Raw genomic sequence first — 118908 nt, 5'->3', positions numbered from 1 at the left:
TGATTTCCGCGGAGCGAAACAGTACGATTTAGAGATGTAGTAGCACGCCTCATGGTCTGTAAGTGTAAGGTATTTGCACTGACTTATACTGTTCCATGCCGATTGTTGGGCCAATCTTGGTGCACTGGTTTTAGCTGCGGATGGCTCCGCTTGCCTGGTCGGGATACAGGACTCACGGCGGGTGTGACCGGTCGACAGGGAATGCTTACGCTTCCTAGGCACTTGAACCCACCTCTGGTATATCCAGGGGTCCGTGTTTGCCCAACTCTCTATTTTGTGTTGCTTATTGGAGTTACGAGATTGATCACTGTTCGTTATCTTAGCCTTTCATAGTTTAGATTCGTACCTGGTTAATTCCAGGGTTTGGGGTGAACTAAAGAAATGTAGATAAAAACTATATATATAAATGATTTCCTATTGATTGTACTAATGATTCTAGTGACCTGCCAAGTTTACAGACACTGCCTAAATAATCACTACAATATTCAATTTATTGGAAGGTCTTATTTTTCAAATGAAATGTTGCGCCCTGTCGCCCTCTGATTACCACATATAGGCCTACTGTGTTCTACCTTGTTCAGGACGGACCGAAATTTACCGAAACGAAACCTGCCGAAACGAAGCAAAAGGAAACTAACAAAACAGAAGGAAACGAAACTGTATAACCGAACTCGTTAATTGTAATAAAAATGGTATGGACAGGCATCTCGAGGTCCCTGTCAAAGTTATCACATCTATTTGTCATGTGATCTTTCGGGGTTGACTGATACATTTTTAAGCGGTCCATTGGTTAGCATCAATAATTGTTTGAAGAAACTGGTGTCTGAGAAAGTTGAAAAGCTCGGAGACGTGTAGCATCTTCTTTTTATCTTTAACTGCTTATATAGTACCATATTATCGGGGCGGATTCAGCAATTGAGGTTAGGGAGCGCGATTTCATAAAGCAGAGGGTCGGGGGCGCCTTAAAGCCCCCAGTGGGTCCAGGCACAGGCAATATATATATCGTTTGGGTTCAAATTTACTATTAAAGAGTGCACATGTAATTTGAACCCATGCGTCACGATTGCCCGTGGGTCATGGGGCGAAGGCCCCGGAAGCTCCTGGATTTTACAGCAGTACATATGAATGTTCGGTTATTGAATCACATCAACCTGTAGAAAATGAAGAATACCAAAATTCTTCTGCCATTGTTTTGAAAGAAAAACCATAGGTCTGCCAATGCTATAATCATTTATACCAGGAACGGACAGGTCAAAATCTATATGCCCCTAATCTCCGATTTCCGGCGACATATAAAGGCCCAATAGATTTCTGAAGGGGTAGAAAATATTCCAAAGCTCATGGAAGTTTAGGGAAGGACAGACTGTGATAGATAAAAACACTAAGTTCATTTCATACATGTTTCGTAATAGCATTTTATTCCATGTCATAAAAAAACAGATATTTAAAATATAAGAAATAAAAAGCTTTTAATACACAAAGTAGAATATTGCCAGTATAGTGGATGAAGACTGAGTCTGCATTAATCATAATGATACGATAAGAGTAGTGTATGGAGGATGGTGAATATGCTTTCCAGAAATCTAGAAGCCAAAAGAGAAACCCCCAGAATATCAAGCATAATGACATATGGTATTAGAAATCAGAATGAAATAGATATGCATGTATATCTGTTGAATTTCTCTCTTTCTAAAATCGGATGGAAATATTAAAAGCACCTTCAAAAGTTTACATGCATGATTCTTCAACTGTCGAGTAATGGCATATACAAAGTTTACTTTAAAAGCCTGTCATAAAACATCCACCACACACACAGATAAAATACACTGATAACGGTGATTTAAACAGTTTCTCCGTTACAATTAAAAGCTTGGTTTTCCTTCTGTACCACACATACCATTAAAACACAGAAATGATTATGACTAGGGAAATCTCTCATAACAGCCACAGACACGGAATGTTAACTCACATGTGAAACAGTAAAATATAACAATGACTAAAACTTACGTCCACTGTGGGAAACGCCCCAGTCATACTAAAGTAGCATTCCAGGAAACGATGGCTAGTGAGCAAATCTAAATCTCTCATCACAATACTGAGTATACAATGACAATAATACAAATCTTCGGTATGAAACAACTTACAAATAAAAACAAGTTCTGCCCATATTATCACATAATTTGGTTAAAGGTGCATACATTTACAGTTTATATACGACACAACATACACACAATGGGGTCTTTCAGACCAGGTAACATATTAGCTATGGAAATGTCCGTATTCCTTGAAGTGGAAAGTGATACACGATATATGTGGCACTATTTAGCCTGCCATCCATATGAAAATCTTTGGCAGACATGTCTTTGGCCTCTTTGTTGCAGACACAGTTTAAAAAAAGAAGTTTCCCAGGGTGCATACCTGATCGCTTGATATCCATAATCCATGTTATCAAAAATAACACAATGCAATTCTCCTCAAGTTGATATTTTCATGCTTGTGACGTAATAGTAAATACAAATTATAAGCACCATAGGTTCCAGAATCACAGAGAATATTGAAATCAGCAGGCTCTCGTCTAATATCCCACACAATGTCTTGTCGTCTAACCCGGCAGTTGTAGGATTAAACACAGAAATATCAGTCATGTTGTAGTAACCAGGGGTAAGTGTTATAAGTATTCTACCCATTCAGTCTGTCGTGGCGGTACACCCACATACAGGTCTATTTCATCATCATCCACACGAAAAAGTTCAGTATCTCAGGTTTTGATCATTCCGCCCTGAACATTGGCATTGCTGTATTCCTGTGAAGCTAGCATGAGTCGGTATCTCAGTCTGAGATTTCTCGATCTCACGTGCGAGTTCATAATCTCCTCGGTGTGTTCTGAGGGAAACCATCCCTTCTCTCCATCACGAATCCTTTCTCCCTCGTACCAACCTAGTAAAATGAAATAACGATAAAATACAAAGTGCTTATAACATGTATAACAAACCTATTTCTGAGGGACACACATGAGACAATATATTATATATACAATGTATATATATACATGTACATTCACTGAATCTTTTCTCTTATATTTCTTTTGAAATTGACATTGCTTTCATCCTCGACAATGAATACATGTTTGTTGTAAACTAGTTTGATCTGGTTAATTACCAGTTAGTACCACCTGTCTGTTTAATCATTACCAGATGTGGAGCATTGTCAGGGTCAGGCTATTCCATTTAACGTAACAAATGGGTCAACGATATGATATTTAAGGCCAAAAATAATTAATCAATAAATTCTCAGGCCCCACCACATCCCATGAAAAGGTACCTTCTCAATTTATATTAGTATTAATTCTTTACCTAACATAACTCTTCTATTATAAATATTTTATGTAAAACTTTCAGAGATGTTAATAAAATTTTAACTATATCTTTTTGATCAAATAATTATTGAATGCATACTCATTTATGTGCAAGTATACATTTAATAATAAGTAATGTGAAACTAACTCTTATAGAAATAAAAATTCTATTGCTTATTCTATATAAACATATTCATGAGAAAGAAAAGGTAATCATTCTACAGTCAACATAAAAAGGAAAGATAACTCATGCTAAAGCCAAGTTGAAAAAAAATGCCTGCCTCATCAAAATCTGAAATGTTTGTCCTGAGAAACTAATTATCAATTTTTTTTGCCTAGTACTTAAATCTAGTTTATATTTTAAAAAAAAATATTAAAATACAAATATATACCATAAGATGTCTCCCTATGTTGTTTTATTGAGTGATGAAAGTAGCAATGCATGATTGCAGAAAAAATTTGCATGACTCGCTAAAACAGGTTATGGATTTTTTCTGCAATACTTGCTACCTTCATCACCCAATAAAACAACAAAGAAAGCATTTTATTGTTTAAATCAATTCCCCATCAAAACAATGAAGAATTGTGAACAATTTACAGGTGTAACAAAACCAATTGATTGTCCTCTGAATTTTACCACGACAGAAATCCAAATATAGTTGTTGTTTAAAAACCCAATACTATTACATTTCCTATACTTCTGCTTCCTTTCCTGCTTTCAATTTCATTTGAGCAAGAAAATAATAGACAAAAATAGGGTGTGAAATTAATGGTAGACTGATGGACAAAAAGCATAAAAAAATTTGTTCAGTCTTTAGCGAGATGAATATTGTAAGACTGATTTGTCTATAGAGTGAACTAAGGCAGTCTTTCATGCAGTTACATATTTTTTGACATTCTGTAGCTCAAATCTTAATTACCTTCACTATTTATACAAATTAGGCTTTAGAAAAAAATCACAGAAAAAACAAGTGTTGTAATCTATACATATTCAAGATTAAGTGATCAACCTGACTCAAGTTATGAAAAATTGAAATATAAATAATGAGTACAATAAAAATTAAGGGTAAAAATAAATCAATGAAGGCTAAAGAATTTAAAATTGTGGTTGACCAGTTGTCTATAGTACAAAAAAGTAAGTTTTGCACATTGCAAAATTCATGAAAAGAAGGTAATATCAGGATTGACAATTTTCCAAATTTCAAGTATGTTCAAATGCCCTGTACGAATGATTTTGCTCATGATGAGCAAATTACAAGGTGGTAGTAGTACAGTACTGTCTTCTTACATAAACTGTTGAGTAGAATGTCATTATAGTGCTAAATTCACACTTCTCACATGAATTAAGTGTTGAGTTGGTAGAATGTCATTATAGTGCTAAATTCACACTTCTAACTTTCACGAGATTTTATCAACATACCATCTGCCATTTTCTTGAAGACATTGACCACATCGGATTCTTCTAAACCTAATTCATCTGGTTCCGTGGCGTTAAATCGCTTGATACACTGCACTTGTGGACAATCTACGAATAACAATAGCCAATAAAATTTCGTCTTACATCAATCAGCGTAAACGGTAAACATTTCACAGGATGACACGTGTCTAATTGTTAACAAAACACAGCAGACTGCTTAGAACATGTTCATGATGTACAGGGTAACATAACAGGAATGAGGTGTCTATATGCTTCAAATGTATTTGTGTTGGAAATGTCGCATAATAAAAAACAAGCTTGCAGATTCTAAAAGAGTTATAAAGTGATTCATGTCGCATACACAACAGGACCACATGAATAAGGATCTATTTCACCGATACAAGCGGTTTCCATACAGCCATAAAACCTAAAAACCAAGACCAAGCACTCATTGTCAACAAATGACACAAAAACTTAAAAACTCTGTTAAAAGAAAAGGCATGCATTCCATGGGACTATTCTAAGCCAGTATAACCATTTAGTAGGGCTATCAATCATCAAATGTCATTTAATGGCTCTATATATCTCTTATAATGAACTCTGGGTCATTTTTGGGACAAGGGTGTGTTCAGTGTGGTTGATGCAAGCTGGGTCAAAGGTCAGATAAGCATCAATCAAAGCATTACATACCATCTGACAAGGTCTTAACAGGAAGACCTATCGACTACAATCACAAAGCAATATATCATACATTGACAAGTTTTATCATAAAAAATTTATGACTGGCTACAATATCAATATGTTCAACCACTGCGTACATTCCTCAAAATGCTGAATCAGCATGGTGGGTAAATCTATCATCGAAATTTTTTAGCATCGGATTCTAAAAATATGTTTTCCTTCACGCCCCGACTTCACTGGTGTCAGTGATAATTAACTGTGACCATGATTGTACGTACCCCATTCTTCATAAATCTTCTCACTGTCCGATTCTTTAGCTGTGGGTGAGAGGGCATCGATCCATCGCGTTCTGTCACTCCTAAAACACAGTGGGACATGCATGACGCTCAATGTTTTAAAAGTCTCGTGTAACAAACTTTAGAAACAGGGACATCTCTGCTTTCTTAATACATAGAAACAGGGACATCTCTGCTTCCTTAATACATTTAATCTCCAACACATTAAGTCTACTATTTTACAAATGAAAAAATATCATTTGATCTCCATTTCACACACATAACATTCAGATATAGTTTTTATGCTTCAATTTAAAACATTTTTCATCTTGTGTTGCTTTGTGTTCTAAAAGTAAATTTGACACTTGTACTTCAAACTTTTTTATCAAATAAATATTCAGTTTTCCACCCCCCTGTCGATGTGATGAATATTCAACAAGTTTTCGTTGTCCCCCCCCCCCCCCCCCCCCCCCACCTTTGATGCGGAAATATCTTGCTGTTTGATAGGTTCTAGAGACATCAATTAACTTGAAGTTGCTTCAACTGTACATCCAGACTCCAACCCATAATGTTCACAATGGTTTGGTTTGCAAAATTTTTGAAAAAAATTATTGCAAAATTAAATACATGTATCATTTGCAAAGGTATTGGGACACTAGCCATTAAACTATTGGACCACCCTCTCCCTAAACACTGCAAATTGTATCAGACCACCCTCTCCCTGAACACTGTAAATTGTATCAGACCACCCTCTCCCTAAACACTGCAAATTGTATCAGACCACCCTCTCCCTAAACACTGTAAATTGAATCATACCACCCTCTCACTAAACACTGCAAATTGTATCAGACCACCCTCTCCCTAAACACTGCAAATTGTATCAGACCACCCTCTCCCTAAACACTGCAAATTGTATCAGACCACCCTCTCCCTAAACACTGCAAATTGTATCATACCACCCTCTCCCTAAACACTGCAAAATATATCATACCACCCTCTCCCTAAACACTGCAAAATGTATCATACCACCCTCTCCCTAAACACTGCAAATTGTATCAGACTACACTCTCCCTAAACACTGCAAAATATATCATACCACCCTCTCCCTAAACACTGCAAAATGTATCATACCACCCTCTCCCTAAACACTGCAAATTGTATCAGACCACCCTCTCCCTGAACACTGCATAATGTATCATACCACCCTCTCCCTAAACACCGCAAATTGTATCATACCACCCTCTCCCTAAACACTGCAAATTGAATCATACCACCCTCTCCCTAAACACTGCAAATTGTATCAGACCACCCTCTCCCTAAACACTGCAAAATGTATCATACCACCCTCTCCCTAAACACTGCAAATTGTATCATTTGAAATTTATAGAATTTATACAAGCAAGGCAATCAATCTACAAAGTACTTAAAAACCAGGAAGGGTGGGGGTCATATACTTATTTTGAGAACCCTATGCTACAACATAGCAAAAAGGGTCCTTAAATAATTTAGTTTTAAAGTATGAACTATAGATAGAGAATAATCCCTCAAAATATCAGAGAAATATTGATTGTCATTAAGATGTTATAGCCAATCAAAGATCAATATTGATTGTCATTAAGATGTTACAGCCAATCAAAGATGACAATTGGTGATTCGTAACATTGATGTCTTTCTTTACAAATACACAAAGAACATGACGTTGCATTTTTTCATTATGACGTTTTAAATCATTGTTGGATAAGATAAGGGTCTTTTTTGCTAGGAATGGATTTTGATATCATAATTTACGTACGGACATTTGCAGCTGAGTACCATTTCCACCTGACGCTGTTCGTGGTTCTCCAGCAGTGCTACTATAAATAGATTTTTGATACCGCTGGGGACCCCATTGGGCAAAAGCTTGGTTTTCTCCGGGGTGTCGATATTCTCCACGTGGAGGGCATTTCTCTTGGCGTAGTCTGTCACCACGTACGTGCTGTTACTGTAACATAACAACACAGATATAGCCCCTAAAAACTTGTAGTTTTACACAAAATCTACCAGCAAATAAAAATATTCAGTATCATATTTGTGATAAATGTACTTATTACAGTATATGTATAGAAATATTAGTTTTCATTTCAGAAAAGACAGAAGTTAATGAAGTATACAGGAGAATGATGGATAACATTAGACTTGCATTCCTACAGTCACAGTGAAGAAGATATGACAGAATTACTCATAAGTTTAACATTCAAATTAATAAGAATGACCTAGGAATGATTTCCTAATTATTGCAATTACATATATGCTGCATTACGTAACATCTGATAAAGTTTCGATATTACAAATATCTTAAATACAGGCACAGGAACATTCTTTTTCTTTATCAATCAGTCAACTTACTTCCTGATATTTAACATGCTTGAAAAGAAACATTATCATCCTATAACTTAAGAGCTAAAAACTTGTCAGCATGTGTTGTCAAAGTTTGATCCGTTCCTAAGAAGATTCCCTCAGACAAGAAATGATGAAACTAATTATACAACATGCGCTGAAGCTGTATTCCCTGTGTTCCACAGTACCGTAAGCATGTCCGAAAGGACGTACCCATCTTTATGTCTTATCAACTAAGATGTAAGACTTCTAGAGACTCAACCAGAGTAGAAATGTTTAAATGTAGAAGCTGCCTCACTGCATTCAACCTTCTGTAGGTCTGACGTTATTAGCAAAGCATTTCAATCATTATCAGTACAGAGATGATAGACAAGTTTCTATCAGAGGCATTCAAAGTTTCCCCCGATTTGTTTTCAGGGACCAGTTCATGCCCGGGGACCAGTTTCTACTTACAACAATAGGGATATATTCTGGGGAGTAAACGAGTAAGAACTCCTACATCTGTAATAGGAAGCAGAATCTCCAGCAATGACCATTACATTTATATTACAGTATTTTAATACCCCCCCCCCCCCTCCAAGATATTCACCAATTACACACACAATCCAAAAAGTTGATGAAAATGATCAACAATTAAATTTTTCATTTGTCTAAACTAGGATAATTTGTATGTGTCATTTTGTTTTTCTAAACATTGTATTTTTATAAAACATTATCAATATTTTTCACTGCTTTGGAAATCTCACTTTGTACGTAAAGAAATCAATTCGATGCAAATTCTAAGTAATGTTAGCTACATGTACAGTGCATGTCCATAAACAAATGACTTACTTTTTTCGCTTGGAGACAATCAGTAAGTCATTAAACAAGTAGATGTAGATTGGCTGTTTGCTAGAAGCTCTCTTCCCAAAAGGAATCCGACTTGTAGAATCTGTCACAATACGAGTTAGCTCCCCTTGTTTGACCAGAAACCGAGACGCTGATATGAGTGGGATTTCCTGATGAAATATGTTTTTTTATACATTCGATTGCTTAATTCTCAAGACATGAACACTTGGTTGTGAATCAAAGAAAGAAATACTGAGAGATATTTGAATCTGAATTTCAGTCTGAGCTGTCTTACTTTCACCCTGAACTCTAGGTTGCGGGCTAAATGACACATTTGTTCAGTTTGCTGCATTCGCTTGGCTCCATCATTACATTTCTTGACAACCTACAACAAAAATCTATCAGGTTAGAAGCTATAAAGTTATCTTTTGGAATTTGTAAGAGTTTAAACAGAGTTCTATCAAACATGATTATGATTTTGTCAGAGTTTAAACAGAGGTCTATCAAACATGATTATGATTTTGTCAGAGTTTAAACAGAGGTCTTCCAAACATGATTATGATTTTGTCAGAGTTTAAACAGAGGTATATCAAACATGATTATGATTATCACAATTACGTAATTATCTATAGAAATATGATATAGGACACAAATGCCCCCACATACATACTCAAATAAGAAATGAAGATAGTGGGGCATGAATTATTGTCAAATGAAAATGGTAAGGCATAAAAATATTGTCAAATGAGAAAATGGGGCAAAAAATATTGTCAAACAAGATGGTGGGGCATAAAAATATTGTCGAACAAGATGGTGGGACATGAAAATATTTTCAAATGAGATGGTGGTACAAGCAAATATTGTCCAATGAGATGGTGGGGCATGAAAATATTGTCCAATGAGATGGTGGGGCAGGAAAAATATTGTCAAATGAGATGATGCGGTATTAAAATATTTTCAAATGAAGCAAGATATTGCTTTGTCTGACCTTGTTTAATGCATCCAAAGCTTTACAGGCTGACTTGTGTTTTGGTGTGTCTGGATCCAGTCGATGACAGATTGCATCTACCAGTAGAGGGAGCCGTGTGATTCTCTGCATCGGTAGCAGAAGGAAGGAGATCATCGGGAGACCCTGGCATGCAGGAATCCTCTCTAAACGTCTGATTACCTCCGCCGTCTCAGGCCGCTTCCTGCAGTAACAAACATTATGTACCATCAATATTTTCAAAAGAATTCACATGACAGCACCCTATGCTCTTCAAACCACAATTCAATACTAGTTAATCTTATAATCTAAGATAATGTAAATTTCTATGGACACATGATTTATTTTCATCCCGATATTGTGAATGCTTAGCTGGTTTCTATTTTTGAAAATGATAAGATCTTACTGCAGTTCTTGAGTGGCTCTCTCCTGGAATGTTTGATTGGTACAGTACCGAATGTAGCAGTCAAACTTGTTGGCAGCATGTTTATAAATAATATCACAGATATCTTCCAGGAAGACCGACTTTTGCCAGCTGGCCTCCAGGTCATAAAGAAAACTAGAAAAGAAACAGCATTATCAAGGAAACTACAAAGAAGAAAATGTTGTTACAGATGTAATACAGATTGTTTGAGAACTGCATTTTACTCATCAATTCTTTTTCCTCACTCTAGGTTTTCCAGATAAATGTTATAAAGTTTATCACTCCAGAATAAAAATACCACTCAGATTAGAAGATGAATAACTGCTTGTACAAATAAATTTTTTATACTGCAATCTTTCGCTACATAACACATCACACTCACTTTTCACTGCTGTCCCTCACTGATCCAATGTTTGAGAACAGCACATGTCGTTCGTTTCGCGTGATCACACAACGGTCCGAGTGCTCGGATGAGAATTCTTGAGACATCAGAAATACATCTATCAGGACATTCAAACTTTTCAAGTAGGAAGCCTCCGATGTGATAATCTCAAACATAGCCTGGAAAATCATTTACATATCAACAATCATCATTTACATATCAACAATCATTAAGTACATATCAACATTATTAATACAATATTATCAAAAGACCTTAATATAGGTTTATAATGTCAAATCCTGAAAGATGCACAAAATTGAACAATCCTCATTGTAATACAAATCAGCATTTTCTGTACAATTTTAACACAGAGTTATTGTAATACAAATTTGCAAAAAAATTTCCGTACAATTTTAACACAGAGTTATTGTAATACAAATTTGCATTTTCCGTACAATTTTACCACGGGGTTATTTCATTACAAATCAGCATTTTCTGTACAATTTTAACACAGTTATTGTATTACAAATCAGCATTTTCTGTACAATTTTAACACAGAGTTATTGTATTACAAATCAGCATTTTCTGTACAATTTTACCACGGGGTTATTTCATTACAAATCAGTATTTTCTGTACAATTTTAACACAGTTATTGTATTACAAATCAGCATTTTCTGTACAATTTTAACACAGAGTTATTGTATTACAAATCAGCATTTTCTGTACAATTTTAACACAGTTATTGTATTACAGTGGAACCCCGTTATTACGTTCCCCCTTTATTATGTTAGTCCGCATATTACGTTGGAATTTCAAAGCACAAAACCATTTCTTAACAAACCTACTGTATATAAAATAGACCTCGTTATTACGTTGTCCTAAAATGCCGGGACTCGGTATTACGTTGTAAATATTCCGACAAAAACGTAATAAACCCCTAATTATTCAATAGTGATTCTCAAAATAATAAGCCATTCACACCTTGACTGCCTGAGGCGGTCACCACGTAAATTTCCTGGTCTGTTTGGGGATTAGAGACGCTTGACTGATCACGCTTCGATATATCTAGCGACATCAATACAGGTGAATACCCCGTATAGAAGCCAGTGATAAACAATTAAATAATGTTTATTTAGAAATTGTACTCTATGAAATTTACTTCATTTTTCATATTTTGATAATCAAAGAAATAATTTCTCAACCACCTGCGTGTTCAGCATAGTGTGATTACCTTCGCTATTAAAACTCTATTCACGGACAGCTTTGGTACCAAACAAGAAAGACAAAATTTATCGCAGCAATGTTACAACCGCTTGGGTAACTGCTTGGACATAGGTGACTAAAGGTGTTCAATTAAAAAAATTGTTCGTTGTTTGGACATGCTGCTTGGGTGTTCGTAAATCTCGTCCATACATACACCAATCTATTGGCCGATTTGTGCACGGCATTTGCCTCAGTGAATATTTTAAAATCCCTTGATGCGCACGTGATTTTAGTGCCATCATTTAGCGTTATAAATGAAATCTTCGTGCATCATTATATTTTTTTTATGTGGATTGCGCTTAAATTGTTCTCCGTGCATGTTTATCGTTGGTGAGAAGTGTGCAAGTGTTGGGTATCGTGTGCGTTTTGTGTCTATAGTTTTGTTGTTTTTTGGGTGGGATTTTTTTTATTGTGTTGTGTATTGTGTAATTAGAGAACTTAATAAAAACGATGTTTTGTTATTTTTTAATACGAATGTTGAATACAAACCGGAACGAGTTATTGAGAGAAATTTACATGAACGCATTGTTTTAAAGTTGAACAAAATGGTGGTCCAAACGAATGCAGAAAAAGCAACGTTTATCAAAACATCCTTATGTATCCTACACCGAAATAAAGAAAAGGGATAAGAACATGAAGAATTACGGACATTAAAGATAAGATGTAAATAAAACAAAGTATCATAGTCTTTTAAACAAAGAAACAGTAAAGATATATTCACACACCCCTTCACGGAGTACCAACGGACGATATACAATTTCCAAATGATATTTTTAATGGATTTAACTGGGAACGTTTATTACGTTGCCCCCGGTATTACGTTATTTTATCGTGACAAAATGGAAAACGTAATAACGGGGTTCCACTGTACAAATCAGCATTTTCTGTACAATTTTAACACAGTTATTGTATTACAAATCAGCATTTTCTGTACAATTTTAACACAGAGTTATTGTATTACAAATCAGCATTTTCTGTACAATTTTAACACAGTTATTGTATTACAAATCAGCATTTTCTGTACAATTTTAACACAGAGTTATTGTATTACAAATCAGTATTTTCTGTACAATTTTAACATGGAGTTATTGTATTACAAATCAGCATTTTCTGTACAATTTTAACACAGTTATTGTATTACAAATCAGCATTTTCTGTACAATTTTAACATGGAGTTATTGTATTACAAATCAGCATTTTCTGTACAATTTTAACACAGAGTTATTGTATTACAAATCAGTATTTTCTGTACAATTTTAACACGGAGTTATTGTATTACAAATCAGCATTTTCTGTACAATTTTAACATGGATTTAAGTAATGTCCTATCTATACTTACCTCCTGGATCTTTCTTTCGTGTGGCGACACTTTCTCCAGAGCTCCACTTTCTTTCACCTGATCAAAACAAGCACATACATCGTTGAGCATTTTCACAGGTACAGAATCCATGTCATGCACTTCATGTCTTAACAGAGTTAGGAAAGGGACTGGTAAATTGATAGAATTTGTTCCTAATCCTTTGATTTATTCCATAAAATATGCTACTACAACACTTGAAATTACAGAATGTCATTTTTAAATTTCTTCCACTTCAATTATAGGTTTGCATTTCCTTACTTCACCATTGTGCTATTCCTCTATACAGGGTGACTCAAAATAAAGGGACATTGACCTAGCACCCCTACATGTACATTGTTCTTTATCTAGTGCAGGATATTCACCTTTTTATCCTGTAATATGTTTATAATGACCCACTTCCTTTAAATCACATAAGTTTTGTACAAGGCAGTGTACTTTTATCACCTGTCACTATTACCAAGGTTACCATTGATAACGTACCTCTGGCATTTCCGCCCACAAAGCCCGTAACACAGACCCAGTTTTCCCGAACATCTCCAAGGTAGACAACTTCTTGGTTTTTGGAGTCTCGTCAATATCCTCTACTGCCTCATAGATCCGCTCCCCGCGATCTGGCTCTGTTAACACAATGTCCAAATTGATATCAAAGACCATCAGAAAGAATTACTTTAGCAGACTACTTGGGAGTGAATATCTTACTAGTCCTTTGTTCCTCAGTCTAAGTATTTTAACAGAAAGAATACTTTGAGGGGAGTATTAGTACTGCTCCCTAAAAGCAGAAATCTCACTAAAGACCATTTAATCTATCAAAATTTTATGCAATACTGCTTTTAACATTGAATTAAATCACTAGATTTATTGTCTTAGTCTGTTGTTACCCTTTAACCTCTAAATTGATACGCACTGGTCATTTGAACTGGTTCCTCATCTTCATCTTCACTGACTGTTGTCATCTCTGTGTGTCTCCGACTTGACCTTGAAACCATGTCTCTATGGTAACACTGGTAGAGTGGTTCTGACTCAAATTTCGATGTAAATCTTCTATCCAGGGTCCCATAGAGCTGATCATCACTCTAGAAGCAAAATTAAAGTAATGAAAGTACTGTTACTAAACAGGATTCATACAGCCAATCATCATTCTAAAAGCAAAGAAAAAACATATAATAAAAAAATGACTTCCATGCGCTGAAAACAGAGATTGATTTAGGTTTCATTAAAAACAAGATTTGTCTGTGAAACACTGATGCCCCTGAATGACTAAACTGTAAGGTCAAGGTATCAAAACTTTTGGTACAAAAAGATAGGTCTTGTCAAAAGGAATACACTTATATGCCCCATCACCATCTATTCAAAAGTTAAGGCCAAGTTAAAAAATTTTGTGGACAAACCAAAAATTATTTTATATCAGTATCTCTGATTACATAGCCATAAAAATAAACAGAGGATCCATTCTGCTAGACATTTTCTCTAGAAACAAAACACAAAAGTTCTGTATATACTGGAGGTTTACTTTATACAGAGACCCCCCCCCCCCCATTTTATTTCACTTGATTTGTCCTTATCCAAAACAGGGAAAATGAAAACTGAGTGAATTGAACTCTTCTCATTACTATAAATGGCAGAAAATGAGATAGGGCAAACTTTAAGATAGGAAAAACTGATTTTCGATGCATTCTGGCCAAAATTAATGTGCAGTAAAATTTTTCTGTATACAAAACAAGAACAAGGATTAAATTCCAAAAAATTGGAAAATTTGCCTCTCTTGGACTAATAAAAAACAAAACAAATAAAGGTCTAGGGTGCAGCATATCCTTGGTGAATACAGGAGCGCTATGATTGAGAGTGAGGGGAGGTATGGGGGTCCAAGGGGAAAACCTGACTTCAATATATTTCAAGGAATTTTAGTGCCTTAAATTATAATTGAAACTTTAGAAACAAATAGCAAATATTTTCAAAAGCTTGCATTTTTCTACCTTTTTTTTAAATTTACAAATCAAACAGAAAAGATTTTTAAAATTAAATGAATTAATGAGGAGTTTTGAATCAAGTTGCTCTTGTAAAACACTACATGTATCAACTATCAGTTTATAAATTTTGCCAACATTAATCCCTGGAATAGCAAAACAAGAATCTAAAATCTTTAATCTAGATCCATGGGCTATTCACTGACCCAAGTCACTGTAAACTATCTTATTCTCAACGACCTTATTCTCAATAATAATCATCTTGATATCATTCCAAAATTAGGAATTGTGATACACCAATGAACATTTAAAACACTTCATTCTGCTAGCAGCCATTCTAGAAAAGTGACTTTTGTCTCTCTAAATCAGATACTATTCAATCAACACAAAGTACAATTCATCAGGAAACGGTAAACGTTAAATCATATCACACTAGTCTGTTGGTTTGGTGGACTAGGTACTGAAAACTGAAATTCATTACATATACATACCAAATCTAACGAAAAAAGAATCCTATAAAATGAGACTTTTTAAGTCACTCCAAAGGAAAACTGAAATTCATTACATATACATACCTAATCTAACCAAAAAAGAATCCTATAAAATGAGATTTTTTAAGTCACTCCAAAGGAAGTCATATTGATTCTTCAGTGCAAAGTTAAACAACAACAGTTTCAACAGCATTGATGACAACATTGTAATTGTGATGTCATAATTATGACATCAAATACTTGCCGCATTTACTGTTTAACATCTGGGCCCAATATATATACATGTTTTGTGTGTATACATATTCAGATCTATAGTCCCCCCAAAAAAGAAACATCACATCTATATACACTATGTCATATATATATATACCATATCTATAATATATACTGTGTCATATTTAACGTGTCATATCTATATGTACATACACTATTTCACGAACATATATCTGTATACACTGTTTCATGAACATGTCATATCTGTATATGCACAATGTCATGAAAATACCTTATACCGGTCTAAAATTTGGCAATTTGCTGGCTCAAAGGTACGCTAATACCTTTAGCGGAATAAATTTTGGCAGACAGGGAAGAGTTGTCTCTCTTTCAAATACTGAAGTTGCAATTGGGTGCATATTTGGCGAGTGAAATTTTGGCGGAAAGCTATCTAATTGCTAAAATAAGCCAAATTTATAACCCCATGGAAAAAAACCCTTATACAGTATCATATCTGTTTACACTTAAACAATAAAATGCTTTCCTTGTTGTTTCATCCGGTGATGAAGGTAGCAAGTATTGCAGAAATATTTCTTTGAAAATATAAACCATATGCTTGACCCATTTGTTACTTTGAACAGAACAGCCAATGCATCCTTTGACCCTGATGACGCTCCATATTTGGTAATGATTACTTAGAGAGGTGGTACTAAAAAAACCAGATCGAACAAGTTTGCAACAAACATGCATTCATTATTGCAGAAGAAAGCAATGTCAATTTCCAAAAAATTTTTTTAAAGAAAAGATTCAGTGAAAGTAAATATTAAGTTCTAAGCACACCATAACTTTATATGCTGTATCATATACATACCATGTCTATATATACTATATCGTCTTCAATTTCTTTGATATCCAGGTGTCGTTTGTAGATAATCAGGTCATCAAAAGGGGCAGTAACTGAGTTCTGTGGGGTCTCCTTAAATCCTGCATACCCCGATGAAGGTCTCTTGTCGAGGGGTTCCTTCCTACAACATAGAGATCAGTTCTTGGTTCTGTTCACAGAATCTAAGTACAGTCAAGCATGCTTATAGCAAAGTCCTGGAGATGAAGAATTTTGATTCATTATATTCAATGAGTTCATTATGTGTTTTAAATTTATTGGGAATGATATTCACTTCACTGTAAGCATGAATTCATTATAAGCGAGTTCACTGTAACTGTGTTTTACTGTTTTTCATAGACTTCTAGAAAAATTGTTGAATTAATAAATCCCCTGAACAGATATAATGGAAAGTATTTGATTTTTGTTAGGAACTAACAACATACTCTCTGTTTCGCATGACAGGAGGCGGTGGAATGGGTGGAGCTGGTTCCTGTGGGACGGAATCTTGTCTTATCACCGTGCCACGACCTTTGACTGGGGGGTCAGGTTCAATGTAGTCCCAGTCTGAATAGAAGAGTAAACATTCTCAATATTCACATCTCAAATATAACTCCAGATATAAAAATGCAATGAAAAGAAGAAAATCTTTCAATAAGAGCAACGCTCACCCTGCAAACTACACCCATTCATTATATTCAGAAATGCAGCTGTAGTCCAAGAAAAGGGCAGAATCCAAATAATGCATTTATTAATTAAAAAATGTCTCTGACAGTGTTCTTTCAACACTTTCCGTAATTATAAAAGTGTATCGATAACATGTCAGTTTTATTAAGAAAGTTTAAAAAAAAAATCAAATCAAAAGAAAGAGTTCACTGTAATAAAGAAAAACTTGAGAGGCAACAAATACACTTGGCACCAACATCATGGATGAGGAATATGTACAACCAGTTTGACGATCCTAGCTTTATTAGTACTGTTTGTCTTTCATGATTACCCACGGAAATATAACTTTTGACCTTGAAAAATAATAGACACCTTCTTTCACAATGGGGAACATATGCACTAGGTTTGAGTATCCTTAATTATATACAAGCCTTTTCAGTACTCTTTTTATCCTTCCCACAAAGTTCTGATGGATGAACAGACGGAGAGACAGACACCATACCATTATCTGGTTTACAATGATTAAATATGGATATTAAATGTGATTATCCTAGCTGTTTCTATCTTGTTCTATGCCTATCAAATTACCCCTGCCTTGTATGTTTGACCTTGAGAAACAATAGGATTCTTCCTCTAATCATATTATCTACCATGTTTGATGATCCTAGCCTTGTAAGTACTATTTTTATTTGAGCTACAGAGCACTGACAGATGGACAAACATGTAGAGATACTGATAGACAGATATGCACATCTATCAGGTTTGAATATGTGGATCAGGTTTGATTATCCTAGCCTTATTAGTTCTGTTTCTATCTTGTTTTATGCTTATTAAACATTTGTAAGTTTGACCTTGAAAAACAATAGTCATCTGCTAATCATGGGGAACATGTGTGTCAAGTTTGATGATCCTAGCCTTTTATCTAATCCACTAGGTGCTGAGAGAAGGACAGATGCACCTCTAACATACCATAATATAACCTCTCTGGGAAGGGCATATAAAAATACTCTGATGAAAAATGTTTCTTGAACATGAGATGCACTTAATATTTCTTGAACATACATCATTGGTAGTTTTTTATATCTTCAAATTCCACAAAGGAGCTTTCATAAAATTGTTACAGTGCGTGGGAAAGTTGATCATTTTCAAAAAACAAAAAAGTTGCTGACATCTCTGATTTCTAAATTGACTTACCAGGTTTCTTGATCATGCCACCCTGTGCTTCATCTGAAGAACTGCTGGATCCACCACCATCAACATGATCATTGAAATTTGACCCCTTCACATTGTGCCCATGTAAGTAGCTTTCTGCGGGTGGGTGCCATGATGGTCCCGAGCGCCTGCAAAATTTATTGAACAGTATAAAATACTTTTTAGAATATACTTATCCTGTTTGATAATAATAATAAAATTTATATATATATCGCGTCTTATATAAAACAAATTACTCTAAGGCACTTTACAAAGGTAAGAAGAGGAATGCAACAATAAAACACAAATAAATGAAATTCAATGACAGTATGACATAAGATCTTATATCAGCAAAAAATGATCAAAATAAACACAATAATTTAATACAATCGATAAAGTTCTCGAAGTATTTCACATTTAACACTGAGGTAATAACAAAGAAATGTAGGAGTTGTGCAATAAGCTTGTAACGCCAGGAAAAATTTTGGCATGGTGATTTCGTAAATGAAAATTACAACTTTTTGCCACTTTATCATAACAGCAGTAGGCATATATATGGAAATTAATTCCCGACTATGTTGCTCTCTCTCTGGGCAGATGATAAAATGTAAAATTAATTCCTTACTTTGTTGCTAATCTTGAGATGATACTTTGTTGCTAATCTTGAGATGATAACTAAATTTTGAAATTAATTCCTGACTATGTTGCTTTCTCTGGGCAGATGATAAAAAGTAAAATTAATTCCTTACTTTGTTGCTAATCTTGAGATGATAACTAAATTTTGAAATTAATTCCTGACTATGTTGCTTTCTCTGGGCAGATGATAAAATGTAAAATTAATTCCTTACTTTGTTGCTAATCTTGAGATGATAACTAAATTTTGAAATTAATTCCTGACTATGTTGCTTTCTCTGGGCAGATGATAAAATGTAAAATTAATTCCTTACTTTGTTGCTATTAAATGTTGAGATGATAACTAAATTTTGAAATTAATTCATGACCATGTCTTAGCTTACCCTGGGCTGATGGGAACCACCATGTCCAGATTGATGTTCCCCGATATCCTGTTCCTAGGAGGGAGAGCAGGAGTATCCTCCCCTGGTGAAATTACTTTCCCTGTGGATGGGAGGCGTGGCGGTGGCACATTTTGTTTGTCTGGCACAGGGGGAAGGGATAACCTGGGGGGTACAGGAGGAACTGGTGGGGCCACTGGGGGTAGGGGTGGGGGTCGAGGGGGAATTCGTTCTATGCTGTCAAGTTCACCATGTTGTTCATAAATGTCTGAGCCAGAATTATCTTCACCACCAGATGAACCAATGTGAGCACGTAACTGAACAGGTTCATCCTCGTATATATCCTCGTTAATATCACTGGAGTCATTCTCACTGTTACACACCCGCACTTCCTCGGGATCATAATCATTTTTCTGCTGGCTTCCATTCACTTTCGATTTCTTCATGATTTTGCCTACTTTCTTTAACAATCCTGAAGATGAGCTATTTGATGTGATGGAAGATGTCGATGACACTTTGGGAAGACTCCCTTCATTCTGTTTAGTGGTATTTGAACCAAGTTTTTCTTTGAATTTTTTCAATTTTTTACCAATGGTCTTGCCGTCTTTCTTCTTGTGGCGCCCTCTACCTGGTGGCAAATTGGGAGGTTCTTCCTGTCCTGCAGAATCTAAGATAGGTTTGTGGGATTCCCAGTCGGGATCTATTGGCTCGTAAATCCCGGAACTTCCACTTCCATCAGAATCATACTCTTCCACATCTGCCTCTATACCAGTACCCTGAGAAGGAATCATAGAGCTCAATTCTAAATTCAATTCTAGATCAAATATTACTGTGTGCACCAAAAATACACCCCTCCTTATCTAGATCATTATATAACTAAATTCTATAAATATTCATATCCATCAAGGAGAATCAGTCATTGATAAACAAACCTCTAAAATCAAAAACTCATGAACTGCACTTAGTCTTTACACCTCCCCCTAAACATCCATCAAAGCAAAATACAAATTGTATTCACATTCTTAAAGAGAAGCAATAAAAATCATGCTCATAACCCTGGGATAGGCACAAAAACTAGGTCCTTAAGGGGGTCTTATCACTCCAACAGGAGCAGCCGGGCTTCCCACACATCTGTTTCACTTCAGTCTGTCCTCATGATGAAAGATAAGTTACTTACTGCATAAAACACAACATGACAGCAGGCTTGGGAAACTCAATCAAAACACTTCCCAACATGGCCACCATAAATTGGATATTCTGCTTCAGTGACATTTAATGAAGAACTGTTTCTTTGAGAAATATACTTTAAGTGATCTTCATTTGAACTTGACCTATATTTATCTACAAGGCGCTACACAAGCAGTTTACCTGTACACTGGAAATACCTCACATGCTTCAGTCATCACACATATATATAGCTATTAGCGTCCTACAACACGTCCATATGTGTTGACAGCTGGTAATTTTAACAGTCATTCATTAGTTCTTACATTCTACTGTGCTACAGTACTAAGTATTGCGGTCAGAATTAAATGCATCTCTTGAAATCAAAAGTACATCAAGCACGGATAATACACAATACAACACAATATAATAATGCTATACAAATTAGACAACAGAAATGTTGAAATTTTAACAAAAAAACTACAGATGTACACACATGTTAATTTATAACTTCCAATACAACAACAAATTTTTAGAAAAAAAACCAAAATCTATAATAACCACAGGACGAAAAATTCACTCCGAAGAGAAACTGAAAGTTTTAGACGCGTACTACACCATGAACTGAAAAGGACACAAACTTTGTTACCTGTCGAATGAGGCCACATATCCACAGATAGTACTGATAAAAAAACAAACAGAAAATACACAGGTAGGGATTTACACCTGAAACAGGTCCTAAAAATAGACTGTCACACCTGAAAACACGGATCCAGTACAGGATTTCATTTTGACCTGTTCATTGATAGTATTCTGATAACTAAATGCAGGAAATATTTCAAGCATGTGGTAAAGCCTGAGGCTAGTGTACTGTAAACACTTAGGCTGGTGGCCTGATAAATCAGAGGCCTTATCTAAATTTATATCTGGTGTTGTCTTCACAATGCATTCCATACACAGTACCTTTATCCATGCAGCCACAAGCCAGTATTAATGTGCATCTGTAATGCTCGAAATATGCAAATAAATATTTCATTATTGACACAACATACATACTGCACGATAATCAGGGCAAAGTTTTGTGATTTATATGTTAGCGATACTGAATTAGTATACAGAACATTCCCTTACATGAACTTTTGAACTACAAAGACTATAAAAATTTGGTTTTTAATATAGTCGTGTTTTGAAAAGTTGATGGAGCTGAATGGATTTTTTTTCTAGGACACATAACTTAAATACTGACAGTCTCCATGCATAGCTTATGGCAAATCCCACATCTAACTCCGAAATAAACTAAAAATTCCATTATCAACAGACACATCCTATAATCCCACATCTAACTCCGAAATAAACTAAAAAAACCCATTATCAACAGACACATCCTATAATCCCACATCTAACTCAGAAATAAACTAAAAAACCCATTATCAACAGACACATCCTATAATTTCCCCCTCCTTTTAGAGCATTTTGTGATATTCCATACTCAAAACTTTTTACCTAATGACAGCATTAAGTAACTTAATATCAAAAACTTGCTGTCTGAATAATAAATGCACCCTAACTCTTGTTAAAAGAAGGCAAGTTTGTCAAATATACATGTACAATGGTCTACTTAGGGGCAAGGCTCTATATGACTTGATCTTTAATGGCCTTGAACTTCACTCCAATGGTTTTATAAGTGGATTATGCATGGCAAATATGAAATCTTGGATATCATGCTTGATTCAAATTTTATTGCAATTGGGACAAGTTAAGGACTACAAAGGCAGACTAGTAAACAAAAAGCAATACCCTGTAGTGTCACACCTTCATCCAAGCCAAGAGCATCAACCATTCAAAGAGGGATTTTGTAATTGCATATTTTATCTCTCCACTCCTAATAATAGATAAACACTTAGATCCCTCCCCATACTTACATCCTCTGTGCTTTCCAGTGTTCCCTCCTTGCTGCTGCCCTCAGTGGTGACCTCAGATGAACTGTCCACACTGGACAATGGGACAAAACTCGGCCGATTGTTTCCCTTCCTGGACAAAAAAAATTCAGAAAATACTGGACCACTGCTAACATTCCTTCAAATGCTATTTCATTTTTCTTGTTTCTAATCTTGTATATTATGTACAATGTATATGTAAATAATTCAATTATTGCAGTCTGAATGACTTGTGATAACTAAACCTATAACAGAAAAAAGATCTTTCAATGATAAAAAAAAAAGCAACCTTTAAAACATGCTGACATGCTTTGTAGATTTGTTATCTTTCTGAACCTCAGCTATGTTGAATTAAAATGTTGATGTCCATACACACAAATATCATGCAACAACAAAGACATACTTCAATCAAAATACTCCAAGGCACCCAGCACCTCACAAAATTTAATCAAAATACTCCAAGGCACCCAGTCCCTCACATATACTCCAAGGCACCCAGCCCCTCACATAATTAAATCAAAATACTCCAAGGCACCCATCTCCTCACATAATGAAATCATATGACTTCATGTATATACTAGATACATTGTCATTAATCTTGTGTTACTTTGGTAGACATTAGTCAAACACCTGTTACAAAAAACATGACTAACTTAATTTATTTTTAAACGTATCTTTTTTTTAAAAATATATTTAAATTTAGCTAGTCTTCATATTTTTTCCATTTACTCAGATCAGAAATGAAGATAATATTGATCTTATATCAGTAAAAACTTGCTCTAATTTAAAATTGTAATTTATGTTTGATGGTACATATATACATTACATATATACATATACAATATACACAGATATACAATGTGTATCTTTGAGATCTGATAGCTTGATAAAAAAAAAAATCAGGCAGAAATATGAAAGAAAAAAGAGTTTAAAATACATAAAGTGGAAATACACATTTGAAATACTTGCAAAATGAACATATATATAATTATATACATGTATATATATATATCTGTGAGTGTGTACTATGAGATGCTTTATGAAAGATTTTGAATATGAATGGCAGTGAAATACATAACAGTACAAAATGCAACAGTTCACTTACTAGGACTTACACAAACTTCTCTGCTGATATATATACACGTACTTCGCAGTTTTCACTTGCAGTTTTATATAAGTCACAAGAACACGTAACAGCCACACAGAGAAATAAAAGTTCGCGGCAAAGCCTGCTGAAAATACGCGCGATCACGAATTATTCTCCAGACTCCGATTTCTCTGTGTGCATGTCTACTACAACTCATACACAACAGGGATACAGGGCGGCATGCAGAGGTCTTACCTAATGCTAGAAGGGCTGAAGGAATCAAAAGGAATCATGTATTATTACACTGTAAATAGACATATTGCCTGATAATCTGCCATTTCCTGGTCAACATCAAACTCCACTCAATCTACCAAAACAACACACTATTGTCGCCCCGTCCACAGTAATTTGTGACTAGGAGATTTCAATCTAAAGCATGTAATACACTATTGTCACCCTGTTCATGGTAATTCATGACTAGGAAATTTCAAACTTACACATGTAAATACACTATTGTCACCCTGTGCATGGTAATTTGTGACTAGGAAATTTCAAAATCTTAATCATGTAATACACTATTGTCGCTCTGTTCATGGTAATTCATGACTAGGAAATAAAAAAATAATCTTAATTATGTAACACAGTGTCTAAAAATATCCTTTTCATTTTTTATTTCAACATTTGCCAGACTAAAATCTGGGTCAATATCAAGTGCAAGGACGCCCTCAAACTTTGAATGTATAGGCTTACTTAAGGCTTCAAGAAATTATGACCATATAAAATTTGTTATTCTACTAAAAAATGGATAATAGTTTGAAGAACTCGAAGCTCACATTTTAGCCAAAATATTAGCCATTACCGGAAGAAAAATATCAGAGCCAGCTTTTAGGAAAAGAAAATTAAGAATGATGTATAAATTAAATTTTACCAAAAGTTTTTTTAAACCCCATCTCTTGTCCACTATACAACTGCACAGATAGTGACAAATCATTCAAAATTTACTTCAGGTGGACAGAAATAGCAAGAGGAAAACATAATTATTTGTTTTCAGTGTATTAAACAGCTGTGCTATAGGGATTTCATCACCTCTTCACAGAAAAGTTTCAGCCTTCCTCAATACCATCAGGAGGAACTATTCTCAGAATCAACACAGAGTTCATATTCTAGATAAATATAGAACATAAAAGCTCTAAGCTACAAAACCAGTTCATCCACCAACAGATAATCACATAATACATAAGTATAAATGAAACACTGTCTCTACAGATACCCCATCATTCTTTGCAACTCACCTTTTTTGTCCCGGTTTTCGGGTGAGACGAGATTCTGGTAATTCCTCTGTTTGTTTGACAGGATCTAGAAAATAAACATTATCAAGGCTCCATTTCATTCATTGAATTTATTCTTAATTATTCACTGTACCAACTCCCTGATTAGTCAGATTTTGTACAGTAAATAATTTTGAAAATCACTTAACATCAATTCATCATGATAAATCATTCAATAGATGATCTCTCTAATTCTAGCCTCACTCTTCATTATCACGAGGATAAATATTAATCTGAAGGTAAAGACAGGTTATTTTTATCATTGATTTATGATGTGTGTTTTTTTTATATGTAGACCATGTACAGAAATAAATGGTGGTGGAGTTGTGGGGAGGAAGTGATGCGTCATGCAGTGTGGCCTGTACTCACCAGTGGCTGGAATGTACTCATACATGTTCTCATTACTGCTGTCACTGTCTGAAGGCCAGTCATTTGGGGCAGCGGTCGGATTCACTGCCACATCATGATATTCCTGGTCCGACTCTCTGGATGTTTCTGAAGATTTTCTTGTATGTTTGAACCTTTCGTCCACCACCTCTCCCTTCCCTTGGTTCAGAGCGCTGATTCTATCCTTTACACCCAAGATTTTCCCCTCATTCTTCAGGTTCTTTAGAGTTTTACACTTGCTAACCTCAGTTGGTTTAGGTTTTTCAAACGAATTTCTTCTTTCTAAAAACTGACTCGAGTTTGGCACTTCAATTTTGGGTTTTAGATTCAAAGATTTAGAAGCATCGTCTGAATGTTCAAAGCCTACTTTAAGTTTCTGAAATTGTTCTGAACTAGTTTTACGGGACAATAATTGTTTTTCTGACCCTTCTTTTGAATCTTTGCTCTTTGCGAACTTCTCCAGAAACTCTTTACTGCTACTTGCATCCTTGTTAAACATGGGCTCTTTCAATCCCAAGGAATCACTCTTTCTACCTGAACTAGTTCTCGAGACAGTAGCTTTGGTATAGGTGGAAGAAGTGTTTGTAACAGTGTCAGTTTTCTGTGGAGATGTGGATTTTGGAGTCCACGTGGATGAGGATGATGTGGAAGATTTATTAGTATCTCCAGTGACACTACTAGCAGTCACCGAAAACTCGGAAATCACAGGTTTCTTTAATTTGGTGTGGAACTTGTTAACAAGTTCTTTGCTCTTCTCCATCCACTCCGGTTTCTCGTCTGTTTTTCCATCTGGACTGAGAGACTTCATCCTGGGACTCACGCTTCCGGACGATCCAGTGTCTGATCCTAATGACTGGTCCAGTTTTAATTTATTCTTACCTCTCAGTGAGGACCTCGGACTTGATTTCTCGGAGGTGGAGGAGTCGGTGCTAGACTGACGACTTAGCAATGGTACAGACGACACAGCAACCTCTGGTTTCTTAGTAGAAGCCAATCCAAATTCATGCTGGCCTCTCTTGTCACATGCTTTGGGACTCAAAGAAGCCCTGAATTCCTTAGTTTTACTTTCCTTATCTAACTTACTTGCATCAGAAGATTTACTGGTAAATTTGGTAACAGAGAATTCCTTTGCCTTTGACACACTTGTCACTGGGCCCACGTCTTTACTCAAACTCACGTTATCATTGGATGATGTTTTCTTTTCTTTCACTAGACTAGACTTTTCGTTGGAGATTCCATTTGCTTTGGACATGTCACTCTGAACAGATGGAGTAGGTGTTTCCAATTTTTTCCCACCTCCTGGAAGAGTTCGCAAGATTGCCAAATTTCCTATCAGGGCAGAAGTAGCCATCTTTTTATCCACAGGTGTGACAGTGGCTTCCTCATTGGAATTAAGTCTGTGGACTTTGCTATCAACAGAGGCCTGGAAGGTTTTAGAGGACATGAGCTTAGACTTCACCATCTGTGGTTCAGCAGTGGCGGCATCCTCAGTGTGTAGTTTCCTGGGGCCCCGGGGACTCCCTACACTGTGACAACTGTCAGAACTGTTAGTTCTCTCCAAAGTTGTGTTTTTATTTGCATCTATACTAAATTTGAATTGAGAAAACAAGGCAAGCTCATCCTCATCTTTTGCACTTTTCGAACTGGTGTGTTTTTTGACTGACGTTTTTTGTGTTGTGAACGTCCTACTTTTAAAGTCTGTTCCCATGGAAAGTGGAGCACTCAATGAATCTTTACTTCCATCGGAGTTGCCCTCAAACATATTCTTTATATCTTTCAAATTTGAAGGTTGATTTTTTCGAACAGTAGTCTGCTTTGTTCTCTCTTTCTCTCGAGAACTTGGTAATCCGGTGGATTTCAACTGCACTCCAAATTTATCCATGTTGATGCACTTGCTACAATAATTTTCAGCTAAAAATGATCACATGATCACGATGACACAAAAAAACACATTCAAAAACAAAATCTTTGTCATCCAGAAGTATCTAAACTGTAAGTACACACAAATCACATCTGAATCGATTTATAATACTTTGCAACCTGTCACATCCAGGTCCGTTTTGACGGCAGTGAACATTTTAATCCACTTATAATTCTTCAAATCTCCATCAAAAACAGCTCACATTTCTACTTGCTATATGTCCTACATTCAGGGAGTCATAACCACATTACTGTGCATCGTACTGAACCACTTCCTGTTCATCGTAAACCTTCCTGTCTCTGGATCGGCCGGATTTACACCCTACAAAGATAAGTGGATATTTCAGAACAAGCCTTTCTTTTTTATAACAACATCTACTGAACTCATAATGCAGTGCTATAGTCCCCTATAGATATTGATTACGCCCATCTACCAATGGTTTACGTAAATATGTATACATAAAGAACAATTAAATGGACCTATTTCCAAAAGGAAAAAAAAATACTCCATGTAAAAATCCTTTCTGAATTCCTCGTTTTATTCTCTTTTTCGCTTAGTAATATACACTGTACCTAATTCACATATTATAAAAAATTTCAAAACAAGTACAGGTACCAAAAATATGATGTCACCAAATCTATGACCAATCTTTCACCGACCAATAAATTTGAATTCTGTTCAGTAAATCCATGATGAGAACTATGGACCCCAGCCTGATTATCATTGAGATGAGTAACTACGACAATGGTCAATGTGTTCAACCGACTACAGAGTCATGAATCACCCAGGACCTATAAATAAAGGACCTGTCAGCAATTATAGTGTGTTAGAGGTAAACGGACATATGACAAACTGCAGTGATCATCAAACAGAAATAATGCATAGGCATTTATGTAGATCAGACATCAGGAATATATGTATATACATACATGTATATATATAGTCCTGCCAAAACAGAACCAGCGCTGACTAACCTCTCTCCCTCTTATTCTCTTTTCTCCTCTCCCATTTTCTCTCTCTCCCTTTCACCTCTCTTTCCCTCTCCTTCTCTTTCTTTCTCCTCTTTTTCTCTCTCCCTTTCTTTATCTCCCTCTTTCTTTTTTTCTCTCTGTCTCACTCCCTTTCATTATTTCTCCCCTTCTTTTTTTTCTCTCTCTCCCTTTTTTCTTGCTTCCTCTCTTGTCTCTCTATCCCTTGCTTTCTCTTTCTCCCTGTATTTTTTCTCTGTCTCTCTCCCTCTTTTTAATTCTTTCTTCCTCTCTTTCTTTCATATGATATACCTCTCTCTCTCTTTCTCTTACACTCTCCCTATCTTTCTCTCCCCTCTTTCTCACTTGCTCTTTTTCATTCTTTCCTTCTTTTCTCTCTCTCTCTCCCTTTTTCTCTCTCCCCCTCCCTATCTATTTTTCTCTCCCCCCCTCTCTCTCTTTCATATGATACTTACCTGTCACTTGCACTGAATTCTGTTGTCCTGTATAACCGTGTGATTTTGACTCTGAAAGCATACAGAGCATAAAAGCTTAGAACTGATTCTCAATTTAATCCTGAGATACAGGACTGCATGACTCCATAAGAAACCATCAACAGCAAAATATACACACATCATCTGACAATGACAACAGAACACCGTGCTGGACTATCTACCTGTTCATAGTACATCTATATCAGGTTTTTACATCGTATTGTGATAAAGTGATGAACGTCAAACTAAAGGAATAAAGAAAACCAAAATACGACCCTATAAAACAAACTTGACTAAATGGATGCCATGTTAAGATGGTATAGCACAAGAGTCAATCAATAAAGATGAGTCAGCTTCTCTGTACTGTCAAGAGTCCAACAAATTAAATCAAGGATTTAACGGCAATCGGCCGTATAAAGCCACACCAATCTCAGCTCCTCGTCTAACATCGATATACTCATCAGATTAGGATGATATTATTATGACAGAAACAGCAAGAACTAGCTCTCAATACACATAAGAAATCCCGAGTTTCTTATGCTGGTAATACTACTATGGTACATATATAACACAACACTTATTCTAATTTGGCTAACATTCACCTACCCCCATGTTTTACTTCCCCTAATTCAAACATGTAGTACCGGACCTGAAACACGCCTAATCACTTTCCCCTTGTCACCTGTCTCCTCCCACAGTTAACACATGACTTATGTACAAATATATACTGTATGAGATTGTGCCCAGTATAACACATAACTTATGTACAAATATATACTGTATAAGATTGTGCCCAGTATAACACATGACTTATGTACAAATATATACTGTATAAGATTGTGCCCAGTATAACACATGACTTATGTACAAATATATTCTGTATAAGATTGTGCCCAGTATAACACATGACTTATGTACAAATATATACTGTATGAGATTGTGCCCAGTATAACACATGACTTATGTACTGTATAAGATTGTGCCCAGTATAACACATGACTTATGTACAAATATATACTGTATAAGATTGTGCCCAGTATAACACATGACTTATGTACAAATATATACTGTATAAGATTGTGCCCAGTATAACACATGACTTATGTACTGTACGAGATTGTGCCCAGTATAACACATGAATTATGTACTGTATAAGATTGTGCCCAGTATAACACATGACTTATGTACTGTATGAGATTGTGCCCAGTATAATACATGACTTATGTACTGTATAAGATTGTGCCCAGTATAACACATGACTTATGTACTGTATAAGATTGTGCCCAGTATAACACATGACTTATGTACTGTATGAGGTTATGTTGAGTAGTCAGACTCCTGCCAGGCTTTGTGAGTTCATCACATCACCAGGCTTTTCTGAATTGTGTGAGCTTTGTTCACTGTGATAGTGTCCCCTGACTCATCATACTGGAGAAAGTGAACCAGCTCCATTCTATGTCCTAAAAAATATTCCCTATACAGATGATATAATTAAAAACCTGTTTTTGAAAAGATTTACATGCTGGTAAGGGGAAACATGGACAGAAATAGAGAATATGGCTTTTATATGTCATGTCATCATCGTATTTGATAATTTGTAAATGAGGATTTACTCTCACATTGATATCTAATTCAGATCTCAATATAATAGCCATATCAGGTATCTGTATTCTGTACATATAGAGACTGATTACACACATGTGCCACAACCTTAATTATTAACTTTGTTAGGGACCTTTAATTAGTTTCTACTTGTAAGAAAATGAAGAGAAAACAGAACATTCATTTTAAATATATGTAAGACCCGCCTTAAAAACATGTTGTTTCCATCACACGAGAACAGATAACAGTTTCACACCTAATGGCAGTCTATGACTTGTATCTGTGGACAGGACTTAGCACAGCTGGCGTTTTGTCACCTCTCTGTGGACAAACACAGTCATCATTTCCAAAGACCTGTCACTAAGAACATCAAACACTGATAACACCATCTCCTCGACAATATCCTGACAATATCCTACCCGTTATGCCATTTTTAACCCCACCTATACACAGCCAGGCAACATCCAAAATGATAATACTTCCTATCCAGTTCAATAAAAAACATTAGAGAGACTTTGATTCATATATCATAACTAAAGATCCCTGATCGAAACTTCATGTAAAACAAATCCTATTAAATATCCAGCTCTTTTTCTACAAAATTACCACCTGGTTTTACCTGTCCTCTTGTGCAATTGACAGTGCAAAATTTTATGACAATTACGACATTCATCTTCCAAAACAGGAAGTAATGAAGTAATAATAAAAACACATTGTGTTATACATGTATTTGATGAAAAGTAGGGCGTGTCAAAGAGTGCTTGTGATTCCCCCTATCTTAATGTGATAATTAGTTCAAGATTTATAAAAAAAAAATTGGGAAAATGAAAAAATAATTCAGAATAAATCAAAACAAGTACAGTTATCTTCCATTTTATAAACTATAACCTATACAAATTTATATGAGATGAAATCAAATACTATTTTAAGATATGTCTCTTAGTCGTACTGCAATATGTTTATCAACATATAAAAAAGATCAGAACAAACACTCACCGATCATGAAGAGATTCCGGAGATGAGAATTCGTGGAATGTCAAAAACTTCTCTTCTACAAAAACATTTCTCTAAAATTTCACTTCAAGAAATTGCACAGCAATTTTGTCACAGCACTTTTATAAAACAGCTGATAGAGAAATTACATTAATATGTAAAGGGGATGAATATTATCAGTTTATTTATGAACACGATGGCTGCAGCATTAAAATCCAGATGTCTCCTATCTAAAGTCAAGGCATATGCACTAGGCCTATTCTGTCACGAAATGTAGGCAAATACACAAAACACTACACTGTGTCACATGTTTGTTATATAATACACTGAAATGAACTTCATAATAAAGGAGTGTATTCAAAAGTAAATCATATTACCTCAAATCAATTTCTTATGATTTGATTGATCACTTGATAAATATATATATATATATCTGTGTGTGTATCCATATGATTATGATTTAATTGATCATTTGAAAGATGACTTTAACACAAAAACATCAGGCATTAATGATGTCACAATGCTTTACTTTACAAGTACTGCTATGTATTGAAAAATGATGTATATTTCTCAGCCAATTACAATTTGTGTTACAAACAAACTTGTGGATCTCTTAATTTTAGAAGCCAATCAAAATCTTGATATTAAACACTAGAAGTGCAGTTACATGTACCAGTCATATACAGCATTGTAATAAAGGGATTTAGAGACTGTGTAGAGATTTATAATCTGTATACAGCATTGTAATAAAGAGATCTAGAGACTCATGTGTAGAGATCTAGAGACTGTGTAGAGATTTAGAGACTGTGTATAGATCAAGAGACTGTGTAAAGATCTATAATCTGTATACAGTATTGTAATAAAGAGATCTAGGGACTGTGTAGAGATCTAGAGACTCATGTGTAGAGATCTAGAGACTGTGTAGAGATCTATAATCTGTATACAGTATTGTAATAAAGAGATCTAGAGACTGTGTAGAGATCTAGAGACTCATGTGTAGAGATATAGAGACTGTGTAGAGATTTAGAGACTGTGTATAGATCAAGAGACTCATGTGTAGAGATCTAGAGACTGTATAGAGATTTAGAGACTCATGTGTATAGATCAAGAGACTGTGTAAAGATCTATAATCTGTATACAGTATTGTAATAGAGATCTAGAGACTCATGTGTATAGATCTAGAGACTCATGTGTAGAGATCTAAAGACTCATGTGTAGAGATCTAGAGACTGTGTAGAGATCTAGAGACTGTATAGAAATTTAGAGACTCATGTGTATAGATCAAGAGACTGTAAAGATTTAGAGACTGTGTATAGATCAAGAGACTGTGTAAAGATATATAATCTGTATAGAGTATTGTAATAAAGAGATCTAGAGACTGTGTAGAGATCTAGAGACTGTGTAAAGATATATAATCTGTATACAATATTGTAATAAAGAAATTTAGAGACTGTGTAGAGATCTAGAGACTGTGTAAAGATATATAATCTGTATACAGTATTGTAATAAAGAGATCTAGAGACTGTGTAGAGATCAAGAGACTGTGTAAAGATATATAATCTGTATACAGTATTGTAATAAAGAGATCTAGAGACTGTAGAGATCTAGAGACTCCTGTGTAGAGATGTAGAGACTGTGTAAAGATGTATACAGTATTGTAATAAAGAGATTTAGAGACTGTAAAGATCTATAATCTGTATACAGTATTGTAATAAAGAGATCTAAAGATGGTGTAGAGATCTAGAGACTGTGTAGAGATCTATAATCTGTATACAGTATTGTAATAAAGAGATCTAGAGACTGTGTAAAGATCCATAATCTGTATACAATATTGAAATAAAGATATCTAAAGACTGTGTAGTTTTATAATCTGGAGGAGCTTACAGCCACCATGAGGGCTACAAAACAAGTCCTTCACAAAGCTTTGTAAATCTGGAAACTCTAACAAAACAAAAGTACATACTGTATAACAGAATCTGAAATGACTTACCTTCTACAATCTGTGTAGTAGGCTATTGCCGGTGTTTACCAGTCATCATTTATTGAATCCTTGTAACCTGAAACAGAGAGTATAGTTTATCATACATAAATATATCATACAACATACTGAGCATATACCGAATCAAAAGTATTCTGTAAACCCTCTTACGAAATTTTCACTGATGTATTACGGTGCATCACCAAAATGTGAAGAAATTGTATACCGGATCGACTCTCATATAACATACATAAATCTACAATGTATATATATTATGATATTCAATAAATGTTTAATAATTTCAGTAATCAATCATTAAAACAATTAAGATATATACATGATATTGTACATATACCCCCTTGTTTTTTGCATCTCCAGCAAATGAATTATATTTACAATTAAATCCTGGAAAATAGAACGTGGAAGTCCTACTCCATTAGCTGAAACTGCATGGGCACCTTGAACCCCATCTTGTGATGTGTTTTACATTGTTTTAATTACATGGAATCCTACCTCGTTTAATTTGCACCCAACGATAACAGAGAGAGATCTGTTCTATTTATCAGGGGATCCCCACGTAACTTCGACGTAACTTATCGTATGTGAACTTAAGACAACAAAGAAAAGCCAGTAATTTGTCTGCAGTACATGTGCATTTTCAGAAGTTGGTATAATACACATGGCTCTGGCACACTGAGCAATTTGTCAATCAGTCCACCGAACAAGATGTCATGTGTTACAGCAGTGGTAGGGGTCAAATTTATAGGTATCAGTGAGGCAGAGTAGTATATAGCTCAATATATAATTATTCAGTGCTGTAATTGAGTTCTCTTATATTTCATTTCTTGTTTGTCTATATCCATCAATAGTTTACTTCTGCACTTGATGACAAAAGATTGTGTTTGTTCAGAGATCTGACACATAACACCATCCTCACTTAAACAGAGGAAGAGTACTTCCTCAAAACAATCTGAAACTAGGAAATATCTTAATAATAATATAATAATAAAGCATCTAGTGGTGCTCTCAAGGGGTAAAAAGGTTAATTTCTATTAAAAAATAACCATAATATTAAAGATAACATGATGTCCATTTAACACTTCTCTCAAGATGTTGATGAGGTCTCTGACTTAGATGTCACAAACTGGACAGTATTAAGTCACTTGTCATCAATTCATTAGAGGTCATCTTTTGTAGTATTAAGGTCAGCAAATCTGTCTATCCAGCATCCAATCAGAGATACATTTTATATATATAGCAGTGCAATAACACTTTTACAATTCTGACATGCACAATATTCAAAAGACTTGCTGAATGACCTGAAAACATGTGAAATATGAACCGCCTGCACATGTTAGCTGGGTGCTTCATTATAACAATGGATCTGAAAGTATAGCTTTTGTTTGCTATTACTAAGGATTTCTAAAAACATATCTGTCTGTGAAACAAAATATTTCCTAGTAAGTACAACTAGCAATATCAAACATACAAAATACTTTTCAGCTTAGCTTCCTGTTAGAGGCCTAGCTGCATGACCAGACGAGGGCTGTGAATCTCAATCTAAAGAGGAAATATCATGTTGTGATATCTCAAGTAAAAAAACTGCTGTGATATCTCAAAAGATAAGACCCCCCCCCCCCCCCCCCCCCCCCCCGGTCTGTGATATATCAGTCAGAAAAAAAAAAAGACACTAGACTGCTGTGATATCTCAGAAGATAAGACACCCCCCCCCCCCCCGGTCTGTGATATATCAGTCAGAAAAAAAAAAGACACTAGACTGCTGTGATATCTCAGAAGACTAGACTGCTGTGAATATCTCAGTCAGAAGACTACACTGCTGTGATATCTCAGTCAGAAGACTAGACTGCTGTGATATCTCAGTCAGAAGACTAGACTGTTGTGATATCTCAATTAGAAGACTAGACTGCTGTGATATCTCAGTCAGAAAACTAGACTGCTGTGATATCTCAGTCAGAAGACTAGACTGCTGTGATATCTCAGTTAGAAGACTAGACTGCTGTGATATCTCAGTCAGAAGACTAGACTGCTGTGATATCTCAGTTAGAAGACTAGACTGCTGTGATATCTCAGTCAGAAGACTTGACTGCTGTGATATCTCAGTCAGAATTCAGCCCCAAGATCTTTACGGATTGTTGCTGTTCCTTCACCACATGCTCAGCCAGCATCATGAGTGAAAGTCTCGGGTTAAAACTGAGGTTCTGTATCACAGTGGTCACTGGCATGAGAGAGCGCATCTGTAGTATTAATATATATAGGGCTCACTATACCTATGTGTAAAATATCACTACACTATCAGGGTCTATACAGTAATTCCCAGCCCCTGCCAAGACAGCAGAAGATGGATGTACATGGGCCTAAAATCTCAAGTTGACAATAAAAAAAAAAACCCTTAATTTTCTATAACTGAAATTTCTTATGCATACACATGTTTCTGATCAAAATTCCAGCAGACCTTGAGTTAAAAACTTGTATTCCAAGTTACATGTCACAACATTGTGGCATTGTACAGCAATAAATGTGCATTAAACACAATTAAATGTCAGTCTCAGAATTCTACTGGGCTATACAAAAAGACGGTCTCCCTACATCTGCATGGAACTACCTTCTAGTGACCCTGCATATGAAACTGTAGACCACAAACACAATAGGGATTACACTATATGATGGGTACTGAATATCAACTTATACAAAATCCACACATCATTGCATGAATTCTGGACCAGTGTGATGAGATTGACATGCATTCGAGGAAATGAAAATTGCAAACAAAAGCCGGCATTTCCCACCTCAATAACTAAAGCTCCTTGTATTTTATGCTTGACTACTAATTGCTCTGAGCCATGTCTTTTGCTGCAGTTTGATACTCCCCATCAAATCAATATTTAATCCCCTATTTTTTTCTCAGTGATCTGACTGTATGTCGTGGATCAACAGCCATGCATCTACATTCAAAGAACCAGACAGATTAAACAGATAACAACAGATATATATTGGACACAGATTAAACATAACGTAGATAATTAGAACTAGACAAATTAAACAAATACATACAATACCAGATAACTGGCTCGTAGTACCTTTCATTGCATGTCCATGATTTAAAACAAACTCTGCAGGTTGCAAATCAGTCAACAAAACATTGATGCTCAACTTCAATTGATGTCACATAAATACAGCAAACCTTTTCTCATTATACAAACTGCTTACCACATTGCCCAAGGTTTATATCAATAAAACACAGGTTATGCTTCCCATTCATTGTCTTGCATTACTCCGTAACACTTCATAAAATTTCACACCAGAGAAAAAAAATCAATTGGAATTGTGTGTACCACCATATGCTGTAAACAAAATCCATCCGACTGTTCTGGGAAAGTCATTGCTTATTTCTATATACAAGTGAGCAACAACTGCATAAATGGGTTTTAATTGTTGTACAATGCACTGAAAACAAATAATCCAGCTGATCACATGGGCTGAGCCTTCACTGCAACAAAGACACCACCCTTTATCATATCGTCAATAAATTTACACTGACTCAATCAATACAGAGGCAGGTCTCATTTATAATTCCAACAGAATTGCATATTTTCTGAATAAAAGTGTTTGATCAGCCAACACATTGATTAACAGTTCCATCTGACAGCCTCAACTCTCCATGAAAGCAAAAGTGTAATTCATCCATTTTAATTTAAGGGAAAGAATGGCTTGATTAAAAACAAAACCCCATACCAATTTATTCAGAAATGTCACTCTCCATGTATTCCATATAATGATGACCTTGACCACCATCTGATCATGAGTTTGTCCATCACAGGGACAGAATAGTTCTGGCCGACTGATTCACTACTAAACATACTATCATGGGATATGTTTGTGGCCCGGCACAGTTCAAAAGGTATACACAAAGACTCTGACCTAGCTATCATCTTTGAAAACTAATTCAGATCAATAAAATCTCTTGCATTCCTTGTCTGCAGCCAACCATACTGTATGCTTTTTATGTGTGTTTTTAAAAACCTGTATACTGCCATGTGTTTTTAGCCAACTGAATGACAAGAATGTCTTTTCCCTTGAATACACAATTATTGATAAACCCAATACTAACCTACAAAAGCAGCTGTTTAAACCTGAGAAGTATGACCACTGATACTATTGATGATGTCCTCCAGCATGCTGCAGGTCCTTTACTTTATCTCATAACCCTGTTTTCAAAAATTTCCCCAATCACCTCGTCCCCACTGTCAGCAGACACATTTGTCCCCATACATCTGTGTATGTTCACATGGACGGGTCACAGGGGTGACTGGGGGCCACAAAGACAAACTATGCCTCTCGTTTCCTCTGCTAGTGGGATGCAAGGGTTAAGAACTTGTAGGGTCATCCATCATGTACTTAATTTGTTGACTGTTTATGGGTTTCACTTTAATGGACTTCCGGCATCTCTCGAACTTATAAAACAATTGAATTACACTAATGAACAGGCACAAAAACAATAAATTTTATCTTAAACTACATACATCATAACTTTATAAAGTCAATATATCGATACAATCTAAATGTACTTACATGTTACAGTCCCTTAATGTTAAACTCTGTTAAAACGACAGATAACATATTCCTCAGGAACACCTTAAGAGTTTGTGAACTCAATACCTTCTGTGAATGAACTATTTACAAATTTTACGATCCCTGTTTACACCCAGCTATCGTTTGAACTTTAATTTATGACTAAACTCTCAAAAGAATTTCAAGTGTCCTTCTAGAATTTCTTTGACCAACCAATACAATAAACTAATTAGCTCTCTCTCTCTCTCTCTCTCTCTCTCTCTCTCTCTCTCTCTCTCTCTCTCTCTCTGTCTGTCTTTTTTGGGTTAGAATACTTATTAGCAAATAGGTGTGGCAAGCCAACCTTTTGTTTGAATCAATTTACTTTACATACCTCTGTGTTAAATCAAACATCTGTCCTCACAGTTCACAAAATATTCACTAGTTCTAGTCAAATATTTATCATGTTCTCACTAAAAAGAATTAATACAAATCCAAAAGAATTCCAGTATGCAAGTATATTTCCTCCTGTCAAAGAATATGACCCACTTTAGCTAATGAAATATAGTGTTTCTTCACCTTGGTCCTCCAGAACTTTAATGCATGAATGCACACCAGCAGGTATAAATAAGATACTCTGGTGCAGATCTTCACTTTATACCCACAGAATGGAACACAGATTGATCTACTCATTAAACAATTGCATGCTTCGTTAAAAATCCATTTTACATTCAAATTTGAGTAACACCCACACAGCGTACAAACGAATGACATCCACTCCTTACCTGTTCACTGAATATTAAAAACAGCTAGACTGGTTCTCTCTTGAATGTCAATATCTTCTGGTGACAGAAACCTTCTGTTGTGCTGCAATGGTATATCATAATCTGTTAGGTAAACATTTGACATTCCACATGGGGGACTTATCACAACTCTGTATTGTCCAGGTAAATGTTACCTGTGGTATCACTAGATATTAACAGATCTAATGTCCTTGTCAATTATGGGACTGGTATGCCACACCATCATAAAATTGGAGCTGCAGGAAGATGTTGTATCTGGATCTCCAGACAAGCTGACCACAGGGACGGTACAAACACAGCTATAGCTGTAAACCTTAGTCAGGTGTTACAATAAAACCGTTATTCTCTTCACTTTGTCTTGTTTAATAAGAAGTCCATCATCTGTCAGCTTTCACAACTTCCAAGTCAAAAAATAAAACATCAAATTTCCCCAAAAACTTTTAAAATTATATACATAATCGTGCCTGGTATGGTACATCCAGTCTATCACATGAAATTAGTCGTACAGTGATTAAACCAATACACACCTGAAAAGATCTGAATTTTTGATAAAAAAAAACCCACCCAAACACATATTACATTAAATGAATAATGATAAAATAATAATAAATAGAAATCAACCTTGTGGATGAAAAGCTATAATCTTTTTTCTTTTAAGAGATTTTTGTGAGTGCTACATATCATACACAGGTAGATGGGGAGCATGAACACTGAGAGCACACTTCGTATTGAACAAAACGTTCAGGAGAGTTAATTACTGTAAATCACATACAACTGCCAGCAATCAAAATTCTTCACATTCATAAACAAATTATGATAATTCACTTCAGTTTTACCGCTGGGCCCTCATCCATTTTGAAATAAAAAATGGAAACAAATGATGATTTTCTGCCGGTCTGAGATGGTAGTACATGTTAAAACAAAAGTGCCTTTTCCAAATGTTCATTACCACAGGGGAATCTTCACCAAGTCTTGAATTTCTGCCCAAATTCAATATCTTGAAGTTTTTTGGAATAATACTACTACTAAAAACTTTACATCTATATCAGATTCCATGGATCTGTATAATGCACAATGTCACTTTTTGTGCAAATTTGCTTTTTGCAATTGATTTCCAACACTGACTTCAATATTTATAACAATAACTTCAACTTCGTAGTCAAGAGAAACTGTGCATTAATTTTTTTCCTGGCTTACTTGAATGGAACTTGACTGAGCTATGTGTAATTTGCTGCAAATTAACACTTCAACAATATATCATGCACTTTTAAGAAGTGTTTAGCTCCTGGGCAAGTAAATGAGTCAAGGAACACAATCTAAATGCACTCTGTGAAGGAAGTAATTCATTATATATAGGAAAGAATTTCTGAACATAGGATGCATACTGCTCACATTACACTCAATTTCTGAAAGTCTTTGACACCACATACACAGTGTTCAACAAAGCCGCGGGGGTGTGTTACCACATACACAGTGTTCAACAAAGCCGCGGGGGCGTTACCACATACACAGTGTTCAACAAAGCCGCGGGGGTGTGTGTGTGTGTGTTACCACATACACAGTGTTCAACAAAGCCGCGGGGTGTGTTACCACATACACAGTGTTCAACAAAGCCGCGGGGTGTGTTACCACATACACAGTGTTCAACAAAGCCGCGGGGGGTGTTACCACATACACAGTGTTCAACAAAGCCGCGGGGGGTGTTACCACATACACAGTGTTCAACAAAGCCGCGGGGGCGTTACCACATACACAGTGTTCAACAAAGCCGTGGGGTGTGTTACCACATACACAGTGTTCAACAAAGCCGCGGGGTGTGTTACCACATACACAGTGTTCAACAAAGCCGCGGGGGTGTTACCACATTCACAGTATTCAACAAAGCCGCGGGGTGTGTTACCACATACTCAGTGTTCAACAAAGCCGCGGGGTGTGTTACCACATACACAGTGTTCAACAAAGCCGCGGGGTGTGTTACCACATACACAGTGTTCAACAAAGCCGTGGGGTGTGTTACCACATACACAGTGTTCAACAAAGCCGCGGGGTGTGTTACCACATACTCAGTGTTCAACAAAGCCGCGGGGGGCGTTACCACATACACAGTGTTCAACAAAGCCGCGGGGGCGTTACCACATACACAGTGTTCAACAAAGCCGCGGGGTGTGTTACCACATACACAGTATTCAACAAAGCCGCGGGGGGTGTTACCACATACAAAGTATTCAACAAAGCCGCAGGGGGTGTTACCATGCACATACACAGTGTTCAACAAAGCCGCGGGGGGTGTTACCACATTCACAGTATTCAGCAAAGCCGCGGGGGTGTTACCACATACACGGTATTCAACAAAGCCATGGGGGTGTTACCACTTACAAAGTATTCAACAAAGCTGTGAGGGGTGGGGGTGGGGGGTGGGGGGTAGGGGTGAATCAAAATATCGATATATCGAAATGTACCGATATACGCCTGTCGAGCGATATACGATACAGTGTTTCGACGATACGATACGATATAATGTCGGGTTTAAAAATAGCCCTTTTAATAGTCGGGATTGAAGTTCATAATTTAAAACTGGCTTCTAACAGGAACACGATTCCTCAGACTTTAATACCCGCTTTTACATTGTGACATCAGAGATTCCTCAGATTTTAATCCCCGCTTTTACATTGTGACATTGGTGTTTCCTCAGACTTTAATTGTTATTGTTTGTTTTGTTATGAAATAAAAGATATTAAATCACTTCATTCTTTTTATTTTGATATTTTACTTCAGAAAATGCTTAACTACATTGTAAATTCAATACATCGGATATCGAATCAGAAAATATTGTATCGTATTGGAAAATCTTGAGCAATACACACCCCTAGTGGGTGCATGTGTGTGTGTGTTACCACATACATGGTATTCAACAAAGCCGCGGGGGTGTTACCACATAAAAAGTATTCAACAAAGCCGTGGGGGGTGTTACCATGCACATACAAAATATTCAACAAAGCTGTGAGGGGTGGGGGGATGTTACCACATACACAGTATTCAACAAAGCTGTGGGGGGTGGGGTGGGGGGATGTTACCACATACACAGTATTCAACAAAGCCCCACAAACAAATTTACAGATTTATTTAAACATTGCATTCATTTAAGATGAATTTATACCGAAGCAAATCTGCTTAAAATAACATCAGGGGGAAAACATTAAAAAATAAAAAAAAATCAAAGTTTATAAGGACAATATCTGGTAAAAATAGGTCAATTGACACAAAACTCAAACTTGATTTAAGAAATGAAACTTATAATTCTTTGTTTGATGCATGTATCAAACGAAACATTGGACGGAAAACTTCATCAATGCGCGTAGCATCAAACAAAGAATTATAAGTTTTATTTCTTATCATTTAATTATGTTTTCAAGATCCAAAAACAAGTAGTTTCTACCATCAAAAAGCTTGAATTAACGTTTTTGAAATGATGTGTAGGAATACATATATGTAAGAATGAAAACAACAACAAAACAGCATGGCTGTGCGTTCAGGTCTGGTACAATTAGTGCAAACTCCCCGTCGAGGCCTCATTACGTCACCTACAAATAGACCTCTCCTATGTGACGCAGCACAATATACAGATTTGTATATTGTGAGTCCGCGGTAGTTCGCAGTTAAAAGTTTGAAGATACATGTATTGATATTAAGAGCATAAATATAAAAGTATGGATTTTATTTTAAACATAAAATGATCAAAAGATCATTAAAAAGTAGGGAGACTCTGGTCAAATTATAGTGTAAAGTAATGAACTTGATGTTTACGTTCTTGTTTTGAAAATTGTTTACTTTTGACGTTATGTTTTTTCGTCATTCTACAGTGACGTCACAGTATACGTGGCCTAAGAAATCGCTATCCCATAATGCCTAAGTGGAAGAGTTTGGTTTGTGAGCAAACGAACTCTGGTGGAAGTTTGCAGTTAGTGTGCAGATTTAAATGGATTATACGCCAAATTAAAGGTGCAATGGTTAAAAGCCAGTCCATGGAATTACCGGAAACACCGGGTAATTCCTGACAACACCAAAAAAAGTTGTTGGAACGGTGGAATGCAACTCGGCTCCATTTCAATATCGAGTAAAAAGTTCAACACCTCTCCATCTGACTGAGCCCAATATAATGCAGTTCAATTTCATTGATATTTACCAGATCAGAAGTCACCACTTGCTCTGTCATGTTATCGATCTCGTAAAGCAGACGATTCATACCGGGAACTCGTGTAATCTGTCTACTTCTACCAGTAAGTGGTCTATGTCATTAAGGTGACTATTCTGCCACGTCATCGCCTATATATGACAGACTATTATTGAAATCTGGAATTATTTTAATTCTTGGAATTTATGAGTGTTGTTTCTTTAAATTGATTTGTATTTCATTCATATCTTTAGTTGTGCTTATTTTTGATAGCAATGAAAAACAAAAATCAAACGAATGCATTTCGTTACATATAATGCTTGTGTGGAAAATCCCGCAATCTATAAATAGCGCTAAAATTAGAACAGGGAAGACACATTCCAGAGAAAGTAGTCCCGCGTGCTTAGTGCAGATGAACTTCGAACGAAATTTTGACACAGAAATCAAACAAATTTTTCAACCAATCAGCATCATTGTTAAGTCATCACTTTAAAAGTTATTAAATGATATGCAAGTCATCAACATACCATTTCTGACATGCCAAAACTCAGCTCATTATCTCCAAATAGAAATTTTCAGTCTAAGGGCAATAACTTTGGTGAAAACACAGGCAATTGCATCGCTTGGGGTCGAATTTACTATATAAAGAGTACTTTGGTGAAAACACAGGCAATTGCATTGCTTGGGGTCGAATTTACTATATAAAGGGGTAAGAAATTCATTTTAGAAATGATATTCTATGCTGCACATTCTATTTGATAGCTTGTTGCAATGCTCAAACACTCTGTGTAGTCGTATAGTGTCAGGGGCCCAGCTAAAAGTCAACCAAAAAATAATAGGCATTTTTCCGAGTTCATTTCTGCATATCTTGGGAAGTATACGGAATTTTGGGATGAACTTTGGTAGTAATGTAGATTGATTATGTATGAATAAATTAAAATACAAAGTAGAATTTTATATCAATCAATTTATTGTTTTTACATCGGCTAACTTGGGTACCCTATATTTAGAGTTCTATACCTTTACTCTTTATATAGTAAATTCGACCCCAAGCGATGCAATTGCCTGTGGGTGAAAATAGATCAAGCAACATGAACCTAGGCCTTGGTCTGTATTTCATAATACACAGATATCTAATAGCTCATTATCCATAAACACAGCGAAGAAAGGCAGGAAAATACCGACAGATGGAAAGGGGTGACAATGTATGCTCCAATCACTTCATGAGGAGAGGGGGAGATATATAAAAAAAAAATGGCAACATTTTAAACAGTACCTGATAGGTGGGAAAGTGCACATGAATTCAGATCTGACTATAATGGTTTCCTTATTTTATTAACTGCAATAGTTTTGCTTGTCATCCTCTGACTTTAATAAGAGATTCTACAAATACAAAAAAATGCTCATCTAAGCAAATGACATGTAGTAATTCATTCAACTTTAATTATTTTTTTTACAAACTAAAGGTTAGCCATAACAAAACATTTATTGACTGTCCAGGTCTTGGACGTGTTTTGATGGATCCTCTGACCAAAATAATGGCTTTGGGTAACATTTTGGTCCTCAGGTCCAACAAAACACATGTTGCCCTTGGTCTCAGTCATTAAATGTATAATAATGATTAACAATAGTGCTCAATAAACTTTTGGAGCTTAAGAGTTTTTGGGAGGGTCACTTGATAAAGGAAAACAAAATTTTACATCAAAGTCAATTTTTACCATAATTATGTTGTCAAAAAATAACCTTAGACCAGCAGTGGGCACATAACATATCGATTAACAGACACCCAATATATACACGGGTTCTGCCCAATATATACATGGGTTCTGGTGAGCTAAATTACACCCAATACATACACAGGTTCTGGTGAGCTAAATTACACCCAATATATACACGGATTCCAGTGAGCTAAATTACACCCAATATATACACGGGTTCTGGTGAGCTAAATTACACCCAATATATACACGGGTTCTGGTGAGCTAAATTTGTGCAGTACTTTTTGAACAATACTTGATTAGCCACTGAAACAGTAGAACACACGGTAAACTTATATTCATCGGTCATTGATTCCATGGTCGTGATTTTAATTTAGTATTTAAATAAATCTTGTAAGACTGGAACAGCGGGTCATCTTGACCACATTTCTGACTTCAACCGACGTCAAACGCGTCATGTCAAGCAGATCCTAAAATCCCTATATTAAACTATATATAGCATCATTGTCTCACCTGAGGGCATTAAAGTCGTGAGCCTAATTAATTGTGCAAGCCTGGCATCACACAGCGATGTGTAGTGTAAACAAAACACTAACCCCGTGTTAAACTTCACGTGTTACAGGCCTAGCGTAAACTTGGTTGTCTAATGGTGCTCTTGCTGTTGTTGACAATCTATAAATCCGTGTCATACGAAAGTTTTAAATCGATCGTAGAGATTGGCTTGTTGAAGCTTCTGAATGAGGTTGAATTTCACAAGTCTGCAGAGCTAACCTGAATATGTTTTGTTTGTTTTTTTAGCTATAAGAATACGCATGTTGAAAAATGTACACAATACCAGAAGTAAAATCATGGGGGTTGGGGGGGGGGGGGGGTTACCAGACATGTTAGCATACAATCTTGTTACAAAATATGAGATATGTAATGATAATATATACATTTCTTTTGTACTTCCACTAAATAATAAAAAAAAAAAAACCCACCAATAACAAAACAATATTTTATTTTTTGCTTTTGTGTTCATTGTATAGCAGAAAGTCACTCCAATACAAGTTTCAACATCAAATACACAAACAGTTTAGAAAACTTCTGAAGTTTTCAATCTGACAAGCAGCTTGACATACTGACTCACCAGCCTAACATTTTCTGACTCGATAAGCATTGGCGTTTCCACAAAAGAAATTAATTTTATTCTAATTCACCTAGTTCAACCGAAATAAATTATATTTCTTTTGGGAATTTCATGAAATATTAGGAACTTATAAACCTAATTTTAGTGAAACTATTATCAAGCATATTTTGATATAGCGGGCTCCGACCTCCATCGCCCATGTCTCTTAAATAATCTGTCTGAAACACCAGAATTAGCACAAACTGTGGCGCCCCCCGCTCTTAAACTGTGTAATCCAAATTCTGATATATCTGGAAATAGTGATTGTAAAGCTTCAACAAACAATTCCCTCATTCTTGAATACGTAAAAGATTTATTTACCTTTTTTAGCTGATAACCAGACTTTGTTATACTCAAATGTCGAAAAATGAATTCTGAACTCTCATTGGAAAATCCACACCATGCAAAGTACTTTCCAAATTTCTGACAGGACATAAGTCACTATTCGTTCTAGCTATAACAACATACTGACCACCCCTATAAATATCAGTCTTACTTTTCTCAATGAATATAGCCATGAGTCTGTTCAAAACAAACATTTGAACATATGATGTTCAGTAACTCACTACTACGTAAAAAACCTGCATATGTTTTTCCCTGTCTCAAAAACATTTTTTACTAGCTCCGAATCTGTCGGAGAAGAATTTCCAATTACAGAATGCACACACCGAATTCCATATAAAGCTGAGCATAACACACGCACAGACACTCCTTCCTGAATAAAACTTGCGAGATAAACGCAAATCACCATGGGTTTCCTGTCCCCGGACGACTGTCTGTCTTGCACTTCTTAAGAGCTCGGTTTTCAGCTTTGTAAATCTTGCTTTCGTCATCTGAATCGGTCGCTACCGGATTTGCCACGTACTGGTTAACTGTCTCCCACCCTCCAGATGAAGAATCGGCTATTCTGATGTGTTTGTTACGCTCCTTCATTTTTTTTTATTTGCAAATTTTAGTATTTGATAACATTCATACATACATTCACATACATAGTTTAGTTTTAATAACACAATAAGGTTGACAGTACCAAGTGAAGAGAGGAAAGGTATTAATCAAAAATATTTTTCCATACAGCCCAGATTGTACTGAATTTTTTAAAATTACAGTTTTTTGAAAATATACAATGGTCAATTTCATATTTCATCCTAATATATTGTAGTACTGGTTAACTGTCTCCCACCCTCCAGATGAAGAATCGGCTATTCTGATGTGTTTGTTACGCTCCTTCATTTTTTGACCTGCTTCCTTGATAACTTCTTTAGCATACTCTAATTTCCCGTTATCAATGGCCCGGTTTATCCAAAGACTCCTGAATATCCGAGTTAAAATTGTACTGAATTTTATGTCCTTTCGATTTCCAGATAATTTCGTTCTGTCCTTTGAATTTTTTCAACTCTGAAGTCGCAGAAGCACTTGCACCTTGAATTTCGTATTTTAAACTAGAAACTTTGTATAATTTACAAATTCCTTAATTTCTTTTTGCGACTTTAACTCAACCAGTAAATCAGATATCGAGGGTTCCTCCATGCCTAAGTCAGCACAATAGATTGGAGCAACTTTCCCGTTCAAAGTTTGAACGCCAGAATGCATACCATTCGAACCTAACTTCCCTTCAAAACCTTCAAGCCCCGCCCCTAAATCTCATTGGCGTTTCCACATAAGAAATTAATTTTATTCTAATTCACCTAGTTCAACCGAAATAAACTATACTTATTGCATGATCTAGTGAGGGAGATATGAAGATTTATTCACCCAAGAAAAATCATATTCCCGGAGGTCGTAGGTGACGTAATGAGACCTCGACGGGGAGTTTGCTTATGAACTATGAAAATACAATGACACGGACTCATTGTGACGTCACAATAAACTACGTCTACCTTGCCGTAAAATATATGGAAAATGAACGAGGTTGCCCAAGAGGTAAATATGTAAGGGTTAATGCAGACTCCCCGTCAAGGCCTCAATGTTACGTCACCTACGAATAGACCTCTCCTATGTGACGCAGCACAACATACATATTTGTATATTGTGAGTCCGCTATTATCCTTCCTTCCTTCCTGGATACTGTTAGTGATTGTTATCACATCAGTGCCGCTATGGTATCCCTCCATGTCACACGGTCTTTGGCTATATTTTCGGCCTCCTGATATGTTAGGTCCGCAGTTGTAAAGTTTCCTGCCAGCGTGTCTCGCCATCTCTGTCGTTGTCGTCCTTGCGATTATCACACAAGCAAATAACACTAAAGAAGTAGTTCGCAGTTAAAAGTTTAAAGATATTGATATTAAGAGCATTAATATAAAAGTATGGATTTTATTTTAAACATAAAATGATCAAAAGATCATTAAAAAGTAGGGAGACTCTGTTCAAATTATTGTGTAAAGTAATGAACTTGATGTTTACGTTCTTGTTTTGAAAGTTGTTTACGTTTGACGTAATGTTTTTTCGTCATTCTACAATGACGTCACAGTATACGCGGCCTAAGGAATCGCTATCCCATAATGCCTAAGTGGAAGGGTTTGGTTTGTGAGCAAACGAACTCTGGTGGAAGTTTGAGGGTTAATGTACGAGTATCGCTCCATTCCTTAAAAGTAATGGACCAAGGCCCCGAAGGGGCCGATGTCCTTTGCTTTTAAGGAATGGAGTGATACGAGTACATTGACCCACTTAAAATCCACCTTTGCTGGGACACGTGCTACAACTAAACTTTGTGCATTTTAATCATGTCTTACGTTTTTCATTCTTTTGTTGCATGCATTTATATCTACTTGTTTAAAGGTTGACCTACTTTCAGAACACTCCATTCCTGAAAAATAATGGAGTTTTCGAACAAAAGAATGACGTCATAGGTGGATTTTAATTATAGGTTATAGACTTTGTATGGGAAAATATGACGACCGAGTATTTTGGCGCGTAGGAGCTTGCGAGGTCCGTCCGCGACAAAAAATGAGGTCGTCATATTTTCCCAAACAAAGTCTATAACCTTTTTATTATATACTTTCAATTTCATTTAGAAACTAACAATAATTTTAATTTTAACAATTTCTTTATTGGTTTAACTGAGTGAAAGATGAAAAACACGAAAAATTTGAAAATTAACGGCGTAGAAATTTGATTGTGACGTAATGTTTGCGGGCCGGAATGTTTCCGGGCATACATGTATATCGTGTGATATATGCCCGCAAACTTTTAAAGCAAAAAGAAGAGATGAAATTGAAAGTATATAATAAGATGGGGAGATATGATGTTTGAAAGGGAGATATCAAGTTTTGTCATCCCTGGCACGTGACTGTCTAGACCAATCAGAATAAGCTTGCATAGAATTTTCATACTGAGGTATAATAATAAACTATGTACTAGCAGTTCTTATTATACCTCAGTATGAGAATTCTATGCAACGCGCAATCTGATTGGTCTAGACAGTCACGTGTCAGGGAAGACAAAACTTCATATCTCCCTCTCAAACATCATATCTCCCTATCATATTTCCCCTTGGGCAGCTTCGTGCATTTTCCATAAATTTAACGTCAACGAGTAGACGAAGTGTATTGTGACGTCACAATAAGTCCGAGTCATTCTACTTTCATAGTTCGTAAGGCACAAAATATGCGGGTGTCTGATATACAGTTTTAAAATCGACTGATTTTGGTTGATATAAAAACATGCAAGTAAATCAGCATTCAAGGAGAATGGAAATACATACAAAAACTGGTTATCATATCACTGTGTTTCGCTGTTTGTACCTTCTATACATTGTATATACGTTGACGGCGCGATGTTACTGTTAGGGCGATCTCAGCTACATACATGTAGGCTAGGATGTATAGATGAGTAAACTCCAATCTCAAATACAATTTTGTAGTCTTGCTTTGTTTCGGTATAATAAACAATTTATTGCATGAATGTTCGGGAGATATGAAGATTTATTCACCCAAGAAAAATCATATTCCCCTCGGGCGTTGCCCTCGGGGAATATGATTTTTCTTGGGTGAATAAATCTTCATATCTCCCTCACTATCATGCAATAAATGTATAATATGTACATAGATCTATGTGAAATCAAACTGTATGTATTATACACTGTATATATGCAATTTAGTGTTGCATATCTAGTATGATAAGTATGTATAATCATAGCACTTTACTCTTATTGCACAATTCAAAATATTCATTTTTAAAACTCACATGAACTACATTGACAGGGTTGCACAGTTTTTTACAACGATTTAAAATTCCTTTGATATATCATCATCTGAATTGTAGATGTCCAAAGGGTAATATATCCTTCTTATATCTTATACAACTGTAGCCTAAAACAGTCATTTAAAAATGCAACTCGTCTTCAACAATAATTTTACAAAACTGACCATTTTTAAGGCATTTTTTAAATACATGGTTATGAATATCACCGAAGTCAGTACCAGTTTCAATTTCTAAAGGGTGGGCAGATATTCTTACATGTAGCTTTGTTAAGTTATAGCGTACTATTTATACTTTCTTGATTGCAAATTTCTAATAATCTAAGAGACTTATACTGCATAGTTCGCCCTAATTTTACTGTAAAATATGAATTTTTCATGTTTAGAGTATTTTTATGTTGACATTTTCAATACAGTAATTCTTGAAGAATTAATAGATTTAGTTTATTTCTTAACTTATCTATTTGTTCCTGCCAATTTCCCTGTATGTCAGTATTATAAAGGTTGCCATCTTGCAATTTAGCAGCCATAAGATTTGAATTTTTAATTCCATTTTCATCATCATAGCTTTTTTAGTCTTTTGTAATATTTAAACATAGAGAGGAGAGCTTTAAAGCAGATAGTGAATGGTCTTAACTGTGATGTTAGCTTGAATGTTAAGAAGGATGAGCCACCCCCCCCCTCCCTCCCCTGTAATTATTGATACCATTATTGAAAATATGATATGCAACTTTAAATTGCACGTATACAGTTTGAATTCATATGTAAATATTTATATTCGTATTAAACTATTAGTATTTAGTGTATTATCATTTTATATCTTATATTGTGTAACATGATTGTATGCCAACATGCTAAGTTAATCAATGCATTGAAATGAATTGATTTATGGATCTAAAAATTATGTAACCTGTTCGCAATCAGTGCTACTTTTCTCAGTTATTGATTATAATAAGTTGATGTTACTAGTATACTAAATGTGCACTCTTCTGTCGCCAAGAAACGCAGAGTAATTTTTATTTTGTTATTTGGTTTAGAATTAATAGCCTAATTACTCCTTGTTACACCTAACGCTAAGTTCTTTACCAGATATTTGGGGACAATAAATCGTATGGCACGCCGGTTGTTTTTTTAAAAAACATCTATTCCTTTTTAAAGATATCTCTTCTAAAGTTTATGAGATATTTCATATCCTTTATAAGGTATTTTATAAAAGATATGCGATATCTTATATTTTTTTCCTTTATAAGATATTTCATTAAATATATGAGATATCTTATATAGTATTCAAGATATCTCATAAACTTTATAAAATCTCTTATTAACGTTTTTGATATATCTCATAAACTTTATAAGATATCTTATAACTTTGATAAGATATATGTTATAAACGAAAAATTAAGATATCTTATAAAGCATATAAGATATTTCATATATAAGATGTTTTATAATATATCTCATAAGTGATTTTTATAAGATATCTTATAAACTTTATAAAGTATCACATGAATTGACTTTTACAGGATATCTTATAAAACATATTAGACACGTTGTATGTATTATAAGATATCTCATAAAGTTTATATGATACAACCTTCCATATTTCTTGATCAATGGTAGTGGTGCGCGTCCTAAATATAATAACGATACTCTTAACACAGAAACGATATATTCTTCGTAACACATAAAAGTGTAATATTCCGGAAATTTATCCATCGACCATCTAGGTTCTACATTGTAGTTTTCAATGTAAACATCCGTAATTTAGTCACATGACCGAACACTATAAATATAGCGCGAAACAGTTGTCGTCAGTCAGTTATTGTCGAAGCCCAGAGCGAGAAGACGTGGTGGATAAGATTAAGAGTAAGTTGCAAGCAATAAAGTGATTTACTGAGAAAGCCAGTGTTTGATTCCGTACGTTGTAACGGTGTCAGAGTGGAGGCATTGAGGCTGTCCTTTTAATAGGCTGACCTTATTAGTAAGAGGCCTGCCACTGTCGAGGTCGACCAGATAAAGGCTAGCCACATAATTCGTCTGTCCTGTGTACTGGACTTGACTGACGACCAGGCTGTTGTTCACAGTGTCTGCCTGAATAAGGCTCTACAGTGTGTGCAGCGGTTGAAGGGCTGTCACTTGTACTGTGTGTCCTGAATAAGGCTGCAGTACAAGCGTTAGTCCGAGGTCAGCCAGTCGTTGGCTGAAGGTGGTCATACCCATTGTTAAATTGTTTTGATATTATAAATCATTTGGTGAACCCCTGATCTTTGTATGTTGATTGACTTTCCTTGATTTCATAGTAATTATTAACCTGGGTAGGGTTAGGCCATATTTGTATATATCTGCAGGCCCAATTTCTAATAACATTCCCAATCTTATTTTATCAATGAAAGTTGCTATTCTAATTGCACCTCGAACCCTTGAATTGACAAGGCACGGACTTTGATAGCCTTCTTGCGTATAAGGAAATACGTTACAAAAATTGGTGGCAGCGTCGGGATTCGAGGGTAGTTAAGTTAGAAGTGTAGTGTTGTATAAAATAGGATAAAGGGCTATTATGGAGAATTTAGATTCTGATCTAACTAAAGTAGAGAGGGAATTAAGTAAGCTACAGGGTAGTGTTGATCAGAGCATAAGGAACGCCAGAGATTCAGGTATTCCTGAAAGTAGGCGAGAGACCTTAAATGAAGAATGGGGTGCGAGACCTAAATCAGTTAGGACGACCCCCCAAAGATATGAAATGCCTGTGTTAGGTAGCTTAGATCATGATGCGAGAGATTCAAATAGATTCTCCTCAACAAGTACGCCTTTAGATAGTGCTAGGCAGTATTTTCCTTTGCATTCAGAGGAAAATATAACAAGACGTCGTCCAAATGTTAGGACAAGTTTTGACCAGAAAAAGAGTAGTAATGTCAAACCAGACAAGTTTGATGGTAGTACCTCGTGGTTAGACTTCAAGTCTCATTTTGATATATGTGCGGAATTAAATGGTTGGACAACCTCGGAGAAAGGCATGTATTTGGCAGTAGCACTGAGAGGTCGAGCACAAGGTGTCTTAGGAAGTTTACCAGAGGGAGAGAAATGCAATTATCGACTCCTGTGCAGGGCGTTAGAAGAACGGTTTCTACCTTCCAACCAAACAGAGCTGTACAGAGCACAACTACGAGAGAGAAGGCAGCGAGCTTCAGAGACGTTACCAGAACTTGGACAAGATGTACGCAGGTTGACCAACCTTGCTTACCCAACAGCTCCAACAGAGGTCAGAGAAATTCTTGCGAAAGAACAATTTATTGATGCTCTTAAAAATAGTGATATGAGATTACGAGTGAAACAAGCAAGGCCGACAGACCTTAATGATGCGATTCGCCATGCAGTAGAGCTTGATGCATTTAATTTGGCTGAAAGACGTCGAACAGAAGACCAAGGATATCTGAGGGGAGCTATCACCCAAGAAGATGCCATTGCCAAACTGTTGAAGGCAGTTCACGACTTGCAAGAGGACATGAAGTCGATAAAACGAGAAACGGGGAAATCAAAGAGTTCTAAACAACAGTCTACTGATATTGTTTGCAATTATTGCAAGAAGAAGGGCCATATACAGAGGAACTGTTTTGCCTATAAAAGGAAATCAGAAACAAGGAAAAACAAGACAGACTCTTGTCCTAAACAAAAACAGGAGAAAGTCAATGAGAATGACACAAGCCGTACTGGGGTCAGTCGGAGAGCTGGTGAAGCAGGTATATTTGTTGATGCAGCCATCAACGGCAACAGAGTCAAATTGCTCATAGATACAGGAGCCACAGTCAGTATCATCTCACCTGACATATTACATTCTGTGATAAGTAATCCAAAGCCAATCCTTAGTAAGGTTAACCAGGAGGTGCTCACAGCAGATGGAAGTGCTATGAAAGTTGAGGGTGCCATCTCAATTTCTTTCTCACTGTCGAACTTGGAGTTCAGTCAGTTATTTACAGTGATTGATGTTGGTATTGATGGTATTTTAGGGCTTGACTTTTTGTCATCAAACAATTGTTTACTTGATTTACCCCATTCTGCTATTGTCATTCGTGGGAAGCAGATGAAATTTTCCTTTGAAGGAAAGATTGGTTATGACAAAGTGGTTATTGCTGACAATGTCACCATACCTTCTTGTAGTGAAGTTATTACCATGTGTAATATTATAGCTCCTGAATACGAGAAAATACCAAAGTTGGGTGTCATGGAATCCTCAAATCGTTTCACGGAGTCGGCTCGTGGTTTAGTCGCTAAAGCTCTGATAAATGGTAATAAGGTCACTCAGGCTTTTGACCGTTTACAACGATCAGGGGCAGAAGAAAAATACAAGGAACACATCCTGGAATGTGCTCTGAGAATGTTTGAGTGCCCAATCTGTGGTTTTACCAACATAAGGGAAATTAATTTTAAGAGACATATCAAAAGATGCCATCCTGGTCTAAAGCCTAATGATGAACTCATTAAACTGGACACAAAAGAGAAAAGTGAGGGGAAAGCAGGTGGTTCACTGCATGAAGAAAAGAAAGACGAGGAAAGCGGAAATGAAGATTGGATGGACCAGGACCCTGGTAATGTTATAGGTGAGGTGTCCTCTACAGACTCGTCAAGTGGTAGTTCAAGTGATGAGAATGAGGAACCTGATATTGATGAGAAAAAGGAGAGACAGAATCCAGGGAAGGAGGACAACCTGTTAGAAGGAAGACTCTTCCGGAAAAAGACCCAACCGTCTTTACCATTTACAAGAAAGAGATTAAGTGTAGAGGAAATCCCTGTTCCAGAGAAGATTGCTCTTGTGGACAGATCCACCCAAGTTGATATGGGGCCAGCAATTCCATCTGTGGAATGCAGTAGAGTCGACGCTGGCACACAGACCTCCCCAAAGAAAAGGGTAGTTGTGACAACAACGGTCAGAAAGTGTAGAGAAGGTGATGCCGATGTAAAGATCATCAGGAAGGAGAAGATCATTTTTAAATGACTTGTTGATATATTTTTTTTGTATTGTATTGTTATAAACACTGGTAGTGTACAGTACATATTCGTTGACAGTTGTAAACATTTTTAGGATTTGATCATTTTAGTGGATTTTAAGCATAAATCACATTATATATCATTCAACACTTATCATTGGTTAATTACTTTGTTTTCATGCGGGACGCATGACATCGGAGGCGTGGGTAATGTAATATTCCGGAAATTTATCCATCGACCATCTAGGTTCTACATTGTAGTTTTCAATGTAAACATCCGTAATTTAGTCACATGACCTAACACTATAAATATAGCGCGAAACAGTTGTCGTCAGTCAGTTATTGTCGAAGCCCAGAGCGAGAAGACGTGGTGGATAAGATTAAGAGTAAGTTGCAAGCAATAAAGTGATTTACTGAGAAAGCCAGTGTTTGATTCCGTACGTTGTAACGGTGTCAGAGTGGAGGCATTGAGGCTGTCCTTTTAATAGGCTGACCTTATTAGTAAGAGGCCTGCCACTGTCGAGGTCAACCAGATAAAGGCTAGCCACATAATTCGTCTGTCCTGTGTACTGGACTTGACTGACGACCAGGCTGTTGTTCACAGTGTCTGCCTGAATAAGGCTCTACAGTGTGTGCAGCGGTTGAAGGGCTGTCACTTGTACTGTGTGTCCTGAATAAGGCTGCAGTACAAGCGGTAGTCCGAGGTCAGCCAGTCGTTGGCTGAAGGTGGTCATACCCATTGTTAAATTGTTTTGATATTATAAATCATTTGGTGAACCCCTGATCTTTGTATGTTGATTGACTTTCCTTGATTTCATAGTAATTATTAACCTGGGTAGGGTTAGGCCATATTTGTATATATCTGCAGGCCCAATTTCTAATAACATTCCCAATCTTATTTTATCAATGAAAATTGCTATTCTAATTGCACCTCGAACCCTTGAATTGACAAGGCACGGACTTTGATAGCCTTCTTGCGTATAAGGAAATACGTTACAATTTTTTTTTAGAAAAATCCCAAATGAACGTTCGCTAACTCGTTTGTTGGATGAAATCCTCAGAGTTTACTACACTTCCTATATACGCAAGAAACAAGGCAGGCGCGTAAAGATGTACAGATTATACACTTAAGGCATTCATTTGGGGTATGAGTTTTATGATTTCCTGTTTTAAAATTATTAGATGGAAGTTTTTCTATGTAATTACATTGTTGATATCAATATATATAGGTTATAGATTTTGTATGGGAAAATATGACGACCGAGTTTTTTGGCGCGTAAGCGAGGTCCGTCCGCGAAACGAAGTCGTCATATTTTCCCATACAAAGTCCATAACTTTTTTATTATATACTTTCAATTTCATTTAGAAACTAACAATGATTTTATTTTTAACTTAACTGAGAATATGTTGAAAAACACGAAAAAATTGAAAATTAACGGCGTAGAAATTTGATTGTGATGTAATGTTTGCGGGCCGGAATGTTTCCGGGCATATATCGTGTGATATATGCCCGCAAACTTTTACAGAAAAAAGAAGAGATGAAATTGAAAGTATATATATATATATATATATATATATATATAGTGTGTGTGTAAAAAAGAATTCAGCATTTGATACAGTAAATACATGTACATCCAATAATAAAAGTCAAGAAACACAAAACTCGAATAACATGAAATGTTATTGGAGTTTTGCGTTTCTTGACTTTTATTTTATTATATATATATAGTGAAACTTCTCTAAACAGGCCAGCTGTCGGACCAAAAAAAAAAAAACGGCCGGTTTAGAAGGGTGACCGGTATACCGAGAATTTAGCATTTAGAGACATTTCAGCTCAATTTTTATTAGATATTTCATTGACATACCACAAACCATATAGTATGGTGTTCAAGCTAAAACAAAATAATTTACTAACATGTTTATTTTCAATTTATAGCACTAAAACTAATTAAACATGAATAAACATTTTTACATTGACATGCATAAATAATGAAAAACACTCCGTTTAAATAAAACTGCATTTGATGTAGGTATAGAAATCTGTAGACTAGCAGCATTTATGTAGAATTTCGGCTTATGTTTTAATAAACAAAACAAACACATAGCCATTTGAATGCTGCAATTAATACACAGAGTAGGTACTGCTCACTTTGATATGGGGATCTATGATCAATTATCGGTGGAGATCAAACTAGACCGCTTGTACCTACAGGTAATTATTACTAGAAATAGTCATCTAATTTCAACTTAAAATTTATAACAGGATACATAAAGAAAACACAGAGGCCTATTATTGGAATTCCTCTTACCTTTAAAAACTTTGTTTACGTCCATTGCTTATATCGTTAACAAATTTGTTTTGACGTTTTTGAAAAGTAGAGTAGTAAAAATATAATTTTAATTGTGATGTTTCTTCGGAATTTTAAGTCTATAGAAACCTCCAAAAAATTATTTATCTATTGAAAATTATCATTAACAGTCATGGGTTTGTTGTTTATTAACTACCGCTTATATCCATGGTGCAACAATATGGCGTATTGATTGTCATTCAATATGTGCATATCTGTTTATAACATTTCGTACCGAAATTTGAAAGGGTCACTTGGATTAGATAAGCACCAATTAGCACCTTGGACAGCACAGGTAAACTAAAGAACTTGTAGAGGCCATTTGTGTTTTTCACACCTCCGGTTGATAATGTCCCACCTGGCCGGTAGGTCAGTCATTTTTCACACCTGGCCAATCTTAATCACCCCTCTGGCCAAAATTTTCTAGTCTTCAAATAGTGGCCGGTATTATAAGGGTAAATTACACATGTCTGTTAACAATTGTACTTTAAAAAGTGGCCGATGTCCGGTTTTCAGGGGTGGCCGGTTTTGTGAGACTTTCTTTGTAAGGAAATATTAATGTTTCTGCCGGGACTTTGAAAATCGGCCGATATTCAGGGAGAACCGGTTTTCTGAGGGGCCGGTTTGGAGAAGTTTCAGTGTATATATATATATATATATAAAAGCACGGAAAGGCCATGACAGACACTGTGTTCTTTTCTGGCCTTGTATCTTCTTAGATCCGACACTTTAAGAAAGTAGGGTGTTGTTGAGTTCTCTTGCTTATATATAATTTATATATATATATATATATATATATATATATATATATATATATATATATAAAGAAGAACAAACACAAGAAAAAAGAAAAGAAAAAGACCCCCCCCTTAAAAAAAAAAAAACCGAAACAAAACAAAACAAATACTGAAACAAAATGAATTTTGCAAAATAAATATATCAAACAGAACAATTAGAGCAAATCAAGAAAACTAAATGAAAAACGAAGATAATGAATAGCTATAGCGATCACTCTCGTCCGTAAAGAATACAAAATAAGAGTGAGGTAAACATGGACCCCTGGATATACCAATGGTGGGATCAGGTGCCTAAGAAAAGCAAGCATCCCTTGTCGACCGGTCACACCTGCCGTGAGCCCTATCTCCTGATCAGGTAAACGGAGAAATCGAAATCAGTATATACAGAGCTGTCTAACAATGGGTATGAACATATAACAGGAAGCACTCAGCCTAATGACATGTTAATTGTATATGTGAAATAGATCATCAAAACCCCCATAAAATTAACAAAATGCTGATTTTAAAACAAAATTGTTGAAACCCTTGTATTATCAACTTATCTGTTAGTAGCCTGCCTCGATTTAGAAATTAATCATTTGTACAACGTGCTCTTGCTTATCGAATCAGTGAGACATATAAACATCATATGCAAATAAGGGACGTTGGCGATGAAGAGGCTGAAGTCATCCCGTTTGTCTTGAAAATAAATTTCTAGTTTGCCGTTAACATCAATATTCGACAAAAATATTCAGATATAAAGCAGATGTTAATGACTATGTGTTTTTTTTTATTCCGGGGTCACTGGTGTATATCGATTCGACATATGTTGTTAATAAATCAGCGTCAATACGGGTGCATCTAAATTTTGAGTTGAAGGCTGCAGCAATATAATATTATTTCCTTTTTATATAGAAGCTTTTGAATAAGTTCCGTCTTATAAGAATACGACCCCCCAACCCCAACCCCCCCAACAAATGATGATAAAAATAAAACCAGGTTTCCTTAGAAAAGGACTCACTTTGTGTCCATGGGAATTCCAACAAACTCTTGGAAGACCTGATCACCAAAGATATTGTCAGTGAGGAACTCTAGCACATCTTTGATTTAAGAAATGAAACTTATAATTCTTTGTTTGATGCATGTATCAAACGAAACCTTGGACGGAAAACTTCATCAATGCGCGTAGCGCATTGATGAAAAAGTTTTTCGTCCAATGTTTCGTTTGATACATGCATCAAACAAGGAATTATAAGTTTTATTTCTTATCATTTAATTATGTTTTTAAGATAGAAAAACAAACAGTTTCTCCCATCGAAAAGCTTGAATTAACGTTTATGAAAGGGCGCGTAGGAATACATATATGTAAGAATGAAACAACAACAAAACGGCATGGCTGTGCGTTTAGGTCAGGAACTGTTACTGTGCAGATTTAAATGGATTATACGCCAAATTAAAAGTGCAATGGTTAAAAGTGGAATTAAATATAAAGGAAGATAACAAGTGGTGATTGGATTTATGCTGCATTGTGTTGGAGGAGACGTTGAACACTGGTTGTGTCGTTGGAACGGTGGAATGCAACTCGGCTCCATTTCAATATCGAGTAAAAAGTTCAACACCTCTTCATCTAAAACGCACTCGTTGACTGAGCCCCATATAACGCAGTTCAATTTCATTAATATCAACCAGATCAGAAGTCGTCACTTGCTCCGTCATGTTATCGATCTCGTAAAGCAGACGATTCATACCGGGAACTCGTGTAATCTGTCTACTTCTACCAGTAAGTGGTCTACGTCATCAAGTTGACTATTCTGTCACGTCATCGCTTATGTATGTTCTTTCTTTAAATTAATTTGTATTTTATTCATATCTTTAGTTGTGCTTATTTTTGATAGCAATGAAAAACAAAAATCAAACGAATGCATGTCGTTCTATAAATGCTTGTGTGGAAATCCCGTTCTGTAAATAGCGCTAAAATTAGATCGGGGAAGACGCATTCCAGAGAAAAGTGGTCCCGCGTGCTTAGTGCAGATGAACTCCGAACGAAATTTTGACAGAGAAATCAAACGAATTTTTCAACGAATCAGCATCGTTGACAAGTCATCACTTTAAAAGTTATTAAATGATATAATTTTCAGAGTACTCGTTCGAAGAATCAAAGTGGTGTAAACAAAGTAATTTTTTGGATGACTGATCACAAGATATGAATATTTTAGAATTGCATTTTTATTGAAGAAGCAGCAGCTGTCTATGAGATTAAAAAAGCTTGAACTTTGATCGTGAGGATTGATGGTTTAAAGTGTTAAAAAGTCGTACATTTTGATGCTGTTGATTGTGGAAAAGTTTTGTGATTTCAAATATACTCAAAGATTTTCCAGTTTTGAGAATCCATACTTTAATTACAGAACATGTTTAAGTTTCGTCACAGTTGATTGATTTTTACGAGATTTATGGGACTCTGTGCCGAATATAGTTTTACGGACATTTTTCCTCTACATTATATGTTTTAACATAGGAATCTGAAATTTGATATGTGGTTACCTTATGAATAGATGCATTGAAGTCTCTTTTTTGTTACAGTTAGCTTTTATAACATAAACTGTGATTTAAGACTTAGCTTTATGGCTGAATGAACTTCTTGAGTTTTTGTTTTCCAGAATTTTTCCCACCAAGATTTGATTTAAGAAGCTGAAATCTGGTACATGTATGTGATTTCCTAGTATGTTTTGATCAATGGACTGATTTTTACGAGATTTGTGGATTGTGCCGACTGTAGTTTCCCGGACCTTTCTCCACAATGCATTAACTTTGGAATCTGAATTTTTAATGCGATATTATTAGATGAGTGGATACACATTAAGTTTTACTTTCGCCATGGAAACAGACGTGATCAAGGATTGTTGGTATTCTTTATTTTGATTAATTACGCTTTGAACGGAAAGGACGATAATATCCAACCGATATAGTCAGTTACCGTTATAGTATTCATATTGATAACAGTTGTCTTTCGTTTTATGTAATTTTGTACTCTTTACCAAGCATGTAGTAGATCATCAAGACATATCTTATACAAAATTCTTCAACGGTTTGCCGGTAGGGAACTTTTAATGAATCCATTGACGTCAGGAAACCATTGTTGCATCAAGAGGTGTACATGAGATTTTATATCTTGACGTCATATTCTGTAGTTGTTTACTGCGTCTCCTAGGGAAGGCCTCCACCAGCTCGGGAATTTGGCCGCTCAATTTAATACGAGACTCTCGAGCTCTGCCATTACATTTGATGTTTTTGTCATCGTCTTTCATCCCATAATCGTTTGCCAGGAGATCGGTGCTTTTGTCTATCACTGACTCTCAACTCAACATATCAGGATATTTGGCGCTATTATTGTTCATTTTCAATCAGGAATTTGATTCACAAAATTTGGCACAATTGTTGTGACTCTCCACTCATTATCTGTGATTTATGATGTATGAACCTTCTAACATTACATGATACTGATTAATTATCTTATTTTATGTGATCTGAAATAATTTCAACATATCTGATACATGTATGGATATCCTTCCGATACGTAACTTTAGTCTGAAGATTTATTTTTACTGTTGCCATCTAATTGAGCAATGGACTACAAAGTTTCCCGTCTGGAAACATTCTAGCACATGATTTGAAACACGTACAGTCTGGATGAACCCGACACAGGAAGTGACAGAAAACACAGAATCTCGATCAATCCGACACCAGAAGTCCTTGGCTGTTACAGTTGCCAACGTTACTCTATAATTGTCCTCTCAAAGTTGACGGAATATTTCGTACCCATATAGCTTATATCATCGCCCTCTGTGTTTTAATCTGTGATCTATGAATGGGGGCGCCGGTGTGTTGTGGTCAGTACTGGTATCTTCAGTAACGCTCAAGTTGTATCGGATGTTTGACGTCTGTTGTACAACTCCTCTACAGAGAATATGGACGGCTGTACTATCATTATAAATCTGGATGGTATTTACAACTGTTCTGTGCACCTAATGAAAGGTGAAGATAACGAACAGTGATCAATCTCATAACTCCTAATAAGGAATGCACAATAGAGAATTGGACAAACATGGACCCCTGGATATGCCAGACGTGGGATCAGGTGCCTAGGAGGAGGAAGCATTCCCTGATGTGATCACTTACGACAACCAATAGCAGATGAATCGCTGTGTGTTTTAGGTGTGAAACTCATGCAAAGGTGCGCAAATTAAAAGCGATATTATAAGTTGCTGAAAATTTGAGGTTAGACACATGATGATTGAGCTGTGCATCGATTGGTGTTTTGTGTCATGGAAGAATTCATCATCATAATGGGCATGGAATTGGGTACTCAGACTAGAGGGGATGTACAATTTGTCTTCGACGAGGAAAACAAGAAATAAAACTTGAACATTTGTCTACAAGTGTATTAAACACAAAATTATCTGATATTCAATTATAAATCATTAATAAATATTTCAATCCATGAAGTAAATTAGTCATTCAATCTGCTTAAAGTAGTAACAAGGACTTATGAATTTCATAAGCCAGTGATCTCTCCATTAGTATCGTTTATTTTCAGAGTACTCGTTGCAAATTGATCCTTGGAATGTTCAGCATTTCTAATTCTCAACGAGTCAGTTTTACTGACTCGATTGGGGGTATCATAATTTTCTTCACCACTGTTTGAAACACCAGCAAAACAAACCCCAGAAATGATTGATGCACCTGAATTCTGGGCATTTCGAAAGTTTTCATTCATTTCAAAGTTAAGATTGATTTCACCATATCCGAAATTTACCTGCACACTTTGAGAAATCATTTTCGGCCTATATTTGTCATCGGATTGAACACTTTGTCGCTCAGAACCTAACCCATTCTCAGCTTGTGCTTGTCCATTAACTGTCATTTCTCTCAAGATGTGGCCATTTGTTGCAATGTGATTGTGACATTCCATGGTTGATTTAGATGAATCGCCAACCGCACCATCGACAGGAACGTCCACCTCTATGTTCAGACTGGGATCTTTTGCCCAGGACTGTTCTAGCCCACTGCCGAGGACCAAAAACACGAGGGCACAGAAAACAGACACACCGGAAGAGATGAAAAACACAACCTGCCATTCTTTCTGGGTTCTCTATGAGGAAAAATTCAAATTAGAAAGGGGTTAGATGGACAGAGGTATCTACACTTGAAACTTCATTGAGGAAAATGGTGAGTTCTGACATCTTTTGATTGATTGTATCTTGCTGAACGTCTCGCTCGAGAATTTTTCACTCATATGGAGACGTCACCAAGACCGGTGAAGGGCTTCAAATTTAGGCCTATGCTCGGCGCTTACTGCCATTGGGCAGTGAGGGTTCTTTAGCGTGCTACACCTACTGTGACACGGGTCATCCGTTTTTAAGGTCATCTCCGAGGACCCGTGACATCCACACCTGATGCCGAGTGTATGGCGATGGAACTATCACTACCTGTTTTAACGACTTAGGTCTGTCGCGGCCGGGATTCGAACCCCAGCCTTCCGCATGCGGGGTGAACGCTCTAACCTCTCGGCCACCGCGGGTGCAGAACAAACATATACAGAAAAACAATTTTTGATCAGTATTTTGTGTTTTAAGATGAAATAAGACATACGTTTTTGGTGAGCTCAAATGTAACTATTGGCGACAACAGAGCAGCTACGTAGGCCATTGTACCTGTCATTCCAGTCAGGACTCCAGCAAACCTAACAATAAAACGTCAAATCAGTACCGAGCAAGAGAATTTATGCACTTTCATTACTACTGTGATACTTGATTTTTAGATTTACTATTTAAAATGGTATAGGAAGTGCAAAACACGGCTTTGTGACATCCCAATTTATTCCAGAACATTTGCAGTGTAGACCTACCTTGGTGCTATATCGATCTGATTAACACGAAATGAACAGGTGTTGAGGGATTGGACAAACCAGAAGAGGACTACTAGAATAACAGCGTAGGTAGCCTGGGAACTATCCATGTAACTAAGGCCAATCAGGAATGGTACAGACAGGATGTTGCCTGCAGAATATTTATTCTAAGATATATCGGCAAAGTGAAACATCATTTACCAATGATATACTACGAATACATACAAGTCCGTTTATCTGATCAAGATCTAGGTCTCATGGCGGGTGTGACCAATCGACAGGGGATGTTTACTCCTACTAGGCACCTGATCCCACCTCTGGTATGCCCAGGGGTCATTTTTATAAAATCAAAGTTTTGTATCCTTGATACTCTATTCGGGTAATTTTGGCGGCGAAAATATTTAATGGACTTTTCTCAAAAAATGTATTTGCAATTTTAGCACCCTATATTTGGTGCACTTGTATTCAACAAGTGTATCATTTATCTGAGTAGGAACTTTAGCGCATTTATTTCTTGCGAAATTTCCTCATCCTTAAAAAACCCAACATTTTCCGAGGTTTTTTAAAAATCACAATTGCTTGTTCCATGATTTGAACTGATCGAAAATCTTACATCTGTAACAAATATGTTGCTTTCTTAAAGCTCCTTCACCCTGGGTGGAAGTGCACTATGACCTATTGATGATTAAATCAGGAAAGCAGATTCATGACGATGTCTTCGGGATTAAGAATGTAGTGGCGTTACAGGAGCAAGGGCGTGGCACAACTACGAACCTATGATGGTTTTGAGCATGCGTAAATTGATTGACATCGTATTGGTCGTGGAAAGAGTAATGCTGTATAGGTATTGTTTTGTAGCCAAAGTGTAGGACTATGCTACGACATTGCATCTTCTTGCTGCTGGATGGATTATTCATGATGATATTTTGCAATTAGTGAACAGAAGATCTATACACAATGAAATATCGGTATATTTTTGTCATTCACATACCAGGGGAAGAAGTGTTAAAGATTATTTTAAACGAAGTGAATGTCTACATCTCCAGTTATTTTAATGGCAGAGTTTTAATTCATGTTCTGTTAACTTGATAATCAGAAGGAATTATCATACCTATTATTCACCGAAGTGCAGACAAAGTTAAGGCGATTAACGCATTGAATATTTTAATTACGCAAGACATAACACTGTGTCTCATTCTCTAATATAAGGTGACTACTCTCTTTGGTATGTTTTGTTGCTTTTATTTTTTTGTATTCTGGGTATAGTAAGTTTTTAAATCGAGGTAAGCTACTGACAAACAAGTTGATGGTACAGGGATTTCAACAGTCTCGATTGAAGTCAGCATTTCGCACATTCTATGGTCGTTATAACGATCTAGTTCGTCAATACAACCTCACATTGCGTCAAATGCTGTCTGACGTGTTTCATACCGATTGTTAAGCCGTTCTTGGCACACTGATTTTGACTGCGGATAACTCCGTTTATCTGATCAGGATATGGGGCTCACGGCGAGATTGACCAGTCAACAGGGGATGCTTACTCCTCCTAGGGACCTGATCCCACCTCTGGTGTGTCCAGGGGTCCGTGTTTGACAAACTATCTATTTTGTATTGCTTGTAGGAGTTATGAGATTGATCACTGTTCGTTATCTTCACCTTGCATATGCAACCTGTACTTTGAAATATCTTTCTGACTATTCTGCTGGATATTTTTGCTGCTTTGATTTTTTTGGTATATGCAACTTGTAGTCTGAAATATTTTTCTGTTGCTTTGATTGTTTTGTATATGTAACCTGTTGTCTGAAACATTTTTCTGACGACTGTAGTGGATAATATTTCTCGAGTGATCAAAAAGTCAGAGATTCGCCCTCCAATAATAGATGACAGGAAGCGAGCCACTTGTGGTAAAGAGGAGATCAAACCATTCTACAACAATGCAAAAACTGAAGTTACACAGTTAAAATATCGATTTGAAATTAATGATTTTTTAGAACCTTTAGTTGAGTTAATTTGGTAATAAAGTGAAGGTAAACTGGCTGATTAGAATTAACAATTATTCACCTCTTATTTATAGGGTTATATCAAAATAAATAAATTTATACCGAAGTCACATCGAAGTGCAGAACATCATTGAGATAGAGAGGTAAATATGTGCCAACAGTCGTAGCGATGAAAGCATGACTCATATTGACGCAAAGTAAACCCCAGAAAGGTCCCGATCGCAGAATACCCAGCCATGGCGGGCGTGACATCTAGAAGGAGAATGTATACCCATTAATCAAAACCAATAAGGCAACAAAGGCAAAGAAAGAAAAGAGTAAATTTGCTTTTATTGATACCCATTAGTCATTAATGTGAAAGCATGCTAAATATGTGTAGTAATTTCTCACTTTAGCTACAGTACTGTCTCGTCTACGATATCGGATGATCTCTATTTCTGATGGCGTGATTCGAGGATGTTTATATGGGCTGTCATAAACTAGGAGAAACCATGGTATTATGACGACGAGGCAGCAGAAACCTGAAAGATTTTTAAAGAAGGATAGATTTTTCAGGAATAAATAGGTCAGATTTAAATTCCAAGTTTCAAAGAACAGACATAGGGAGAAATATAACGTTTATGGGCCTGTAAGTATATTACAGCAATACTTACTGAAAATGTACATGATAAATGGCCATCCATTGTGTACTGGAATAGTGCAGATAAATCCCGAGGCGGAATAATTCAAGATTAACCCAAGGAGTAATCCTAACAAAACAACAAATGATTGAAAGTAGTACCGCAATCTGTAAATGTGTGTTATTGAAATTGTTGCTTAAAATACCATTTCTATTGAATACCAACCTGCCATAGCAGTGGACACAATCTGAGCCCGTTCATTCAGTGGAGCCCATTTAGACAATAGCTCAGTGAGGCTGGCATGCAAACCACCCTACGGAATGAGAAATTGACGACACAGTTCCATGCATTTATCTCCACAATCATTGGATTTTCATTCATGTGTAACTTACAAATGAGAGGCCAACTATGCACCTAAGCCCTATGGCAATATATGGGTTGATCGTCAAGACGATGGGTGTAAGTGAGGAGGAGGCGATGAGGAGGATGATGATGACAAGAATTATATTTTTAGCACTAAATCTTCCGGATAAATATCCACCAATCAAAGGGGAGAACGGGAATGCGTAAAACTCTGCCGATAGAAGCTGGCTTCTGACATCGCCTTCCAAGCGAATGTTCCATATCTGAAGAAGATTTTGTAAGTAGCACTACTTAACTTTAGAAAGACGACGTAGAAAAACAGGAACTATACATTCTTTGACTTTTTTCAACTGAAAAAGAAAAGAAAAAGAAAAGAAAGAAAAGAAATTTGCAGGGAAGAACTTTGGAAATATTCACACTCTGCTCTTGAAACACAGTGAGGTTGTCTGTAACATTTAGCTGGCTGTACTTCAATTGATCTATTTCTCTATAATTGGACTCCATGCAGACGAGCACCATTGCCAAACAGTTCTGGAGCATTGGTAAAACAGCGAAAACTAGGCAGCACATATACGTCACAACCCAGCGACATGACAGGTACTTGTCCAGAAACCCCTCTGACAAATGACCCGGAGAACCAACAGGGATAGGGACATTCGAAGTGCCGTCAAGATTTGTGATAAATGATGCTGACCCTTTCCCCCCTTCATTCGCAATATCTTTACTCCTGGTTGAATCTACAATTTAGATTTAAGGAACGATTTGATATCACGCATAAGATTACATGATTAGATAAACCTACATGAAAATATGGTCAAATTTAATCAAAGAATTAGATTAAATTATAATTCGAAAAATGACGAATTGTTTAAGCTTACCCATGGCATTTTCCCCTTTAACACCAGTTACTCTGCATTTTGTTGGAAAGAAACAGTAAAACACATCCAAATTCAAAAATGGAAGCATATATTAGTCATAAATACCACGACAAAATATAAGCGATGTATAAATCCAGCAAATGAAAACTTACAGAAATACATGACAAAGCTCACCTTTGCTTATACTTCTATTCTACAATAGAATACAGCTTCGTAGCCTGCAAATTGAATTCAATTCTTGTATAAATTATGGAAAACATTTTCATAAATCAGAATATCGATGACTAGAATGTCTTTCTTGGTCATTTCACTAATTTGTGTTTCGGCGTGATATTGATAGATCATGCTATGAAATCCGTAGATAGTTTGTACATTTAGAATGCAGAGTATCATTTCAATTGAATTTTGAGATAAAAAGCAGTGATAATATTTTTACCTCTGTATCTTGATACTTCTGCTTTGGACTAGTGTTAACTGTATATGGTCCGTCTACAGAACTATTTCGTAGAAAAATGATCACTGCACCCTCACAGCCGATAAGAATATCACCTTTCTGATGAATACTTATGCAATATACGGGCTAGAGATATTGCTTTCAGAGCTCATCATATAAATCCTCCTGCTGCACTCTCGTGTCTTTGCATTAATATCACAGCTGACTCTGAAGTAATTTGTTAAATAATTCATGATTCAGTATGCAAAACAAGGTTTTTTCCTAAACGGATATTAAGTATTGTGTCATTAATGTTATCAATTTCATCATCTCCACAAGCACTGTCCAAAATGTATGTGAACGAACCAGGTTTGAAGCATACATATTCGCTGTAGCAAGATGGTGTAGATTTCTTTAATCAGTCTGAATATTTTGAAAAAAAAAATAAATGTGTAGGACATATATTATCTATGTAGTCTATGTTGAATTAGAAAAATTGCAAAGGAGAAACGTCAAACTTACTGTGCGACTACATATGCCAGAAGTGGTGTTAATCAAATGTCGATTCTAAAAAGTTCTAAAGAACTTTTAGTAAACTTGAAATCACAAAACTTTTCTCATAGCAACATCAAAACGTATGACTTTTCGACACTTTACACGAAATTAAAGACTAGATTTTTTGACATCATAGACAGTTGTTTCTTCAACAAAAATGGGAAAAGGAAATATTCATATATAGTGATCAGTCATCCAAAAAATTACTTTGTTAAACACCACTCTGGTTCCACGCACAAGTACTCTGAAGTTGAAATAAAAAATATGCAAGAGTTCCTCATTGGGCACGAATTGTGCTCCTTTGTTAACTGATCTGTTTTTATATTCCTTTGAAGCAGAATTTATTCAAAAGCTTCTTCGTAAGAAAAAAATCTCTTACTTTGGCCATCAATTCGACATTTAGATATATCGACGACGTTTTATCTATTAACAATAATAACTTTCATTCATATGTCGATTTGATATATCCCTGTGAGCTCGAAATAAAAGAAACTACAGAGTCGTCCACTTCTGCTTCATACTTAGATATTTCATTGAAAGTAAATATTAACTGGAAACTGACAACTCAACTTTGTGCAAACGTTCACAGGATCATCTGTAATAATAATTTGTTCATGTGTACAAAAGTTCATAGAATCAGCAGTATAGAAATAAAGGCTTATTCCATGTGCATAAACGTTTCTAGGATCACCAATAAAAACAAAGGCTTTTTTCATGTGTGCAAACGTTCATAAAACGTTCATAAAATCTGCAGTATAAAAATAAAGACTAATTTCATATGAAGAAACGTTTTTAGGATCACCAGTGAAAATAAAGTCTTTTTTAATGTGTGCAACATTTATAAAATAAGCAGTAAAAATAAAGACTAATTTCATATCAATCATTATAAAGAGCATAGAATTTAATAGAATTTACGAAATGCTGACTTTAAACGAGACTGTTGAAACCCCTGTAGCATCAACTTATTTTTCAGTTACCTGCATCAGTTTAGAAATTGATCATACATAGGACATGCACTCACTAATCGAATGGGTTGCAAGACATAAACAACATAAGCAGGTGAAATAATATATTACTACTGCCAGTGATAATGTAACATTGTGAAATAGATATAGACATAGTAAGTTGACGTTACAGAAGTTAAAGGCATCCCAGCAGACATGCAATTTAATTGTTAGTTTGCCTTTTACGTTTGTGTTCAATGAAATATCCAAATATGAAGCAAATGTGGAAGAAAAAATTCAGTCCCTCGATAGGGGGTAAAGTTTTATCCATGTACATCTTTGAAGGGACAGCAACTTAGCTACTGTGATATCTCAGCGAAGTCTGAAGGCTTACCATTGACTTTCCTCGGCGGAGGTGGCAACTTTTGCAATTTAACTCCCTTGGTAGAAGAAGAGAGTTTTCCCTCCTTTATATGTTGATTTCTATGGTGTTTTGATCAAGCCACTTGTTTTTTTTTTTGCTCTTTAATATATATGGCGAAGTTGCGATTGATTAAAAGTATGATAGTAAAGAGGCAAAAGTGTGAAAGCAAGCGACTTAGTTTCGACGAAAAAGGAGCAAAAATATCGCTCCTTTGCAACATTTAACTTTTTGCTTTGCAAATCTGTGCTAGTGTATCCATATACAGATCTGCAAATAATGAAGTGTCCCAACCTGAGCCTATACGCATAACGAAAACATTAAATTATGCCAACATGAACAAAATTTCTTTCTGCGAATAAATTTTGTACCACATTCCAGAATTATCATATAACAGCTGATTGAATTGTAAGGTAGTAATCCGTCGTCAAAATCAGTGTGCAAAGAACGGCCTCAATTGGTATGAAACATGTGAGACAGTATGTTATCCAATGACAGGTTGTATTGGTAAATTAGATCGTTATAACTACAACAGAATTTGCGAAAGAGAATGTTGTTGCATGAATATGTTGACGATCGAGAAGCGGATGTCATCCCGTTTGTCATAGAGTTGAGTAGTTAGTTGGCTGCTAACATCTATGTTCAATAAAATATCTAAGTACAAAACAAATGTGAAACACTGTGGTGTCTGCGTCTTTTATGTCGAGTTCACTGGGATACATCGAATTGATGTCTGAATGAAAATGAATATTGTTAATAGATAGAACATCATTTTTACATCTAGATGTCAATTTGAAGGCCACTGCAAGAACTTTTTCTTCTCATCTAGAATGTTTTGAATAAATTCTGCTTCGTAAGAATATAAAAAAACAAAAACAGAACAGCTTACAAAAGAGCACAATTCGTGCCCATGGGAATCCCAACAGACTGTTGAAAGACCTGATCAGCAAAGACTAAGAAGATAATATCAATGAAGAACTCCAGCATCTTTTTAATATCAACCTCAAGTACTTGTTTTATTTCATAAAAAAATATTTTTTTGAATGAATAATTGCAAGATATGAATATTTGTTTTCCATTTTTGTTGAAGAAGCAACTCTCTACGATGTCAAAGCGGCTGATCTTTTATCTATCGTGAGTGAAGTGTCACGGGCCACTGGAAACATCAGAGGTGGGATCTTAGGTTGTTAGGAAAAGTTGTCTTATCCGACTCGAGTCCTCTGAATTGATCAGAAGTAATCATATAATTAATATTATTGTCTACAATTTTGCTTCTAAAGTAAACCCTATCCTTTAAAATGTCGGTTTTAGTAAAAAACGATGACTGAGTTATTAAACGCAAGACATAAAAGATATTGATTGTTTCTTCGCCAATGAATCTGTGTTTCAGTTCTCTCGGTCGAAATCTGATGAATTGAGGTGCCTGAAATCATCATTGTTACGACGCTCATGTACACATTGCCTATCGGATGTCATTCTAACGGCGAAAAATATTTCTAACTCTCAGCGTAGCTTGAATGACCAAGTCGCTGGTGCCTTATATTTGCAAGATTTACAGAATGAAACAAGAGATTGTTATTCATTAATATAACAAAACATAATATTTTTATCATTATGAGGGTCATTCAACTTTCAATAACTTTTAAACGTTGGTGGGAAGGAATGCAGCCCACTGGGTATGAAAATATCCCAATGTGAATGATTGGTACATAATGACCATTGCCATAGATAGAACCCACACTGTACCGACGCGCTTGATATATGCGGAGACATGTTACTATATGTAGATGTAATGATAATTTAATGGGGTAAGCTTTCACAAAAAGAAGGATTTTGACTGCGGATAACTCCGTTTACCTGATCAGGATATAGGGCTCACGGCGGGTGTGACCGGTCAACAGGGGATGCTTACTCCTCCTAGGCACCTGATCCCACCTCTGGTGTGTCCAGGGGTCCATGTTTGCCCAACTATCTATTTTGTATTGCTTGTAGGAGTTATGAGATTGATCACTGTTCGTTATCTTCACCTTGCATGCAGGTAAAAGCAAGAAACATTCTAAATAGAAACAATTTTTAAATTTGAAATGTTCGTCACTTGTCTTATTCCCTTATAATCCCGTGGGGATCCGGGTTAGAATAGGTCCTCAGTACCCCTTGATTGTCGTAAGAGGCGACTAAATGGGATGGTCCTTGGGATGAGACCACAAAAACCGAGGTCCCGTGTCACAGCAGGTGTGACATGATAAAAATCCCTCCCCGCTATAAGGTCATAATCACCAAGCACAAGCCTAAATTTTGTAGCTCTTCACCGGCAATGGTGATGTCTCCATATGAATGAAAAATTCTCGAATGGAACGTTAAACAATATGCAATCAATTTATCAACAATCTTTTTCCCGATGCCTATGGCATTTAAGTGCAGATTTTAAAATTATTCACTGTTGATAAAAATATTCAAAACCTCAAGTTGGCAGATTACTACTTCATACAAACCAAACATACACCCTTATTCATGCAAAGTACCATCTAACAATGAGTTCTGTACCTTCTAACAATGCCACGAGTTCTGGTGTTTCTAAAAGTACTAGTTTGCCTTGTTCTTGATTTTGTATGCTTTATACGATTTCTGAGATTGACCACTCTTTGTTATCTTCACTTTATTTATAACACTTCTGGTGTGTCCAGGGGTTCGTGTTTGTCCAGCTATCTATATTGTATTGCTTATAGGAGTTATGAGATTGATCACTGTTAGTTATCTTCACCTTTCTCTTAAAGTCTCACAAACACCCAAGTCCTCTAAGATATCTAACACTGAATTTCTTTGACGAAAGTGGATATATTTACCGAAGAACTCTTCCTTGGTGGAAGAAGAGAGCTTGACCACTCAATTTTATTCGGCGAAGGTAGATAGCTTTACCACTGCCTTTCCGTCAATGGAGGACGAGATCTGGACCACTAAACTACTGTGGAGATGTAAAGATATACCATTGAACTCCAACTGCATAAGTTGAGAGCTTGACCTAAGAACCCTCAAAATATGCGGATGGTGAAGACAGTAAGATTAAGATAACAATAAGAATGCTGAAACACGTGAAAGTTCGTGTATTGCATTATCAATGTTTCTTCTATCTACTGCAGCATGAAGACCGCCCAGATATTCATGACAATTCTGTTATTTAGTGTTTTTCTTAACATTTAGATGTCCTCCGACGAGTTTACGTACACGTAAATGCTGATGTAAGAAGCACTCCTGTATTCGTTCTAAATTTTCACACAATTTGATAATTTATTCGTGAGCAGAATCGTTACCGTGTACCCTGATAAATATAAAACAGTTCGCCATATTCACTTGGATAAAATAGCAAAATGGAAAGCTCAACGAAAGGTAAGTTTTATTCAGTTGTAGATTCAGGAAAAAATCAAGCAGAGATTTGCATGATTTCAACCTACTGCAAGTTTATGTCGATTGTGTTCCATAGCTTGTAGTAGAGTAATATACCAATTATACATTACAGATCGTCGTAGACTTATGTTACATTGAATTGCATGTACTTGTGTGTCAAATTTATAATAAATAGTAGTTTAAAGTTTCGTAGTGAAAATATAAATTGATCATGACCTCCCCCCCTCCTTTCGCTAAACCATTTTCACTACAAATGCGTAGTTTACGAACTACAAATTGCAGTTTTGAGCATTAACGAGTATTCATAGAATGATAATCTCTATGAGGTATTTAAACACTGTAGTTTTCAATGTAGTACATACAAAAGTTTCAATACCAACAACTTTTTACTTTCCAATGACCCGTAAATCGTTTAATGGCGGACTTTCACTTCACATCATAACAGTGGAACTGCCATCTTGAAATGAGGATTCAGGAAATGTAAGATTAATTAATGAAGTCATTTGATAATTAATACAAAAACCTGCTATACGGATACGGATGTTTGTGTGATTATGTTGATGGTGCTTCAACAATCTCGCTTAAAGTCTATGGTACATCCAGTTTGACCAGCCCTCTATTTTCTATTGCTTATAGGGGCTATGAGATTGATAACTGTTAGTTATCGTTGCTTTTCATTGCAATAGTTTTCTATCGTTAAAGTATTGTTAAATATTTACAGTAAAATTTATTTAATACAAAAAGGAGTTCAAATCTTTGCAATTTAGTGCATTATGTTCAAGTATATTAAATCTAGTTAAATCAATATGTCCACAATGACGTAAACTCCACTGCAGTCAGAGAACATTCTTCAATTCTTAATAAACACCACTTCAGTGAATGAATTCGGCAAATGAATTAAATATATCTTTAAACCAAATCGGAGATGTCTTCCAATTAGGTATAGCTATTCTGTACAAGCAGAGTTTTAGCTAGGATTTAATTTTTGCATCATTAGCGAGAGCAATGAAATCGCTAACAATTTATTCACTATCAGAGTAATAGTTATGTTCCCCGGAATTATAAAGCAGCTAAAATTCACTCTCGCAAATAAATATACCCATTTCTATGGGAAAATAGTTAAATTTGTATCTTGCTAAAAATTCCACTTATACGGTATTAGATTGTATTGATGATATCTTTGAGTAATTAGAAACAGCTGAATATTATGAGTAATATTTCTCTCTTCATATTTACACAATTCAAGTTTTCTATAAAGTCATGAGTGAACATATTTTTTGTTTGATATAGACTGTTTATTTACATATAATTTGTCTAATCTGAGCTATCAGGTAACATGTGTACATTTGTTAGATTATTGTCAATGATACAAACATATTTTCTTTAAAACAACAAGACGCAGTTTCCGATGTTATTTCGACGAAGAGATCGTCAAGAGTTTCCTTCATAAATGAGATACAATCTAACGGCAAAGACCATCAGAGATTTGGGATCACCATCCGAAATCCCTCTACAACTCCACTCTACAGTTCCAAACAATTGCTGAATCTAGGCTTTCTGGAAAAGTACACATCATGTCGCTGGCTGATGGCCTTTTCATGTTTTATCATGGTCACGTGTTCCATTATGTTACGACAATGTATGAGTATGGCTGTCGTGTGCATCGAATCCAATTATGACGCTGGAACCAATTTTGATATGGGAAATCAATCGAACACAAACGCAACGATAGATTCCAAAACTCAGAGAGGGGTAATGTTTTCTGATTTTCGTCTGTAAATTTGAAAATAACATCCTTTTAATTGATGTTTTTCCATGTCGATATTATTATGATAGTATGCATGTTTTTGTTTATAATGAACAGTTCTAACCAGTTTAAATTAGACTTTGTGAAAATGCCATTAGTTGAAATTGTAGCTGTGGGACATTGTTTGGGACAGTGAGATGGAGGGCCTGATTTTGCAGTCCTATTTCTACACATATCCTATCACGCCTTTGATTGGCGGGTATCTGTCTGGAAGATTTAGCGGGAAGAAGGTGGTGATTGTTATGACTTTGTGTTTGGTTCTTCTGTCAGCTGTCTTACCAATTGCTGCCACAGTCAATCCCTACCTTGTTGTAGTTCTGCGATGCTGCATCGGATTATCCTCGGTATTTCAATGTCTTTTGGAGTAACATCTTTTCTTGTTTTGTATGTAGTTTTAAGTCTGAAATGGATAATTTTCCCAGACTTATAGAGCGTCACCAGTTTTATTAAAATACCGTGAATGTCGACCTATGCATGGCACTCAAATCCGAAGTAGTGAGGTTTTTTTTATCATGCCAAGGCCTACTGTGACACGGGACCATCATTTTGAAGGTGGTACCAGTAAGCCCGTGGATTTCATTTCCAATGGCGTGCTCTTGGCGAAGGAACAGTCATTACCTATGTAAAATGTCTTAGATTTGACACTAAATTGAATACGAACCCCGTCTGGTCGCAAAGTGCTCTAATCACAGGGCTACTGCGACCAGTAAACTTGTCTTGCCAATCGTTACCACTATCAATTCCTACATTGTTGTAGTCCTAAGATGCTGTGTGTTACTATCCTTTGAAAATGTGATTTCAATTATTAGAATGAGCAGTTCTCACGAGTTGAAATGACACTTTGTCAAACTGCCATTAGTTGAAGATCTAGCTGTGGGACATTGTTTGGAATAGTGCGATTTCGTCAAAAGATTTCAATGTTCTCGATATCTTTTAAGATAACATCTATCGATCTAAAGTGCACGTTAATTAAAATGTTGTAGTTTGTTGTATTTGTATAGGGAGGTCTACAACCTAGTGTAACGGCCATTGTTTCCAAATGGGCGCCAGTGTCTGAGCGTGCGCAGATAGTTGCTGTTGCAAATGCAGGTATGTAAACTAAAACACAGTCCAAATCACGGCATAATGAAGCTTTGGTACATTTCTGTAAGAATTCATTAGTATTACTGTGTATAGGTTACATATGTTCTCTTAAATGTTTTAATATTATTTTCAATACCAAGGACACTTTATTTCAACATTGTCATCGCCCTCTGATAAACAATCAAACCAGGTGTCAACGAAAAAGAACAGCAAAGTTGTTATCTAAATTGTGGGAAATTGTACGAATTGATTATAACTGACGTAACCACCACAACACAACACAACACTAGCCACATTTCACTCATCAGTTAAATGTTTCAAAAGGCATTAGTGTAAGTACATATGGAGAATCAATGTGCATTGTTCAAATGACGTTGCATGGATACAGGTTTAGATGAAATAAATCATGTTTCTTCGTCAGCATTGGTAGCGATAATGTTTTCTGAGTTCAGAACTTAGGCTTTTTTGAGGGTCTATAAAACATTATCGAAACACAAAATCATTGCTTACATGAACCGATGTAAATTACATGTACACGTATTCAGTTGCCATCAGACATCACAGAAAAAGTATTCTCATCTTCTCATTATATCATATTTTGATTTCATTGTTCAATGTATTATAACTTTCAGGTTTGATGATTGGATCAATGTATTTTAACTTTCAGGTTTGATGATCGGATCAATATTTTCCTTTTCGCTCTCTGGATTTATATGCATGATTCCAATTCATAACGGATGGCCGTTCATTTTCTACGTCTTTTGTAAGTATCACCTACACAATTATCAAATAATAAATGAGTTATCAGATTGATCACTGTTCGTTATCTTCATCCTTCATTTCCTCATCAACATATGCAAGTTTTTCTTGGTTTTCATATTTGTAATCATATCTTATGAAATTAGTGAAATACATGTACATATAATCAATATATTTATTTCACTTCGAACTGATGCATTACATCTGTTTTTGTTCCAGCTGACAAAGCTTGAAACAATATTGTCTTAATTTGTAAGGCTCATTATTACATGTGTATTTTAATCGCAATTGGCATTAATTCCACTTTTGGTAATCGTACTTCTGCTCCAACTGCCCATTCAAAAGATGATATTCTTCAAAACCATGCTTCAGATTGAGACATATTTAATATACCAGTTAATATGTTGGATGAATATAAATTACCGTACCTATACTGAAATCGTAAACTTCAGAGAAACCCATGAACTCGAAAAAAAGACACCACAGAGTCGTCCATTTCTGCTTTATACTTAGATATTTTATTGGAAATAGATATTAACGGCAAACTAAAAACACGGTTTTATGACAAACGGGATGATTTCAGCTTCTCCATCGTCAACTTCCCATATTTATATAACGATATCCCATTATCACCTATATATGGTGTTTATATCTCTCAACTGATTCGATACGCAAGAGCTTGTTCTGCGTATGATCAGTTTTTGAATAGATACAGGCGTGTGCAGGGGTTTCAACATGTTCATTTAAAGCCAACATTTCGGAAACTTTGTGGTCGTTATAACGATCTAGTTTGCAAATGCTAGATGTCTATGGGTCAAATGTTGTCTAAAGTGTTTCATACCGATTGTTAGGCCGTTCTTGGTACAGTGATTTTGACCACGGATAACTCCGTTCACCTGATCAAGTTAAAGGTCTCCAGGCGGGTGTGACCGGTCGGAGGTGTATTCTTGCTCCTCTTGAGCGCCTGATCCCACCTCTGGTATATACAGGGGTCCATGTTTGCCCTACTTTATTTTGTATTGCTTATAGGAGTTAAGAAATTGATCACTGTTCGTTATCTTCATCTTTTATTCAGGCATTGCCAATGTGTTGTCTCTGCTGTTATGGGTATGTATGGTATACGACAGACCGGATGATCATCCCAGAATTACGTGGAAAGAACGGGCAATCATCAACTACAAACGACGGGACAGCACATTAGAAAAGGTAAGAATTCACAACCAAATAATCAATGTAGAGAGGTGGCAACTAGAATAGGTTTACCTGGATGACGTTGTAAACTCATATCATATACATGTAAATTATCAATATTCCATAAAATTCATAAACGCTCGAAAGCATAAGCATTATTGATATGATAAAAAAGAACTCTACTTGGTTTTAGATGCCCTCACCGCCTTGGATAAAAATCTTGACTTCCGGTCCTTTCTGGGGACTCATGATGGCCCATATGTCACACGCCTTTCTATTTACGACCATAGGAACTTTCCTGCCTTTATACATGAGTGACGTATTGAAGTTTGAGATAGCTACGGTACGTCACGATAAAGTAAAGATAGAAAATGCGTAGACTCCAAAGTTTGATACAACAGTGTAGTGTATGCATTTAGTCTAACTAGAGTTACATACTTGACTTGTATTACTTTATTTTGAAATCTTTTCTCTTCACATTCAGAATGGTTTGTTGTCTTCTTTACCATTCATTGGTCGGTTCGTCGCGGCCATTGCTAGCGGAATGTTGGCAGATAAACTTATGACCAAGGGATATCTCTCGGTAACGGCCACAAGAAAGATTTTTCACGCCTCAGGTAAAATAAGTAAGACGACACAAAATGAAGAAATCCTGATGCACTTCTTTATATATTCATTTAAATTAAAACAATTACTTTGAAATTTTTGATTTCATTCAGGATTCTTTATAAGTCTTAAAATTTTCCGTTAGTAAGTTTCAAGATTCGTTATCAATATGACAGGTATGGTGTTGTCTACACCCTTTCTGATTTGGATGAGTTACATGGAGCAATCCGAGAGGACAACAGCTGTTATTCTATTGGTGACATACTGGACAGTTCAATCACTGAATAATTCGGGCTTCCGAGTCAATCACATCGACATCGCACCTAGGTATGAGAGAGGGAGAGTGAAAGAAAGTTAGATAGCAATACAGATTCTTTTTCCTAGGTACATGAGCAATCGTAAATGATATCAATGGTTTTTAGGAAAACGAATGAGATTTCCCAGATGATAGAACATGCCGTGGGGGATCCGGGTTATAATAGGTATTCATTACCCCTTATTTGTCGTAAGAGGTGACTATATGGGGCGGTCCTTCGGATGAGACTGCAAAAACTGAGGTCTCGTATCACAGCAGGTGTGGCACCATAAAGATTCCTCCTTGCTCAATGGCCATAAGCTCCGAGCATAGACCTAAATATTGGAGCCCTTCACCGGCAATGATGACGTCTCCAGATGGGTGAAAGATTTTTGAGAGGGACATTAAACAAGATACAATCAATCAGATCCCCCCAATGTTGCTACTTAACTGTTGAAGGACATTTGATGCACACAATATGTTGCTACTAAACTGTTGAAGGACACTTGATGCACACAAAATGTTGCAACTTAACTGTTGAAGGACATTTGATGAACACAAAATGTTGCTACTTAACTGTTGAATGACACTTGATGCACACAAAATCTAGCTACTTAACTGTTGAAGGACACTTGATGCACACAAAAAATGGGGGCATAGATTGTTACATATGTTTTGCTTGGTTTGCTTGTAATAAATACAATTACGAGATTCCTTAAAGTGAAGGAATTTTTGAATTTTCTATGATGTTCAATAGTTGAAATTAATTATCTTTCCCTATATAAGTCTATGCAAAATGTTCTCACTGATTTGAACTTAATGAGAAACCATGGGAATAAATTACATTCCATACGGTCAAATGTATTCCATTTACTTATAAATGCTTGTTTTCATTTTCGTCATTTTGGGAAAAAGTTGTCTGTAGCAAATGTTGTTGAACGAGTAATTGCTTCTAAAGTAATAGAAATTGTTCCACACGTTTAGATTTGCCGGTGTTTTGAACGGCATGACAACTAGTTTGGCGTCAGCAGCTGCAGTACTTTCGCCCATCGTTACATCGGAGTTAACCAAAAACGTAAGTTCATTTTCATCTACATGTAATTGTACCAGAATTTTGAAATTGATGAAAATCGATCCACTAATAAGTCAAGGTCGGTTTACTCACAAATTAGTGTCAGCTATGTTTTCATATTCTCAAAGCATGGCGGAAGTATTATAAGATATGTTGTGTTTAGTCTAATCTAATCTGGATCGGCTGATAGAATATCGGAATATTAAGCTTAGAATGAAGAAATTATAAATAGCTACAGAATGTTAATGGACTCCAATGCTGATATTATTTACCACAACATTCCATTTACTTTACAACAGCAACAGTTTAAGACCGAATTTTTATCAAGTAATTCTTACGAGTTTCCTAAGAAATCTGGTTCATGAATCTTTTATTTTCATAAAAAGTACGTTATCTGTAACACTTCATATTTTCAAAAACAAATGTTTAATTTTTAATGTGATAGTGTTGGGCATTGTCGATGATACCTACGTTTATATCCATGTATAGTTATTTCATCGTTTTTGCTGGAGTTATCTCCCCATTTAGAATTCTTTTCTAAAATACAATAACATAACATTTTGTTAGATGACATTTACGTATCTCTGTATTTTTTGAAGAAAAAAAAACCCATCCTAATATAAATCTCCTTATTATGAGCTTTGCTTGGAAATAATATTTGAATAGCTTTTCTAGGTTAGAAATGTGTTATCTCACAGGGACTAATGCTTATTTACATGATAGCTATTTCCTATATGTGTTATCAATTTTGAATTTTTGGTAAAACGCCTTGTATGTTGATAATAATTCATCTAATATCAAAAGTTAGATTACATAACACCGATGGGATATTGTGGCTATGAAACAATAGATAAGTTGTGTGTTTCTGATGTTAGCAAACGGGTTTCTGTACATACTAGGGCACTCGAGAGGAATGGCAAACCGTCTTCTTTATCTGCACCGGGGTAGGACTGACAGGGGCCATGGCGTTCGTCCTCCTTGGTAGTGGAGTGGAACAGGAGTGGGCCAAGGACCCCAACATGAACGTCGAAATAGATGTGTATACCACGGAGGAAGATAAAAGTACGATGTTAGGAATTATGGGTAACGGAACTGATATAGGACAAGATAGGGACGTCAACGGAAGTTTGAAAAACATTAACGAAATCCAGAAAGGGGCTGTAAATAGAGCCTTTGATGACCAGGACATTAAAGATATTATAGGACATGTAAAATTGTCTTCATCGTTTAAATCCCAGTCACGTGATTTTGATGTACCAATAAGAGACAACATTGATTCTTGTGATGATAAAAACAATTTTGAAAATGAAAGAGATTCACCGGTGATTCATAAAACAGACAAGGATGATCAATCTTCAACTTTTGTACAGAGAACAAAACACACAAGAGAAAATTTAAGACTGAATTTTCCTGAAAGTAAATATGTAACGGATGATATCAGCAGTGCCGAAAGTAATGAACTAGTTATTACACACCTGTGATATCACTAGGAATTGTACATTATCTGATTTGTATTTCAAAGGAATGTTCAGAATTGTCGATAATTTTAATTTTTCCTTGTTCATAACCCTTATCGATATGCATATTATGAGGTAGGTCCACCAGCCTATAAAACAAGGCATACCAAGGGGTTTACCTTTTCGTTTGTTTTAGGAAAATAAAACCCATCAAACATTACACAGTATTTGTAATATATCTAATATATAGTACATTGTTGATAGACAAAATGTTGATGTCTGCTGGTGGACAGTCTGTCCCCGAGGATACTTGTCGCTCGATATATGTTCCTTCATGAATATACACAATAACGAACAGTCATTCAAAAACTTACTTCGTTAAACACCACTCTGGTTCCACGCACAAGTACTCTGAAGTTGAACTAAAAAATATGCTAGAGTTCCTCATTGACAATATCTTCGTGGTGTTTGGTGATCAGGTCTTCCAACAGTCTGTAGGAATTCCTATGGACACGAATTGTGCTCCTTTGTTAACTGACCTGTTTCTATATTCATATGAAGCAGAATTTATCCAAAAACTTCTACGTGAGAAGAAAAAATCTCTCGCTGTGGCCTTCAATTCGACATTTAGATATATCGATGACGTTTTGTCTATTAACAATAATAGCTTTTCATTCATATGTCGATTTGATATTTCCCTGTGAGCTCGAAATAAAGGACACCACAGAGTCGTCCACGTCTGCTTCATACTTAGATATTTTATTGAAAGTAGACATTAACAGCAAACTGACAACTCAATTGTATGACAAACGGGATGATTTCAGCTTCTCCATCGTCAACTTCCCACATTTATGTAGCAATATTCCATTATCACCTGCATATGGTGTTTATATATCTCAACTGATTCGATATGCAAGAGCTTGTTCTGCGTATAGTCAGGTTTTAAAAAGAGGTGAGCTACTGACATACAAGTTGATGGTACAGGGGTTTCAACAGTCTCGATTGAAGTCAACATTTCGCAAATTCTATGGTCGTTATAATGATCTAGTTCGTCAATACAACCTATCATTTGGTCAAATGCTCTCTGATGTGTTTCATAACGATTGCTAAGCCGTTCTTAGCACACTGATTTTGACTACGGATAACTCGGTTTACCTGATCAGTATATAGGGCTCACGGCGGGTATGACCGGTCAACAGGGGATGCTTACTCCTCCTAGGCACCTGATCCCACCTCTGACAATTTTTACAACAATTTTCACATATTATCTCCACCGCCCGTGTTTGCTGAGAAATGTTCAACCTTTAAGTTTGTCATGTTTTCATGCCGAGAATACATTATAAGGTATCAACACTTGCCATGAACATTAGCTGTACTATCATTTATGTTAAGATATTTCATAATTTTTACGGAGTTTGCCAGTTTCAATAAGTGGGTAGTACTCAATTCTACCCCACCTTTATATTTCAGTTCTTTACAAACAGCATCAAAACCTTTTGATTCTTTAAGCTCTTGACCATTCATGAGATCAATGTCAATTGAACTTGTCTAAAAATTATATTCAGGTCATGCCGCATGACTATCTAACAGCTAACTCCTTTTATGCTTTTCGCCGTTTTCATGGCGAAATTCGGCATGAAATGTTGACAACGCTGAACTTAAAGATGCTATGTCAGATTTAATTTCACAGCTGGGTCAGTGTTACTCCTTGTAGTTTTGGAATAATTTTCGAGCCAAAGTTGTTATCCGGCATATTACGTACTTACTGAAGACACAGACCTAATAACAATACATGTTTTCAAACGCGCAATTTGATTGGTCGATAACAATGTCAGCAAATCTATGGTTGGAGGGAATTCACAAATTAATATCCCAAAGTAGAAGGGAACTCACTTTGAGGTACACATCAGAAAAGATCGTCTGAACTAATCAGAAAGCACCAAATTTCCAGATCAGTTACTAATTTTTTTTATATTTGTTTTCTTTTTGTGTAATGCCCATGACTACATCTTTGTATATTGTGAACAATTCTTCCCACTTTCATTCAAGTGGGGATCCGGGTTCTCCATACTCCTTACTTTTCGGAAGAGGCGACTATTTGGATGGGGCAGGAAGAACCGAGGTCCCATGTCATAGCAGGTGTGCACGATAAAGATCCCTTCCTGCTCAAAGTCTGTAGCGCCAATCATAGGCTTAAAGTTTGCAGTCCTTTACTGGTAATGTTGACGTCTACGTTTGAGTGAAAAATTCTCGAGCGGCACGTTAAACAATATACAACCAACAAACACACCACATTCGCATCATCACCCTGTTGACTTGAAACATTCCCATCACTATCAGCATTGCCTTTGTACTCATTTTAGAGAAAAGTGTCTGGTCTTGTAATCTAGAGATCTTGATGTCTACGAAAAGGGATAGTAAAGTTGGAATGCTAGAGTGATTGTAGTGTTTTTTCTAGACTTCGAACCATCATGAACATAATGAAATGATATGGTAAACTAAAATGTTATAGAGAAGTATCAACCTCCATATCATGCAGACATTCATGCCCATTTAATGATGCCTTAATATTTCCCATGCAAATAAATCTACAATTGTGTAGATAACGCTTGAATATTTACAAGGAAAAGTTTCCTATTTTTCGTATGGAAACTTCATTCAATGAGTTACTAATGCATGAATTCATATTGATCAAAATATCACAGCTATTAAAGTAGCCCACAGAACATTTAGAAACGGAACATATTTATCCGAAATTTTCTAATGAAAACTTGACATTCTTTAGTTTTGTTATATGAATTGTTATTTTGGTACCAACTTGTATCATCTGACAACTGTACATATGAAAAGTCCAAGATATTCTGAAAAATAGTCTAAAGGGTACCAACCCTTCCAATATGGCCCGTTGGTAGAGCATATATATCAAGCGATATGAATCCTCGGGGACAGAGTACAGAGTTACATGTTTGATCATTAGATAAAAAGGTGATGGAGGGTGAAAGGATTTAGCTCGAAATTTGTACCACTGAACAACTGTGCAGGTCTAAAACTTTACCATTGGGTACTGCGTAAGTTGAGAGCTTTACCTATGAACCCTTTTGGGGAAGATAAAGCGGATGCTGACGACAGCAAGATGAAGATGACAATAACAATGCTCAAACACGTAAAAGTTTGTGTATTGCATCAGCATGGAGTGTGAAGATAACGAACAGTGATCAATCTCTTAACTCCTAAGCAATACTAGCTATGGAGTTTGGCAAAAACGGACCCCCGGATATACAAGAGGAGATGGGAAAAAACAGACCCCTGGATATATAAGAGGTGGGATCAGGTGCCTAGGATGAGTAAGCACCCCCTGTCAAAGGGTTATACACGCCGTGAGCCCTATATAGGATTTATCAGTGTTTTATTTATCTACTATAGCATTTTAGACCCAATTTTAAGCCACCTCTGTTGAAATTTACCTGTACTAAGATAAAATAAACCATACCGCCTGTCAATCACATAGATAACAATAGATCAGACCCTGACTGACGGAATCGACAGAGCGCTTCACTTAGGCACCCGAACTCGGATTTGCTTATAGCAATAAGTTGTAGGTGTATTGATCCCTGTCATCAACCGCAAAAATAAAGTCGCAGTATTTTATTTACTTCTGAGTCGGTAATTACCTGATCTAAAGATTCAAACATTAGAAGTAAATCAGTCACAATCAAATCGTATCTCGGAATAAATATGGCGTCAAAAATGACCGTACAAATTCAAGCTATATTGATTAACTTATGATGATCTAGAAAAATGAAAAGTTTCCATAATAGCAGCTTCGTGCCTAAAGTTTTACATAATTCAGTTTACAGAAAGTCCGAATTGCGTCTGTCAATCGAGCTAAATTTGGTGATATTCATAGAATTGACAATAATTTCAAATTAAACAATTTATACATTTTCATTCTTATTTCTAAACGATGGATTCATTTGGCAGATTTTATTATTATTATTATCAAAATTTACAAAGTGCACAATTTTACAAAAAATGCAATCAATGGCGCTGTACCTGCAAATTAAATTAAAAGATACACAAGATCAAAACATTAAATTGACTAATTGTCAACATAGCAATGTCCATGAAGGAATGATAAGTTAGTTGAAAGCATTGATATAATAAAACGATTTAAGATGGCGCTTGAAAATATTATAATTGCTTATTGTTCTAATGCTTGTTGAAAGTTCATTCCACACGGTAAATCCCGGTATGGCAAATGACCTTGAAGCAAATGTTTCGCGTCATTGTTTAGGGAGGGAATGTTGTATGGTGATCTTTTAATGCTCAGCATTTCTCTTAAGTTTGCTGGGCTTTAGCTATCATTGAAACATTTAAAAACAACACAGATTTTCAACATATTTTTGTACTTTCCGTATATTTTATAATGTATAAGTTTCAGCAATACACCTTGATTTGGTCACGCTTACTTTTCCAGTGGACGTACGGTCGTGAAATGGGTCTTTGAGCCCGCCCTGTAATTCACGACAAATCTAATACTTAGTGTTTTTGTTTAACATTAACTGTTCGTTATCTTCACCATTCAGTAGTCCCCAACGAATGCTGTACTTTAATGTTTTTAGAGAGGTTGCAATACCAATTCTGTCATGGATCCCCCAATTGTATGTACATGTAAATTCTGATGTAAGAGGCACTCCTGTATTCGTTCTAAATTTCAGGCATTTTGCAAGTGATAATTTATTCATGAGCAGAATTGTTACTGTGTGCGCCCCGATATATATAAAATAGTTCGCCATGTGCACCTGGACCAAATAGCAAAATGGAAAGCTCAACAAAAGGTAGGTTTTATCAAGTCGAAGATTTAGAGAAAAATTTAGGCAGAAACATACATATAACAATCTATTTTGTCAATACTCGCTATCATTGGATCAAATGCTGTCTGACGTGTTTCATAGCGATTGTTAGACCGTTCTTGGCACCTTGATTTTGACTACGGATAACTCCGTTTACCTGATCAAGATATACAGCTCACGGTGGGTGTGGCCGGTCGCCGGGGGATGCTTGCTCCTCCTGGGCACCTGATTCCCCTCTGGTATATCCAGGTTTCCCGGTTTGCCCAACTCTCTCTTTTGTATTGCTTATAGGAGTTGTGGGGTTGGTCGCTGTTCGTTGTCGTCTTATTTTATACAGGATTCCAATCAACTGCAAGTTTCTATTGATTGTTTTCAATAGTTTGTAGTGGAATAATCAGTGAATTATACACTACAGACTGCCATTGACTTATATCATATGGAATTGAATGTAAATGTTAAATTTACAATCAACAATAGTTTAAAGTTTAGTAGTGGGAATATAGATGTATCATGGCTCTCTTCCTGCAAACCATTTTCAATACAAACGCGTATTTTAAGAGGTAAAAGTTACATTTTGAACACTATTGGGTTTGAAATATAGCAGTCGCTTTACATGGACAAATTTAGTTCACAATGCCTACAACTTTCAATTTTCCAATTCCACGTGATTGTAAAATTCTGTATGCAAGTTTGATAAATCAAATCATTTGTAAAATACAAAAATCTGATGTTGGCTCGTGTTATTGTGTTACATTGTTAAATATTGAAATAGATTACATATCACCATAATTACATTTTGATATTTATATTAGGACTACATACAATAAACTATTGCATGAAAGGTAAAGGTGACAAACAGTGATCAATGGCATAAATAGTAAGAGCAAACACGTCTCCTGTACTTTCCAGAGGTGGGATCGGGTGCCTAGGAGGCGTAAGCATACCCTGTACATATATTAAAAAAACGTAATCCTCAGTTGTTTTACGAATAACTAACAACACGCAAACAAAACAAGTCCTTTATAAGGATTAATTAAGTAAACAGCTTATAAAAACGTTTTACAACCATGTTTCTAGTATATGAAAGCTATCGTTTTATTGGTTCATGTTCAAACTTTGGAGCCAGTGGTGATTTTGACAAGTCTTAGTGGCTGAAATTGATGGATACATTCTTAGTTCCTCTCTGCATTTTTGCCAGAGTAACATATCATTGAGTGAAATGCTGTATGACGCGTTTCGTGCCAATTGTAAGGCAGTTCTTTACACACTGATATTAAATACGGATCACTCCGTTTACCAGATCGAGATATAGGGCTGACGGTGGATGTGACCAGGCAACAGGCGATACTTGTTCCTCCAAGGGAATTGATCATACCTCTGGTATATCCATAGGTGTGTGTTTACCCAACTTTTAATTTTGTATTCCTTATAGGAGTTATGAGATTGATCACTGTTCGTTATCTTCACCTATTCAAATCCAAAATGTTTACATTTATTGCGTGTCATACAATATTTAGAATAATTTGAATAATTTGTGGTCAATGTTTAGATTTAAACGAAAAGGACTGAAAAGCTAGTTCAAATTTCTTTTTCTTAAAGCTTTTTATTCAATATTTTCTTTTGAACTGACGATGTATAAGGTTATAAGATTAATGCTAGGAAAATTCTAGAGATTAATTAGTCGAAAGCTTAATATTTTGAAAACGGGTTTTAAATTACTTGATAAAAGTTTTTTTAAAAAGTCTACAAGACCTCTATGTAAAATTTGATACATAAATATGCAATGGAACAGTAAAACTATGAAGGCATCCTCATGTGGATATAGTTTAAAGACCCATCTCATGACCGTACGGTCAGTGAAAATGTAGGCGGAACCTAATCTAAACAGATGTTATTTACCTGGAGTGGCCAGGGTCTACCAAGGTGTTAATTGCTATATCCCAAGACACTCAAAGAAATACACAGAGAGAGAACATGGCAGAAATCTATCTGTCCATGCTTTTTATATACACACTTCAGGACCTCTATCAGGAACCTCTGCAGAGTTTCTGTGGTCATAGTGTTTGAATAATGGTTGTATTCCTAAGTGTAGCTGACACACATCACCTCTCTCTCTCTCTCTCTCTCTCTCTCTCTCTCTCTCTCTCTCTCTCTCTCTCTCAGTCATTGACTCAATGAATAATTTGTTATAAATATAGAGGCATCAAAAATTGATGACATAAATTATTTCAATAAGTTACAAGTTTTATAAATTATTATGTTAAGTATTGTTTGATTTCTGATTGTGTAATTCATAATACATGTACATTTTTTATAAAGGGGAAAATTACAATTATATTGAAATTGCATTGCTCAGGGGTCTTTTTAAAAACAATTGAATTGCAAGAAAATAGCAGTTGTGGACAGGTCAATGCTATAAAAACTTATGTATACTGGACGTCCTCAAGATCTAAAGAATGCCTGTAGATACTGGCTGTTATTGTTATCAAAACACCTCCCTGGAGGTAGCTCCAGACCACAGTGTCTGCAGATGTCACTCCACCTAAGATCTATTGTTAAATGTTTGATTGACAGGTAGCTTACAATTTGGGGGTGTTAAACTTAAAATTGGGTCTTTAATTCAAATTGTTTCCCCGTATGTTAACATTGATGTATCTTGTTTGCAAGTCTGAGACTCGTACTGTTAGATGCTTCTTGAAGATGGAACATTCCTGTGTAACTCTGCAGACACTATACATCAGTACGTTTTCATGTATAAGGTAAAATAATCAATTGGAACAAACGTTTTGATGTAATCAAATGTGGCCCATTAGTCGATCAGGATTAAGCTACAATGAATGCGGACTCCAATGTACAGATAGTGTAAGATTTATAGCCTTGCTTTATTAAAAACATATTCATATTGATTGACTAAGTCTAGTGTAGAATTCAAGTCATATTACCATTTAGGACTAAATTCTAGAACTTCATATTAGTGAAGTTTATTTATTCAGGTGAGCATTGCAGCCCAAAGGCTATGTCTACAAACTCAACTCTGGGGCAATTTATCCTTTGAAATGCTCTGAAAGCTAAAATGTACAAACGCATAAAGAGAAGTTGTAAGTGTCGTATACTTGACCAGTACTCAAGATGGAAGCCGTGAACAGCAATTTATTATAAAAAACAAAACTCACAAGGTAAAGATTAGAAATTCTGGAAATATACAACACCCCCCCTCCCTTTTTTAATTACAAAAACAGAACAAAACCAAAAAACAAAACAAATTTACAAATGATGTTACATTGTAATAAATTTATCAACTGGAGTGTCTTTTGATTTCTTGAGACGACTATGAAATAATTTCAGTCACATAAAGTAAAAAAAAATTAGAATCATATGAACCTTTACAGTCAATTATTCAAAGTAAGTGGAAAATGCAACAGTTCGCAACATTGTTTTACATTTGTAGCATATTACACACAATTAGCACCGGTAATCCGCGAATGTTGAAGGTTTGTGAATCACAAGACCATATCTGGTTTTCATGGGGTCACTGGTCATCGGTGTTGGAATATTTTGCGGTGTTTTCACACTTGAGAATGAGTTTGGTATTATTTCACGCTGAGAAATTTCTGCTGCAACTTGTTCATTTACATTCCCAGTAGTAGGATGACTGTTTGTTGCTTTGAGAATGTTCCTATTTCGTCGATACTGCCTTCCTCCTGAGTTCACTACAAATGAATTTGGTGCTGCATGTTTTGTTTCAACTGTGGCATGTTTCCAAGTACTGTCGTCTTTCATCATCACCGAATCTGCAGTACGTATTTCCGGTGACGGACGGCTTGCTTTCCGATCATTGCAATGTTTTGCATTTAGTTGTCGATCCACTAATTTTGGTTTGACTGATGCAGTTGGTAATCTGAGTAGATTTGCTGCTGTTGGTAGTGACGTTTTGATGCGTCGTCCTAAAACAATTGAGCGGGTGACTGGTCAAATCCTTCAATTTGAGTGTTACGGTAGCACATTAGGGAATTGTATGGGTCCGAAGATTTTTTTCAACATTCTCTTCACAGTTTGCACTGCTCTTTCTGTCTGGCCATTTGACTGTGGGTATAGTGGACTGGAAGTAGTGTGTATGAATCTGTATTTCTTAGCGAACTCACGAAATTTTCGGCAAGCATATTGTGGTCCATTATCCGTTATTAGTCCATCTGGTATGCCATATGTAGCGAACTGACTTTTCATTGCTGATGTAACATACTTAGCAGATAATTCTGTCATTTTCACTATTTCAATCCATTTAGAATAATAGTCTATGGTAAGTAAATAATGGCTGTTATCCAGGACAAATATATCTGAGGCAATTTTAGCGAAGGGTCGATCCGTTAAGTCCACACATACCATCGGTTGTTTTGGGTTATTGCTTTGTGTAGTGGCGCAAACCAAACATTTCGACACTTTATCTTCAATTTGGGAAGACATCCCTGGCCAAACATTTACTTCCCTAGCTCGGCTTTTGCTCTTCACAACACCTAAACGTGGTTCGTGAATGATGTCAAGCATTCGTTCCCGCAAGCATTTAGGTATGATCAGTTTCATTCCTTTGAACAGAAGTCCATCATTGCAACTGACTTCATCATGGAAGTTCCAATAAGAACGTAGCGTGGGAGGTAGGTATTCCTTCATTTCTGGCCAACCTGATTGAACTGTCTGACAGTGTCTGTCGTAAGAGTTGTAAGTCTGGATCGTTAGGAGTTTCTCTTTGGAGTTCTGAATATCGATCCGGAGACATAGGTAAGTGTGCATTCAACACAGTTCCATTCACTTCAACATCTGGAACTAACTCTTCATTGATTTCCTCCAAATAAGAACGACGTAGGGTATTCGCAATGAACATTAGTTTTCCTGGTTTGTACTGTACTGTCAGGTCGTACTTTTGAACAGCTAGGAGTAGACGCTGGACTCTCATTGGTGCAGTAAGAAGTGGTTGACTAAATATTGCTTGTAATGGCTTATGATCCGATTCAACTAAAACATGTCTGCCATAGATGAAATGGTGAAACTTGTGGCACCCATTCACAACTGCCAGAGCTTCCTTTTTAATTTGTGCGTAATTTTTTGACTCGCAGTTAGTGCTCTTGATCCATATCCGATTGGTTGACCTTTCTGTAGAATAACTGCACCGAGATCTTTAGAACTTGCATCTACTGATAAGGTAAATGGAAGTTTATGGTCGAAATATCTCAAAACTGGCCATGGCTTTAAGACTGTTAAAGCTGACATCATGTTCTTTTGTCCCTTCCCATACAGCTGTATTTTCAGTGAGTTTGCGCAATGGACTGCTTACGTCTGACATGCGTGGCATGAATTTTCTTAAGTATTGGATAAAACTTAGAAAAGTCAGTAATTCCGATTTATTTTCTGGTTTCTTCATCAACTAAACTGCTCTAATTTTTTCTGGTTCCGCTTTTACTCCATCTCTAGTTAGCAGGTGTCCAACATACTTAACTTCACTACGTCTGATCTCACATTTTTCCCGATTTAACTTCAGGTTGTATTCCTTTGCTCGATCTAAAACTTTTCTGAGTCTCAAATCATGTTCCTCCTCAGTAGCTCTCCATACTAAAATGTCGTCGATAATTACTTATGCTCCTTCTATGTGTTCGACCATCTAGTCATGATCTTTTGAAATACCTCAGGAGCTGATTTAATTCCAAAGGACATTCTGATAAATCTATAACGCCCGAAGGGTGTATTGAAAGTACAAAATTTTGAACTGTTTTCATCAAGTTGATCAATCTCGTAACTCCTTTAAGGAATAAAGAATAGAGAGTTGTGAAAACATGGACATCCTGATATTCCAGAGGTGGGATCAAGTGTCTAAGAGGGGTAAACATCCCCTGCAGACCGGTCACATTCGCTGTGAGCCCGATATCTTGATCAGGTAAACGGGGTGATCCGTAGTCAAAATCAGTGTGCCAAGAACAGCCTAAAATCAGTATAAAACACGTCAGAAAGCATTTAAACCAATGGTAGGGTGTAATGGCAAACTAGATCGTTATAACGACTATAGAATTTGCGAAAAGCAGACTTTCACACCTTCACTTTTGGGAGGTTGTAAGCAGACTTTCACACCTTCACTTTTGGGAGGTTGTAAGCAGACTTTCACACCTTCACTTTTGGGAGGTTGTTTCGATATACTCATGTCAAGACGAACGTGTTCATTAACAAAAGTTCTTTCACTTGGACTATATTAAAATTATATAAGATTATTATTATCTGTGAATGATATTACAACAATCTCTTGACCATGCAGGAAGAAAAAGTTTTCGTGCTCATATATGCAATTCTATGTTTTCACCTTATTTCAAGTTTGTGTAAAAATATTAAAAGTACGATGGATTTCAATCTAAAAATTAGTCGTAATCTTTGCAATTTAGTGTTGCTTTCTCATACCTTTTTCTTTTAACTGGGTGTTGCATTTTGCAAATCAATATGTTTCGTGCATTGTATTATAATATTATTATGTTTGATCGATGTATACGTAATAGCAATTGCAGTTCCACTGTAGTCAGAGAAAGTTCTTCAAGTCTATGTATCTCCAATGCAGTTGAAGCAAACATTAATTCAGTCTATCCTATTCTTAATTTGTATTCTTTACAGGAGTTATAAGATTGATCACTGTTCGTTATCTTAACGTTGTATCCTCATACATGTACTAGTATTACTTTGAATACTAAGGACATTTTTTCAATATTGACACCACCCTCTGCCAAGCAATGGGACCAGGTGTAACATTAATTCAGTGATTGAATTTGGTAAATGAATTAAATATATCTTTAAATCGAATCAGAGTTGTCTTCGACTTAGATATGAATCTAAAATATTTATACAATTTATGTTGCCTATAAAGTCAAAAGTGAACAGATTTTTTGTTTACCATAAACGATCTATCTACATATAACTAAGTATTGTCAATGACACAAATATAATATATTTTCTTTCAAACAACAAGACAAAGTTTGGGATGTTATTTCGACAAAGAGTTCGTCAAGAGTTTCTTTCATCGATGAAAAACAATCGAGCAGCAAGGAGAATCAGAGATCTGGGATTTCCATTCGAAATTTCCCGACAACTTCACTTTACAGTTCCGAACAATTGCTGAATCTAGGCTTTCTGGAAAAATACACATCATGTCGCTGGCTGATGGCCTTTTCATGTTTAATTATGGTCACGTGTTCTGTTCTGTTACAACAATGTATGAGCATGGCTGTCGTGTGCATCGAATCCAATTATGACGCTGGATTCAATTTTGACATAGGAAACTATTCAAACACGAATGTAACAATAAATTCCACAACACAGAGAGGGGTAAAGTTTCCTGATTTTTCGGTCTGTATTTATAGAAAATGAAAATATTATGGTATGATTTTTAAAATTAAAAATGAACAGTTCTACCCAGTTTAATTGAGGCTTTTATGAAAATGCCATTAGTTGAAATTGTAGCTGTGGAACATTGTTTGGGACAGTGAGATGGAGGGCCTGATTTTGCAGTCCTCGTTCTACACATACCCTATCACGCCTTTGATTGGCGGATATCTGTCCGGAAGATTTAGTGGGAAGAAGGTGGTGATTGTTATGACGTTGTGTCTGGTTCTTCTGTCAGCTGTCTTGCCAATTGCTGCCACAGCCAATCCCTACACTGTTGTAGTTCTGCGATGCTGTATCGGACTATCCGCGGTAAATGTGAAAGTTTACAATGTTCCCTATATCTCTTTAAAGTAAAATCGTTTTTTGTATGTGGGAATCCCGTGGGGATCCGGGTTAGAATAGGTCCTCAATACCCCCTGCGAGCCGAATAAATGGGGTGACACTTCGGATGAGACCACAAACACTGAGGCCCTGTGTCACAGCAGCTGTGTCACGATAAAGATCCCTCCCAGCTCAAAGGCCATAAGCGCCGAACATAGGCCTAAATTTTGTAGCCCTTGACGTCTCGATAAGAGTGAAATATTCTGGAGAGGGACGTTAAACAATATTCAATCAATCAATCAATCTGTATGTAGGTATATATGTCTCACCAGCTTTAAGTTAAATGCCTCGAATTGACCTATCATTACATTCAAGTCTGAAGTAGCGAGGGTTCTTTATCATGCTAAGACCTAGTGCGACACGGGACCACCATTTGAAGGTGATACCAGTAAGCCTGTGGATTTCATTTCTAACGCCGTGCCTTTGGCAAAGGAACAGTCATCACCTTTTTAAACGTCTTATGTTTGACGCTGCATTGTGATGGGATAATCGAATCCTTAATGTTCAGTTGCGTAGAAAGTGGTCTAACCAGTAGAAGACTTGTGACCAGTAAAGTTAACTTGTATTGCCAATTGTCACCTACCACCGTCAATTCCTATATTGTTGTATTCCTTAGATGATATGTCGGACTATCTGCAGTGAATATGCGATATATCAGTGTTTTCTATATATTTTAGGGCAAGTCCTAGATATCTGTGTAAACGTGCACATTAATTAAATACTCTATTTTGTTTTATTTGTATAGGGAGGTCTACAACCTAGTATGACGGCCATTGTTTCCAAATGGGTGCCAGTGTCTGAGCGTGCACAGATAGTTGCTGTTGCAAATGCAGGTAAATAAACTGAAACACGGTCCAATTCACGGCGTAATGGTACATTGCTATGGGAGTTATTTATTATCACTCGTGTATAGCTTCATTTCAGCTTGTCCATCGTCAACTACCTGTACTTATGTGAAAATATTGCATTATAACCTGCATATCGTTTTGATGTATCAAATGATTCCATATGCATGAGCGTGTTCATGTTACAGAGGTACTAACAATCTCGTTTAATGTCAGCATTTCGCACTTGATGGTGGTTATGACGATCTAAGAAAAAGGTACAACTGTGCATATCTATAGGCCTAATAGAACGTAATCTGTTTTTTAAATGAGTTAAATATATAATGCCAAGTATCCTATTTCAACTTAAAGTGGTTCGCACCTGGCATTTGGAGTAATGCCAATTTTTTGGGAAGTGTATTTTTGATTTCTACGTTGAAGGGGTATTAGGAAATTGAAAAGAAAAACTGGGGTCGCAATGCTTGTTATTGAGCTACAGTGTTCTAAACATGACCTTTTTGCACTTGAATTTATTCAATTAAACTTGATTTGTCTTTTGGTGTGAATACAATATAAGCAACAGAAATCAATCATTACATAAAGTAGATAAATAATCATGTCATCTAACAATACCGATAAAAAAAAGTTTAATATAAGTAATGAAAATAAATTATGACTTTTTTGCACTTGATATATGAAAAAAATATCAAATTGAAGAATTTAAAAAGGCATATTAGGAGTAATGTCAATTTCTAAAATTTGACAAGATTGTCAAGGTCTTGTCTTAAAATTTAAAATGGAAATAAAAAAAAAGTGGGGGTTGGAGACCAAAATTTTGAATCATTGGCAACATTAGTGAATTTTCATACAAAATTTTGAGTAAATTAAATTAGACTTTTCTAGGAATCGGTGTTTTATTTGGAAAAATATATAAGCCAAATTAATGAATTACAACATTTGATCTAGTTCCAAGTCTCAACTACATGTATTATAGATCATAAAACTGAAATACACGTATAGGGGTATAAAATAGAAGATATTTGAGATGAAACAGATAATGCAATATCACGCAGATTTAGAACTTTTTGATTAACCAATCCTTCCGCCACAAAATATAGTCCTTGCAAAAACCTTTCCAAAATTTGAATTGACACAATTTTTTCAACTGGATAGGGTTCAGTAATAGATGTGTAATACGTTTGCACCAATGGGATGAATATAGAACCAGTAAATACTTTTGCAGTTGTGCTCAAAAGCTCAGGAGCTAACTTCCTTAAATCAAAACTGTTGCGTATTTGATAGTATTATTACGTTATAGATAAGACTTTCCCCCGCATTTTTTAAAAAAAAAGAAGAGCTTGACAACTGTTAAATTTCATGCAGATTAATGCTTAGGAAAAGGTATGCCCATCTGTCGAGGAAAACGAAATTGATATATATATATATTGTGTGTTAATAGAAGATAAAAATGTATTTGAATATGAATTGCTCGACGCATTGGCTGTATGTTTTCAGAAATGAAAACTGCCTGACTCTATGAATTTTTTAATTGATTTTGGTATTTTTGCAATTTTATGCCGATTTCACGCTTCCTGCACAAAACAAATTTGGATCAAATTGAACGTAGTTTAGGTTTGTTTATACATTCCTTATTTGAATTACAGATTTTGGTACTCCTACTGAAATCATCCATTTTCTGGACCGGATGGCCGTAGAAACTGTACTTGCTTCTTTACAAATACAACCTGTGATTAAGTCAAATGCTGTCTGACATGTTTCATACTGAATATTAAGCCGTTCTTTATACACTGATTTTGACTACAGATTACTCCGTTTACCCAATCGAGATAAAGCGTCCACGGCGTATGCAACCCTTCGACAAGGAATGTTTACTCCTATCAGACACATGATACAACCTCTGCTATGTCCAGGGATCCATGCTTACCCTATTATTAATCTTCATTCTTTATAGGAGTTATAAAATTGATCACTGTTTGTTATCTTCATTTTATGTCACCATACATGTACTAGTTTTATTTTGAATCCAATGGACATTTTTGACATTGTCACCACCCTTTGCAGAGCAATGGAAACAGGTATAAGTGAAAAAGAGCAGCAAAGATGTTATATAAATTGTGTGAAATCATGCAATTGACTAAAAATAACATAACTATTGCAACACAACATCAACCACATTCAAATCATCAATTGAATGTTTCTAAAAGTATGAGTCGTAAATCACAGTACGTGTAGATCTAGAGAATCAATGTGCAATGTTCGAATGACGTGGTGTGAAATACAATGGTATCAGATTTAGATGAAATAAAGTATGATTCTTCGCCATATATAAAAGATGTAGCATAAAAGATTCTTTGAGTTCAGGACTTATACTACTTTGTGGGTATAAAAATCTTTATCAAATAGCAAAATCAATGTTTAACTATGTAAATTTTCAGTTCTCATCAGGTCATCGCAGAAATATCGCCCACATCTCCTCGTAATATCACAGTTCATATTCAGTGTTCAATGTATTGTAACCTTTAAGTTTTATAGCAGGAACAATGTGATAATTTTTTTAGAATTGATGATCAGACCAATGTATTATAAATTATAGGTACGATGATTGGATCAATATTGTCCTTTTCGCTCTCTGGATTTATCTGCATGATTCCAATTCATAACGGATGGCCTTTCATTTTCTACGTCTTTTGTAAGTAATACGCACACAATTATCAAATATTTACTCATCAACATATGTAAGGTTTTTTTGGTTTTCATATCTGTAATCATATCATATGAAATTAGTGAAATACATGTACAGTAGGGGGGACAAACGTTTTGAGAAAAAATGACGTCGCGGTAACATATCATAGATCTGTCTATATCTGTTCAGGGTTCGAGGCATGTAAATTCTCAGGAAATATAAATATATCTGCGTGGGTCACATGCGGCATTACGTATTGGTAAATTAGATCGTCTGCTCATAGTTTTGTTTATATTATACCTCGGTAAAAAATGGATACGTCAGGAAAGTTCACAACCCTTGAAACAAGAAATTATACAGCTACATTCAAACGGAGAAAAAATATCAGCGATTACAAGCAGTATCAACAAATCTCTAGCTTCAGTATATCGAGTTGTCTGTAACTTTCAAAGCACTGGATCGATAGAAATTTTGTTGACATCAGACCGGCTTCGTTTCGTTGACGATCGGGAATATCGGAGGCTCTAGAGAATCGTAAACAAAGACCGACAGGCTCCATAAATAGACATTACTTAAGGATTTAATGACATAAGACCAGCATCAGTGTCTCAGACTTAAAGAAAATGGCTTCTCCAGAGGTGTATATAAGAAGAAAGTTGTAGTGAAAAATGTCAACAGGAAGAAACGCTTGGCATGGTGTAGAGAGAAGAGGTGGTGGGATGTACAAAATCAGTGGTCTAAAGTAATATCTAGTGAAGAATCTCAGATATATGTACATAAAATAACCGTGATTGTGCATGGAAGAAAGCCAAGCCGGGGAAACCCGATTTAGTACCACGACACAATGGTCGAAAGTTGAGCATTACGGTTTGGGGTGCTTGTGTTTTCAGTTGGAACATTATGTCGAGTTGAAGGGAATTTTAATGGTCTCGTTTGACACAGAAATTCATCGCCAGAAATTGAATAAAAATGTAAGCTGGCCTGCACCGTCTCCAGAGTTGAACATCATTGAAAATGTTTGGTTATATATTTAAAAAAAAAATTCAATTACAAATGCATAATACACATTCCGCCGACGAACTTTTTCAGCACACGCTCAAGATATGGTAGGACATTAACTTAAATTGTCAAAAACCGTTATAATTCGGTTCCCCGGAGAATCCAGCAAGTCATCCGATTGAAGGGTCACCTAGAACTAAATACGGAGGTAAGTAATTGTTTCTTTATTCCAGTAAAGCAGCTGTCAAGACGGTTTTTCGTATGACTTGCCTCTCTTGTGTTGGAAATGTGACGCCATTTTCTGTCAACACTTTTGTCCCCATACTCTACATATAATCCATACATTTATTCCACTTTGAACTGATATATCACATCCAGGCACTGTCAATTTTTTGTCTCTGCTGTTGTGGGTGTGTGTGGTATACGACAGACCGGATGATCATCCCAGAATTACGTGGAAAGAACGGGCAATCATCAACTATAAACGACGGGACAGTACGTTAGAAAAGGTAGGAATTTATAACCATAACAAATGTACTAGAGGTCTCAACTAAAATAGGCCAACCTGGATGACGTATTTAATCGAGGTGCAACCAAACGTTTGCAGTTAAAATACATGCATTCCAGATCTCAGCGAAGACAAAAAATGTGAAGGGGAAAACTCAATGTACATGTATATTATCAATATTCCATTGAATACATAAACATTCGAAAGCATGAACATTATTATGATTAAAAATAAATTTCCTGGATTGTAGATGCCCTCGCCTCCTTGGATAAAAATCATGACTTCCGGTCCTTTCTGGGGAGTCATGATAGCCCATATGTCACACGCCTTTCTTTTTACGACCATAGGAACTTTCCTGCCTTTATACATGAGCGACGTTTTGAAGTTTGAGATAGCTACGGTACGTTATGATTAAAGAACAGATTGAAAATATTTGGATTCTAAAGTATCAAGCAATTTTGATACAATAGTACAGAGTATGCATTTAGTCTATGTAAAGGATAAAAGCCAAAACCTGTCCATTGTGTGAGAGAAAGAACTGATCGAGGTCTTTTGGGCTAAAAACGTTTCTCTCTCACAGAATGGACAGTTTGAGGATTATATCCTACTTAAAGCATTACATATTTTGTTGTAAGAATGGACAAAATTAGTTACGCCTAATGACAAAATCATAATTATGAATAAATCTGTTTTAAATTAGTCTGACAATATAACCAGTCTTGTGTAGAAATCTGTTTCTTTTGTTCACTTATTGGACAGTGTCAGGTAAGTAATCAAGTGTGTCTTATACTGCAGGTTTTATATTCACTCACTCTATAGCACTGACCCATTCCTCTGGTGGGGAGAGCATTTTCATTGTGCAATCAAAATTTAAGGATGTTAATGAAAGTACTTCGAATGCAGTTTTGATAAGTGATACATTTTAGATAGCAGTTACCACCGGAGTTCAGAGACGCCACGATCGTCCATATCTACAAGCGCAAAGGGAATCGTCGGTCCTGCGACAACCACCGAGGACCATCCCTTCTGTCAATAGCCGGCAAGATCCTTGCCCGCGTCCTCCTCAACCGCTTACTGAAACAGCTAGAGCGGGGATTCCTCCATGAGAGTCAGTACGGCTTCCGCGCAGGTCGAGGAACAACATATATGATGTTTGCCGCCCACCAACTCCAGGAAAAGTGCATGGAACAGCATCGCGACCTCTTCACGACTTTTGTAGACTTGACTAAGGCCTTCGACACAGTCAAATGAGACGGACTGTGGAAAATCCTGGAAAAGTTTCACTGCCCAAGTACATTCATTGCTATTGTCCGCTAGTTCCATGATGGCATGATGGCCCGAGTCCTGGATGACGATGAACCCTCCGAAGCCTTCCCGGTGTCAAATGGGGGTAAAACCGGGTTGTGTCTTGGCCCCAACCCTGTTCAGCTTGATGTTTTCAGCAATGTTGTCCGACGCCTTCACAGACACTGATCCTGGCATAAACATGAGCTTCAGAACATACGGAAAGCTGTTTAACCTCAGGCGTCTACAGGCCGTCACGAAAGGGAAAGAGACTGTTCTCAGGGATTTTCTTTTCGCTGATGACTGCACCCTTAATGTCAGTGATGAGTAAGAGATGCAAACGGAGTTGGACAGCTTCTGCACAGCCTGCAACAACTTCGGTCTCACCATAAACACCGATCCAGCGCCAGGTAACTAGTACCATGAACCGTACATCTTAGTGAATGGACAAACTCTCAAGGCAGTTGAGACTTTCACCTACTCTCCCGCTAGTCCAACATCGACGCTGAAATCAGCTACGGAATTGCAAAGGCAAGCATCGCCTTCGGAAGACTGTGAAAGAATGTTTGGAAGAGAAGAGGAATCAAGCTTGAGACGAAGCTGAAAGTCTACCGGGCAGTGGTTCTCGCCACCTTCCTCTATGGATCCGAAGCCAGGACACCATACAGACGACACGAAAAACTTCTAAATCACTTCCACCTCAGATGCCTTCGAAACCTACTTCACATCCGCTGGCAGGAAATCCCCGAAACAGATGTCATGAGGCGGGCCAACTTGCCGAGTACCCTCACCATCATGTGTAAGGCCCAATTGAAATGGGCATGCCACGTATCCCGAATGTCAGACAACCGCATACCAAAACAACTCCTCTATGGCAAACTCAGTGAAGGCAAGCGCAAGGTTGGATGGCAGGGAAAACGCTTTAAAGACAGTCTGAATATTTCACTAAAAGACTTCAACATCAGCAACGAGACCTGGGAGTCAACAGCCTCGGACAGACCCTCCTGGCGCCATCACATCACGAAAAGAGCCAACACAGAAGATGAGTGTAGGTCCCTTCAAACCGAGCATAAACGTGCAGCGCTTAAGGCTAGAGCCGCCAGCACCAACATCACATTGCCCATCCACTTATGTCCTACCTGTGGGAACGGCTTCTTTGCCCGGATTGGTCTCATCAGCCACCTCCGGACACACCGAACCACTTCAGCTAGAGACTAGATGTCATATTCATCTCCGACAACGAAGGACGAACAACATAACATTTTAGATATGGAGAGCAAGAAAGCTATGGATTCAAATTTTGATCTGAAAACCATTGCTTTTTCGAATGCAATGGACGAGAATATAATTAACCCCAATCAATAGAACCCAAGATGCCCATTTCGTGAAATGAAGTGAAATTATTCACGGGGGCGAAAATAATAATTCAGAATTAGAACATGATAATGAAAAAAAAAATCAAAAAAAAAAATCAAAAAAAAAAAAAAAAAAAAAGCGTTATGAAGAAGTTTCGGAATGTTCTTTTTGAACTTTGAAATTCAAGTATTGCAAAAAAATGTGTCTTTCAAATCTAAGTTTTGATGCGATATATTAATGCTGATAGAATTTAAAAAATATGATTCTTAAAGGTAACGCATAGAATTATACTAAGGAGAAATATTCGTTTAAGTGGTTTTCCGATATCCGTGTTGATAATGAAAATTGAAAATCAAATTTGTGTTTAACAAATGAATTGTCTTTCTCTTATTTTCAGCCTAATTGTGATTACCTGTCCATTATTTTTTATGATATACAGTATCTGTCCTTTATTGAAAATAATGGACATTAATTGTCAACTGATTGGACACCTACAGGTAATACAAGTGGAATCTCTTCGATATGAAAGGTGAATATAGGGAACAGTGATCAATGTCATAACTCCTATCAGCAATAGAAAATAGGAAGTTGGGCAAGTACGAACCCCTGGACACATCAAAAGGTGGGATCAGGTCTCTAGGAGGTGTAAGGATCCCCTGTCGACCGTTCACACGCGCCCTGAACCCTATATCTTCATCAGGTTAATGGAGGTATCCGTAGACAAAATCAGTGAGCCAAGAAAGGTTTAACAATCGGTATGAAACACGTCAGCCAGCCTTTGGCCCAATGATTGGTTGTATTGGCAAACTAGATAGTTAAAACGACCATAGAATTTGCGAAATGCTGACTTTAAACGAGACTGTTGAAACCTAGCACCATCAACTTGTTTGTCAGCATCTTCGCTAGCCAAGGGTTTACAATCCGCTCCGCTTCTCTACAAAAACAAACTTTTTGGGTTATCTGATGTTCAACCAATGAAAATGCGTTTTTCAATTCCACTTTGTATGTTAAAAAAGCTGCAAGCAATCAGTGAGTTATACTGTTTTATATGTAAATCATTTAAAATCAATAAATTATTTTCGTAGGTAAAGCCTCATTGCACAATCAACATACCACCATATAGTATGGAAACAATAGAAACCTGATTAAATGGAAGCGTTTTGAAGACAATAACTAATTGTTTACAAATTTCTTCCTCTTTGACGTGTTCTGATGTAACACACTCTCTGCAGGGGACTTGGCCTGCATCCAACATCCAATCATATGCAGGAGATTGTTGTCACGAAAATCTTGGTAATGCAGCCAAGGTTTTAGAGAAGCTGAACATATCGAAGATGGTTTGTGAGAAGCTTACCTCGATTTAAAAATTGACCATACGCAAAACAAGCTCTTGCGTATCAAATCAGCTGAGATATATCAACACCATATGCAGATGATAATGGAATATTGCTAATACAATGTCGGATGTTAACGATGGAGAAGCTGAAATAATCCCGTTTGTCATAACGTTGAGTTGTTAATTTGCCGCTAATATCTACTTTCAATAAGATATCTAAATATGAAGCAGAAGTGGACGACTCTGTGATGTCTTTAATTTCGAGTTCACTGGGATATATCGAATCGACATACGATTTATCTAAATATCGAATTGAAGGTCAAAGCAAGGAATTCTTCTCAGGTAGACGTTTTTGAATGAATTCTGCTTCATAGGAATATAAAAACAAGTCAGCTAACAAAGGAGTATATAAAAACCTAAAATAACAACGGATTATATAACAAAAATAGAAATAAAACTAAACACTTGACTTGTATTCCATTATTTTCTAATTGTTTCCCTCTTCACATTTAGAATGGTTTGTTGTCTTCTTTACCATTCATTGGTCGGTTCGTCGCGGCCATTGCTAGCGGAATGTTGGCAGATAAACTAATGATCAAGGAATATCTCTCGGTAACTGCCACAAGAAAGATTTTTCACGCCTCAGGTAAAATAAGTAAGACGACACCAATAAAGAAATCTTAATGCAATTCTCTATATGTTCATTTCAAATTACAAAAATTACTTTGAAGTTATAATCTTTATAATTCTGAGAATTGTCCCTCCGTTAGTAGGTTTGAAAATTCGCTATCAATATGACAGGTATGGTGTTTTCTACACCCTTTCTGATTTGGATGAGTTACATGGAGCAATCCGAGAGGACAACAGCTGTTATTTTATTGGTGACATACAGCACAGTTCAATCATTGAATAATTCGGGCTTCCGAGTCAACCACATCGACATCGCACCTAGGTATGAGGGAGTGAGAGTGAAAGAGAGCGAAATAGCACTACAGATTATTTTTCCTAATTATATAAGCAATCGTAAATGTTATGATAAATATTATGGAGAACGAATGATATCTCCCAATTGATAGAAATAATTATGGTGCATTCCATTCACATGAAATTAACTACGTAAGATATCATTATCTCAACTTCAGAAAACATAATCAACAACAACTACTATACACAAAGGCACGCAAGCAAATACACATAAACATACACATATGCAGACACACAGATACGCACACACAACTGTTATGTACTATTTCAAATCTACGAAATGAAAATTTCTGCAGATTTCCCCAAAAGTATGCTACATGTACATAACCGTTGAAGCACACTTGATGCACACACAAAAAATGCATGGGTTGATATATATTTGGCTAGATTGGTTGTAATAACTACAAATATGAAATTCCTAAAATAAGAAAGGTTTTTCAAAATTGTCTATGATGTTCAAAAGTGGAAATAGATTGCTGTAATTGTGTTTATTTATGCATGGGAAATTTACACAAAGTACGCGGTTATATAATAAGGTAAAACTTATACGGTACCAATTTTGATGCAGCAGATGTGCATTTCGACAAATAATGTCTCTTCAGTGATGCTCAACCAAAATTTTTGAAATCCGAAATAACAATGAAGTGCCAAAAAAAAAAGTGGAGCCAAATTCGTCCAAGGATAAGAGCTATGCATGAGTGAGATAATCCTTAATTTTGAAATGAATTTCTATATTTTATAACAACAATTAAATATATATCCGTATTTTCAAGCTAGTAACGAAGTACTTAGTTACTGGGCTGTAGAGACCCTCGGGTACTAACAGTTCACCAGCAGAGGCCTCGACCCAGGGGTCATAATGTAAAACTTATACGGTACCAATTTTGATGCACCAGATGCACATTTCAACAAATAATGTCTCTTCAGTGATGCTCAACCGAAATGTTTGAAATCCGAAATAACTATGAAGTTTTAGAACTATTATAGTCAAAAACAGCGTGCCAAAAAAGTGGAGTCAAATTCGTCTAAGGATAAGAGCTATGCATGAGTGAGATAATCCTTAATTTTGAAATGAATTTCTATATTTTATAACAGCAATTAAATATATATCCGTATTTTCAAGCTAGTAACGAAGTACTTAGTTACTGGGCTGTAGAGACCCTCGGGTACTAACAGTTCACCAGCAGAGGCCTCGACCCAGGGGTCATAATGTAAAACTTATACGGTACCAATTTTGATGCACCAGATGCACATTTCAACAAATAATGTCTCTTCAGTGATGCTCAACCGAAATGTTTGAAATCCGAAATAACTATGAAGTTTTAGAACTATTATAGTCAAAAACAGCGTGCCAAAAAAGTGGAGTCAAATTCGTCTAAGGATAAGAGCTATGCATGAGGGAGATAATCCTTAATTTTGAAATGAATTTCTAAATTTTATAACAGCAATTAAATATACATCCGTATTTTCAAGCTAGTACCGAAGCACTTAGCTACTGGGCTGTAGAGACCCTCGGGGACTAACAGTCCACCAGCAGAGGCCTCGACCCAGGGGTCATAATGTAAAACTTATAATAAGCACATAAATTTCACCTACTCGTAAAAATATAAATACATGTACATACGCGTACTTCTCCTCCAGTGTAAATAATCACTTTTACAGATACTGTATTATAGATACTTCCCTATATAACTCTATATAAAATTTTCCACTATTTGGATAAGTCATGAGGATAAATTACATTGCATACGGTAAATTTGTATTCAATTTACTTATAAATGCTTGCTTTCATTATCGTAATTTTTGGGAAAAAATAGTGTTTGTAGCAAATGTTCTTGAAAGGATAATTATTTCTAAAGCAATTGAAATTGTTTTAGATTTGCCGGTGTTTTGAACGGCATGACAAGTAGTATGGCGTCAGCAGCTGCATTACTTTCACCCATCGTTACATCGGAGTTAACCAAAAACGTAAGTGTATTATTATACATCATTTCTGTAGCGCTAAATCTCTGTAAAACAAATGTTTAATTCTGAATGTGGTAGATGTTTCGGTGTTTGTCTGGTCTATAAACATGGATAGTGGTTTTTATTGTTGGAGTTATATCCCCTTGCAGAAGTTTAAATAAAATACATAAGCTTCATAATATGTTAGCTGACCTTTACATATCATTGCATATTTTGAAAAAAAAAATCATAAAATAAATCGTTTTATCGTGAGCTTTTTGTTTGGAAATTATATTTCAATTCACTTTGATATTTCAGGATTTTATTTTACTTGATGAATATTTCCTATATGTGTCACTGATTTTTAAATTTTGTTTGGTAAATCCCCTTATATGTTAAGAACATTTGATACCAAGTTTTAGATGACATAATATTGTATTCTTGATAACACGGGGGCATTGTGGCTCTGATACAATAGAAAAGTTGTTTCTGTTATTAACAAAGTGGTTTCTGTACATGCTAGGGCACTCGAGAGGAATGGCAGACCGTCTTCTTTATCTGCACCGGGGTAGGACTGACAGGGGCCATGGCGTTCGTCGTCCTTGGTAGTGGAGTGGAACAGGAGTGGGCCAAGGACCCCAACTTGAACGTTGAGATAGATGTGTATACCACGGAGGAAGATAAAAGTAGGATGTTAGGAATTATTGGTAACGTAACTGATAACGAACAAGATAGGGACGTCAACGGAAGTTTGGACAATGTTAACGAAATCCAGAAAGGGGCTGTAAATAGAGCCTTGGATGACCAGGAAATTAAAGAGATCATAGGACATGTGAAATTGTGTTCTTCGTTCAGATCCCAGTCACGTAACTTTGATGTACCAATAAAAGATAACAATGATTCTTGTGATGATAAAAACAATGTTGAAAACGAAAGAGATTCACCAGAGATTCATAAAACAGACAGGGATAATCAAACTCCGACATTTTTTCAAAGAAAAACAAGAGAAAATTTAAGATTAAATTTTCCGGAAAGCAAGGATCTAAAGGATGATACCAGTTGTGCCGAAAGTGAAGAACTAGGTGTTACACGTCTGTGATAATACTAGAAATGGTACATTATTTAGCGCACTCAAAATTTTCGAAAATTATTTTATTTTTCCCTTCTTCACAATCCTTAGGGCTATGCTCAATCCATATGCATATTGTGATCGATTGAATATTGTTTAACGTCCCTCTCGAGAATCTTTCACTCATATGGAGACGTCTCCATTACCGGTGAAGGGCTGCAAAATTTACGCCTATGCTCGGCGCTTATGGCCTTTGAGCAGGGAGGGAGTTTTATCGTGCCACACCTACTGTGGCATGGGACCTCGGCTTTTGTGATATCATCCAAAGGACCACCCAATTTAGTCGCCTCTTACGACAAGCAAGGGAAAAATAGGACCTATTCTAACCCCGATTCCCACGGGACTGCATATTGTGAGATAGGTATATAAGTCTATAGAACAAGGTACGCCAAAGGGGGTTAACTGTTCGTTTATTTTAGGAAAATAAAATTCATCAAACATTTTACAGTATATGCAATATATCTCATTATAGTGTTAATAGATAAAATCTCGATAAATCTAAATGTCGAGATCGAGGCCATTGGAAAATATTTCTTTTGATGTTGAAGTTTTGAAATCAATTCTGTCTCATAAGAAAGCATTGCAAATAATATAGAAAAGGAATACCATTTATTCCCATTACATTACATCAGGCTGAACGCCAAAATCTACATAATTATCATAAATGAGGAATTGTAGTGTTTTTTAAATAGAGTATTTGTGTGACATGGTCTTCAACAGAATTCATAATAGAAATGATGTTCTTTCACAAATTAAAATATCGCAGCCCCCTGAATAATGGACTTATTCCACACAGCTAATAATGACGTGTCCAGTTGGATCATAGCTGAAACAATGATTTTGTTCAATATGGTTTATAGGTAGGCACTGTAAAGATTGTTTGGATTGAACAGTAGAAGTTTATTTGTAGTAAATACAGAATGTAGACTTAGAATTGAATTATGATGGATTAAAACACTGACCTTTTTACGGCCAATGACGTTGCTTAAGTTAATGGTAGGTATTTCTTTGTTGGCAAATTTGAGGTTAAAGAACCGACGGTGTGATTCGGAAATACCGTACATCAAGTAATGTTAGAAATGTTCAATTATTTGGCAGATGAGGAAAATTTGCCACAAATAAAAGCGTCAAAATTCCATTCATATAAACTATACATCAGAGAAAAGAAATTGCACCAAAGCAGAGTTTATTCCAAAGCTTCTAAATTAGAAGAAAAAATATCTTGCTGTGACATTCAAATCGACATTTAGATATGCCAACATTTTCCAGAACTAGTGTAAAGCAATTGTGGATTCTAAACATTTTAAAGAACTTATATTAGACTTGAAATCGCAAATCTTTTCTTTGGTGATCAGGTCTTCCGACAGTCTGTTGGAATTTCTGTTTGAACGCATTGTGCTCATTTGTCAGCTGACCTGTTTTTATATTCTTATGAAGCAGAATTTATTAAAAAAAACGTCTACGTGAGAAGATAAAAAGTCTTGATGTGGCCTTCAATGCGAGATATAGATATATCGACAACGTTTTATATGAGTTACCATACCTATACTGGATTCCTAAACTACATAAAAACCCTTACAAACAAAGATACATTGCTGGATCCAGTAAGTGCTCTACCAAGCCCCTATCTTTTCTCCTCACGAAAATGTTAACAGCTGTGAAGGAGAAACTTCAAACTTACTGTGCGACTACATATGCCAGAAGTGGTGTTAATCAAATGTGGATTCTAAAACATTCTAAAGAACTTTTAGTAAACTTGAAATCACAGAATTTTCCCCAAATCAATTGCATTAAAACCTATGACTTTTCAACACTATACACGACCATTCCTCACGATAAATTAAAGACTAGACTTTTTGACATCATAGACAGTTGTTTCTTCAACAAAAACGGAAAACGGAAATATTCATATCTAGTGATCAGTCATTCAAAAACTTACTTTGTTAAACACCACTCTGATTCCACGCACAAGTACTCTGAAGTTGAAATAAAAAATATGCTAGAGTTCCTCATTGACAATATCTTCGTGGTCTTTGGTGATCAGGTCTTCCAACAATGATAGCTTTCATTAATATGTCGATTTTATATATCCCTGTGAGCTGGAAATAAAGGACACCACCATCGTCAACTTCCCACATTTATGTAGCAATATTCCATTATCACCTGCATATGGTGTTTATATATCTCAATTGATTCGATATGCAAGAGCTTGTTCTGGGTATAGTCAGTTTTTAAATCGAGGTAAGCTACTGACAAACAAGTTGATGTTACAGGGATTTCAACAGTCTCGATTGAAGTCAGCATTTCGCAAATTCTATGGTCGTTATAACGATCTAGTTCGTCAATACAACCTCGCATTGGGTCAAATGCTGTCTGACGTGTTTCATACCGATTGTTAAGCCGTTCTTGGCACATTGATTTTGACTGCGGATAACTCCGTTTACCTGATCAGGATATGGGGCTCACGGCGGATGTGACCGGTCAACAGGGGATGCTTACTCCTCCTAGGCACCTGATCCCACCTCTGGTGTGTCCAGGGGTCCGTGTTTGCCCAACTATCTATTTTGTATTGCTTGTAGGAGTTATGAGATTGATCACTGTTCGTTATCTTCACCTTGCATCTATTAACAATAATACTTTGAATTTATGAAATGTGATAGCATTCAATGTCATAACTCATATAAGCAATACAAAATAGAGAGTTAGGCAAACACAGACCCCTGGATATACCAAGATGGGATCAGATGCCTAGGAGGAGCAAGCATCCCCTTTTGACCATATGTATGTAGCAATATTCCATTATCACCTGCAGATAGTGTTTATAGCTCTCAATTGATTCGATAAGTTTTTAAATCGAGACAGGCTACTGACAAACAAGGTGATGTTACAAGAGTTTCAAACAGTCTCGTTTAAAGTCAGCATTTCGCAATCTATTTTACCAATACAACCTATCATTGGTTTAAATTCTGTCTGAAATGTTTCACATCAATTGTTAGACCGTTCTTACCACACTGGTTTTGATTACGGATTACCCTGTTTACCTGATCAAGATATAGGACTCATGGCGGGTGTGACCAGTCAACAGAGGATACTTAGTCCTACTAGGCATCTGAAATCACCTCTGGTATGTCGAGGTGTCCGTTTTTGCCCAACCCTCTATTTTGTGTTGCTTATAGGAGTTATGAGATTGATCACTTTTCATTATTTTCACCTTTCATCTAAATAATTTCACAGCTGGGGCGATATTTTCACTTGTATTTTTAGAATCGTTTTTGAAGCAAAACTTGTCTGCCATTTTACTTGTTAACAGACGACTCAGACTTAAAGGACACATCGTATGTTTCTAAACTTTTTGATTTTTTCAGCAAGGTAAATTCTTTTTCTGCCTTCACCTTGTAACAACATATATCTTGTGCTTGCAGTTTCTACGAACTGGTAGATTTACAAAAATTTACTACATGTATAAACAATAATTAATCTTTCAATTATAAATGTTAAAATATTGTATTTCCTAACTTTGAATTGAATTATAATTTGATTTAATGAATGTGTAACATCAGTAGGTGCAGTACAACTACGGTCTACTCCGGATAGAATGAAATTCAGGGGGCTGACCTGAATTGTTCATTATATCCAAAGTTCAATATAACTAATGCTGAACTACACAAATATTACTACCGGGGGACTTATCTAAGCTTCAATATAACAGATAGTTCAATATATCATACTTCAATATAAGTTGAGTGGACTATATAATGAAAAAAATAAAGATAATTCCTTTGTTAAGATAAAGCATTGTGATTTCCACTATCAATTTGATTATTTTTGTTAATTTCCCCCCGAAATGTACCCGTGACAGTAGGTCTATGTAACGTATCATAATATATCTGATTAAAAACCCAACGTGAGGATGATACTAAAATGAAAAACGACGCTAATTACAAATGTTTAAATGAATAACATTACCCAAGTAAACATTATATACTCGCAGTTGCGGATTTCACATTCGCTTTCCTCGCCACATTTGGGTATTTACATCGATATTTCTGTACACTGGTGGCTAAATCATGAAAGGTGAAGATAACGAGCAGTGATCAATCTCATAACTTCTATAAGCAATACAAAATAGATAGCTGGGCAAACACGGACCCCTGGCCACACTATCAGGTGCCTATGAGGAGTAAGCATCCCCTGTCGACCGGTCACACCCGCCGTGAGCCCTATATCTTGTTCAGGTAAATGGAGTTATCCGTAGTCATAGTCAGTGTGCCAAGAACGGCCTAACAATCGGTATGAAACAAGTCAGACAGCATTTGACCCAATGATAGGTTGTATTGACGAACTAGATCGTTATAACGACCATATAATTTGCGAAATGCTGACTTCAATCGAGACTGTTGAAACCACTGTACCACCATCTTGTTTGTCAGTAGCTTGCCTCGATTTAAAAACTGACCATACGCAGAACAAGCTCTTGCGTATCGAATCAGTTGAAATATATATGCAGGTGATAATGGGATATTGCTACATAAATATATGAAAGCTGAAATCATCCCGTTTGCCATACAGTTGAGTTGTCAGTTTGCCGTTAATGTCTACTTTCAATAAAATATCTAAGTATGAAGCAGAAGTGGACGACTCTTTGGTGTCTTTTATTTCATATAAGACTCGGAAATTTGTCAACATCGAAATAAATGTTGTCCATTGTGAATAAATTAGGCCCCTAAAACCTGAGTTTTTAATAATATCTAACAAGAAGAAAATTAACACTTTTTGGCAAAGCATGCATTATAAATACACTTGCCATTTCAAAATTAACATATGTATCGTCAATTCTATGTCTTTCTGATAAAGATTTTATGAAAAAAGTACAACGATTAATCTTTAATTTCATTTGGGATAAAAAAGAAAGAATCAAACGAAACACTTTGGTTGGAGATGTAACAAGAGTTGGTCTTTCAATAGTAGAAGTAGAATGCAAATTAAAAGCATTAAAAGCAGCATGGATACCGAGATTATTAAATTCAAAGGGAGTCTTACTTGAAATTTTAAATAATTATTGTAGAAAACTTAACTTTGATATATACTATATGTTAAAATGTTCAACTACTGATGTGGGGGATTTAACCAAAATAAATTACCACTATTTTATAAAGAAATGTTGTGTTGTTTTAATGAATGTAAAAGCGAACTTAACTTTGATAAAAGATTACCTGATGATATTTTACAACAACCATTATGGAATAACACAAATCTGAAATATAAAGGAAAACCCATTTTCTTCGATAATTGGGCGAGATCTGGTATCTTATATGTTAGTGATTTATTTGATGATGAAATTTTTAAACCGCTAGAACATTATTCAAATATTAATGACAAATCTTACTGGCTATGTGAATACAAAATTATTATGACAATCACGAGAAAAATTCGAGGACTAAACGATTTTTCAAATTCAAGCTGTGTAAATAAACAAAATGTCACTAATTTTAATTTCCTTCTTGGATTTACCAATATACTTAAAACATCAAGTAATCTTTTTTAATAAAAATTTAGTTGAAAAAAAGTTTTGCAAACTCAATTTTCAGGCATTACTGTCTGAAGAATTCAGAATATTCAGTGATTCTAATTAGATAAACATTTATAGATGTAAAATTTAAGATTTGAAAGACAAACAGATAGCGGAATTCAGTTATAAGTTATTGAATAACATATTATGTAATAATGCATATATTAGCAAATGGAAAAAAGATGTAAAGAATGAATGTACACATTGTAAGCAAGTTGAGACTACAAAACATCTGATTTACGAGTGTGATAATGTTTTAAATATATGGAACACTGTTAGCAGTTATCTATCCTTCAAAGTTCAATGGAAACACATTGTTGTTGGGTTTTTTCTAGAACAAAATGATAAAACCAAATCCTTAAATTTACTTATTACTTATATAGCCTACAGAATATACAAACATAAAATGTTATGTAGATTAGATTCTTTAAGTGAAAAGACTTTTAATATGTATAATCATGTTAAAAAATCATTATGTTTCTATACATCAGTATTGAAGTATATAAATGCAAAAGAGCATAAATTTTTTGAACATCTTTGTACATTAATGTAACTTGACTGCTGTGAAGAGACCAGTATAAACTATACTTAAATATTGATCATTATAACTATACGGTCAACTTAGGACTACAGTGTTTATATATTATTCCTTGAGTAATTTCTATGTTATTTTACTGTTGATATATCTACATTAACGTTGTATATGATATTTTTATGATTTCGAAAAATATTTGATATTATGTATTTTCATATAAATTATACATATGCCTGATATAAAATAATATTATAATAAAATACATTCAATCCAATGGGACCTGGCACCATTGGTGAGAATTAAGAGGGAGTATCCGAGGATATTTTATCCCAAATAGTATGTATACTTTTTAATAAATGATGAAAATATATATAATTTTTTTTTATATCTAACACTATGCAGCTCAGTTAAGGCTATCCGAGAAAAAATCACAGTGCTTCTGTGCACTTCGCACCATATGACGGCACAATGAAAAAGTACGTCACATCGTACATGTTCTGATAGTTGTATAGCGGGGAAAGTATCATAATATTTTGTCATTACTTACTACTGTTACCAAGTGATAAGCTGTATACGTGAAAATGTATCTTGTCAAATGATAATATTATACCTTTATGATATCAAATCATTCTCCATTTTTAATATATAGTATGCACGATGGTAATATTTATATCATATTGTGACCTTGAAATCGCTCCTGATCTGAATGATTGATGCGTTTAAAAATTCCCTCATGTACATAAATAATCTCATACTACAGAAACAGTGGCAAAGTTCAGGTTCATCTGCTATAAAAAAAAAAAAAAAACAATATAAATTTTTCTGATATATAATCTAGAGATATTTATGCGTTTGAAAAGTGCGGCGAACAATTTCTGTCTTGTATATTAATGGTACGATATGTATAAGAATGTGGACAACCCCGGCAATTCGATGATGACTGTTGATGTGTTGTTAAATTATAGCATGTTTAGTTTAAGTATGCATTTGTTCCCAACACTTTTCAGGTTAAGGATTTTTATTTCTTTCTGAGTAAATCGATAAAAATTCAGCTGGTTACCCGCATGAACCTGAACTTTTGTTCACAAGTAGGGCCTCTTGCTGTTTTCCAAAAATAAAGTCTTGCAAGATATTCAACTGACGTCACGGGAAATTACCATGAGGGAAATGTACGGTAGCTCAGTCATAGTCAACATACGGGTAGTATCGTTTCGGTGTTTAACTGTAACAAGTGTAATGATACCTGTGAATTTGAGGTGCAATTTCACCCCATGATTATTGTACATTTTACTGTGGAAGCCCTTAACCTTAATCAGTTGATTGAAGAAGGTTGACTTGAAAGATTATCGACACTTTTAAGATTATCATTGCAAGCATTGTAGAAAAACAGTGCCCAGTGTTGTAATCCAGTGGTCTTCTCGATGTCTACAAAAAAGGGGGTATTTAAAGTTGTAATGTTAGAGTGATCATAATTTTTTTTTTTTTTTTTTTTTAGAATTTTAACCATCATGAACAACATGAAATAAGGTAAAGTAAAATGTTGATAGAGACGTTCATTACCTCCATTATAATTCTGGTATTTATGCTTTCCAAGTTTTGGTATGGAAACTTCATTCAATGTGATTATTAATAAATGCATTTCTATACAATATCAGAGCTTTCACACTTTTCGACGGAACGTTTATAAATGGAGCACATTTGTCCGAAATTTGCTGATGGAAACTTGACAGTCTTTAATTTTGTGATATGAATTGTATTTTGTGTACCAACTTGAATCATTTGACGACTGTACGAATGAAGAATCCAAGATATACTGAAGGATAATCAGAATTGTGCCAACTGTTCCAACATGGCCCGTTGGTAAAGCATATATATCAAGCGACACGAATCCTGGGGAACAGAGTACAGAGACACATGTTCGATCGTTAATTAAAAGGGTGAGAATAACAAACAGTGATCGATAACGTAAATCCTATAAAGAATATGGAATCGAGAACAAGGGGACACGAATGGAAGCATCAGAGTTAGGACCAGGTTCCTAGGCAGAGTAAAGATTCCCTGTTCAATGGTCATGCACGCCTTGATTCCTCTGTCTTGATAAGAAGAAATTATATGATTGATAATATTGGCTACAATTTCGCTTTTAATCCCTTCTCTACCGTACCGGTCAATTTGACCGGTGGCGCGTAAAAACAGGGCAACGCAAAAGGAGTGCCTCTAAATCTTTGAAACTACGGTCATAAGATATATGATCTATATATCATACTTTTGGAAATTTCCTCTATTTTTTGACTATGTAAAAATCAATAAAGTAAGTAAAGCCATTAAATTAAAAAAAAAAAGCATTTAAAGTGAAGGATGGCTTCGTCTAAATATGACGCAACGCTTTTTCGCAAGGTCATTTTCCCCCTCGATATGATTTTTAAAAATTTTCCTTATGAATTCAATATTTGTTATATTTTTGAAAAGCATATATTCCCTGCTTTCAGAAGATATAAAAATTATTTTTAATGCCTGGCAAAGTTATAAGAAAATAGCAATTTTTTGCACATGTACGTTTTCTTACGATTTTATTTCTCAATGTTTAAATATATCGGCGTTTTACCTATATTTATATATGGAAATAGGGGAAAGTAAATACAGCCTGTAAAAGTAGAGGACATTTCCATTTTGATGGGCCCTTATTCGTGTTATAATTCTCGGTAGTTTTTATATTACGATAAAATGAAATTGGGACATGCTGCGCGGTTTTCTTTAAAATTAGCGACAAAACGTCGTCGCTAAAAGCGATCGACGCGCGTCGCACAATAAAGTGGTGAAAACTATTGTCATCTTTTAGTAAATTCAGTACCTTTTGATACACTAAAGCAATATACACATATGTATAAAATAATCAGCCAGGTATTTTCTGCTCTTTTTTAAAGCATAAAACGAATATTGGTATATAACAGTTACACAACCTACATGTAACTTCATAAAACACCTATTGACAATGTTACATCGGCAGAGTAAATTTAAAAACAATCTGATTAAAATACAGATCTCTCAAATAGCGCTGTGCTTAGATTGATTTAAAAATGAAATACTTCAATTTCAGATATAAACGTTATATTTGTTCGGAGTAGTAACCCAAGCCTTTAAAATCTCGATTTTCAGTCAAAAACGATGACTGAGTGAGATGCGAGACGTTATAAAAGATATTGACAGTTGCTGCTCAAATGAATCTGCATTTGAGGTATATCGGACGAGACCTTATGAACTGAAGTACCTGAAATCATCACTATTACGACGTTCATATATTCATTGATTTTTTAGTTATATCAGGTATTAGTTTTTAGGTGAAAAACATTTCTATATATATTTAACGTAGCTGAAATGTCTTAGTCGCTGGTTTCCTTACTTCTCCTAGGCACCTGATCCCACCTCTGGTGTGTCCAGGGATCCGTGTTTGTCTGATCCCACCTCTGGTGTGTCCGGGGATCCGTGTTTGTCTGATCCCACCTCTGGTGTGTCCAGGGTTCCGTGTTAGTCTGATCCCACCTCTGGTGTGTCCGGGGTTCCGTGTTAGTCTGATCCCACCTCTGGTGTGTCCAGGGATCCGTGTTTGTCTGATCCCACCTCTGGTGTGTCCGGGGATCCGTGTTTGTCTGATCCCACCTCTTGTGTGTCCAGGGTTCCCTGTTAGTCTGTTCCCACCTCTAGTGTGTCCGGGGTTCCGTGTTAGTCTGATCCCACCTCTGGTGTGTCCGGGGATCCGTGTTTGTCTGATCCCACCTCTGGTGTGTCCGGGGATCCATGTTTGCCCAACTCTCTATTTTGTATTGCTTATAGGAGTTATGAGATTGATCACTGTTCGTTATCTTCACCTTTAATTTGTAAGATTTACACAATGAACCGTGAGATTGTTCCTCGATCATCAACATTGGAAAATTTGATCTTTCTATCATAGTAAAAATATTCATAAGTTTTAAACTTTGGCGGGAAATAAATTCGATCCATTGGGTACAAAAATAAAACAGTGTGAACGATTGGCACATGATAGCCCTTGACATAGTTAAACCCGCACTGTACCGACGTTTAATATATGTAGAGACATGTTCCTATATGTGGAAGTAACGATATTGTCATGGGGAAAGCTTTCAGAAACATTCTGAATAGAAGCAATGTTTAGATGTCTTACTTCCGAGTCCTACGTCAATATAGGTGCAGATTTTTGAAAATATTCACTGATAACAAACCTATTCTTCAAAGCCTCAACAGAATACAATTTCATACAGACCAAATATACATCCTTATTAATGCAAAGTACCTTCTAACAATGTCATACTTTACCAAATGATTTATGATGTTTCGAGAGGTCCTAGTTTGTGTTGTTCTAGATTTTGTATTCTTTATAAGATTTACGAGATTGACCACTCTTTGTTATCTTAACTTTTTTCACTACACCTCTTAAAGTCTTACCCAGGCCCCCTGTCCATTGAACAGCATTTTTAACAATGAATTTCTCTGGCAAAATTGGAGATAATAACAAAGAACTTCGTTTGTGGAAGGCGAAATATTTACCGGTGAAATTCTTTTGGGGATATTACCACTGATCTTCCTTGGCATAAGACGAGAGATTTATTGCTTCAGCAAAGGGGAATCGTTTTGGAGAAGGCTTATATAGGCGGCAAGCCTGCTGCCTAATCCATTTATGTTTCATACATAATAAAATATTGTTTAAATTAAAGGGGAAACGTTTACGAGTGGAGGGCGAGAGCTTTACCACTGAACGTTCTTTGCGGGGGCGATATTTTTAGAATTCAACTGTTTTGGCAAGGACAATAGGTTTAACACTTCTTTCGGCAAACATAGAGCTTTACCACTCAGCTTCCTTCGGCCAGGGTAGATAGTTTTATCACTGGATTTCTTTAATGGTGGGTAAAAGGATTTACCACTGCGCTTCC

At 36.0% G+C, this 118908-nt stretch overlaps 4 protein-coding genes across 25 annotated transcripts; 2 read left to right on the top strand and 2 right to left on the bottom strand.

Annotated features, from left to right (window-relative positions):
- Positions 1 to 1397: 1397 nt before the first annotated feature.
- LOC125671318 (serine-rich adhesin for platelets-like) lies at positions 1398 to 39056 on the bottom strand. 20 transcript variants are annotated; one of them, XM_056140076.1, is made up of 27 exons: positions 38979 to 38994; positions 37754 to 38096; positions 33796 to 33880; positions 33637 to 33703; positions 31650 to 31704; positions 29034 to 29084; positions 25651 to 27910; positions 25246 to 25309; positions 24209 to 24223; positions 22852 to 22960; positions 19769 to 20541; positions 18756 to 18901; positions 17342 to 17462; positions 16887 to 17040; positions 14252 to 14420; positions 13828 to 13964; positions 13327 to 13383; positions 10724 to 10902; positions 10324 to 10476; positions 9921 to 10122; positions 9228 to 9317; positions 8936 to 9102; positions 8558 to 8605; positions 7521 to 7709; positions 5732 to 5811; positions 4776 to 4880; positions 1398 to 2937 (listed from the first exon to the last, which is right to left on the bottom strand). In XM_056140076.1, exons 7-27 carry the CDS (start codon positions 27548 to 27550, stop codon positions 2759 to 2761), a joined length of 5037 nt encoding a protein of 1678 aa, XP_055996051.1. In that variant the 5' UTR covers positions 27551 to 27910; positions 29034 to 29084; positions 31650 to 31704; positions 33637 to 33703; positions 33796 to 33880; positions 37754 to 38096; positions 38979 to 38994; the 3' UTR covers positions 1398 to 2758. The 20 variants fall into 20 exon arrangements, with proteins under 20 accessions (XP_055996051.1, XP_055996036.1, XP_048762858.2 ...); XM_056140061.1 differs by lacking the exon at positions 37754 to 38096 and having other exon boundaries at positions 38979 to 39055; XM_048906901.2 differs by lacking the exons at positions 33796 to 33880; positions 38979 to 38994 and adding an exon at positions 38215 to 38286.
- On the bottom strand, positions 38497 to 68695 carry LOC125671337 (sodium-dependent phosphate transport protein 1-like). 3 transcript variants are annotated; one of them, XM_048906994.2, is made up of 13 exons: positions 68558 to 68695; positions 68296 to 68339; positions 68122 to 68153; positions 67661 to 67980; positions 67273 to 67506; positions 67106 to 67193; positions 66914 to 67009; positions 66651 to 66781; positions 66363 to 66512; positions 66054 to 66186; positions 64261 to 64411; positions 64005 to 64095; positions 62780 to 63504 (listed from the first exon to the last, which is right to left on the bottom strand). In XM_048906994.2, exons 3-13 carry the CDS (start codon positions 68123 to 68125, stop codon positions 62908 to 62910), a joined length of 1995 nt encoding a protein of 664 aa, XP_048762951.1. In that variant the 5' UTR covers positions 68126 to 68153; positions 68296 to 68339; positions 68558 to 68695; the 3' UTR covers positions 62780 to 62907. The 3 variants fall into 3 exon arrangements, with proteins under 3 accessions (XP_055996118.1, XP_048762951.1, XP_055996116.1); XM_056140141.1 differs by having other exon boundaries at positions 68122 to 68339; positions 68558 to 68689; XM_056140143.1 differs by lacking the exons at positions 62780 to 63504; positions 68296 to 68339; positions 68558 to 68695 and adding an exon at positions 38497 to 39060 and having other exon boundaries at positions 68122 to 68285.
- A 4923-nt stretch (positions 68696 to 73618) lies between these two features.
- On the top strand, positions 73619 to 82366 carry LOC125671354 (uncharacterized transporter slc-17.2-like). Its single transcript, XM_048907027.2, has 11 exons — positions 73619 to 73858; positions 75273 to 75628; positions 75794 to 76027; positions 76685 to 76772; positions 77434 to 77529; positions 78601 to 78731; positions 78910 to 79059; positions 79201 to 79333; positions 79499 to 79649; positions 80602 to 80692; positions 81589 to 82366. The coding sequence occupies exons 1-11, from the start codon at positions 73840 to 73842 to the stop codon at positions 82168 to 82170; spliced, it is 2031 nt and encodes a 676-aa protein (XP_048762984.2). The 5' UTR covers positions 73619 to 73839; the 3' UTR covers positions 82171 to 82366.
- Positions 82367 to 92821: 10455 nt separating this feature from the next.
- LOC130048472 (sialin-like) lies at positions 92822 to 108647 on the top strand. The gene is made up of 11 exons (XM_056145260.1): positions 92822 to 92867; positions 93994 to 94349; positions 94485 to 94718; positions 95536 to 95623; positions 98229 to 98324; positions 99696 to 99826; positions 100076 to 100225; positions 104315 to 104447; positions 104603 to 104753; positions 106663 to 106753; positions 107253 to 108647. The coding sequence occupies exons 1-11, from the start codon at positions 92822 to 92824 to the stop codon at positions 107826 to 107828; spliced, it is 2052 nt and encodes a 683-aa protein (XP_056001235.1). The 3' UTR covers positions 107829 to 108647.
- Positions 108648 to 118908: the final 10261 nt, after the last annotated feature.

Source organism: Ostrea edulis, chromosome 1, assembly GCF_947568905.1.
Source record: "Ostrea edulis chromosome 1, xbOstEdul1.1, whole genome shotgun sequence".
Lineage (NCBI taxonomy): Eukaryota > Metazoa > Mollusca > Bivalvia > Ostreida > Ostreidae > Ostrea > Ostrea edulis.
The sequence above is the reverse complement of the archived record's forward strand: the minus strand, read 5'-3'. Positions and strand labels throughout refer to the sequence as shown.

What these genes read in the sequence shown, in the direction of transcription:
- LOC125671318 (XM_056140061.1), bottom strand. Translation starts at nt 27,550, where the DNA reads ATGGATAAATTTGGAGTGCAGTTGAAATCCACCGGATTACCAAGTTCT. An exon ending in GTGGTTCCCATCAGCCCAGG is followed by an intron (nt 18,902 to 19,768) that starts GTAAGCTAAGAC and finishes TAAATTTTGCAG; the next exon opens with GCGCTCGGGACCATCATGGC. An exon ending in ACCTAGAGTTCAGGGTGAAA is followed by an intron (nt 9,103 to 9,227) that starts GTAAGACAGCTC and finishes ATATTTCATCAG; the next exon opens with GAAATCCCACTCATATCAGC.
- LOC125671337 (XM_056140141.1), bottom strand. Translation starts at nt 68,209, where the DNA reads ATGCTTCCATTTTTGAATTTGGATGTGTTTTACTGTTTCTTTCCAACA. An exon ending in TGTGTCCACTGCTATGGCAG is followed by an intron (nt 67,010 to 67,105) that starts GTTGGTATTCAA and finishes TTGTTTTGTTAG; the next exon opens with GATTACTCCTTGGGTTAATC. An exon ending in CATTTGAGCTCACCAAAAAC is followed by an intron (nt 63,505 to 64,004) that starts GTATGTCTTATT and finishes TTTTCCTCATAG; the next exon opens with AGAACCCAGAAAGAATGGCA.
- LOC125671354 (XM_048907027.2), top strand. An exon ending in ATTCCAAAACTCAGAGAGGG is followed by an intron (nt 75,629 to 75,793) that starts GTAATGTTTTCT and finishes TTGAAATTGTAG; the next exon opens with CTGTGGGACATTGTTTGGGA. An exon ending in TGAAGTTTGAGATAGCTACG is followed by an intron (nt 79,060 to 79,200) that starts GTACGTCACGAT and finishes CTTCACATTCAG; the next exon opens with AATGGTTTGTTGTCTTCTTT.
- LOC130048472 (XM_056145260.1), top strand. Translation starts at nt 92,822, where the DNA reads ATGGACATCCTGATATTCCAGAGGTGGGATCAAGTGTCTAAGAGGG. An exon ending in GGGACAGTACGTTAGAAAAG is followed by an intron (nt 99,827 to 100,075) that starts GTAGGAATTTAT and finishes CCTGGATTGTAG; the next exon opens with ATGCCCTCGCCTCCTTGGAT. An exon ending in CATCGGAGTTAACCAAAAAC is followed by an intron (nt 106,754 to 107,252) that starts GTAAGTGTATTA and finishes TGTACATGCTAG; the next exon opens with GGCACTCGAGAGGAATGGCA.